The 108,159-nt window shown below is 37.6% G+C and overlaps 13 protein-coding genes, 1 long non-coding RNA gene and 1 pseudogene across 21 annotated transcripts; 7 read left to right on the top strand and 8 right to left on the bottom strand.

The window, feature by feature from the left end:
• Positions 1 to 4,345: 4,345 nt before the first annotated feature.
• LOC135611611 (stearoyl-[acyl-carrier-protein] 9-desaturase 2, chloroplastic-like) lies at positions 4,346 to 5,487 on the bottom strand (annotated as a pseudogene).
• Positions 5,488 to 10,084: 4,597 nt separating this feature from the next.
• Positions 10,085 to 17,088, bottom strand: LOC135613000 (stearoyl-[acyl-carrier-protein] 9-desaturase, chloroplastic-like). 2 transcript variants are annotated; one of them, XM_065109870.1, is made up of 3 exons: positions 16,886 to 17,088; positions 11,659 to 12,157; positions 10,085 to 10,925 (listed from the first exon to the last, which is right to left on the bottom strand). In XM_065109870.1, exons 1-3 carry the CDS (start codon positions 16,987 to 16,989, stop codon positions 10,365 to 10,367), a joined length of 1,164 nt encoding a protein of 387 aa, XP_064965942.1. In that variant the 5' UTR covers positions 16,990 to 17,088; the 3' UTR covers positions 10,085 to 10,364. The 2 variants fall into 2 exon arrangements, with proteins under 2 accessions (XP_064965942.1, XP_064965943.1); XM_065109871.1 differs by lacking the exon at positions 16,886 to 17,088 and adding an exon at positions 15,464 to 16,810.
• Positions 17,089 to 24,665: 7,577 nt separating this feature from the next.
• LOC103986038 (uncharacterized protein At3g27210) lies at positions 24,666 to 28,906 on the top strand. Of its 2 annotated transcripts, none has more exons than XM_009403909.3 (4): positions 24,666 to 24,805; positions 24,903 to 25,116; positions 28,025 to 28,105; positions 28,246 to 28,906. In XM_009403909.3, exons 2-4 carry the CDS (start codon positions 24,918 to 24,920, stop codon positions 28,689 to 28,691), a joined length of 726 nt encoding a protein of 241 aa, XP_009402184.2. In that variant the 5' UTR covers positions 24,666 to 24,805; positions 24,903 to 24,917; the 3' UTR covers positions 28,692 to 28,906. The 2 variants fall into 2 exon arrangements, with proteins under 2 accessions (XP_009402184.2, XP_009402185.2); XM_009403910.3 differs by having other exon boundaries at positions 28,022 to 28,105.
• Positions 28,907 to 30,262: 1,356 nt separating this feature from the next.
• On the top strand, positions 30,263 to 38,750 carry LOC103986037 (uridine/cytidine kinase UKL1, chloroplastic). 2 transcript variants are annotated; one of them, XM_009403907.3, is made up of 14 exons: positions 30,263 to 30,579; positions 30,715 to 30,806; positions 31,940 to 32,009; positions 32,149 to 32,267; positions 33,624 to 33,720; positions 34,601 to 34,680; positions 35,801 to 35,995; positions 36,126 to 36,209; positions 36,338 to 36,398; positions 36,921 to 36,981; positions 37,441 to 37,534; positions 37,679 to 37,751; positions 38,192 to 38,274; positions 38,356 to 38,750. In XM_009403907.3, the coding sequence occupies exons 1-14, from the start codon at positions 30,390 to 30,392 to the stop codon at positions 38,500 to 38,502; spliced, it is 1,446 nt and encodes a 481-aa protein (XP_009402182.2). In that variant the 5' UTR covers positions 30,263 to 30,389; the 3' UTR covers positions 38,503 to 38,750. The 2 variants fall into 2 exon arrangements, with proteins under 2 accessions (XP_009402182.2, XP_009402183.2); XM_009403908.3 differs by lacking the exon at positions 35,801 to 35,995.
• A 2,049-nt stretch (positions 38,751 to 40,799) lies between these two features.
• On the top strand, positions 40,800 to 41,762 carry LOC103986051 (uncharacterized protein At4g15970-like). Its single transcript, XM_009403923.2, has 2 exons — positions 40,800 to 41,189; positions 41,274 to 41,762. The coding sequence occupies exons 1-2, from the start codon at positions 40,800 to 40,802 to the stop codon at positions 41,760 to 41,762; spliced, it is 879 nt and encodes a 292-aa protein (XP_009402198.2).
• A 769-nt stretch (positions 41,763 to 42,531) lies between these two features.
• On the bottom strand, positions 42,532 to 47,567 carry LOC103986036 (U1 small nuclear ribonucleoprotein C). 2 transcript variants are annotated; one of them, XR_671769.3, is made up of 6 exons: positions 47,401 to 47,565; positions 47,259 to 47,301; positions 45,635 to 45,676; positions 45,297 to 45,564; positions 42,793 to 43,145; positions 42,532 to 42,686 (listed from the first exon to the last, which is right to left on the bottom strand). XR_671769.3 is itself a non-coding variant. In XM_009403905.2 (5 exons), exons 1-5 carry the CDS (start codon positions 47,406 to 47,408, stop codon positions 42,892 to 42,894), a joined length of 615 nt encoding a protein of 204 aa, XP_009402180.1. In that variant the 5' UTR covers positions 47,409 to 47,567; the 3' UTR covers positions 42,532 to 42,891. The 2 variants fall into 2 exon arrangements, 1 of the variants encoding a protein (XP_009402180.1); XM_009403905.2 differs by having other exon boundaries at positions 42,532 to 43,145; positions 47,401 to 47,567.
• Positions 47,568 to 51,000: 3,433 nt separating this feature from the next.
• On the bottom strand, positions 51,001 to 52,660 carry LOC135612997 (F-box protein At1g67340-like). The gene is made up of 3 exons (XM_065109864.1): positions 52,279 to 52,660; positions 51,985 to 52,147; positions 51,001 to 51,907 (listed from the first exon to the last, which is right to left on the bottom strand). Exons 1-3 carry the CDS (start codon positions 52,572 to 52,574, stop codon positions 51,170 to 51,172), a joined length of 1,197 nt encoding a protein of 398 aa, XP_064965936.1. The 5' UTR covers positions 52,575 to 52,660; the 3' UTR covers positions 51,001 to 51,169.
• Positions 52,661 to 56,130: 3,470 nt separating this feature from the next.
• On the bottom strand, positions 56,131 to 59,553 carry LOC135612998 (uncharacterized). The gene is made up of 3 exons (XR_010487158.1): positions 59,359 to 59,553; positions 56,650 to 56,761; positions 56,131 to 56,536 (listed from the first exon to the last, which is right to left on the bottom strand). It is a non-coding gene; the product is annotated as an uncharacterized LOC135612998 (long non-coding RNA).
• Positions 59,554 to 59,700: 147 nt separating this feature from the next.
• LOC135612996 (splicing factor-like protein 1) lies at positions 59,701 to 65,400 on the top strand. Its single transcript, XM_065109863.1, has 2 exons — positions 59,701 to 62,135; positions 65,058 to 65,400. Exon 1 carries the CDS (start codon positions 59,788 to 59,790, stop codon positions 62,104 to 62,106), a length of 2,319 nt encoding a protein of 772 aa, XP_064965935.1. The 5' UTR covers positions 59,701 to 59,787; the 3' UTR covers positions 62,107 to 62,135; positions 65,058 to 65,400.
• Positions 65,401 to 70,083: 4,683 nt separating this feature from the next.
• On the top strand, positions 70,084 to 74,822 carry LOC103986033 (squamosa promoter-binding-like protein 16). Of its 4 annotated transcripts, none has more exons than XM_065109869.1 (4): positions 70,084 to 72,082; positions 73,314 to 73,444; positions 73,975 to 74,394; positions 74,488 to 74,822. In XM_065109869.1, exons 1-4 carry the CDS (start codon positions 71,682 to 71,684, stop codon positions 74,628 to 74,630), a joined length of 1,095 nt encoding a protein of 364 aa, XP_064965941.1. In that variant the 5' UTR covers positions 70,084 to 71,681; the 3' UTR covers positions 74,631 to 74,822. The 4 variants fall into 4 exon arrangements, with proteins under 4 accessions (XP_064965941.1, XP_064965939.1, XP_064965938.1 ...); XM_065109867.1 differs by having other exon boundaries at positions 70,651 to 71,329; positions 71,557 to 72,082; positions 73,975 to 74,822; XM_065109866.1 differs by having other exon boundaries at positions 70,651 to 72,082; positions 73,975 to 74,822.
• Positions 74,823 to 76,820: 1,998 nt separating this feature from the next.
• LOC135612995 (uncharacterized) lies at positions 76,821 to 77,444 on the top strand. The gene has a single exon (XM_065109862.1). The coding sequence runs from the start codon at positions 77,027 to 77,029 to the stop codon at positions 77,237 to 77,239; it is 213 nt and encodes a 70-aa protein (XP_064965934.1). The 5' UTR covers positions 76,821 to 77,026; the 3' UTR covers positions 77,240 to 77,444.
• A 1,042-nt stretch (positions 77,445 to 78,486) lies between these two features.
• LOC135611609 (noroxomaritidine synthase 2-like) lies at positions 78,487 to 80,181 on the bottom strand. The gene has a single exon (XM_065107243.1). It carries the CDS (start codon positions 80,179 to 80,181, stop codon positions 78,487 to 78,489), a length of 1,695 nt encoding a protein of 564 aa, XP_064963315.1.
• Positions 80,182 to 83,931: 3,750 nt separating this feature from the next.
• LOC103974789 (peroxidase 51-like) lies at positions 83,932 to 85,612 on the bottom strand. The gene is made up of 3 exons (XM_009389675.3): positions 85,266 to 85,612; positions 84,751 to 84,942; positions 83,932 to 84,675 (listed from the first exon to the last, which is right to left on the bottom strand). The coding sequence occupies exons 1-3, from the start codon at positions 85,470 to 85,472 to the stop codon at positions 84,103 to 84,105; spliced, it is 972 nt and encodes a 323-aa protein (XP_009387950.2). The 5' UTR covers positions 85,473 to 85,612; the 3' UTR covers positions 83,932 to 84,102.
• A 13,194-nt stretch (positions 85,613 to 98,806) lies between these two features.
• Positions 98,807 to 100,605, bottom strand: LOC135612993 (peroxidase 51-like). Its single transcript, XM_065109861.1, has 3 exons — positions 100,149 to 100,605; positions 99,634 to 99,825; positions 98,807 to 99,558 (listed from the first exon to the last, which is right to left on the bottom strand). Exons 1-3 carry the CDS (start codon positions 100,353 to 100,355, stop codon positions 98,986 to 98,988), a joined length of 972 nt encoding a protein of 323 aa, XP_064965933.1. The 5' UTR covers positions 100,356 to 100,605; the 3' UTR covers positions 98,807 to 98,985.
• Positions 100,606 to 104,658: 4,053 nt separating this feature from the next.
• Positions 104,659 to 106,225, top strand: LOC135611885 (transcription factor TCP20-like). Its single transcript, XM_065107533.1, has one exon. The coding sequence runs from the start codon at positions 105,146 to 105,148 to the stop codon at positions 106,082 to 106,084; it is 939 nt and encodes a 312-aa protein (XP_064963605.1). The 5' UTR covers positions 104,659 to 105,145; the 3' UTR covers positions 106,085 to 106,225.
• The last annotated feature ends 1,934 nt before the right edge of the window (positions 106,226 to 108,159 follow it).

Below are 108,159 nucleotides of genomic sequence, written 5' to 3'. Positions count from 1 at the left end.
TCAAAACTTTTACATCCGAGTGAATAACTAAAACTTAGTATAATCTTCAATTAATAAAACTATATATGTTAACTATAAACATTCATAACAATGTAAGATAAAACTGAAAAAGATAATTAATCATTGACAATGAAGAAACCACACAATAAGTTACAAATATGTTTTATTAAATTTATCCCATTCATAATTATAGATAACAGAATATTCTAGAATAAAGGGTAACAAAAATAATATGTCAAACTTTAATAAAAATTATATCAAACTTCCTTGATATATAGTCTACTTTAAATTTATAACAAAATTATATGAATGAATTTTGGGCCTCCAACATGAAAATGATATGATGAAAACAATAAATGCTATAAGACTTATGCAATAAACTTAATTTATTTACTTTTTTTTATAAAATAAAATATAAATATAAATATTTTACAATGAACATAAGCATTATATAATATTTCAAGTCAGATTACCAAATTATTTTTTAAATATTAAATATAAATCTAATATGTGCATCTTCATGAATAACTAAGTCAATTGATATTATTTATTTATCATATATATCTAAGAAAGAAAATAATGCATTCTATAATTAAATTAACAACCCTTATCTACTTTTTAAAAAGGATCAAGAGGATAATGACAAAATCATTTTCAAAATATCAAACCTTATTGGGAGTTTATAAGATAAACTAATACAACACATACTTTAATTTAGAGAAAAAATGAAAATTTGACCTTTTACTCAATAATCTCATTTCATGTCATTTAATGAAATTCTTTTTGAGTAACATCTTTAATAAATTATTTTTTATAAAAAAATCATATTTGACTCAAAAAAATAATCCTAATCTCTGAAATTCATATTTTAGTTACATTATAATCTAATTCTCAAAACTAATTAAAAGACAAAGGATTATATCTCTTCTCAATTCTTCTACTATTACACTCAATGAGAAATGAGGAATGAGTAGTAGTCTCATTTATATAGAAACTGAAAATGACAGTAAATAGAAACTAAATGTTCCACTGATTGATCCACAAAACATCAAATGACAGTAAAAATGTACCTACAAGACATTGAAGACTATTATTAAAGAACTAATACTTGGGCAACTAAAGGAGAAAAAAATAGAAACTGAAAATGATAATAAATAGAAACTGAGTATTCCACTGATTGATCCACAAAACACCAAATGATAGTAAAAATGTACCTGCAAGACATTGAAGACTATTATTAAAGAACTAATACTTTGATGTTAGAGGATAGTAAAAGTTACAGATGCGGTTCAATTATGAGATTGGGTATCAATATTTGCATTTATCTGCTCTTATCTCCTAACATATTTGGCCGGGCACTAATCACTTATTTTCATATGTTTTGCAGGTATAAACAACTGGAACTTATTCTATTAATGTGGTTGTGATTTAACAATCACATTTTATCTAACATGATCATGCAAAAGAGATATCATATTTCTGGTTGATGAAAATAATAGAAGATAAAAATAATTATTGTAGAAGCTTTATTGAAGAAGAAGTGAAGAAGAAATAACTTTAGCTTGAATATATTAACATGTTCCCTCTCCTATTTATACAAATTAGGAGGAAGGATTTCCCTCAACAGAATAGAGAGATTTTCTCATATAGTTGGGGAAATCTTATCTTTTATCAAATTGGGGAAATCTTATCTTCTATCAAGTTGGAGAAATCTTATCTTCTATCATGCCCCCGTAAGATGGTGCTCCTGATAAGGATACCAATCTTGGATCGATGCAAAGAATGGTGCTCCTGATAAGGATATCAATCTTGGATCGATGCAAAGAATGGTTTAAAGCGAGAGGCTTCATGAGTAGGGCAAGAGCATATCGTTGTTGTTGCTACGATTGCTGTTGCTGTGATGGCACAGGCGTTCCCTTCGTTCTCCTTACGTCCGCCCTTCGTTCTCCTTAAGTCCGCCGACTGTTGGCGGATCAGCGAAGACTACCGCGGTGAGGAAGATGAGGATTGGCCGTGGAGCCTCTCAGGAATGTGACTACGGCGACATTGGTCGCTAGCCGAAGGCAAGGGCGAAGCTTCGCTTTTCTCAGCGGCATTGGTCGCTGAAGCTTCGCTTTTCTCAGCGGCGTTGGTCGCTGGCCAAAGGCAAGAGCGAAACTTCACTTTTCTCAGTGGCGTTGGTCGCTGGCCAAAGGCAAGAGCGAAGCTTCGCTTTTCTCACTGCTCTGATACCATGATGAAAATAATAGAAGATAAAAATAATTATTGTAGAAGTTTTATTGAAATAACTTTAGCTTGAATATATTAATATGTTCCCTCTCCTATTTATACATATTAGGAGGAAGGATTTCCCTCAACAGAATAAACAGAATAGAGAGATTTCCTTATATAGTTGGGAAAATCTTATCTTTTATCAAATTGAAAAAATCTTATCTTCTATCATGACTTTGCCTTTAAAGAGTCAAATTTCATCCCAGATTAGTCTGACCCAAAGCCTTTTTGTCCCTTACTAGTTGGACATCAACATTGTCATGACTTTGCCTGGATTTCACAGATAAATACAAAAGTAGCACAGGAAGAACAATTTGCTGTCTGCACCAAACAGCATTCATGATCATAATAAAATGAGTATTTTTTTTTGTGTTTCCATATTATGATGATATCAAGGAACTAATGCAAAACCTCAAGAGACATTACAGTATGTATATGTGAGTAGACTCCAAGAACCTTATTATAGGTACAAGTGGTCATGCCTAAATTGAACCTCATGTAATGAAATCACAATCCACTTTGGTGTTTGTTACATCTTGTATGTTCCTCAGAGCAAGTAAATGAAAAGACACAGAATCAAACTGAGTTGTACTGAGAAGAACTTACAATGGAAATTACATCTCATGTTATGATATCTCAACCTTAACAAGAGATGAAGCCAAATGAGAAATGATTGGGATAAGCTGGAATACAAGGCATTTCCCATCTCTTGAAGCATTTTAAGAAACATAATCAGTGGCCACTCAACCTGTTGTTTACAGTAAAGATGCATTCTGCTGCTACTCTGCAGGGTGAAGCAATAATGGCAATTTGCTTGCTAATCAAGGAAATAGCTCGAGGAGGATGAACTCAATGAAGAGAAAGATTATTTTAACCAGCTTGCAACATTACCTATGAAATGCATGTCTTAAGACTACCAGACAACAACACAAGAGTCTGATGATTGCAGAAAGCGAAATGGTTGCCGAAGCTTGGCTATGATGGGAAACCTGTCATAACCAATGTATCAAGTTCAGATCTCCTCCTATAAACTTCAGAAACATTTCTTGCAATGAACTCCAAGAAAATGGACAAACAAGTTTCTTATGATCCTCCAATCCAAGTAGAAAAATATAGCTACTTATGATTCCTCTATAAGATTCAGGTAATAGAATGTAGTAGAAAACTCATACTAATGTATCTAGATTTATTTTATAGGCTCTTAGGTTAAGACAGGTAATGTTGATTCCCAACAATAATAACTTCTAAGGACATTAATAAGAATCTGCACAATCCATGTCACCATCATATACAGGGTAAGAATATATCCTTTGACTTCTTGCAGTAAGTTCTTCCAAAACAAGTTGGTGGGAATGGAGGTCTGCCCCCCATCCAAAACCACACATAAGTTGATAAAATAGTCAAGTAGGAATCTTGTAGTAACCAGCTGGTAAAAGACAATAACAAAAGCTATAGCATTTAAATAAGACTAACTGTAAAGAGGATTAACAGATAGCACAGAAGCATCATATGTGACTTATAAGATTGCAATATGCTTTGCTGAAACTTGCAATCATGTTAGAAGCTTCAGACCACTAATAGCCAGATGTTTAAAAGATTCAAGCAGTGGCTTTAATTAGACTAGTCATCAATGCACCAAACTAGTGACAATCAAACAAAAGCAATCTTTTGGAAATTGATGTGCTTGCAATAATTTAAGATGCTTGTACAAAATTACATAACACATTGTGGTGCCGATGTAACAAAAGTAAACAATTGAAAAGTGAGATGCTTCTGACTATGGCACAAATTCTAGCAGAATTTCCTGAGGTCGGTTGGCATGAGCTGCCAGTCGCTGCATGCACCACATCAGTCAGTCATGAAGTCATGACATGTAGGATTGATTAAAATCTAGATAGCAAATGGAAGTTGCAATTGGTAAAAAATGTGTCTAGATGCATATAGAGAATCAAGATGACAGAAATTCTAAATCAACGAGCACACACGAAAAGAACAAAGGCTACGTTCCCATATGCATAGACTATTCAACTCTGATAAACAACACAACTTGTCCATGAAAAAGAAAAACACAACAGACATGAATCCAGCACCTGCTTATAAGATGATATTTACGATAGCGTGAGGAGTATCTACAGCCCCCATCATGACTCATACAATACTTGAACAGAAGAAAAACAAAGCTTGGAACTTCTTTTATGAATAGCAAACCAATGGCAAAGAAAGGATGACTGCTTGCATAAACAACATAACCATAATATATTGTTTGATGCTCAGAGCTGCACTTCCCTGTTGTAGATCCAACTGAAAGGCATTGCAGGTGCTTTCTTGGCTCTCCCTCGAGCTCTTTCATCGAGCTGTCTAATCTTTGGAGCTAATGTGCAGACAAAATCCTGGGCTTTATTTCCTTCCCCAGAGAGACCTGCTAGTTCACCGTCCTTCCACCTTGCAACAAGGAACTCCAGTATGTCTGCATAGTCCTTGGCTGTGTAAACACCCAGCCGTTGAGCAACTGCTGAGAAGTGCTAAAAAAGGTTATCATCACGGCCATCATACATCAGATGAGCGGGCATTGTGATCTTCTTTCTCATCATGTCAGCAAATGCCAGAACAGTGTAATCTGGGTCTACCTCAAACAATTTCTCCACTACCTTGGTGTAAGCAGTCTCATGGAGCTTTTCGTCAGATGCAATTGTTCCACATATCTGGGCCAGATTGAGCTCCCCATGATCTTTAGCAAGCCTGGCAGTATTCCCATGGGAAATGAAGGTACACCTCTCCTGAAATGAGGTATAAATAAAACCAAGATAGGGATTGTTCTCTGTCCTGGAATCCTGCAAATGTAACACTCCTTCAAAACCTGAAGAAATTACAACAGAACACTAGAATCAGACAAAAGCACATTGAGTAGGCTGCTGTTTATGACTCTGACACTAGAAACAGAACTCTGACACTGTCGTTGGTGTTTATGATTGTTTGGTATGTAGGAACATTTTCTTCAGTAATCATATCTCATACCAAGAAAACAAAAAAATCATCAGGGAGCTCCTTAGACCACTCTCTCAGGTCCATAACCTCCTCATAGAATCCCTCTGATGAAGAATCTGGAAGAAAATCCTGTGGTTGCCAACACTTCTCAACAGGCCTCGGATGGACCCATAAATTATCTTTTGCCCAGTCCTCTAGTGATTTGAAAATTTCAATTTTCTGAGGTGGCATGGAGTGAGTGACTTCAATATGTGTCTCATGTGGACCGAATAGCTTTTTTGGAGTTTTAACCCTAGAACAATACACACAAGTATAATGTTTAAAACACATTGATTGTTGACTGCAGATCACAGTGCCAAAAATATCATAGACTACATTCACAGCCAATAAATGAAAGTATCATTAACATTATCAAGATGTGTATCCATAATGCATTTGTAGATTTAAACTAGAATTAGTCAACAATTTGACTTGTGGATCACATAAAACTGGGAGTTGGATAAGCATACCCAAAAACTGAGGCTGTAACAAGAAAACAGAACAGTTGCAGCAATCCAAGAATTACTTAATCATGTATATTCTTTTTCCTTGCCATGAAACAAGACTCTTCTGTAGTGTATTTCTTTATTAATTTCTTCTTTTCTTTATTATTCATACATGTAGATTAGTTTAAGAACATCAATATAATTTTCTTGGACAGATATTTTTGGTGTTGCAATTAGATTTTAATCTTCAGTTATTTTATTTGAAAAAAATGGTGCTTTTGAGCATTGCCTTCTTCAAGTTTTCTGATTATTCAGTTGGTAAATTCTAATAGAAAGGGAAAGCTCATCAACTATTTTTCTTTGCATCAATGTTGAATCTATAAGATGCTCCTGATATGGCATTCAGGTTCTAATCAGCCTTTTTTCTAATGATAACTTCTGTTGTCAATACAGACAGCTAGTAGATATTCCATGTTGCTAAGCACGTATATTTGATAAATTAATTAGATTTTGCTTCTGTAAATCACCAGGAGACACATCAGTTAGTGTCAGAATTGTCCCATCTACATGATTTTGAGTTTTGATCTTTCTTTGCTGAGGTGAGTTTTGATCCTTCTTTGCTGACGGAAAAGTGGCAACTGATCGTTCTCTAGAATGGTAGGAACTTTAGATGAAATAGAAAAATGACAGTGCATTTACAAACACAAAGGTCTTCTTGATGTTGGAGCAAAAATTCCATGTGTGTCCTAGAAGTGGACCTAATTTTGTATTTACCAAAATAAAGTTGAAGATATCATATAGTTTCCTACAAACTATGAGACTTTCCCAAATGCCTTTCACAAAAAATCAACCAACCCAAACTAACTGCTGATCAACCAAATTAACAATTATGACTTACCTTACCCTATAATCATTCCCCCTCTCTAGCACTTTGAGTCTTTAAGATCTCTTCTACTAGTTCTCTTTTTCTCCTATGGTCCACCTCTGTTCCTCTTCTAGTATTTTTCTTTTGCACTCATTCGGTTCTAAAATTCAGGAAAAATAAGGCTCGAGTGGCCAAGTTGATGCAGGAAACAATTGTTGAAGACAATGAATGATAGACAGATAGAGAGCATTGAATAAGCCCTCATACACCACACAATGGAGAAAGATATCAATGAGGAATAAAGAGTGAAGAAAAATAGGGTATATTAGAAAGACATCAAGGTGGAATCTATAAGATGCTCCTGATTTGGCAATCAGGTTCTAATCTGCCTTTTTTTGCAATGATAACTTCTGTTGTCGATTCAAACAACTAGTAGATATTCCATGTAGCTAAGCACATATTTTTTATAAATTACATTTTGCTTCTGTAAATCACCAGGAGAGACATCAGTTAGTATCAGAACCTTCCCATCTACATGCTTTTGATCCTTCTTTGCTGACGGAAAGTGGCAACTGATCCTTCTCTAGAATGGTACCAACTTAAGATGAAATATAGAATGACAGAGCATTTACAAACACAAAGGACTTCTTGATGTTGGAAACAACCCTAATGCTGTCTACACATGGAGAATCAAGAATGTCAAAGGGATTCATAGACAAGAAACAAGGGAAAAGAAAGACCAAGTTGGCATGAGCTCTGCTCCACTGGTCTCTCTTTCTTCGCCTTTGTCGCGCCGAGTGAGAGAGAGAGAGACAGAGAGAGAGAGAAGGCGAGAGGTATTTAATAGAGCCCCAATTGGTGACGTGGGCAAAATGGCACATGAATTGACGATTTCACCCTTCTGTCCGCTCCTCTACCATTCAAATATTAAATCTGCATGTGGAAATTTTCATTGCTTTACAATTTCAATAGTTAAGTCCCTTTTTTTTTTTTCTTTATAAATTATGAAGATAGGACTGTAAAAAGAGAATAGCACACGAAAATAGAGTTTTTTTCTCACTAAAACATGTTAAATAAGAAAAATAATGGAGTCGTATAATCAAACCTTGAGTTACTCGTGGAGGATCGTATGGATTGATCGAACCGAGTGAAAGATTATTGGACAACTTAAGTTAATTGATGTATCAATTTTAACTGATTTAAATCATCGATCAAAATATTTAAGTCAAAAATGATAATAATATTATAATTTAATTCACTTACATATTAAAATATTTAAATTGAGATTGATAATAGTATACTCATCAGATTCAATTTTAATATCAATTATTTTCGATATAAAATTAGTTGGTGTGTTATAAAGGAAATCAAAAAAATTGTAACTGGTGAAGGATTGTAAGGGCTAATGAATTATAAGATTGGGCATTTGCATTTATCTGCTCTTATCTCCTAATATATTTGGCAGAGCTCTGATTATTTATTTAGAGATGTTATTGTAGGTATAACAATTAGAACTTATTCTCTTAACATAATTATCTACTATAACAATTAGAATATAATTATCTACTATAATTATGCAAAAGAGAGAGAGACTTCAAACTTCTGGTTATATTTAAGGAGTTAGATTTCATCCCAGATTATGCTTACCCAAAACATTTTTTTCCTTTACTAGTTAGACATCAACATTCTCATGGCAGCACCTAACAGCATTCATGATCATAATAAAATGAATATTTTATTTTGCTTTTCTATATTATGATGAGTTTTTCTTAAGTTTACAAAAAGAAAGTGATAAAAAGGGAGATTTGAACTCAGAATCTTACCATATACTATTAAAGTTTTTATAGACACCTTAATATTGTGGTGATATTTAGAAACTAATGCAAAACATCAATAGACATTACAATATGTATATGTGAGGAGTCTTCAACAACCTTATCATAGATACAAGTGATCATATGTAAATTGAACCTCATGTAATGAAATCACAATCCTCTTTGGTATTTGTTACATCTTGTATGTTCCTCAGATCAAGTAAATGAAAAGACACAGAATCAAACTGAGTTGTACTGAGAAGATATCACAATGGAAAATTACATCTCATGTTATGATATCTCAATCTTAGCAAGTGATGAAGCCAAATGAGAATTGATTGGGGTAAGCTGGAATACAAGGCATTTCCCACCTCTTGAAGCATTCTAAGAAACATAACCAGTGGCCATTCAACCTGTTGTTTACAGTAAAGATGCATTGTGCTGCTACTCTGCAGGGTGAAGCAATAATGGCAATTTGCTAATCAAGGAAATAGCACAAGGAGGATGAACTCAATGAAAGCAGGATTACTTTAAGCAGCTTGCAACATTTCCTATGAAATGCATGTCTTAGACTACTAGACAACACAAGAGTGATGATTTCAGAAAGCTAAATGGTTGCTGAAGTTTGGCTATGACGGCAAACCTGTCATAACCAATGTATCAGGTAAGTTCAGATGTCCTATAAAGTATATAAACTTCAGAAACATTTCTTGCAATGAACTCCAAGAATATGGACAAACAAGTTTTTTATGATCCTCCAATCCAAATAGAAAAATATAGCTACTTATGATTCCTCTATAAGATTCAGGTAATAGAATGCAGAAAACTCATAATAATGTATCTAGATTTATTTTATAGGACTTTTCGGTTATGACAGGTAATGTTGATTCCTAACAATAATAACTTCTAAGGACATTAATAAGAATCTGCAATGCATGTCAAAAGCATTTGATTGAGCCCAACATATACAGGGTAAGAATATATCCTTTAACTTCTTGCAGCAAGTTCTTCCAAAACAAGTTGGTGGGAATGGAGGTCTGCCCTCCATCCAAAACCTCACATAAGTTGATAAAATAGTCAAGTAGGAATTTTGTAGTAACTAGCTGGTAAAAGACAATAACAAAAGCTATAGCATTTAAATAAGACTAACAGTAAAGAGGATTAACAGAGCACAGAAGCATCATATGTGACTTATAAGATTGCAATATGCTTTGCTGAAACTTAGCAATCATGTTAGAAGCTTCAGACCACTAATAGCCAGATGTTTAAAAGATTCAAGCAGTGGCTTTAATTAGACTGGTCATCAATGCACCAAACTAGTGACAATCAAACAAAAGCAATCTTTTGGAAATTGATGTGCTTGCAATAATTTAAGATGCTTGTACAGAATTACATAACACATTGTGGTGCTGATATAACAAAAGCAAACAATTGAAAAGTGAGATGGTTCTGACTGGCACAAATTCTAGCAGAATTTACTGAGGTCGGCTGACATGAGCTGCCAGTCGCTGCATGCACCACATCATTCAGTCATGAAGTCATGACATGTAGGATTGATTAAAATTTAGATAGTGAATGGAAGTTGCAATTGGTAAAAAATGTGTCTAGATGCATATAGAGAATCCAAATGACAGAAATTCTAAATCAACGAGCACACACGAAAAGAACAAAGGCTATGTTCCCATATGCATAGACTATCCAACTATGATAAACAACAGAACTTGTCCATGAAAAAGAAAAACACAACAGACATGAATCAAGCACCTGCTTATATGATGATATTTACGATGGCGTGAGGAGTATCTACAGCCCCCATCATGACTCATACAATACTTGAACAGAAGAAAAACAAAGCATGGAACTTCTTTTATGAATAGCAAACCAATGGCAAAGAAAGGATGACTGCTTGCATAAACAACAAAACCATAATATATTGTTTGATGCTCAGAGCTGCACTTCCCTGTTGTAGATCCAACTGAAAGGCATAGCAGGTGCTTTCTTGGCTCTCCCTCGAGCTCTTTCATCGAGCTGTCTAATCTTTGGAGCTAATGTGCAGACAAAATCCTGGGCTTTATTTCCTTCCCCAGAGAGACCTGCTAGCTCACCGACCTTCCACCTTGCAACAAGGAACTCCAGTATGTCTGCATAGTCCTTGGCTGTGTAAACACCCAGCCGTTGAGCAACTGCTGAGAAGTGCTCAAAAAGGTTATCATCACGGCCATCATACATCAGATGAGCGGGCATTGTGATCTTCTTCCTCATCATGTCAGCAAATGCCAGAACAGTGTAATCTGGGTCTACCTCAAACAATTTCTCCACTACCTTGGTGTATGCAGTCTCATGGCGCTTCTCGTCAGATGCAATTGTTCCACATATCTGGGCCAGATTGAGATCCCCATGATCTTTAGCAAGCCTGGCAGTATTCCCATGGGAAATGAAGGTAGCCCTCTCCTGAAATGAGGTATAAATAAAACCAAGATAGGGATTGTTCTCTGTCCTGGGATCCTGCAAATGCAACACACTTTCAAATCCTGAAGAAATTACAACAGAACACTAGAATCAGACAAAAGCAGATTGAGTAGGTGATGGAGGCAAATGCCTTTACTGCTCAACTCCTCAACATAGACAATGTATTTTTTAAAATAGAAAGCAGTTTACAAGAAAGAAATAACAAGAAAAGGACCCAAAACTCAATCTAAGATAAGAGCTAAATTATATAAGTCGCAATGATTTAGGATGGATAAACGATACCGAACAAAATAGCACATATATCATTAAGGGTTTGACCAGCAAAAGGTCCCAATTTTCCACTAAACTGCTCCAAATATACCATTCCTGTTTTCTCTTTCCCTGTAATCACTATGGTGGAAGGCCTCATCTCCAGATATCATGGGGCTCAAAAGTGGACTGTCGGGCAGTTTCCAAAACTATAATAAAGATGGAGCCACATCTAGATATATATGGGACTCAAAAATTAGTTTTGATGTTTACTGTTGCAATTGCTCATTTTGAGTATGATTTTATGCCTGAGAATCAACTGCAAAGCCAGGATTTTAATTCACATGCACACTGTTAATGTGTGAAATATGCAGTAGGCAATAATCTCGAGTCATGTCCTAGGATAGGATCATGTGGCAGCTGAAGCCTTTGGAGGTGAGGAATGCACCCTTACCAACCATCTTGAAGATTCTACTAAATGATTCAAGGCTAAAGCAACATCAGTGAGAAGAAACCCTACCATTCCTGAGCCAATGAGATACTGAATTGTCTTCTCAATTTGTTTCATGTCAACTCTTCCAGACAGGTATAGATACTTGTTGAGAAGATCTCCATGTCTGTTCTCTTCAGCAGTCCATGCCCTTATCCAGAGAGCCCAAGGAGTAAGACTTGCTCCTGTTTCATCTCTGACACCATCGCTGGTGTTTAGCATTGTTTGGTATGTAGGAACAGCTTCTTCAGTAATCATATCTCCAACCAAGCAAACAAAATAATCATCAGGGAGCTCCTTAGAGCGCTCTCTCAATTCCATAACCTCCTCATTGAATGCCTCTGACGAAAAATCTGGAAGAAAATCCTGTGGTTGCCAACACTTCTCGACAGGCTTCAGATGCACCAATATATTATCTTCTACCCAGTCATCTAATGATTTCATAATTTCAATTTTCTGAGGTGGCATGGAATGAGTGACTTCAATATGTGTCTCACGTGGACCGAATAGCTTTTTTGGAGTTTTAACCCTAGAACAATATGCACAAGTATAATGTTTAAAACACATTGATTGTTGACTGCAGATCACAGTGCCAAAAATATCATAGACTACATTTATAGCCAATAAATGAAAGTATCATTAACATTATCAAGATGTGTATCCGTAATGCATTTGTAGTTTTAAACTAGAATTAGTCAACAATTTGACTCATGGATCACATAAAACTGGGAGTTGGCTGAGCATACACAAAAACTGAGGAAAAAATAGAACCTGTAACAGGAAAACTGAACAGTTGCAGCAATCCAAGGATTACCAACTGAATAATCATAATACTTGAAGAAGGCAATGCTAAAAGCACCATTTTTTTCAAATAAAATAACTGAAGATTAAAATCTAAAAGCAACACCAAAAATATCTCTCGAAGAAAATTATATTGATGTTATTAAACTAATTTACATTATAAGCAATGAAAAAAGGAAGAAATTGATAAAGAAATACACTACAGAAGAGTCTTGTTTCATGGCAAGGAAAAAGAATAGACATGATTAAGTTATGAAATCTAATAGAAAGGAAAAGCACATCAACTATATTTCTTTGCATCAAGGTGGAATCTATAAGATGCTCCTGATATGGCAATCAGGTTCTAATCCGCCTTTTTTGCAATGATAACTTCTGTTGTCAATTCAAACAGCTAGTAGATATTCCATGTAGCTAAGCACATATATTTTATAAATTACATTTTGCTTCTGTAAATCACCAGGACACACATCAGTTAGTGCCAGAACCTTTCCATCTACATGTTTTTGATCCTTCTTTGCTGACGGAAAGTGGCAACTGATCCTTCTCTAGAATGGTACTGACTTAAGATGAAATATAGAATGACAGAGCATTTACAAACCCAAAGGACTTCTTGATGTTGGAAACAACTCTAATGCTGTCTACACATGGAGAATCAAGAATGTCCAAGGGATTCATAGACAAGAAACAAGGGAAAAGAAAGACCAAGTTGGCTTGAAGCTTTAATCTGGATCCCATTACCCAACAGATCCCATCCCATGCGAATTCAGTTAATAAAAAAATTGAAGAATATTGAAAATGATCTTTTGAAGGTAGTTATCATCATAATCATCAAATACATGTAATTCTAAGCAAAAATTCCATGTGTGTCCTAGAAGTGGACCTAATTTTGTATTTACCAAAACAAAGTTGAAGATATCATATAGTTTCCTACAAGTTCTGAGACTTTCCCAAATGCCTTTCACAAAAAATCAACCATCCCAAACTAACTACTGAACAACCAAATTACCAATTATGCCTTACCACACTCTATAATCATTCCCCCCTCTCTAGCACCATTAGTCTTTAAGTTCTTTTCTACTAGTTCTCTTTTTCTCCTATAGTCCACCTCTTTTCCTCTTCCAGTATTTTTCTTTTGCGCTCATTTGGTTCTAAAATTCTAGAAAAATAAGGCTCAAGACTGCCGAAGTTGATGCATGAAAAGATTGTTGAAGACAATGAATGATAGACAGATAGAGAGCATTGAACAAGCCCTCATCCACCACACAATGCAGAAAGATATCAACGTGGAATAAAGTGTGAAGTAAAATAGGGTATATTAGAAAGACATGGACGAGTAGGAGGGTGTTAACAAAGGTATATTGAGGTTCTGAGATCTAAAATAATTTAACACCTGATATTTGCAACTTTGTAGTGCTAGATATGACATTTCGAGAGTTTGCTATGTGATTGCCCAAAATCAATGCTTGTCATCATAATCTAATAATGGTCTCATAAATGGAGTTGAGTCCAACCTAAAACAAAATACCAAGATCCCTTCAGATGAATATAACTTCAGGTATGGAGATCCATTACTTACACCCTAAGATCTTAGAATCACTAGAGACTGAGCAAATTGAATTAGATTTGCTCTGTTTTACCAGTATACTCCTACTTGAGTATTCAGCTATGAGAAAATTTTGCATTGGTATCCGTTCTTCGATTTTGGAGATCAAGCTGGAATTACCATGTGCTTCATCATCAAAAGATCTTGAGGATGGGATCTGTGAAGAGACAAAGAGAGGGAACGATGCAGCCATGGGTTAATTATTATTGGTCAGGTTTAGTTGGGGATAGTCAAGTGTAGATTAGATCTAGCTTTTACATATATGTGAGTTGTAAAAGGTATAGCAAACTTTATTTTACTTGGTGGCATATTTGTATCTCATTTTCTTCATAATTTTGCAAGAGTTTTTTAGAAACCAGTTAAAAGTTTCTTCAAATGCATATGAGTTAGAAGTCCAATTTGTACCTAACCCCATTAATGGTTATGTGGTTTCTAATTCATAAATGAAAAGGCATCCATAGGTTCTGGTTAGATGGGAGGAAGGCTTTGACTCTGTAATACATCACAGAATTCTTGGCCACTATAATCAATACCGTACAAGATACTTCAAGAAACAATATATTCTTAGTTCACATTCCTATTCTAAATTCTCACTGCTAACAACACCAATCGAGGACAAATCACCTCAACAATATGGTAAACTTTTCTTAAAAAGATTGCATACCATCATATAACAACAAAACAATAGAAGTAGAATATACACCATAAAAAATGCCATAGTGCAAAAATTGTGTACATGAGATATCCAAAACAAAAAAAAGCATGCACAACCAAAAATGACAACATCAACATTAAATAGCAGGATACAGCACTTAGAAACTGCTAAATCCAAAGATCTATCACTGTAGGAGCAGCTTTAGTGGATTGTCTATAAAATAGGTGTTCAAAAAAATTCATGGATAGACTTCTAAAAATAGGTGTTCACCATGACAGACAACCCTTCCAACTGAAACACATACCTGTAAATGTTCAATAAAAAAAAAGCTCCCTCATTTAAAAAAAAATCCAGTAGATTCATTCTTCCGGGAGAAATGTAACATTTCTCATGAATATGTAAAACAGAAATTATGCCACAAGATGCCAATGGATTCCAGAATGAGTATTATCTTAATTGATCAGTTTGAAACAAAAGTCACTAAAGGTTATAACCAATTAATTCATAATGCATGAAGAAATTTCTACAAGCCAATAACTTTCTTTCTCCTTAACCACAAGGCAAGGCAATCTTGTTTTTCTGTACTTTGTCAAATATTGTACCACAACTACGAAGGAAACCAATAAAAATTGATTAAACTGCTAAGTGAACTGAAGAAAGAATAAGCCTGGGACGGACAAGAATTCAAAGTGATGGTACCATAGGCTCTTAGATATGTCAGTCAAAGACATAAAATTTTCAAGATGATCAAGTTAGGCCTTGTATTTTACCCATACCCGATAGCTCTATTCACCATCATATAACAGGGTTCTAGAAATTCCAGTTCAACCGTTGCAAATAAATGCTTTAGCCCACATCCACTTTTGCTTTTTACATGAAGTGTCCAGACATAAATCTTCCATCAAGCATAAGTCAAATTCTGCAACAAGTTACCACTTAAATCTATTAGTTAGCTTAGCTTCTAAGCCATGTCAAAAGACAGTAAGTCTGGTGGAGCCATAACCCTGTAGTCCCTTCCCTTTAAACGGGCATATTTAGTTAAACATGTAGGAAGGGAGGTACCTCATTAAGTTTTTCATCCTCCCATGCTACAATAGCTAGTTTTCACTGTTTTAGCATGTGAACAAAAACAGACACCTGCACTCTGAGATCCACCACACTTAACAAGCAATTTTACCCTAAGATTCGGACTTGTCTAATGAAATTTTGCCCTTTCCACAAGTGCTTGCAAAACCATGTTTCTGATCTGCTTCACTCGAGTTCTGGCGCTCAGATCGAGGCAGAGATGACTAGCAAAGATTGCTAAGTAACCAGTAAGTTAAGATCAGTACAGCAAGGAGACTTAGTTGTGAACTAAGAAAAGGGTTATCTTGATTATAAGATCCATCAAAAGATCTTTTCAGGTAATTTATAATTATGTTGTCATGGACAACGGCCCAACATCATAACTAAGCAATTTGACAACAAAGCATATCCAAAAAATTATATCAAAGAAACCATACACTCCAAATCGATTCCCAACGACAAGCCACAAGAGGCCGGCAGCTAATACACAAAAACCGTTCCCGATGGAGAGGCCACACATGCATCACAATCAACAAGGCTAATTAAAATTGTATGTCACATTAACTCAACCTAAGCCAATCTAGAACTTCTTCCAAAATTATTATAGCAGAATAAAAAAGAAAGACATCACACGTCTTTCAAAAGAACAGATCAAGATACTCTTAACTTCACCGAAAAGAAAAAATATCAAGAAAAAAATCTTCGAAGACAGGACAAATTCATTAACTTGCAAAATCAAAGCCATCTACTCCAAGTCGCGACATGGTGGCAGTGCGGATAACTCGTTAAGAAAAACAAATCTACGAGTGATCGACGTAATATATATAAAGGGAACAACTGCGGGTAGATTATTGAGGAAGAAACCGAAAACAAAATGGCATTTTGACGACAGAAAGGCATAGGATTGCCAACTTTCCCACCAATTCCAACGCAAAAGGATCAAAAAGCAGCAACCCGGATCGAAAAACCTGGGTTCAAATCGGGACAGGGGTAAAGTAAAAAAAAATGGAGACTTGGCACAACCAACCACCCAACCCAAACCCATTTCTCACAAGATCGGGGAAGGAGCACCAACGAGCAACAAAGCACCAAATCCAGTGTGTTAAGAGAACACGAGGAATAAAGCGGCTAACATGGTGGAGGCCATGGACACCCTGGGAGACATAGCATTCCTCTTGCTCCTTGACCGAGCTAAGCAGAGGAACGACTCCGGCAGTAAGGCCACCCGAGAAGCCATCGGATCAACCCTCCTTGTCTCTTCTTCTTCCTCGAAGATAGCACGGAGAAGGGGGAGAGAGACAGAGCAATGCTCGTCCGGTCTGTCTTTCTTCGCCTTTGTTGTAAGGAGTGGGAGAGAGAAAGGGGCGGCGAGCGGCATTTAATAGAGCCACAATTGGTGACGCGGGCAAACTGGCACATGAATTGACTATTTTACCCTTATGTTCGCTCTCCTACCATTCAAATATGAAATCTTCATGTGAAAGCTTTAGCACACGAAAATGGGGTCTTCTTCTCACTAAAACATGTCAAATAAGAAGAAAATTGGAGCAGTGTCAGCTGCAATGGTTCAACAAAGGTAGCCATGAGATGGAAAAGAGATGTAGAGTTCTTAGCCAACAATATATTAGAATTTGAGTTTAGACTGTTAGGTGAATTACTTGTGGAGGACCATATCAATCAAAATATATTTTAAATCTTATAATTTTATAAAAATAAATATTTTAAAAAAAATAAATCAATCAATTTGAAACTTTAATCATGGAGAATAAGTACTATAAACTTAAATGTATGTCTAGATGATAATAATATGAAAGAATTAGTTTGTCAAATTTAATTATCATAACTCGGATATCCAAGAAATATGAATTTTTATTTTTATTCATCAAAATTGTACATATGAAGGAGGTGGAAGAAGATTGATAGTTTCTTTCTCCCTTTAATTCTGATTTAAAATCAGCATAAATATTTTTCTAGAATAAATAATAAGAACATATATTCCAAAATTAGGTGAATTTTATTTGATTCGATCATTTTTTTATTCTTGTTTTTGTAACGAAACTGAGTTAATAATCGGATTTTAAATTTTTTTTGTATCCGATCATTCGGTCTCGTCCGATCCGATCATAATAAGTATAATAAATTTTTTTTTCTCGATATCTTGAGTTTTTGATATCAATAGTGACCCGAGATCATGCACATGAAGTTATATGCTAGAGTTTTTATATTTATGATTAATAGTAAATCAATTTAAACTATCAATCTGTATGCTTCCTCCTACTCTTCCTCTATTCTTTGTTCCCTGAAGAAGAAGAAGAAGAAGAAGAAGGGTATGGTGAAGACTTGCTGTCTTCATCAAGAGCTTGCTTTAGGATGCTGTCAGGCAAAGTGCATAAATAGATTGGTAGGATGGTTGAGAGAAGCCAAAGGAAGAAACATGAGAGGAACTAAGTTGATTGTTTGGTTGAGTGTGTGAGAAATAAGAAAGGTTGATGGAGAACAGCCACACCTCCCAAAATAATGGTTGCAAAATTATTGAATATTTTTATGAGTAGTCTTCTTGATCGTAGTTTCGAAATCGTCGATTTTAATTCTTTCATATTTGAAATTACAATCGAAATGGTTCCGAGTGATTCCGATTCGGTTTTGATTGATAAAAAAATTAATTACTTTAGCGAGATTCAAACTGAAATTTTAAAATGCTAACTATTATCATGGAACATATTTATAATTTATTTTTTTTAATCAGTTCATAATCGAATCGGAACTATTGATTCTGATTTCGGTTTTTGCAGCATAATTTGGAGAAGACACTTTGTAGTATTTTGATATGATAGAAAATTATGGATGAAATAGTTGAGAGGACTCATATAAGGAGTAAGGAGTGACATAGAAACTAAACATCTCAAAGGAATGATAATTTTGAGAAGCACTTGGTAATATTTTGATACAATAAAAACTATAGATATCTTTCTTCAATGATTTATAGTACATATATTTTATATGGATATCTTTATCTAAGTAGACTCTTAATCTGGACTCAAAATATCTTCATAAAAATATATCAATAATGCAAAATTTGATGATTCTATTCGAATATCAAAATTGATTTTCAGGAACATAAGATTTTCTTTCAATCTCTCCATGGAAAGAAATACTCTCTCAAATAAACAGATGAAGTTACTTGATCACAGTCAAATAAAGAGAACCACTCATCCTCACTCTTCTTTCTTCCTTTCTCTCTCTTCAAGTAAGTACCTCATGCCAATTCCATCTATTTTTGTAGCTGGAGAAATAGCCAAAGCAGTGGTGACAGGAGGAGTGGGTTGGGTAGGAGGAGGTGGAATTCAAGTGGCTGTCATTTTGGGCAATTCAACAAAAGCAGCACTCAACCAAGCATTCTTCACTTGTCATGCCTCCCTCCCTCTGTTCATGTACTCAACTCCAACTATGACTGCCTCAGCTCACCATCTTTGCAAGATGGTACAGAAATCCTTCTACAATTCATACCAATTATAGACATGATCTAATATTGTACACATGCTGTATCTTTCTGTGCTGTCACTGTTACAGAAGTCCATTGAAGCTTCTGTTGATGGCCTCTTCAGTCACCATTTTGTTGGTGCTGCTGCTCTTCATTTGAGATGATCTAACCTCAATTTAGCAGTAATCTTATGCCTTGCTGTACACATGTAATGTTTTTCTGTGATATCTACTGTTACAGTACATTAAAAAGGAAACATCAAATATAAAACTATTATATGTGTATGTATATTAGCTCATTGTATCATTAGCCTATGTCGAGACGAAAGATTAATCCGACTTGGTTTATGGACCAAGAGAATTTCAAGATAAAACTGAGCTCCGATGTCCCTCCGTGTACTCAAGTATGTCTCTCGACAAGATTCCTTCGACGTTCAAGTTAAAAAATTTGAAAGTAATAAAGAGAGTTTAACTATATTGTCATAGATGAAATAGTCTAAACACAAGAACTAAGGAAAAAATATTCTTTAAATCGATAAATATTTTTCATTTCGAGAAAAAATATTCATCATATCGCATCTTGTCCTGTTCTTCAAGTCCTGACTGTGGATGGATATTTTCCCCATAAGTTTTTCTTTATTGTTTCTGATCAGCTTGAGCTTTTAACCATAGGTAAGATGATGGCATGTTCAGGCACCGTATTGGTGGTGCTGCTGCTTGCTGCAATGAAGTCTTCAGGTTTTGGAAGGTTGGGTGCTGCATGCAAGCACACCTTGGGGATCCCCATCGCTGATCTGTGTCTTAGATTAAAGCCAATAGCGACTGTTCCCTGCTCTCCGGGTGGCGTATTAATGGGCATCACTTCGGTGCTCCATTCGCACCAAACTGAGTTCAAGAAGAGAGGTGAATGAAGCCTTCAATCGCCACCGAAAGCTGGCGGCCACTCCCACCCACTGCCTGAAGACGATCCTTCATTCTTTATGATGGTGTCCTTTAATGCATGCTCACAGACTCGGTTGCAGTGAAGCCACCTGTACGTGAATTAATGTGGTCGAAGCTCGGTGATGCTTCCTTGTTTGGCACTTGCAAACCTTCTTTTTCTTCTGTGTTTTTTTTGGATTATTTGGTTATAATTGATCATTTGCTTTCTACCGATTTAAGTTTTTTTGTTCTTTAAATAATGATCGACGATTTAACATAAAATCAAATGTATACACTCGAGATATTGAATTAATTAAAAATAATTTAGTAGTTGAGATACTAAATCTTGAATGAATGAGTAGTATTAATTGGATTATGTTTTGTTTGAGTGGGGGAACTATCATCCCAATAATAACATCTTCTGTTCTTCGGATAATACCCATACTTGAATTAAATTTAGTTGTCGACATCAAATTGATCGAATGGAGAATTTATTTTAAGCATGGGTTATCATAAATAAGTTGATTGATCTGTGAGTATAAATGTGAGTATGGATGACATTTCTTGAGAAATAACAAGAAAATTCATCTACTTTCAACCCATGCCTTTGACTCATAAAGATTTAGGACCACCTAATAAATCATCAGTCACATCTTAGTATCTAAGGTTGGCAAATGTGACTATCATAATCTAGACTTCATGGAAGATTGTGACACAAGATGAATAAATATGGTGCAAAATTGAAAGATTGTGAGACCTAACTAGTGATTCAGTTCACATAAATACACTATCAACTCTCATCAATAACTTCTGTTCTTGTGAAGGATAAGCATATCCATGTCCTGTGACTACAGGGTTTTCAAGATTGGTGGATATAAGATTTGAGTTAACATGAGAGTACAATGAGGCAGTGGCCATTGATATATCAATGTTGTTTGAATGCTGTGGTTGTACCACAATAATGGTTTTGGTTTGAATCTTTCAATCTCACAATTTCTGTTTGTCTTTTGCTACATGGAATTGTGTTTGATACATTGTTATTGTCACATTCTAGATTTTTTTTAATATGATTACAATATCTTTTCATATGTCACATCAAGAGCAAATATACACATCACTTTATTGAGAAACATAAATTATAAATATATATTATAATTTATTTATTAAAAATAAAATAACTGATCATAGAGAAACATAAGTACTATCAATTTTGAAAGGAAGGATAAATGTTTGCTCTCCATCATATAGTATTATTGGGAGATTATTCTAAAAATTAAAAATAAAATAATTTTAATAATATAGTAAGCAGAAACTTTTATAAGTTAAACTCTAAATTATATATAAATAAATATACAATTATAATTGGGATGAGTTTATATTCTCCAATAACAAACGAAGATAAACTCATATTATACTCCCAACAACAGATGGAATAGTATCTCTCATCCATTGTTGTTAATAATGAAAATACTATACATTCATCATGTCAAATAGCTTACTGATTATTAAAGAAAACAAGTCAAGAAAATATAATCATCTCAGTCAGAATAAAATAATTATATTAAAACATCTTAAATTATCCTTCAAGCACCACTCATGTCAAGAAATATTAATTAGCTCTTACATGAATCTTAGCTTGATCGATCCAATTAACTTGAATAAACTTGATTTAACTAGAATGAATCTATCTCTAATTCTTGATTGTAATAAAAAATCATTCTCATTTAATTGATTTGGAATCAGCTTATTTAATTTGAAATTGATTGTATTTAATTTAGGTCAAACAAATTTGAACCAATGAAAGCAATTCAAAATCATCCTAAATCAATCTAAATTGGTCAATCTGATGTCATTTAATCAATATTTAGTGCCAGATCAAACAAACAAATGATAATTAAACAACACTGGGTCAGATTGGGCTAGCCTATCTGGCCCAATCAGATTGGTAAGAGCTCCCAATTTCTGAATACCAAGAACATGAATTGAAACTTACAAATCTTACAAATCTTGTAAAAGATAAATTAGATATAATTTTTCTTTTATACTAATAGATTTTAATTGAGTTGCCTAATCCCAAAAACTTGAATTGTTAGAAACTGACTCAGTATATTTTGTGCTTTAACATCCTCTCATGTGCAATCAGAATTGTGTAAATAAAACTCAAATATATGATATAAGTCCAAATGAAGAACAAGAATTGTATAAATTTCATTTAATTAAATACTAAGAGAGAGGGACAAATGCAGGATTCAATCTGATGGCCTGCTTTTATGCTATGATAAATGCCTTAATTGAATGACCAAAAATCTTAAAAGATTAAGAACTATAAAAATGAAAAAGAGCTCAACACATTTTCTTTTTGAACATATCCAACCAAGGCATCCTAATCTGCATATATATAGACAATCTTTGCCATCCATGTCTTCTCACATCTTTTCATTATCCTATCCAGGCCACAATCTTCCTTGTTCTATTTCTGTTCTTCTATCTAACCAATGCATCAACACAAGAAACATGCTAAAAATTTGTTCTGTTACTTGCACAGTTGATCTGGTCATAGATAATAATCATACAACAGAGTAGAAGAAATAACAGTAAAGATAATCAAGAAGGAAAAAGAGTATTCCCAAGAACATCTATAAGCCATAGAGAAATATGGAAATTGATTCTCAGTCATGTAATTAGTTTCTTAAAATCTGTGGCTTTCATTTGATGATCCTTATTAGAACATACAAAGACAATTATCTACAATGATCATACCAATCAAGCCTCACCACTTCAGATTCAGAATTTATAAGTTTGATCTAACAGAGATGCAGCATCATAAAATGATCTCTGTCAAACATTTTATGGCAATCAATGGCTGAGTCCTCTTTTCCCTGGTTTTAGATATATTCTTCAATTGCTTGCCTGAACCCATATGTTGAGGTGTGTATTGAACACCACACATTGGTTTGCAATTTGGTGTTATCATTAACATGACAATCCAATGAGTCTTTCTGATGTATACTCACCACCAACCTGTGTTTGTATTAGAGAAAGAGACAATGTTGAAGTGGATATGTTTGGATGAAAGAGTGGATTCTGACTTCAGCCAAGACAACTGGCAAGAAACTAGTAGGCTAAAGTCTGTTCATTCATCAGCATTGATCAAAGATATTTTGATACTTAGGCATAATGTAGAGTTTCCAAATCCAAACATAAAGGAAATCCATATAAAAATTTAGAGTAGTCTACCTTTGTATCATCTGAGCATAAGGGGACTACTAAACTTACAGTCATGCAGTAAAATTTGCCAGTTTTCTGCACAAAACAAAGCAGGATAGAGCTGATAGATAATGTGGACCAGATGTGGCTGACTACCCACAGGGCAAACAAAAATCTCAGATCAGATTTCTTTTATTTTCTAAAATTTCAATTACCTCTTTTTTTAATAAAGAAGATGCTTTAAATCTTGCTCCATGTATGAGATTACAGTTATATAAATATCAATATATATAATCTCAGCATTCATGCAACTTCTTGCATTTACTTGTGATTTTTGTCATCCTAATGTTTGCTTGCCCTCTTCATCTTGGAGATGCTTTGATTTGAATCCTTGTGTTATGGAAACAATTGTTGTTATGCTTCAGGAAGTTAAAAGATACTTGCATTTCTCATGGAGCAAATCCCAGTAACCACAAACATTCTTCCTCTTAATTGCCCTTTCAAGACAAAACACTTGATCTAGATTAGATCTTCACTCATGTTGATGCACTCACAAAAGGTGGACTATTCCTTGATGGAGGCATGACACAAATTATCTTGTGAGGACAGCCGACCCTGATGAAGATTCTAACACTACCTTCCAAAGCTGTAGGCCAGACAAGAAAACAAGGCACATCCTTCGCTACATGATAAAACCATCAGTTCTCAGCAGGTTCATCAAGTCCCTGATGAACCTCAACTATTCCATGTTTCCTCTTTCTCTATGCTTGATGTTGTTTGGAAACAACAGGCCCTTCTCTCTGCACACAGATCAAATTATTTCTAGATACATAGAGAATGAGAGAGAAGCATGTCTTACCAGTTCTACCATCTAACTTATGTCCATCCATGGAATTCACTATGGTGCTTTTGGTTTTTACATGATCATGACCAAATGGTTGATATAAAGAATAAGAAACACTTCATGCCTCTCAAATCTTATTTAGAATCTGAGAAGCTCCACAGCCGTCAGTAAAAACGAAGATTTTTTTGAATTACCAAAGCACATATCTATTTATAAGAAGCAAGAAAAAAAATACTCATACATTGGCATTTGACTTGGGAAAGAAACAAAAGCTACAGTACATATTCATGTGATAATAGAAGCAGGGAATAAAACAAGGAGACAATCTCAATAATTCACCATGGCGCCAGTACATGGGAGTAAGTCCAGTCTTATGGCGTCATTTCAAGCCCAATTATTTCCTTCCAAGTGACTTCGCTTCTTCTGTGAAATGGTAACATTAAGATGAGCAAGAAAGAGAGAGAACCTGTTCCACTTCTATTTCCCTTTATATGCACTCTCTGCTGAGTCTCAGAAACACGAAGCTCATTTGGGTTCTCTGTGATGTGAAGAGACTCTTTTTGTCTTAAAAGAATGATCTTTGATATCATACACTGAAGAGGTAGAACCAACTTCCCCTGCTGTGCCCTACCTCTTGCCTTTCTCTTCCTGTACTTAGTTTAGCTTTCCTTCCAACTTTTTTCTGCTGATAATGGCAGGGCTAAGAGCTTTTCATGCTCGGTGATGACAAAGATTTGATTTTGAAGATGGGTTCGTGCTCTTCGGTTGATAGGGACACAGATTCTACCATAAGATATCGTCTGGGCGTGAATCACAAGGGCAGGAGGCTCTTCATCCCATCGCCTGCCAAGGAAAAGCCTTTTGATGGGAAAAAAACATTTGATGAAGTTGGTTCTATGAGCCCGGAATCTGGTATGGTCTTTTGAAGGCATTAACGATCCTCTTCTTGGTTATTGGAATTTCTTGTTATGGATATAGTAAGTGGGCCTTGGAATAGGAATATATCTGTTGTTTTTTGGTGTCAAAACTCACATATACTGGGTAATGGTGCCTGATCAATAGATTGTTGTGGTGTTGACTAGTAATTATATTAGACAAATAGTCCAACTTAAATTCTATCATTAGTATCTTTCTTCCAGAGTTCATCAGAGTTAGTCCTTTTCCAAATCTGTGGAAATTGAAATTTAGCTCATCATATTTTGACAATAACATGTGCTGCTTGATTCTGCTTTACTTACAAAGGAGACATCAGTTAAAGTTATGGATCCAGAATATAGATTTAAGTGCTAATCTGAGGACAAGAACCGTAGGAAGGACTAAAGAGGTGCACAAATTTAGAGCTTGCAACTTTTGATCAAATTATGGCAGGAAATTCTAAGATGCTGACCTCCACTAAGAAGAACCTTTTCTTTCTGCTTTGTGGCCTTTTATTATGATTGTGTACATTGAAAGAATTTCTCAGATGTCAAGAATTTTCCTTTCCACCTCTCAACCCCTGTTATAGAGTTGATATTGAGTCTTATTGAAATTTGATCAAATTATGGTAGGAAATTCTAAGATGCTGACCTCCACTAAGAATAACCTTTTCTTTCTGCTCGGTGGCTTTTAATTAAGATTATGTAGTACATTGAAAGATTTGCTCAGATGTCAAGAATTCTCCTTTCCACCTCTCAACCCCTGTTATAGAGTTGATATTGAGTCTTATTGAAATTTGATCATGTTATGGCAGGAAATCTAAGATGCTGATCTCCTTCGACCGTTTCTTTCTGCTTTATGGTTTTTTGTTATGATTATGTACTTTGAAAAGTTGCTCAGATGTCAAGAATTTTCCTTTCCACCTCTCAACCCCTGTTATAGAGTTGATATTGAGTCTTATTGAAATTTGATCATATTATGGCAGGAAATCTAAGATGCTGATTTCCACTAAGAAGAACCTTTTCTTTCTGCTTTATGGTTTTTTGTTATGATTATATACTTTGAAAGAGTTGCTCAGATGTCAAGAATTTTCCTTTCCACCTCTCAACCCCTGTTATAGGGTTGATATTGAGTCTTATTGAAATTTATTTCAGTAATAAAAGTGAACATCATACTGTGGCAAAAATGTTGCAGTCGGTGGTTTAGTAAGGATTTCTGTGGAATTTTATTGCACATGCACTAAATTTGGTACAAAAAAAGAGTATCGTCTTGGAAATATAGGGGAAATATTACTTAATACAGTCCAACAAGTTTCGATAGAAACATGGTAGCGGCTTGACACGTCGAAACCTTAGCTCTGATTTAGTAGGTCAGGCACATGGTAAATGGCTTGAGTTTGATCAGTTCAAGCATTTGGACAGTTGAAATGGAGTCCCATATGAGTTCAAGCCTTGAGGTGAATACATTCAAAACTTGAACAAATTTCCTGAAGTGACTGATCTGGTTTATTGTTCAAAGGAAGTAGAGCACAGTTGTCAAATTTCATGTTGAATGATTTTGGTAAGCTATCCCTTGGATTGGTCTGCAACTCTCTTAGCTCATCCAACTCCCTAGGCTAGGTTAATTTAGCCAGCATAGGTGAATTCTGCACCCAATCTAAATGGATACATCGGGCGAAAATGGTATTGCAACATATGTAACAATTTAGGTTCAAATGTACTGAAGAAGGGCCTGAAATTGATAATTAGGCTGGTAATTGCACTATCTACCAAGTGCACCTTGAAAGTTGGTGAGGAATACCAAGGCCTTGTGAACCACCATTTTATTAATCCAGGAACTTTAAATTTAGAGACTCGTTGGTACTTATAGGCTCACCCACTTCAACTGCCTGCACTTGTTTCTCATTGAGAAGAAATGACTGAGCTTATAAAAATACAATAAAATATTAATCAGCAAAAATCCTTTTTCTCTGACAAGTTATTCAAATTTTGAAATGTTTGAAGCTTGATTGAAGAGACATAGGCAGAAAAGTGATTGTAGGATAGTCATAGAGACCATGAATTATATTACCTCTTCCATTCTACTACCATCAAGATAAGTCACTTATGATTCACTTAGAAGTTTGTGCTGCTCCCATGAAGTATGAATGTTAAGATTTTTTTTCTTTTAATGTTGCTTCTGATGTCTCTTTTAGCATAAATTAGGTTGAGAATGTTCCTGTGCTCTGCGACTTTGACAACTACTGTCCATTTTGAAGATCTCGTCGTTCCTTGTTCTTGCCTTCTCTTCTGTTTTCTTGTCATTCCTTTTTCTTGTCCTCTCCTCCGTTTTCTTGTTCTTGACCAAGCCCTTGATTTCTTTGTCTCAGATCTAATTAATTTGCATAGACATTGAGTAGGTCTTTAAGTTCTGTAATGGTTATCACATTGGTTATAGTCATTTCCTTTCTTTTTGTTTTCTTCTTCATGTGTTCTGGCCTTCCACTTCTTGCTGCTGGGAATTTAATCTGTTCTAACAAGTGGTGGAACCACATTGAGGCAAAAGGGGACAAGGACTCCACATAGCTTACACAAAAACTCCACATTAGATATGAAACTTCTTACAGATGTAACTAATTTTCGACATATGCCTTTGCTAATTTTAAATTATATTCAGAGTTTATCTTAACTTTGTATCTTTTCCAATAAACTCATAAGATTAAATCTATGATGCACCTCTCCTTAAGTCTCCTGCCTTCACCACCCCTTTTCTTAACTTTACCAAAGGCCTTAACCTCATTATATGTGTTAACTCTATTTTGTTGATAAAATATATGTATATATATGTGTGTGTTTTCGTAACATTAGGTCCTCAAATTATTATTATCATTTTATTTTGATTCAACGGATGAACTTTATGACAGCAGTTAACAAAGAGGATATCTACTTTGACTCATGTGCATGGCTAGATTCAGACTGCGAAGACGACTTCTTCAGTGTCAAAGGAGGTATGATCTCTGTATTCATTCATTACCTCGAGAGACTTTAGCTTCTTTTATTTCCTTTCTAGATAAATTATGTATGATTTTCTTTTTGTTTTCCTTGTCACTGCTCTTAGTTTTTTACATTTTCATTGTCTTCAATGTAGAATTTACTCCTTCTCAAGGTAGTACTCCAATTCATCAATCAAGTGCACCATTGACCCCTCGACCGGTAAATTCCATATACATCGACAGGAGTCCAGAAACCAGCTCTGAACCTTCTCCAACTGGGAGAAAGAAACTACGAGAACTCTTCCGGGAAACCTTGCTAGTAGAACGGGAAGGAAGTGAGCCAAATGCTGCTGAAGTAGAGGCTAACAAAAGAATCAACCTGCACACAACCAACACCGATCCGCCTCCAAGACAACTAAATGGAACACCATATCGCTTCAGGGCCATTTCTTTTTGCAGCAGCACGGTGACATCAAGTGGAGATCCTAAGAACAGGAAGGAAAGATTATGCAAGTCACAACACTGTTGCTTGCCAAGCTTGCAGAGTTTTGGATTGGATGATAGAAGGCAGAAGATGACCACCAAGCATTGCACTGCATGAAAAATTTTGTCGATAACCTGTAGCTGCAACTTGAGCAACCCAAACTTATATCTAGAAAGAGCCATTTAAACAGAAGCTCTACAAGAAACTATGGTGGTGGTTTCTGTGTGATATATGTGCTCTAAACATGCAAACATTGAGTAGTTGTGTAAGCTTTGTCAAAATATAATCCTCCATGAGAGGTAAATGAAATTTTCTTCTGAGGTTTGTATGTATGCATGTACCTTCTTTTACAGATCTCTGATCTCCACAAAAACCATGTCTGAAACATCTACAGTGACAGAGAAATCTTCTTTTTATGCTATTTTCTGATACCGGGAATTCTTAATTTTGTATCATGTGATGATGATGTGATCAATATTCGATGTGGCTGAAATAAGAGTTGATGTGGTTCTAGAGTATGTTCCACAAAATCTTTTTCGACAATCAAGTTAGTATATTATAATGTATAAGAAAGACTGGTTTTTGTAATGCTAGTTGTATTTAGTTGTATGAGACATCAAAGCTACTATCCCTACCAATCTAATCATAATCATAGATGTGATCCCAATTATGAACAGCATGTCATTCCTGATGGACTTATATGAGTACCTCTGTCATCAATATGATTATTACATGTATTTTTTTGCCCTTTCTCAATCTCTCGAAAAATATTATGTTGATTAACTTAATCAAAAGGTCTTGTTTTTGGAAACAACCAAATTCATGATTTAGTACCAATTATGAATCGAAAAAGAGGGATAAAATCGAATAATCTTTTGGAAGTTAGAACACAAGATCGACCTTAATTGAATGGAGCTCCTGTTTTTTCTTTTTTTTTTACTTCCTAAAAAGAAATTATGTGGTTGCACTAATCACCCTCAAATTTTCAAGTGATTTTTAGATTTAGTGATGCCCATTTTTGTATGGATTTAATTATGCTCATTAATCTAAACCTGGTTTAAGCACCTTTTGTTTAATATACAATATCAATTTTTTTTTTCTATGATATGATATTAATTTTTATTCTTAATATTTATTAGATATAATTTAAACTTAATCAAGCATATAATTTTTTATAAATTAACTAACTCCAAATAATTAAGACATATGGTTTCATTGTTGTCATAATATTTTTCACTCAAATTTGAATGATAGATATATAAATTTAATCAATGTCATTTCAACTAAAGGCATAAACAAATAATATTAATTTATGTTCTTAATACTTTATTATTCTAACAATTAATTATATATTTATTTGTTATTTAGATTTTCTAAAGTATCAAAAATTAAAATCCAATCAACTAACTAACGGAGACTAATTCGATGTAATTTATATCCATGATATTATTTTGATGATGGTGTATCATATTCACTTCATGATGAAATCTTACTTTTATTATTTTATTTTTTTTAAAGAAATAAATTTAAATATATATTTTTTAAATAAATAAATTTAAATAAGTATATATATATATATATATATATATATATATATATATATATATATATATATATATATATATTCTTGTTAATTTGGTCATCTCCAACTATAAATTGAGACATTGAGCAATTGGCCACTGTTTCCGCCAATCACGCTTCGGCTTCTACGCCAAACCTATAAATAGGGCTCTGCAGCTTTCTCTGATCCCATAAAATTAAATTACGCTCGAGGAATATATTCTCCAATAACACCATAAAAAGGAGAAGAGGGCGATGCCGGAGAAGCCGATGGACGAGGTGATGGAGGCGGCTGCCGGCGCTCACTTCAGCGGGCTCCGCCTCGACTCACTCCGCCTCTCCTCCCCCTCCACCCCTTCCTCCCCTTCCTCCGCCAGGGCTTCCCAGGTCCTTTCCCCCGAATCTGCTTCCTCCGCCGCCGCCCCGAGGCAGCCCTTCCTCATCGGTAAGTTAGAAGAACCCTAATCGGGCTTTCATCCTCGTTTGAGATCGTTAGAAGCCTTCATTGTTGATTGGGCTGTTGGGGTTCTTTTCTTTTATGATTCCGAGCCTTTCTTGTGGTCGGTGGGGTTTTGTTTAGGGGTTTGTGGGGGTACGGCTTCCGGGAAGACCACCGTCTGCGACATGATCATCCAGCAGCTTCACGATCACCGTGTCGTTCTCGTGAATCAGGTACGAAGTTGTTGTTTGGGATCCTTGTCTGGCATTTGATTGTTCCTTCTTTGTTTCCTTGTTAATTACGATGTTCAGACAGGAAAAAGGTGCGATTTTTCTTTATCGTTCTCCGTTCTTTTTTATTTTTTTTGTGTGTGCCTTCTCTAAGGTAATCCAAAGTTTTAATTTACTGGAAAAGCGGTTGAAACAACATACTAGCGAGTTGGCCTGTGATTTAGGTGTAGTTTGGAGATCTGTCTAGTTTAACATGTTATCTCTGTGTTTCCTTTATTTTATTGCAAGCTTATCTCAAAGGATTATTTTATGTGAGGAGTTGGGAGTGGAAGTGTTTGATTGATCACTTCTATGTTTATTGCATATTTTTATAACTTTTGGCACTCTATCCTACCTCTCTCTGTTGTCCCTGTTTAATGAAATGTTCTGAAAAGGATGAGCCTAGAGCTATTGACTTTTGCTGATCGATTGTTTTATGGACTTTGTACCTTCATTGAGTGATTGGAAGATTTACTGAGCATCTTGATATACATGTTGGCTTATTATTGAGAAAACTAGGAGTTAATCTCATCTTTCTGATGGTAATTGCTGCAACTTAATTTTAACTCATCTGCTTATGCATTGAAACCTTGAATTTTTACTTAAAAGCTGATGTACGATGAAGTCGTCCTATGTATTAGTTTGGTAGGCATTTGAGCTCTTCCTATCTTGATCTTGAGAGCCATGATACTGTCCCTACTATCACCATATGTAGCTCCTGTTTTCTAGTTCTCTAGCTTTAGATAGATATCTGGGATGTCCATATGAATAGATGCAGTTATACTATATGCAACCCCATGACTTATTTAAATGCCGATTTTTTTAAAAAAAGAAACTAAGTGATTATAATAATTGATGTTGTTTCTTTAATTCAACATGAAAGAATCCGTCTTTCTCTTTTCCACTGAATTTAAATGCATTTTGTTGGTTTGAAGATCTAATTTACCTCTTTTGCATGGTGGATCCTCATATTATCCATTGTGAAAGATATATTACTGCAGTTCTACCAGTGTAGCTATTTAAAATTTTAAATTCTAAACAATGCAATCCTTTTTGGTTAAATGTTTTGCATATTAATTTAAACTTGCTGAATGTAGGATTCATTTTACCGTGGCCTAACTGGTGAAGAATCTAAGCATGTCCAGGACTACAATTTTGATCATCCTGGTGATAATCATATTGTGCAGTGTTATCATTACTTGTAAATTGCATGCAGAATGAGCAATGACACTATTTGGCTACTTATTTTATTTTTGTAATTTGGTTGTGATAGTTTCTTACAGTATCTATTTGTTTCTTTGGATAGATGCCTTTGATACTGAACAACTTCTAGAGTGCATGGGAAAGCTCAAGAGTGGGCATTCTGTCAATGTTCCCATATATGATTTTAAGAATCATCGGCGTTGTTCTGAATCTTTCAGAAAGGTATTTAATGATTAATTCTGAAAGTTATATCTAGGTATTCTATTTTATGTTTATTTGGAAAAAAGGGTTTTGAACTTCTATGTTGGTTGAGATGTCGTGCTGGGAGTTTATTGATGTTGCGTGCTACCTTTTTTGGAGGATGAAGGTTAAAAGACCAAATTGTGGAAGTAGTTGTAGCCATGGAATATAAATCAGATTTGTGTTTGCTTGATGAGCATGCTGCAAAAGACACCTATGGCATTATTTTTTAAAAAACAAAATGAAATAATGGCTTCAGTTTACTTTTACTTTCTTTCCAACAAGATATTTGGTGCCGAGCACTTTAGCTTGACAAAAGATCAGAGAAAGGAACTATTAGATGGTCATGGTTTAGCCAGGATTGGTGGATGGCCATTCTAAATTGATTCTCTGCCAGATTGCTCATAATCTGATCCTATGAGCAGTAACCTTAATCCATTTTTTTTGCTTTCATCAAGAAATAAACATGATTTGATGCCTAAGATGGGCACCTCATTTTTGGATGGTATGCTTTCCAGGAAGAGCGATGGGCGTGCTGATCCTCATCTTTTGATGATAATGGCCGTTTGATGATTCATGAGCTTCCATGATGAAAAATAATTGATGGTTTCACATTGGAGTACTTGTAGATTATTCCACCTTTTTACCTATGGCTGTCATATTAAACTTGTTCCAGCTAGTTTTATTCGAGTCAGCGGTATCCAAAATGTGTGGTTAAATATTGCATAGAACATTTGGATTCAACCTAGCCAAACTGTGACTAGGACCATTCAACCTAAACAAATGGGGGCTAGGATTGCTCAAGGCCAACATCCCGATGATCCAATGTGTTTAGTTGATTTTTTTTTTTAAATATGTGCTATAAATATAATGTGGTACCAAGGATTAAAAAATTTCAGCCTGGTACCAAAACATATAGAGTATGAGTGTTTGTAATTTGTATGGATCAGTTTTGGTTGGACCACTAGCGAGCGAGCGAGCGAGAGAGAGAGAGAGAGAGAGAGAGAGTCACACTACCAATTACTGCATATTTCCAGTTAGTTAATGGTCTCATAAGGTAAGATTACCAGGTGGTGAGCTCAGTTTTGGACCAGATTGGGCAAAATTGTTGGTCTGCCATCTGACTGATAAAAATCGGTCCATACTAACAAAACGGCTAAGATTTTCCTTTTTCCTGAAACAGTATTGTATCTAGAAGTGTATTTTAAAATTATTGTCTGACTTTGACTTGAACCTTAGGATATCATCACATGCTACCTTTATATTTAAATATATAGTGTTCTTTAATTTCTTAATATGAAAAATCTGACATCTTTCCACTCAAACATTATCTTGTAGGTAAATGCATCAGATGTCATTATTTTGGAGGGCATCCTAGTTTTTCATGATCCTCAAGTCCGTAACTTGATGGACATGAAGATTTTTGTTGATACAGGTTTATATTTTGTCTTCATTTTCTTATACGTTTGCAAGATGACAGTTCACTTTAAGCATCATATTTGAAGGTTTGATTTTAGGCTCTATTATAATCTATACTGGATTGTCAATGAGAAATGACATGGAACTCACAACTTACAGTTTTGGCAATTGTTCTCTAAGATCTTTACATGAATTTTTTTTCTTGGTAATTTATGTTGGTAGGTTATATTAGCCTCTTTAGTTGATTTCATGAAGTTCATTTATGTTGTTGTCATGATCAGATCCTTATGAATTTCCAAGGGTCTTGGATAGTGGTTTGTGAAAACTTCTGGTACAGTTTAAGTTCTTTGCCCTCTGAAACTTTTCATTTGTTTAAACTTCTGAGCTGTACTTTTGGATACTCATCAAAGCTCAGTTAATTACTTTATTTTTATTAGATTTACTTGCAATTGAAGGTATATGAATTTGTACAAACTAGTTCATTGCCAGTGCTTGTGATGTTTTTATGGTAATGAGAACCTTCATGGTGAGGGATCAAAGCAGAAAGTAAAAGATAGGATATAAACATAAAGCAAGAAGATAAAAGACAAACCATAGAATCAACCACGAACTTACACCCTTAATCCAAAATATCAAAAGAATTATTCAAAAAATGGCTTTAGTGCTTTAATATTATCTAAACAAGGAATTAAAGGAATTAGTACTTTAAAACTATTCAAAGAATGGCTTTAGTGCTTTAAAAATTATCTAAACAAGGAATTAAAGGCATCATTCCCTAGTGAGTACAAAAGCATGTAAAAATAGACAAAACTTTGACATACATGTGCAGCATTTCAATCTTTATCTTATTCTGCTACATAATTAGTCCCTTGTTCTCTGTCATATGGTGCCTTTAGATGCTGATATAAGGCTTGCCCGAAGAATAAGGCGTGATACAGTTGAGAGAGGTAGAGATGTCAGCTCAGTGCTTGAGCAGGTATGCTACTCTATAATATGGTTTCTACTATTTCATGTAGATATGCATATTATATTTATTTGGCTTCTCTGTTGTTAATCTGGAAATTGGGTAGGATATGTGCATTCATTATCTTGTAAAACTGCATATGTAATGATGTGCAAATACTGTGTCTAAAAGGAACATGATTTCTACATATTCTCTTATATCAAGACCCAAAGGTAGTATATGAAAAAAAGCTCTAAAACACACATTTTAAAGTTTTGAGACATGTATATGCATATGGATGTGTGTGTATATATGTTAATCCTACCAGTATGAGTTGATCAGATTCTGTGGTGGATTTAGTCCTTCAAGATTTTTTAGTAACGGATGCAAACTATTCAGGTCGATACACACCTATGCAATGCCCCCATAGAAAATGTTTATAAAACTAAACGCCTCTTGTCTAACAACGGGTGCTTACCGTATGATTATTCTTTTTTGTGACCTGCCGACCACCAATCTGTTTAATCATATCCTAACTGGATTCTGTACACATTGATGCATCCTAAAAACCTTGTATAACATATGACTATGTGAGGAAAAAAATCTTACGATTTGCTTTGTGTTGCAACCATCGGATTTGGCATCTACTACTGTCATTGCAGTATCTACCATTCACTATCATATAAATTAGAAAGGCAAGGGTTAGAGTAGAGAAAGGATGGGTAATCCTTAGATCTTTTGAAGAAATAGGGATGCTCCATATGATTCACATATGTTGGTAGGCAATAGCATCTATGTTATGTTTGGAACCATGGAAAGTTTTTCATGCTTACTCATAGAAAATTCCCTTGATCAAGTCAATTTTAGAAAATGTTGGGATTTTATTAAAATTTCTATCAAGAACTTCTTTCACTAATGATGTTGGTGCACTGAAGTTAATAGGCTCATATTCTTTTTTCATCCATCAAAACACGGCAGTAATACCAACTCAAGCAATTGTTAGTATTGCTGATATATGCTGCCCATAGACATATTTCTTTAATTTCATCACCTGAAGGTTTTCTTTATTCATAAAAGGGACTCACGGTATCTAAAACATGTTCATTGTATCTAATGTTTTACCATGTCTATCTAAAACAACTTTGGTTTGTAGTATGGAAGGTTTGTGAAGCCTGCTTTTGATGATTTTGTTCTTCCATCGAAGAAATATGCTGATGTGATCATACCACGTGGAGGTGATAACCACGTTGCAATAGATCTTATTGTACAGCATATACGGACAAAACTTGGTCTGCATGACTTGTGCAAAATCTATAATAATGTGTATGTTATTCAGTCAACGTTCCAGGTGACTTTCTTTAGTTAAATTGCTATTGTATGTTATATTGAGCAAATGGGACTTCTCAATTCCTTTTTGTCCTGTTAAGCTTAAGATGATTGACCACATAACATAAAACTTTCAAATATCATCTGAACAGATACGAGGAATGCATACACTTATTCGTGATAGGGACATAACAACACCTGACTTTGTATTCTATTCAGATCGTCTTATACGGCTGGTAATCTCTACAATTTTCTTTTCCAATTTATGGATCCAAATTGATACAATTACTGCTATGAACTTAGGTTTGCTTTCATAATAGTTATTATTAAACTATCTTTGTAACACAAAATAGTAATATACCAGGTTGTGGAGCATGGTCTTGGTCATTTGCCATTTACTGAGAAGCAAGTGGTCACCCCTACAGGTATTTTTTATCTTTATATAATATGTGTATCTATATACATACATATATATATATGTATGTGTATATATATATATATGTATATATATGTGTGTGTATGTGTGTATATATATATATATATATGTATGTGTATATATATATATATGTATGTGTATATATATACATGTATATATATATATACATGTATATATATATATATATATATATATATATATACATGTACACACACACACACACACACACACACATATATATATATATATATATATATATATATATTTATTTATTTATTTATATTTATATATATATATATGTTACTCCTGCAAGTAAACGAATAATCTCACATGTTAAAGCCTTTATAAAATATATGTATGTATATGTGTGTGTGTATATCTATGCAGTTTTACAAATAGGAAACCCTATAAATAAGAAAACTATAAAAGATACAGCAGTCAATATATATTTGTACTCTATGTGAACAAAAAATGTGCTGTAAATTTATAATTGTGTTCTTATTTTGGTCAGGATCTGTATACATGGGAGTTGACTTTTGTAAGAAACTCTGTGGAGTGTCTATTGTCCGAAGGTGAGACTTGATTCAGGTATTGCGTTGATTTCTTAATAATATTGGTCCTGAAATATAAGGTCAAATCATGTGGAGTTTCAATAAATGACCTTTAGAAAAATACTATGTTGTTGTTTTTATATTTTTTTCAGTCTCCAAGATGCCAATCTTTATTAACTGGTTTCATAGTTGTTATTGGCTTCTGATCTTTTTACTGTTTGGCATTCACTTTATTCGTTCTCTAAGCACACTTCCATCCCATTTTGTGCCATCACTGGCGCTATGCCTGATTCTCACAACACTCGGATTCATGTCTCTTATGTGTTTCCTCAATTTCATTGGTAACTAATATTATACTTCCTCATTGACTGAAACTCAAAAGTAAAGATGACAGTGGGAGGTGTAATTTTAACAAAAACATGTCTAGAATGAACTCCTTTTCTGTATGTATAATGCTAAGACTTGTTTAATTTGCCATAGTGGCGAAAGCATGGAAAACGCCCTGCGGGCATGTTGTAAGGGAATAAAGATTGGTAAAATTCTCATCCATCGTGATGGAGACAATGGTAAACAGGTTGGTATTCACAAATTTGTTCTGTTACTCAATGCTCAAGTACAATGAACACCTTTTGTTAATGCTTGAAGTAAAATATATATTTCTTTTAACACTGGATAATTTCTCATTGCCTCTGTATCTTATATGGTGTGTCCCACTCAGCTCATATATGAGAAGCTGCCTAAGGATATCTCTGAACGGCATGTTCTACTTTTAGATCCTGTTCTTGGTACAGGTCAGTATTGTGCATTCTATTACTGTTCATTTTTGCACATCGGCAAATGTTAAACACAAACTTCTAGTATTTGATTTATGAATTGACAAATCCTTCTGTATTCTAATGCCCATTGCTTCTTTGATTAGGTTTTAGAACAAAGCTTGACTGTTTCACCTGGCTAACTTTGTTGGCAAAAGACTGATAACTTGTTACATCTAGTTCTCCATTAACTGTGAATAGCAGAAAATGGCATTTGCTTAGATCAAACTTCAAGTTATTTGGAAGCTTGAATTCTATCATCTTTGCTCATTCTTGAGGTTTTTCTTTTGTGAGAAATATGTGCAAATTTAGATTGTGTCTAACTGTTCTTTCTATAATATGTACTGTTTCATCTTTTGTTCACACTGCTCCTTTCTGTCAACATGCACATTGATGAGTCATACCCTTGATTTGCTTAGGTAACTCAGCTAACCAAGCAATAGAGCTCCTCATACAGAAAGGAGTTCCTGAGAGCTGGATAATTTTCCTCAACCTCATCTCGGTGAGCTTCCTGTTGTTTTTCGTAGTCATTGGACGGGTTGCAATTATTCTGATCAAATTCTATTTGCTCTTTTGGGTGCAGGCACCTGAGGGGATTCATTGTGTTTGTAAAAGGTTCCCTTCAGTGAAGATAGTCACCTCGGAGATCGATGTGGCACTGAACGAGGATTTTCGAGTTATTCCAGGGTTGGGCGAGTTTGGCGATCGATATTTCGGCACTGACAACTGACAGAACATCATCGGCTATCGATTTGTGTCTCATTATATGATTTAAGTGCAGACGAGAATATATTTAACAACCTACTACTCAACATAAAAAATTACAATTTATAAATTATTTTCTTCGCATTAATACCCTGAGCAAAGATACTCATACTGTAAGATTGTGGTATGCGTTGGGGAAATCAGCCTTCTACAATTTGATGAATGCATCACCTAATAGAGTGATCCATACCAATGTAATGCTTACTCTTGACAGTCTTGTGTGTTGTTTCTTGTGCTAAGCATCTTATAAAGCCAAGCAGAGTAATGGAGGCAGAATTCTGAAGGGACCATGCATTGTGACTGAAGCTTATGGATCTGTATCGGATCAAAAGAGGCATATAGATATAAAAATGATCCCTTCCTGGCATTTATAGCTGGATTCATGTTGGGTATTAGCTTCATGCACATCATTGGCTGTAAATCTAGGATCCATACTTGTGTTTTTTCTCCCAAAAGCAAAATTAACTATTACCCAATACCACAAATTACATTCTTCCCAACAAAAATTAGAGAGTAATGTATGAAGCTCTGATTGACAATATTTCTGTCGATGATCTACTGGATCTTTCAAAGTTGACCGCCCAATTGTGGTATGAACATTATCAAACCTTTCTTACAAGGAACAACTAACTATATTTACATTACAACAATTACTTTTATTGGGAAATCAATTTATCAATCCATTTGAAAATATGAACTTTTTTATTATATATTTCACATAAAACTAAAATGTTGTGACATCAAATAAATTTAATCTCTTCACAAATAGGTAGAATGGTGCACACATATATCGCTAGAAAACCGATGTTTAAGATACATAATTTTCTAAAATTTATGTCATTTGAGTAATAGATGAATTTTCATTTAACATTAATACACTTTAAACATTCATGTACTATGATAAAAACATTAGAGAAATTTCTGTATCTTCATATATTTCCTGAACTCAAACTTGCTAATCTTATCAACCAAAGTTTATTTCTATGAACACCAAAAGGAGGAGTATGTGTGAGAGATCGAGGATCAAATATGATGTCTTAAGATTTATGAGGGCAAATACACCATCACGAAACATTGCAAGGATGGATATGAATAAACGCCTTCACAAATAAGTCAAGTAACTCTTTACCATATTTATTGAGGATATGTTACCTTTTCGACTGCCTTTGATTCATGTTGTTACCATCTCGGATTCATGAATCCTATTGAATCTGTCTTCTCCCCTACACCTCTTTCTTCCTCCTTTCTCTCTCTACCCCCTTTCCGTCACACATGCGATTCTTCTGCCATCAAAGATGAGAAGATTGTCTGAGTTGAAGTTTGTCATTCTCTTTGTTCTTGTTATAGTCATAATTCTCACTTGTATAGTTTCACACCTATCCACAAATCAAGTGGTAACACTAGAGAGGAAATGGAGATTAGGGAAGAAGATGGCGCCAATGGAGAGTTCAGAGGTCCATTCTTTCTTTGCTATGGCCTTGGCCAAGGCTTTTTTTATCTTGTTTTAATTTCATTAGTTTGATGGCTTTATTTTGCTCTATTTTCCTAATAATTTTCTTTAATCTAGTCTCATATTATGTTGGCTTAAATGATTGTGTTAGATGTTCTCTTCTTTAGTTTATGGAATTTTTTTTTCTTCTTTTCTTTTGATGTGAAAGATCAATCTTTTGCTCCATCTAAAGTGTGATTGATTAGTAGATTAGCAAAAGAAGAGGACATAAGTTCACTAGAGGATGTCAAATTTTCCATTATCTTCCCAAATTATGTGTTGGTACTACAAACAAATCATGTCCAACACATTATATATATATATATATATATATATATATATATATATATATATATATATATATATATATATATATATATATATATATATATATATATATATATATATATATATATATACTATCTCCAACTAAGTATGTCTAGAAAAAGAAATTTAGAAAACAATTTCATGTTTTATTCTAATTTCTGAAGAGAAAAGAAAAATATGTTATACTAGTTTAATTTGATAGATCAATTTGTGGTGGTGATAGTGATGATGATGATCTTGGAAACTATGATTGTAATGATAATAATGATGGCAATGGCACTGATAAACCTTTTTCTCAACCATACATCAAAAAGAAACATTTTGAGCGTTCTACAAAACCTAAAATAAATATCATCTTGTCAATATAGTTCGATGTTATGTATGTTTATAACGCCTTCCTAATTGTCTCATCAATGATGTCATTATTCTTGAAGAAATGGCCAGTAATGGCAAGCTTGGAGACGATAAATATCTCATCATGTGTTCTTCTGCAGCAAAATACGAAACTACGAGTTCTGAAGAAGTCACTCCGAAGAATCGCAAGAGATGACAATATTCTCATAATTGCTACGCTCGATGCAGCCTCCCGATCCCTTTTCGATCTCTTCATCGAGAGCTTCCGAGTCGGCGAGCGAACAGACGTGCTGATAAGACATTTGCTGGTCTTAGCAACAGATCAAAAGGCTTTGGAGCACTGCAGGTCTTCCCACATGCACTGTCATCTTCTCGGCGCAGAAGGCAACAGCCGCTCGGCAGCTGACGATGGTCATGTGATGATGAGGCAGCTCGAGTTCCAGCAAACGCTCGTAGAACTCGGATACAGTTTCATATACACGGTGGGAGGGAAGATCGATTTGCATGGCGAAGGAGGCCTTGTTGTTTTGATACGACTGATGTGATCTACTCTCTCTTCATGGCAGGATTTGGATGTGATGTGGTTTCGGATTCCGTGGCATCACCTCGAGTCGGGTACCTACTTAGGTTTTGCTACTGATCTCTTCGAAGGAGATGCAAAAAGCCTGCAAAACGTGCCCAACGGAGGCCTCATGTACGTGAAGGCTTGCAGCAACAACGTTGAGTTGTACAAGTACTGGAAGCTGCTGTGCAAGCAGTATCCTACCGCAGACCGGCAATCCATTCTATCCAAGGGATTGACCGATGGTGTCGTTCCATTCAACTTGAGATTCCAGTTTCTCGACACCGCAAACTTCGGAGGGTTTTGCCAGCCCAGGGGAGAGCCGAGCAAGGTCTGCACGGTGCAGGCCAACTGTTGTGGGAGCGCAGAGGAGAAGGTGCGTGGCCTGAGGAGTCTGATACAGGATTGGAAGAAGTACAGGTCGATTTCCATGGAAGAGAAGGAAGGGGGAGGAGGGTTTTCTTGGAGCAACACAAGTAGATGCGAACAGTGAGAGGCATCCATGTCGATCGAGCACACCGTTCCTTCGTGTCTCTTTGGCTGGTTCGGAGGGTTGCGTTCCGAATAAACGAAGACACTGAGAATGACTGATGACTATTAAGATAATGGTAGTAATCTTTTCCGTCTATATGTTCTTTGTGTAGGTAGAAGAGGTATTATCTATATGGACATTTATGCTCTCATGGCTTTAGAATTTATATGCAAGTCATGATTATTTTATCTTTTATATTTTAGTTTCGCATGTTTTATTGTTTGCAGAGAGATAAATATATGAAATATGATTTCCCCTTTTTTTTTTTTTGGTTGCAAAGGTAAGCTATAAATATGGAATTCCATCCCAAGAATAATGACCTCATCCATCATGGATAAAATGACTTACTATAATGATGCATTAATGTTATAATGGAGGATTAGAAAACTGTCCTTCGGGTGAAGTTTCATTTAAATAGACAGAAATAAGATTGCACAAGAAGGGGAGACTCAAATGAGGGAAGAGGCATAATCTCGTGATGCTATGGTATCATCGTGGAAACATGGATACCTCCTCCTGCATGCTAAAGCAAACAACACATAAATCCATCCGTATGAGATGTAGAAGAGAAGTGTTTGTCAAGTACCCACGGAAATTAACGTTTAATTACAGGAAAAAGATTTCAGAAAAACAAGATTTCGTTGTTGACCAAACGAGCATAGAAGAAAAAGTTCTTCGACATGTATAAAGATCATACTAAAAAGTAGTAAGTTTAGTTTAAGGTTCCAAGTGTCAGAAATGCCGATGCAAACTATTACTGATCGGAGTGTGTCCAGATAGATATTTGATTACACAACTCCAGAAATAATACAGACAAGTGGACTCTCTCTACCTTTAACCATCTCACGATGACCCACGGAGCTCTAGAATAGCAATCCATTCAGTCTGCACATATCGTGTTTGTGAACTGATTCAACACGAATATAAGCGAGAAGCAATCGACAAAATAGTAATTCATTCATACATGTAAAAACACAGTGAAAACTTGTACCCAAATTTAGCAGATTAGTCTTAGTCGGGGCAGATCAAAATGCATCCTAGTAAGGCATTTTGCTGAAACAGGAGCGGTGGATACATGTGATGCCCTCTGTCAACCAGATCCAGAAGCCGCATTGAATGAATCAAAGCTTCCAGTTGTAGTTGACGATGGATTGGCTTGATACATCACAGGATTGATGGCAGGTGCAGCACCATTGGTGGTTGGCATTGACATGGCCCCGGAAATTGGAGGTGTCAATTGAGGAGGCCTAGGAAGATTACTAACTTGCATCGGTGCTGATGCAGCAGCACCAGGTGGTACCGCTGACGGTGGAGCAGTAGGCATAGTATGAAGAGGACCATAACCTGCCGATCAGGATGCAGGATGAATGTATAGGATTATTGATTGAGAAAAAAGAACATTACCATAAATGAAAATAAACCACATGTGACTGGCATGGCTTGTATTGGCCAAGCTCAATAAGATTTGCTACATAATAAAATGCAGTTGAATGAATGAAAAGCAACTCATAACAAGCCAATGACATGGGCTGACACAAATCCCGACAGACAACAGGCTAGTCTTGCCAGATAACAAGCTAGCAAAAAGAAGGTTCTCACTGCACATTTTCTTTAGCTTACCGCAAACTTTCGTAATTTCACTATCTTATCTAATTGCCACAAACAGGGTGTAGCAAATCAGTATGTAACATGAAGAAAACAAATTCTACTAATTTTTCAGAGAAATACAATAAGGCCCCAGAGGAAAAAAAAGAAGAATACTATTTTCAATGTGATGTAATAAGAGATTGTTTGACCTTAATTTATTTAAGTCTTATGATAACTGCTGTTGCGAATTGTAACTGTACCAATCTGAATTGAATTTGCAGTTTTAAATTGTCTAATATCTAATACTCTTGATTATGTCATTGATCGTTTTTTTTTTGTACTGATAAAAACTTCATATTAACTTCATCATAAGCTTGGTAACCTATTATTTCTCACTTTAGCAGTGTGTGTGAGACAAATTACATCATGGTAAGATAATGTGCCTACTCTTGGCCATGAAAAATTACTCTTCTCTAGAGCCTGATCTGATCAAGATTGATCCAATTTTGACAAATGGAAAATTTAACCTTTTAACATTTGATGAAAGGAAAATAGCAAAGGAAGAATTACCAAGACAACAGGGAATGAACAAGCAAGGTCAATTCTGCTTCGCTTTACAGATGCATGGGTTCGAACACTAATCAACTAAACCTAGAACAACAAAGACCATATCTCAAATAGAAAAGGTGAGGCAGCAATATCTAGGAAATGAGACATGCCTCTTACAAGGCAATTGTGGCCTTCAATGGGAGCACAAAACTGGTTATTTTTGGAGTGGAGGGAGATTGGAGACAAACTGTCAGATGAAGTAGTGGTTTCTTCTCTATATATTCATTCATATATAACCATTGGTGATCTGTGATCTAACACATGCCAAGTCATCAGGTTTTCTTAGTAATCATCAGCATTCATAGCTAGTTCTGTTGTTTGGAAATATATATCTGAAAAAATTAGTCAGTCAAAAAGTTGTTTTCACAATCCTTTAATAGAATTATGGCAATCTAGCAATTTTAGAATATACTTCAGAGTTTAATGCCATTGCCCACTACAGTACAATGATATGTTTCTTCTATTTAAAGACCAATTGTGGCTCCTAGATATCTATATGAAAGATTCAATACTTATTAATTCCATCTTACGTGCTCCAGAAATGTTTACATGATGAACTTTTGCCATAACAGATTTTTAAAATTTTGCTATACTATCCTAGGTGAGTTTTGACATCAATTTTATCTCTATTACCCTTGGTTGTAATACCCTGATGAGCTTTTGCATGCTCTAATGCCTAATAGAACCTAATGTTTGTTCACGTCAACATAATGTTGGAGCAGCTGGACAATTAGTAAGTTTCACTTGGTCTGTTTTTAAGTTGTAAAGAAAGGCAAAACCCAATTAACTTGTGAAATTGATTAAAACTTGGCTCAAGTGAAACCTAATCAAGACTCACAGAATCTGACACATGTTTTTGTCACAAGTTCTCAAGTGTATCAGGATCCTAACTTTAATTAATCCTCCAAAACAAAATAGCAATTTTTCCTCAATTGATCAGCTAGTCTAAAAACCCACTAGATACAAACAGGTATTTATAATTGAGCAGCTTGACTCAGAGATGGATGGTTTAACCAATAACTATTGACACATTGTTCTTTTCTAACATATTAAAACAAAAATATCCATTTATCTTTTTTTTCTCTATAAAAAAAATTTCCCTGTGTATTTATTTCATCTTCCACTAGCTTGCCAAATCATGAAATTGACACCTTTGTGATCCGAGGCGACAAGGACCTTAAATTTTACGAGAATCTTCTATACATTCTCTTAACCGTGATACTTCTAAAAAAGAACTAGAAATGCAAGGAAACAAATGACTGAAAATAGTTTTAGGCACCTAAGGTGTTTTTAATATACCTGGAGCTCCAACAACTGGAGGAGGCAAGAGAGGGGGCCTAACTCCCGGTAGCATTCCCTGAGATGGTGCTCCCATAGGCAAGATAGGTGGTCCTAAAACTGGAAGAGGGGGCCGATTTCCTGGCATGGACATAAGATGTTGGTTATAAGTTGCACCAACTTGATGTTGGAATGCTGCAGCCTGGCCTAGATGTTCCTTGATTCTCTGATCAATTAGACTTTGAGTTTGTTGCTCCTCAAATTGCTGATAATAAGCACGGACATTTGCCTGTTCTTGAAAGAGTATCAGCAAAGTAGAGGTAGAAATAACTTGAACACACAGAAGAAAGAATTAAAACCTTGTGTTTGTAGCCAGCATTATGTTGCTTTCTGACAGATGGCTGCAGCATCATAAATTTCAGTTAGAAATGTTAACTTCTCCGAAAATACTTATAATTCATCAGACTGCAGATAAAGTACCTAAAATATATGATAACCGAAATACGAAAAGTCATGGTTAATTTTGACACCTCCTAATGGCACAAATAAAAAAGAATTTAAAGCTTGATTATGCTTAAAACTTTTAACCACAATATAAGTCCACAGTTATAGCATAAAAAAAGAAAAATATAAATAGTTCCTAACTATTTAATATAAGTCCACAGTTATAGTCAAAGGGTGACTGAATTAATATGGTAGTACTGACAGACATAGTTCCTAACTATTTGCAATCAGTTCTATGCATCTTTTCCTGTGTCTAATTTAAGGAGCACACAAAGATAAAACAAAACTCTTGTTACTCTCCACTACAAGCAGTTTGTGGTTACTCGACCATAAGTATCTTCATCAGTCTCTCCTACTCAGTAATAGATATAAGATACCTAAAACTTTTTTGTCTTGTGCAACCACCATATCTGCACATTCAATTCTTTTCTTAGCATTGCTAAAATTGCATTTCATATATTCAGTTTTAGTTATACTTAGTCTAAAATCTTTAGTTTCTAGGACTTTTCTAAGACAGCTAGTGAGTTCATCCAACATTAATGTGAGAAGATAAAAGATCTCAAGCTAACCCATGGTGTGATCTTATGCTCACACAGTCCTCGTGCTAGTAACTACTCTTTCATACACTGCTTTTGTCACATCAATACAATTGTTGAAAAACAATTTCTTTGCTAACACCTACTAGAGTAAATTATCTATAAATTCTATCATAAGTTTTTTCTACATCAATAGAAACTACATGTAAGTGGTTCTTGTTCTCTTTATATTTTGCAGTAACTATCTAAATAAATATATAATTATTATGGTTGATTTGCTAGTCATAAGACCAAACAGGTTCTTCAAACACCTCATTTTTTCTCCTCCAATCATCCTTTCCCTAACAAATCAAGTATAAATCCTATTTAGGTAAGACTTATATGAACCATGAGACTTATATGAACTATGTGATGCCCAAAATATGGCCCAATAAAGCTCACAAGTCACATATGTTTGTTCATTTTATGGATCAACCCATTACTTGATTAAAAAAGTGACCCAATTGACAAATTTTAGACCCTAACCAACCACTAGGACTCAAATACAGATTAAATTGAAACCAAAAGCCTCCACTAAACGTCCATCAGTGCGGGCTAAATTAAAGCAGTAGGACTCAATGTGCCCTATAGAGCTACAAGGGTGTATTCAATTAGTGAACTTGCATTCTAATTTATGGCAGATTCATTCTAAACATAATTTGTACCTAATTTAACTCAAGAAGTCGCAACAAACCAAATCAACCTTTTGGCCACCTGAATAGGGCTAGTAGCCGACAGTCCAACACGGGATAAGAACATGTAATATTAGGTGACACTATTCCATGCTCTCAAACGAATCAAAAACCGCAACCGAAATCAAGCAGCAAAAAACTGATTAATAGATCGATTAGATTGTAACAACAAACAACATAATCTGCGGGGGCAAGAAACGAAGAAAACTTACAGAATCATGAGTCAGGTAAGTGTCGCAGTAATCGCAGTAGTACCTGAGAGCGAACGATCAGGGTTAGACAAAAACGGTCGAGGAGGACAAAAGAGAAAAAGTAGGACAAGCGGAAACGTAGAAGCAAGCGTCGTTTGATTACCGAGGCATGGCTACTGGTGGCGATCGGAAGCCTTTAGATCGAAGGCGAAGCCTTCGCGATCGATGGAGAGCAGAAGGCGAACCGTCAAGGAGACGGGGAGAAAGCAGCGGAGGGGGAAGCGTGAAGAAGACCGTGCCCTATTCCTCTTTCAATGTCTACCGATGCTTGGGGAAAAGGGACCCCCAATACGCCTTTAAACTGCTTAGGATCCGAATCCGAATCCGAATCCTATAGATATCGTTAGACCCGAAATCTCGAGTGGCCGATAGCCGAGCCGAACCCAATCGAACCCGGTTCAACTGTCAATTACGCATGCCAAATTAAGATTTCATGGTCCGATATCGGCCTGCAGAGTCATGAGTTAATGGGCCGAATTGGGTTGAGGATTGCTGTGTTTGTGTTGAGGAAGATTCATGCCTAAAAATAATGCCTCAGTACTGTGTTTGACTGTGCAATATCAACTGTAGCAGTATGCAGTATAGCTTTCAAACTTAATTTGGGTTTGACTTGAGGCATGTAATTGATGGTGATTGGTAAATCATGGGTAATATTTTTATATTTATACTTAGTCAACCTTAAAGATTGAGACTTTGAACTTCCTAATCTTTTACTGAAGTCCTCATCTTCATTGCTTGCACTAAATTCATGTACTCATTCTAAGAAAACTAACTCATTAATTTAATGAGTGTGAAGTACTAACACAAAAAAAGACTCTATAACTCACTATTATCTGATAAGATAATGTATTGAATAACTTGTTGAACTTTAATTAAGATACTTAAGTTGGCAATTGTAGGAGTAAATCTACTGTTGCTCCACATCTGAAAACAGGAATCATGGAAGTGGATGATCATCTGCAGATCTTTCAGCATGGTTTGGGACCAGAAACAGCAGGTGGTCATCATGGCTGGAGGTGGTTCAGGTGACACTTAAGGCTTGTTGGTGTGCAACATGGGGTGTTGGTTTCCTCCCTCATACCAAACTCACTAACTTGTCTCTTCATTGGTCCTTTCTCCCACTGCTAATTGGGCATCACCTCTGACTTGACATGGGGTCCCTCTTGGACTCAAGGTTAGGTGACAGAAACCATATCCCCACTCCTGAGCTCTCTGTTTTTAGCATGCAGTGCAAAGTAAGTGATGGAGAGCTGAGTGTGTAGGGTTGCAACCACCACTGCCCTCAAAAGAACCATAAACTCCATGGTGGGCAAAGGCAAAGCATTCTCTTATTACCAGTAGGTTAGGGGTGGCAGTTCAGGACTGACCTACTCACTGGTGCAAATCCATTAGAAGGTTGGTAGGGTTGGATGAGGCAATTGATGGGAATTGGTTGAGTTCACCTGACCAGGAAAATGAAATGGTGGTCAGGTGGAGGTGCCAATGCACTCCAACCTTTCAGTTCTTCTGTCTTCTTATCTCTCTGCCTATGAAAATGGTATCATCAGTACTGACTACCTGTTAGGTTTCCTAGAAGAGGCAGTAGGTAGATAAGCATATAACTGAACTGAAATGTGCTTTGCTGAGAGTTGAGTTAACCTGCAGCAAAATGCAGGTTTGGGGGATGATTAATATCATATATAATTTGTGATCTGATGAGCTTTTAACATTCTTGAGAAACAATTTAAGTCATAACTATGAACTAAGATCATAATAAATGTCTTCTTTGCTGGACTCTGCTTCAAGCAGACAAAAGATCCCTGTCAGGAAGTCAGACCTGATTCATATACCTAATTGGTAGACCACTGGGGGTTCAGAATTATTATGATCAGTATTTTGTGATGCATCAAAGAAATAAGATAATGCCAAATGCATGGTAGATAAGCATTTGGTTGAATAGCTCTGCTCAACTACATGCAGATCCAAGGAGATAATGCCAATTCATGAGCAAAAGAGAGATTGGAAGTTACTTATCATTGTAGTATAGTTAGTGTAGGATTGATTTAGTTTGCAAAGTCTGTATCAAAAATTTTCAGAGGATTAGTTCCATTTTTCACAGTAGAATCAAAATATCCACACCAAAATAATAATTTTATCATCTAGTAAAGAAATTAATTTGGTGGTGGTAATAGCAAATAATAATTTTATTTCTTGTTTCATTAAAATAAATAGAAGGAGACAAAAACAATATTAAAAAGAGTTTGAATGATTATTTTAGGTATTTCCAAAGAAATTTACAAGGCCAAGAACTGGATTTTGTTCTATTACACTGCCTAACTTTGAGAGAGTTTGAAGGCTATCAAATCAAGTTAGATCTGTTCCAATACTTGTTATAGGATGATAATATACAGATCCTTAAATTGGTAGTATCATATGTTCAGAGTTTTGTGAACATAACAATCAAAACAATATGATTATAGATCTTAACTTTAGCAGTAGTAACAAAAAATTAAGGATATGAATTTGCATTCATTAACACTGGAAATGGTTAAAAAGAATACCTAATAATTCTTCTTAACTCATTATATAGCCTTTTAAATACTTATTTTTTGAAAATATGGCACTCTGAATACTTAATTGCTTGTGCTGAAAGAAATTATTGTTTTGCTTGAGATATGTTAGAAGAGGTTCAATCATTTAAAGCTTCTAACTCAAACCCATGGGACTGCAGTGTGATGTAGGCCCTCCTCTCCATTTCCAACAAGCATCTTGAAGGTGTTTGACATGATGGTGGAGCTATTTACCACTACCTTCCCCACCCTCTCCCTCCATCCTCCACCCTTATTCCTCACCTAAACACAAACATTAGATGCTGGCACCTAAAATCCTAAAATAATCCATCTTGAATTAGGGAGCCAAAGTCAAACTGAACCACAAAGATCAGCTTCTTATCAGTGTAGTCATAACAAGTCAGTGGCAGTGAATTAAATTCCCCTTCATTTCTCTCTCTACTGTGGGGAAGAAACTGCATGTGAGAGTGAAGAGTCCAAGAGAAAGAGGCAGGGAAGCTTAAACTCAAGTGAAAAATGGGAGAGGACAAGCAGGTGGAAAGGTAGTGGTGTCAGTGCTCCACCACCTTCTTCCCCTGATCCAAATCACCTCCCCATCTACCATCCCATCTCCAAATCACACCCCATCTCCACTTGCTGTCTCTTGGTGGAGCTGAATCCATTCAGGATAAGATAAGAGGCATATGTGGGGAAGTTGCATTGGCCCTTTCAGCTAGCTGGACCTTATATTTTTCTTTCCCTCTATTTATGCTTTGCAGCTGAATCGATGTATGATTTGATGGTGTTGATCCATTCCTCCTTGCTGGTAAAGCAAAGGTTACTGCTAGATGGTAATTGCAACTCTTGTTGAGCTACCTTATGAGCCAGGGAACAAACATGGTGTGAATAATTGGATTAGAGGAACAGGATTAACTTTACATTGACATGGACCTGCAATTAATGAGTTGAAGATTTCAAGAGCATCATTCTCTGATGCATCAAACTCGATGATGACATGGAATATCGATGTCAGGGAGAAGGTAGAGGAAGCTGTTGGAATTAATGGAGGAATGGAGGACAACACACAGCAACACTTCATATCAAGATGGTGTCATGCTCTGTTTTCAGAGCATTATATATATATATATATATATATATATATATATATATATATATAAGATAAAATGATTTTTCGGTTTAATTTCGAATTAGAACAGCAAAAATATTTTAGATTACAATATGCTCAGCAAGACAAAAATAAAGGGGACAAAAAGGAAAAAAAAAAAAAAAAAGGAAAGAGAGAGCAGTAATAGTTCAAAGTTGGTAGAAACTCTGCCGTTGACATCAGTCGGTGCCTGCGGCGCCGTCGACGGCGGGAGCGACGTCGTCTCCGGCGGGGGCGCCATCGCCGTCGAGAGCTTGGAGATCCGTCGGGACGCACTCCGACTTGTGGGAAAGCTTCCAATCCAGAGCCTGGCACGCCCTGGAGCAGTAATTGACTACGCCGCACACCGAGCATCGGCGGAACTCGTGCCGGCGCGTCTCCGGACGGCCGCAGCCGCTGTAGGAGCAGAGCCTCAGACCCTCCGCAGCAGCCGCGGCCGGCCATCCCCGCTCCCTGAACCACTCCACCAGGAACCGGTTGGCCGGATGCGGGGCCGGCGCCGGCACGTTCCAACCGTAGTCGCTGAGGAGGGGGCAGCACCCTGGTGACGTCGCACCCGCCGCCGCTGCGGCCTGGCGAGGCTGCTTCTGCCACGCGGGCCAGGACGTCATGGCAGCCGCGAGCTCCCGGGCGTTGGCCTGGACCAAGAAGCGGCGGCCCTCGGCGACGTTCCGACGGACGCCATAGCCGTCCTGGAGGCAGTGGCCGAGCTCTCGTAGGGCGTCGACGTGGCCGAGGAACGCTGCACGGGCGCACAACGCAACGCCGGCTCGGAGATCCTTGTCATTCTTGGAGCCTCCGCTTCCGTTGAATTGGATTACCGACAACGAATACAGTGCTGCCGGGTTCGATCCGATCGCCGCCCTGGCCATCAACGACGCGCCGCTCCCTCTGTTCTCCAGAGCGTAGAATCGAATCTGCTTCCATAAAAATTCCAACTTTAGCTAAACTCCCAACATTTCTTCAATCTCAGTAGCCAACGAAGAAGTCATACCATTCCCAACATATAGCTCGCTTCCAGGTTCCCGCAATCGGCGCAGCGCTTAAGGAATCGATGCGACGAATCGGACCACGTGTTCGCACGAACGCCGAGGCATCCTGCGCTGACCTTGGACAATACCAGCGGATGGTGCCCCAAACCATGAAATCGCTTACATCTGTTGCAGATACCCAAAAAGAACAAAACTTTACTCACAACACCAAACAAAGATACGATTTTGGGAGGATCAAGCTCGAAAATCACATCACAAAACTCTCTAACAAAGCGAGGCCAGATTAGTGTTCGTACGTCAACATGGCGCTGATAAGATCCAACGGGCGACGAGCGGAGGAGCTGAGCTTGGAAAGCACGGACACGACGAGATCATCAGGAAGCCCATCGAAGTAATCCGCCCTATCCTCGACCTCCGCCGGCGCCCCCGCGGGGGCACCTCGCGGCCGTTTCCGGCCGCAGGACTCCGCTCCCCGTTCCGTTGCCCGGCCTCCTCTCCTCTTCCTCTTCCTCTCCTCCCTCGGCGCTCCTCCGCCGTCGATCCGCGGCCGGGCCCTCAGGCATTGGGAAGCACTTCTGGTTCTCCTACGCATCTCTGCCTGCGATTGGAGATGAGTCGGACACGGAGCTCTACGGAGGAGGCGAGGGGGAACGGACGACTATTTATCCATTATTGGCAACAGGAATCCCGACCGGACGACTTGTAGTAAATTTGATGACTATTTTACCCATCAGAAACCCACAAATTACGAAAATGGAAATCTCTTATTAGTGTTTTTAATTAGGATTAGATATTCCTTTAATTATAATCCCACAAGCATTAAAACAACAACAAAAAAATAATGATTTTGACATTAAAAATTTTATTAATTGATCCAAAATTCTTGTACTTCATAATCTAATGTCTTATTTTAGGGTGCATTCAAAGGAATCACTCAGGTTAGTGTTAGGATTTCCTTAGTAATATCTATTTCTTACCACTTAATTTAAGATTGTCAAATGCCCTAATTAAAATGGCAGTTACAGTCAACAAGAAATGAAACGGTTTTAACGAACTCAGGTGGGATGAAATATGTGGACAAACTATTTCTATCTTGCAAATAGAAAAGGTTGGTTGGTTTTCTATATGTGGAGAATGGTTTCACTTCCAAAGCACCCAATTCAATTAATCCCAAATATTAATGACAATGGAGTTGAAGTTAGGCTTTCCATTATTTGGAAGAGGTTGTTGAGGGCCTCATGTTATTACTCCTGAAAATATTTGCTAACAATAGGATTAATTTTCTTTTAAGAGTCAAATGAAATAATTGATGCAAAGGTTGTTTCTATAACTTAGAAAACACATGTTAACGTTATTTGCGGGATAAAAAAAAAGAAATAGTTGTGTAAACTCATTTAGCCGTAATCCAAAATGTCAAACTTTTACGACTATAATCAATCATCATTTTAATAGTTTTAGGAGGGAGATACTTTTGTGTCTCGATAGTTGCATCCCAACAACAACTTTGATGTTGTCATTGCTCTTCTCACAATGTCTAATATGTGTGAGAAAATTAGATTATTATTATTATTAAGTTATTCTCTTAATTTTATGTCATAATTGTTATTTCTTAACAAAAAAAAACATATTAGTGATAGATAAATACGGAATAAACTACCGTCGTCGTAAACTCGGGATCACACAAGTAAACCTGAATAAAATATTTAATTAACATATAAAGATAAATGACTTTGCAAGATTGGAGAAGCACATAGATGCATTAAATCTTCAACACATAAAGATGATGTTGCTGATGAGCAAAGAAACAATGGTTAGTGTGACTGACATATGGACCTGTCCTTCAACATGGCTGTGAGGCAAGTACTTAGTTACTACCCCAAGGATGAACACTTGGTGTGGGTCAGCAATTTTCTAGATTTAATTATGATATGGAATCAAAAAGATTATAAAGGATTTCATTTGATTATTTTAAGTATCTTTTAAGATTTTAGTAGTCAAAATAGAGTCAGATCAGTTAACTGTTATGTCAGGAATAGTTTAGAGTATTTTCAACATGAAAAACAAGATATGCATGATAAATAAAAAAGACATCAATTGGTATGATGATTTCCTTTTCCTTAGATTCTTTCTATCCTAGTCCCAAAATCAATATCAAAATAAATTATAAATCTAATTCTGAATCTTAGTATAAGACAAGAATCGTCCAAAATAAATCTAGATAGATTTCTTTATCATATGTAATCTTGACAAGATCTCTAAGCAAGAGGGCGAGAGCTTGAGATCCTAAGACAAAGAATGTTTTCTTTTATGATTTATGATGATCTAATAGATTTGACCAACCTGTTTAATCATTTCTCTCATATTCTTTCAAGTAACCATAGGTAGTCCCTAACAATATTGTTTATTCGATTTTTTTTCCTTGATTTCCTTCAAGAAAAAGAAAAGAAGACAGCTATGATCACATTAATATTTATTTAAGTGAATTGACATAGACAACCTAAACCCTAATATTGGAGAAGACATCCATCCCACTTTAATAATCAGTGGAAGGAAACTTGGCCTCGATCAAGCACTCTCTGTTACGTTTCTTTCTCTTCCAAAGCCAACACACCATTTCCTTGGAAGACTCCACAGCTTCAAGAAACCTTTCTGAAAGCAAGTCAACCTCAGCAGTCCCCTACATTGCCATAACTGGACCAAGATTAACGCTAAGGAGGGATCTCTACACACAAAAACCTAAACGAATGGCATGGCGTCTCCTCCACAACCCCCCAACCTGCATTGCTTGGTTTCCTCTCGCTTCTGGTGTTTCAGTTCAGCAAGCAACTTCTCGTGCTGCTGAACTTTGTAGCTCGCATCCAAATAAGTTTGTGTTGGAAGTCCAATCACAACCACAAAGTGCAGTCAAGTTGAATCCCAAGGCGGCAAGTCTCAACTACATAGGTAGAAATTGCGTGTTGTGTGGTATGTTCATCTGTATTGCGTACTTTGCTTGAATCTTCCCGGGCACAGACCTCTTGCAAGTTCTTCCAAGTATCAGAAGAACAGATATATGCATGAATGGGAGACATCTAAGTTGGAAATAATTAATGATTGATTAGAGAAAAAAAGATAAATGAAACTCCGAGGATCAATGTATGTGATCTTACTCCTCGACTCTATTTCTCCATCATTTTCTAAGTGTAATTAAATTTATTAGATCAAAGATCAAACTCTCGGGTAAGTGAATTCGATGCACCGAATACATCCGCAACAAAAAAATTAGACTCTTGATTTTTTATAAGCAAATTTTGTATCGTAAAATCAGACCAATATTTTAGGTGTTTCTTTTTGTTGGGAGAGATTTCTCGTTCTAAATCTTTGTAAATGAATTTTGCACATCATTATCGATTTAGGTACGAAAACATTATCGAATGAAATTTCAGACTCTCAAACTACTACGATAAGCGAATTCGGTACATCTATCAACATTTAAGATGCAAAAACAACTTCTACCTTAAATTTCATACGACGTAACAACTTGAAATTGACAATATAAAATTTTTTAGTATAGCAAAGTTTAAATGAGAAGTGGAAAACAATATGTTTAGGTAATGAAAAGAATGCCGTCCAAACAACCACCATCTACAAATTTGTATCTACTGGAATCTAATATATATATATATATATATATATATTGGCTGATGCATCCTATGCTTGGTCTTTATTCCTACACATTTTAACTTTTTGCACTATAAACCAAGAAAAACTAGCCATCAACTCTTTTTCTTTTAATTAGCTTTAATTTAATCAGTCAATTGCTTGATGAACTTGTTTTCCAATGACTGTAGTTTAGTAGCATGCATGGACCCATTAGTCAATGATTGATAAAAGATGAACCCAATACAATGTTGACAATCTATAGTTTCCATCTTACTTAACATCTACTTGGAGTGTAGGGGACAACCAATGGAACTTACCAACAAGAAATAAACAATCCTTGTCCTTTACTGTTTGTGCTTCCATGTGGTCCATGACATGAAAAGAATAGATTTGTCCCCTTAATAGATCAATACAATCATCCAAAGCAAACCAATTAAGACTTGGGGAAAGAAAGATTTATGAAAGGTCTAAAGTATTATCTTTATAATACTAAGATAAAATAGCCATAAAGGTCTCAATAATATAAGATAATATCAAATTATTCATTTAAGAGTAAATCTATATTGTACCCATAATATACCCACAATCAACTTCTCTTTCTTGACATAATTTGGATCACATTAACCATGTCAAATGATGATCTAAAACAGTTGGGAGAGTGATAGAAGATTAGAGAGATCACATAAGGGATATAAAATAGACATCACCTCAAACCAAACATGATCAACAAAACCTACTCCCAAATAGTTGGGATGGATACTAATTTGTTAGTTCATAATATGGGGATAATGCGAGACTAGGTACCTGTTCTTGGTTGAATGCTCCATTAAAAAGGTTAGCACAGACAAGGTGTCAAGGCTAAGACATTTGGAAGGCACCGGCATGGGGTCATGTCACCCTAAAATAAGGAACCTGATGACCATGATGAGACCAACAACTTTTTTTCTTTAGTGCTAGCAAAGTTGCTTAAGCTTAAGTACATCAGTATGCAATAGAAAAGTTGTTCTTATCTTTGAGTTGCTTACCAATGTGCCAAGTCGGGAAGTTTCCACCAAAATAGCCAGGTCCAATGTATTCATGGATTCAAGCACAAAGGGGCATTAGGCATAAACAATAGTGCTGCAACAAGAAATTAACCTGCAAAAATGACAAAAAGATTATGTTGATGATGCACGATGAAGTGAAAAAGTGTATCACTTGAGTATTACCATGTTTTATCACTTATCCAATCTCAGATTTGACTCATGATCTCTAAACATTTGTCAGATCATGTTAGTGGAGGAGTCACAATCCAATCCATTGATCAAGCACTACCGATATGTTCTTCTGTGGTCAATGCCCATCTGAAGCCTTTTCAACATATGTTACACGAGGCAAAACTAAAAGCTGATAACCATGTCAACTTGTAAGTTACTCACCAAACTTACTTTGAACAGCCTTTATATGTTATTCAAAATTTTCTCATCATCCTAGGCCATGTATGCATGGGACAAAACCTCATCCCACTACGACCACTTTCCACCCTATGCACCTCATCTGCTCATCTGGTCATTCCTCCAATTTATAGCCTCACATCCAGCATTTTATCCAACTGATGGAATTACCCAGAGGAATCACAGCAAGACCAAGATCCTGCACAGGACTGGAGTCTTGGTTCCCACGTTCTTCACTCTCTGAAATGTTTCATAATTGATGTACCATTGTGCCACCTTTATCATGTACCATTTATTGGCTTTGTTGTGGCCTCAAGATGCACTTCTTTGCCAGCTCAATGACCTTTGGATCTTATACCCTCATTGTTTTAGTGTTGTTGCTGCTTGTATGGTTAGTGTAAATATATATCACATGCTCAATAATTCATCAACTAAGATAAGCATCCTATGTTTCCTTCCCCCCTCGTATAGTCTTTACAATCAAATCCATAAATAATGCTAAATATATATAACACATGCTCAATAATTTATCAAAAGAGTAGCTTTCTATGCTGGCTTGCCCCTCAATTCAGAAGGGGATGATTGATGATCTTAAATGATGCAATAGCACGCACCTTGTGGAACTTATTTCCTTGCCATATTCATAGCTATACTGGGAATTATAGCAAAGTATGTATAAAAAAAATGATTAAGTTGGCAATAATATTGCAACTCTTGGTTCTTGGTGAAAGCTAATCCCCAAAATTTACCCTTTAACAAATCATATTAATGACATCTTTAATCATGAGGTTAATGGGGAGAAAAGAACAAAGTAAAAAACAAATGTTATAATGGTTCCAAGCATTTGGATCCTCTCTTTCTCTATCTCTGAATGTGTGTATCAATGTTTTTCTCTCTTGTTATTTCTTCATTATTTATTTGTATCTTCATCATCTCTTTGAAACTTACTTGAAATGAGATCAGCTCGGTCATCTGTATATATCTTCAGACTGTTTTCAGTTCTCTATTATCAACAACTTTGACAAAGACACTGCAACTAATGCACCTCCCCATCCCAAGTTGAGACGTCCAGTGATAACATGAAAGTATACATCAAAGAGGAATCATGCATGACTACACACAGAGACACATTGGTTAAAGCATTTACAGTCCATGGCAAAAAAACAAAAATCATTGCAGAAGCTGTTATAATCATATGCGACTTAGTAACACTTGCAGGAAAGAAACTTGTAATTTATAGAGGACTTCTCGAGCTACGTCAGAAAGCTTTCTCAGGTAGACTGAGTCCACAAAATTGTCGCTCAACGTATTCAAGATACAGCCCGTAAGGTTTAGTTCCCTTAAGGGCAAAAACTGTACTTGCTCCTTGGAAATTTGTGAGCTAAACCCAAACCCCTCTTTGCATTTGTTTTGGTTTCAGAAGTGAAGTCAACTTGGGCCAAGTTTACTTTGGGCCGAAGGCTTAGCAAACTTGAGAGAAACCAATTCAACAAAAGCATAGACCCAATTTCTCCTACAGTCTCCAATCACACCCACGTTCGCAGTGGGATGTAATTACATATATCTTTTACGTGATTTGTTTTCTAGCATGCATTGATCAAAAGTGTTTCTTTATATAGTTTAATCCTATTTTTATCAATATTTTACATTTATGATGTCACAAAGTTAGGACAAACCAGTTTCCTGAGGATTACATGACATTCTAATACGTCTAATGCCTCACAAGGGGTCCTGTATAAACATACACACATATATAGTCCAATTATATTGATTCACTTCAACTGATCTTAATCATGCATACTCTTTTGAAGTTTCTCCACCTGTGTGTTTCTAAAGAAAAAACACAATGAGGCTGGTTATAGAAAAACATTCAGTGGGCTGAGTTATCTTTGAACATAGCATGACAAATCACTAGGGCAGAAAAAAAAATCTTTCCTCTGCATACTCTTTGAACATACGATGTAAGATCCATCCAGATATGGAAACAACCACCTGCATTTCAATTGCCTTCATAAAGAGCTAAAGCATAGTGATGTCCACTAAAACTTCCTCCTAGGCATCCACAAAATATTTGTACCTCTTATCAAATAGCAACTAGTTCTTGTTGATTGCAATATTTTCAGTTGAGACATTACATCAAACAGTTCATACACACTATCTACGAGAACGCTTCAGCACCAAAAATTAAAAAAGGTGTTCTTTTTTCTAGCGTTGAAGTTGGGAAGGAAGCCTGTGAAGTCGAAGCCGTAATCTAAATGCATTTAGTGAAAAAAAAAACGAAATAAAAAAGGACGGTTATACCATGTCGAAGATCGGGTTCTTTAGCCGTCATGCCAAGGTATGAGTGCCCGAGGAAGACTAGAACGGGGTTTCAGATGTAGAGGACGCCGGATATATCATGGACTGGACAACGGATTAGGGTTTCCATGGAGGCAAGGAGGAGACGAGCGGGAAAGGGAAGATTCGAGAGACACGAGAGGAGAGGGCGGGGCGGAAGACGAGGGATCAGACGAGTTTGCTTAAATCTTGACCGTTTAATTTAGATCAATGTCTGAGATTAAACTTCATGATGGGCCAAGTGCGACCGGGCCAGCCCATGTAACAGGAAATACCCTATATATTTACCTTCAAAGTCCATCGCGGCGTTTCACTTCCCCTTCTCGTGTGTCGATTAGGCGGCGACTCCACATCTCGCCCCAAAGCCTCGTCTTCTCTTTCTCTTCATCTCTAATGGACGATGCCGCCGCCTTCTCCTCTTCCTCCGCTCCTTCCGCCGAATTCGGAGCCCACCAAACCCTAATCCCACCGCCTCCCACTCATCCACCGCCCCCTCCTCCCCCCTCGCACGAAACCCTAGATCACGGGTTCCCTCCCCCTCCACCTCCCGAAACCGTCGCTGATCCTTACCAATATCATGCCCTCGATCCGCAAACCCTAGCCAAGGATTTGCATCCGAATGGCCCGCTTTCGAAGCCCGACGAGCGGCCGGTGATCTCCGGAAACGCCGTCACCCACAGCGGCACCGACAAGGACTGCTCCGGCGGGGAGGAGGAGGCCAGCAGTCGCCGCCGACGCCGGCGCAGCCGGTGGGACCCCCCTCCGTCCGAGGGTGACCAGAACGGCGGCGGCGACGGGGCCGGTGACGGCAGTGGTACTGGGAGGAAGAGGAAGTCCCGATGGGCGGAGGAGGAGCCCAAGCCCACCGTCCAGCTCCCGGACTTCATGAAGGAGTTCACCGCGGACCTTGATCCTGAGGTCCAGGCCCTAAATTTTAGGCTTCTTGAGATCAGCCGTCGGTTACAATCGAATTTGCCTCTGGATGACCGCCCTGAGGGTGCTCGCTCGCCGTCCCCCGAGCCCATCTATGATAATATGGGAATCCGGATTAATACCCGCGAGTACCGTGCCCGTGAGCGGCTCAATAAAGAACGGCAAGAGATCATCTCTCAGCTCATCCAGCGGAATCCAGCGTTCCGACCTCCAGCAGACTACCGGCCTCCCAAGCTGCAGAAGAAGCTTTATATCCCCATGAAGGAGTATCCAGGCTACAACTTCATTGGCCTCATCATTGGTCCACGAGGGAACACGCAGAAAAGGATGGAGAAGGAGACTGGTGCCAAGATCGTTATCCGTGGTAAAGGGTCTATAAAGGAGGGCAAATTGCTGCAGAAGAGGGATTACAAGCCCGACCCTGCAGAGAACGAAGATTTACACGTGCTGGTGGAAGCTGAGACACAGGAATCACTCGAGGCTGCTTCTGCCATGATTGAGAAGCTTCTGCAGCCTGTCGATGAAGTGCTGAATGAACATAAGAGGCAGCAGCTGAGGGAACTCGCAGCCCTGAATGGAACTATCAGAGATGAGGAGTTCTGTAGGTTGTGCGGTGAGCCCGGGCACCGGCAGTATGCTTGTCCTGCACGTACCTCAACATTTAAGAGTGACGTTCTGTGTAAAATCTGTGGTGATGGAGGACATCCCACGATTGACTGCCCCATGAAAGGAGCTGGCAAGAAGATGGATGATGAATACCAGAACTTCTTAGCTGAACTTGGTGGTGCTGCTCCAGAGTCCTCCACTAAGCAGAACATTGCATTGCCGCTTCTTGGTTCAAGCACTTCTGGGAGCAATCCTAGTGGTGCACAAGGAAACCTGATTAAGAAGGAGATCGATGATACAAATCTTTATATTGGGTACTTACCTCCTACTTTTGATGATGATAGCTTGATTAGATTGTTCTCGCCCTTCGGTGATATTGTGATGGCAAAGGTTATCAAGGATCGAGTCTCTAGTCTAAGCAAAGGTTATGGTTTTGTGAAGTACTCTGATGTATCTATGGCCAATCAAGCAATAGCTAGTATGAATGGTTATCATCTAGAAGGAAGAGTTATAGCTGTTAGAGTGGCTGGGAAGCCAGCACAGCCAACGGTACCCCCAGGTCCTCCAGCTCCCCCTGCCTCAGCAGGTGGATATCCTTCTCAGCAGTATATTCCTGGTGGACCCATTGTAAACGCCCCACCTCCACCGGGAAGTTATGCCCCGGTCCCTTGGGGTCCACCAGTTCCCCCTCCATATGCTCCCTATGTCCCCCCACCACCTGGTTCTAGCATGTACACTCCAATTCAAGGTCAGCCACTGCCTCCTTATGCAATGCAGTATCCACCTCAGCAACAAGCTGCTCCTCCTGGTGTGCCAATGCAAAATACACCTTCTAGTGAAGCAATGCAAAACCTTCCTCCTGGAGTGCAGCCACAGAGTGCTAGTACAGTTACTCCACCTGTACCAAGCGACATCTATGGTACTGGTTCAGTACCAGGAGTTGTTCCAGCCATTGCTCCACCATCATTTTCTCCTGCTACTTATGGATATCCACCTTACTATGCTCCAGTTGTGCCACCTGTTCCACCTCCCAGTTTCGATCCTTCGCTGAGCATTGGAAATGTACCATGGGTCACGAACACGACACAGCCCCAGCCTGTATCTTCTGCAGAACAATCAACTACTCGTGGATCAGATGTGGAGTATGAGAAGTTAATGTCAGAGTTGAAATGATGCTGCCATGCTATTTTTTTTCTTTCAAGGTATTTTAACTGCTCTCTTGGGTTTCTCTTTTCAGGGCCATTATATATTATGATTTTTTTGCATCTAGCTAAATTTACTGGTAACAAAAATTTTTAGGTTTCAGTTGCTAGTTCGTATACTAAAGTATAATTCTGAAGGAATTAAAAGACTAAATATTTCTTGAAGATAAAATCAGACTCCACATATTATTTTTTTGTTGGATCCTTAAGAACTCTCTTAGTGGTTTCATAGGGTCTGTCATCCACATAATACTGCTTTGCTTCTTGCTTCTCAGGATAAAAGACATCTATACTAATGAAAAGTTGTTTTACTCGTAAAGCCTATGTCATTTAAATCTTTTGATTAACTTGTCAGGAAAATCAATCACATGACTGTTCTGGCCAATGTAATATCTATAGTACATGTCATCTTTGCTCTCCTTGCAGCTTGCATCTATAGTCGGGGAGCCCATTTCTAAAAGTACTAGTAATCTCTTAATTCCATTCATATGTTGATTCACTGCAAATGTTCGATGGAGATAGCTGAATTTGCGAATTTAATTTGGAAGCCTACCATTGAAGGACTTCTCTCTTTATGTTACCTCCAATAACATTCATGGATACACAGTCTTATATCAAGCAACTTGTGATAATGCTTGACCTATATTAAACTTAGGCTCTTAAGCTGAACTAGTAGCTTGATTTGTCCACTCTGAAATTTGAATACAACTTTCATAAAAAATGTAAATAATACTTGTTCACTTCTCTTAATGTCTACTCGTCGCAAGAAAGAGGATGGTAGATTTCCACAACTACATACACGTGAAAAATTGTCTGTGTGTACAAGTTTGTGAAGTATGCTAATGCTAGTAGGGAAGTCAGCTTTAAGATAATTTGCATTTTGTAATTGATTAATCGCTTGGCTTGTGCATTATTTGTCTAACTCTTCTTAGGTACTGTTCATGTCAAAGATTAGTATAAGAGGGCTTTAATTGGCCTGTTAGTTTGATGGTAAGAAAATAAGACATTCAGGATTTATGGACCACAAATGCAGAACAATATAATGAACTTAAAGAACTTTTCTTGTAAATGTATGCGAGATAACTCACAATGGTTTGTCATTGAACCATATTTGGTTGTATCATACCCATTTATGATGTGTAGCTGATATTGTCATCACTAGTTGTAGATGCTCAGGAAATTTGCTTAGTCTTGATCGCATAGTCCCAGATGTGCAGGTTTCTTTTAAGACATTGGATGGAGAGCATTTCGGAGGTGTTTCCTGAGAAAATAGAAATTCTAATTTGTGGGAAAAGAGATATTCAATAAGGTTAGGGGCAATGTCACAGCGAATTGTGCATTGTGGACATAATTCTGCTCTCACAAACAATATTGACTAATATTGATCTCCTGGATCTAGATATAGAGAAAATTTTGGATGGTACAAGTTTGTATGAGATTTTGGTTATTGATGAAATTTATGAAGTTGAGAAGTATTAAACTTGAATATTGAATTAATTGTGAACTAGTATTGTGGTGTACATACTTGCTGACAGTATTGTTCAAATTAGAGAACTTATACAAGATAAAAATCACTTTTTTCTCCTCTTCCATAACTGTGTTAATAATTACACACGTTTTGGAATTTGTGTTTTGTGTATATTTGAATACATTTCTGAATCAATCAACTAGATTTATACATTTTTTCGTGCAGATCAAGCATGTTGTAAGAACATTACAAATAAATTCTTATATTTATCTTTCTAATGAATTGCTAACAAATCAGTGAATGAAGAATTAATGTGTTAGTTATGCAATTGCTTTTGTGAATGTTATTTTCAACTAAGGTTTGAAATATCGTACCGTTCCGGCGTTTCGACATTCGCTCGGTATGGTACGATACTGTATACCGTCGCTTGAACGACGTTGCCTCTCTCTTCCCCCTCTTCCCCAGGCGGGGTGACGTCGCCTCGTGTGTGTGTGTGTGTGTGTGTGTATATATATATACCGTCCGGTAACGGGAGGTCCGTGTACCAATTAGCTGACGGATTGGTACATACCGCTCGTACCAGGCGGTATTATTCGAAACTGTATACCTTGCTTTCAACATTCTCCACTTTGTTATATTACCAAAATTGTATATTTGATTTGATTATGGTAGATAGTCATGTCTTGTTTTTTCCATCTTGAAGAATATATGCATGTCATGTAGAACATACTTGCTTTGGTTGTAATCATTCTCGAAATTTTCTCTTTGTCCTGTCATCATGATTATATTTTTAATTTGATAATTATAGATACTTATTCTTCCCATCTCGAAAATCAGTCAACCTACCTGCATTTAGATTCTGTAATTTTAATGTCTGCGCATCACTGGTTTTGAATTTGTCTGATGATGTGTAACCTTCTTTTGTGTTAAAGGTCTATTGGAATATTCATGAGCATATATATATGTCTGTCTACTTGATGGTTTTATTAATGTTTTGGATTGTAGTAGGTATGAATATTAAGTTCATGTGTACAAATATGGGGAATCATTAGTATGTTCGTTGATAAGTATAATAATGAACAGTTGTGGACCATATACGGGAAAAATAAGATTGGTTAAGTAGTTTCTGGTCTTTATTGCTCTTGTTACTTATATAATTTTGAAGGTAGTTGAGCACCTTGTTTGATATCCATTGTGTTGAACTAGTGTGGAGAAAGACAAATGTTTCTTTCACTACATTATACAAAGATTATATATATTTGTTCAATTTGATGATGATTTATTTTCCCCTAAATTAGCAGGAAAGACTCTTGGCAAAGGGCTTTGTGGAGAGAATTGTTGCCCTTATTTTTGTTGTTGTTGTTGTGTAATGCTGCATTTGTTATCGTGACCACTCCATTATGCATCTATCTGTTGGAATTTTTTCTCAACTGACATTCAATGTGTTTTGGCAGGCTTGTGGTTTCTTGGAGCTAAAGTCCTGATTTATTTCTATTGCTATGACTTCAACTAGTTGGACGTTTGGAACTCACATGTTAATCTTGCTGTAGTGTACTGATAATTGCAGAGACCACCGGGCTAGATGGGCTTAGCATATTGGATGGATCAAGAAAACTTTGTAATTGATTTCTCTTTTGCCTAACCGTGCTCTTATCCAGCAGGACAATGGTTCTATATGCATTATGGAGGGCACTCGTGCAATTATCCTAGTTTCTTCTATGTCTGTTTCTTATATGACAGCTTCAGAAATACCTTTTTTGATAAATTTGTGATGTTCAAATTTGCATCTGGGACTAATCATTTGTTTGTCTTCAGTAGTCTTTATAGTTTACCTGGTGAACTTAATTGCTATTGTTGGACTCTTTCTTTTTCCTACATCTCTGAGACCACTTCTATTGAAGCTGCCTGATGTGTTGCACATAGTCAAATCCAGTGCAGGTCCTCCTGTTATCTGTAAGGGCATCCTCCATTCAGCATGCAAATTTATGGGTATTACTAATTTATTCAATTGATTGTTTGTCAGATTATTTTTAATCAGTTACCTAATATGCTTTCAAGTTTTTATGTGACACAGCAGAAGATCAGTTACCTAAGTTGTTTATAATGGTGCATCAGGTTACTGGTTGGGAAGCATTGATGATATGAGTTAGTAATTGCTTGTCATGAGGCACCAACAATTTCACTGGTACTGTCTCAGTTTTTCTGTGTGGACTATATAGACTCCACAGCTGATATTACTGTTGGTTGGTGATGGTGATACCATGCCTTTATGCTAATGATTTGCTGACCATACTTCTCTTGATGACTCTTTATACACTCAAGTGCAGATACTTGGCTAAATCAAGGTTGCACGTCAACTTTTAGGTTATTTAATAAGAATATTTTACCTAAATATCTCTCTTGTGAAAACTGTTACATGTAATTTGGTTTCAAGACCCAAGTTTTGCAAAATAGTGTCCCTTAGGCTGCACTCATATGTAGGTTATATATTTTAGATTATAAAAGAAGTTTTCAGTTGTCAAACATTTATTAATAAAATTCTCATTAGTTGCTTGGTGTGTTTTGCACAATAACATGTACCGACATAATCTTTTTGTAGTTAAATGGCGTATGATGACATCACAGCATTAAAGGTTTGTTGATGAATTTAAATAGTGGTGCTTTATTTTTTTGGTAATAATATGGTGGGGATATTTTTGGGAGGACTCAAGACAGACTATGTATGTGGAGAGGCGTTGGGTACAAGAAAATAGTTTGCAGGCATGGATAGCATTGTAGAATTCAGTGAGCTTATGATTCTTTTTCCCTTGTTTGGAAAGTTGCACTAACTAGGAATTGGCCTACACTGAAGGGAAGATAAGGACATCAAGGACTATCTATATTCACAATGTTCTTCCTCTATCTGTCAACTCTTATTATGTATTGCAGTTTTAGGTGGAAAATCTTGTGTCCATGGTCAAGAAGGCCTGTACCAATATGTTTAGTGCATAAGACTTCAAAAAACAGGGATTCTGATTATTTGTGGCAGTTTCTGATTAAGTTGTATGGTCATAGTTGAGAGTTGCAGTCTAACATAACGGTAGCTGACAAAATTCTCTTACAAGTATAATTTAATTTATTAGGTTTTTTTTGGCTGGTCTTCTATTTTTTTATCGTTGACATATCAAGTTCTGGTTTACGGTATTACTTTTTGTTATATTACTTTATATTTTGGAGCTCTGGCTTTCTCAGAATTTACTGGGCCATGTGTTTGTTTCATGTTTAATATGTGTATCGGTTTAGACATAGACTAGCATCTCCTTTAGGCTTTTTTGGGCCATGGAATCTAGGAGGTGATACCAGTTTCAGTCATTCTTTGTAGGATGATAGTACTACCAATTAGCATTAAATAGCATCCACAGAACTTTGTTTCTGTTGACTTGGTAATTTTCTAGTTTGTCTTTCCAGATATCTGTGGTTGTCTTTGTAGACATAACAAGAACACTTATATGAGCACTAAATATGGGATGAAATTGACAACTTATATTTGCATGAAAAATAGATTGCGAACATCAGGGTGCATGTCAATTGTTGGCTTATATGGCATGTGGTGATACAAAGTCTTCTTGAATTGTATGAATGTCAGATAGAATTTGTTTTGTTAAAGGTATTGCAGGATACATAAAAGATCACAATATATACAAAAAGTTTATGTTGCTGAAATGATAATGTTGAGACGAGTATATGGAGTTAAAGATAGGTAAAATAATACTTTATTCATAAATAATTATGTACTATTTTGATGGAGAATAAAATGAGAGAAAATTGTTTAAGATGGGATGAACATGTGCTATGGAGACCTACAAATGCAGTAGTTTGAAGAGGTGAAATGCTTAGTAGTATGACGAGAGGTAGATGAAGATCATCTAAAAAGAATTTTATAGAAACTATAAATAAAGATCTAAATATTTGTAACTTAACAGAATATATAGCCAACCTTAAATGATTGAGAGTTATGGTTTTGTTATTATTGTTGTTGTTTAGGGGTCTAATTGTGCCATGTTGCAGTTGCTCTATTTTGTGCAATCTAGTATGAAAAGCATTATTGAAATCAAGCTTTTAGATTATCCAGTAAATATGTTGACTAATCTGTCTGGCCTATATGTTCAATTATGCAAGTAAATATAGTTGCTAGATCTAGTATCTTGAGGGGTTTATGGAGTTGTAGCATATGGAGTGGTTTGTTTGCTTTTTATCAATGAAACACCCTTGGTCCATTTTGAGTTTCTTTTAGGTTGGCTCTTCTTCTGGGTCTTGCATGACATATAGATTGACTTCATTCTTATGTGTGTGAAATATTTCTCGTTTTCCCTTTTCAAGATTCTACTTAGATTAATTTTGGTACCCAGGTGAGATTCAATCATCAGGACTAGCTTCATTGTGCAGCATGTTTAGTCTTGAGAAGCCATATCTTATTCTATCAAGTCTGAGTAAATATTGCAGGTTTATGACTTCTCTGCATCAGGATCATAGAGGCACTAGACTCTTTAAAGTGAATGTCTGTCCTTAAAACACATCTCAGTGCATAAAGCTTTGTACTAATTCTCTTTGGAAGACATTTCAACTAATAATGCAGTGAAGAATCTTGAATATTGATGAAATCTTGCAATCCTGATGGTAATGGTTTTGCTAGATCCAGGCGGCTGCCAAGATGGTTCTGCTAGTTATGCATTACTTATATAAGGATTTTGTGTTGTGTTTGGGCTTATAAAAATGGATATAATTTATTATGGGGATTACGCTCACTTTTCTGTTTTTTTTTCATGAATTATTAATATGCTTCTCAGTTTGCCATCAATGGGTTTAATAGAAAGTTTGTTTTTTGGTTTCTTGTATTTTGGGATTCCAGTCTCGCTGATAGAAATCATCTTCTTTCCAGTGGGGTCAGTTGGAAAATTGAGGTGTATCTCAGTAGTCCTATTTCTAAAACCCTCTTCAAGTTGTAGTCTGTTTATTTCTACATATCTAATACCCTATTTGGAATACCCTCTTCAATTTGTCTTCAAGTTGTACCCTGTTTCACATATGTCCTATTCTTTTTTACATTTTTAGTTTTCATTCACATTTTGTTTTACTTCAAACGTAAGTGATGCTTGCTGACCCTTTTTCCTGAACTGCATAATCCACTTTCTTCTTTACTTCAAACTTCTAACATGTTATTGCAGTGATTTAGTTAGAGATGATTATGGGCTTCCTTGCATGGGTTAATCAGACATTCTAGGTGTGAAGGTAGTGGTGTTTCAGAAGTGTATACTGTCCTCTTGTCTCAATTATAGTGATCCAAGTTAGTGATAAATCTTACCTTCCTTGCGTAGGTTTTCAATGGATGCTACACATTGGAGGAGGTTGGTAAGTGTGACATCTTTTTCAACTTTTTTTGTGAATCCACTAGTCCCTTTTAAAGAGCATGGATTGTGTAGCCAAGGAGATTTCTCCTTTTTCCTTTAGATATGCTTGGATCCTTCTGAGAGGGTTAATGTATGACCACTTTGGGCTATTTCTTCATGTTCTTTTTCTTCAAGACTTGTTTCTTTGGATGATACTCTATTCAGAAATAATTGGTGAGGTTTATACTATGGAATTTTGGTCAGCCGAATCATTAACTCTTTCTAAAATCGAGACCAAGCAAAATCGTAATGGGGGTATTTCAAAACAAAATTTGAAAAAATGAATTCTGTGCTTTGCACTTGAGGGCATTCATGGAGGATGATATTGCAAATAAACATTATTAGTAGTATGCTCGAAACAGTTTTCATCTTTATTTGTAAATAGTTATTGATAACATGTTCATTATGATTGGCCTCTGAAACATCAATACTCGTCATCTCTTTCTTGCCATTCCCCTACGTATAGTCAATTATATGAATTGCATTAAGTGTACAAATATTTCTTTTTTGTAGAAAACTTGACTGATGTTTCTGCTGAATCGTTGATGAGATGTGGGAGGCTCAAGTTCAAATCAACTAGATGTATTGTGATTAGGTGTGTCATGGATTGGCATTACGTAGTTACCATCATCATCTCCTCAGAGTCAATAACCTTTACTCTCTTCGCTTCTTCTAATATCTTCACTCTTATCCTTAGATCTTCTTACCAGCATTTTTATCATCATTAATTTGAAGGACAAAGGATCGCTGTTAGTACACCATAAAAGTATTACAGACTGCGTTATATGAAACGAAAATAGATGTTATTTATAGGTGGAATCTTGTTCATTGAATTCTTGATGGGAGTAGTAGTTCACCCAATTGTTGTCTTTGAGGTTCATGGTCTGCGTCTTTTTCTTTCAAATATTTATGGAAATACAAATACAAATGTTCCTACTTCAGTTTAGCTATTTACTTGTTAAACAACACGAAATGCATCACTTATTTCAGTGTCTATCACAAGCTTGGTGTGATCCAACGAACCACTGCGACAATGGCATCCACATTAATTGTGGTCCATTTGATTCCTGTGACATATTCTGACTTTGTTCTTTGGTGATAATTCCTCGTACCAGGTTCAGCTGAACCTGACGGTGGTCCATTTACCAGAAGCTGTTTCTAGGTCAAGTGGAACCCATGACTAAGATGCTCTTCATGCTCTATTTTCCTGTCTTCTCCATGGTTAGAGGGACCATATTAAATACCACAACCATTGCTGATAACAAGGCCTAAGTGTTATCCTTTTATCCTTGATGTGCGATGTAGAACTCAACGTGCTGTGTTTTGATCCTAGTGTCAACTGGGAGAGTTTGCCTCTATACTCCTTAAGATTGTGATATTTTTTGGAAGGAAAGAGGCGTGGGACATTCCCTCGATTCGTTCTCCGGAGAACCTCTTGTGAGCATCCTCTTTGTCACGTTTCTCCTTTTGATTTTTCGTTGCATCGAGTCTATGATATGACTAACATCGATCATCAATGCAATTATATATATATATATATAGTACTGTATCATATGTAGACTTTATCAAGTCATGGATTTGCCCATAGTTTGTAGGTTCATATAGTCATCTGACCCTGCAATCAATGTTGCAATGGAATTACCAAAAATTTGAGCCAGATGTAAAGGCCAATCTTATCTAAAGCCAGAAAAATCCTCGAGCATTCAAATGTTGAGGACCATTGCAGAAAGCAAGAAACACAACGGAATCTCTGTCGTATGCATGCTCATGTAGAGAACAGATTCATAACTATGGCTTACTCTGCTCTGTCTTCGGTCAAGACTCAGTGGTTGATGGTTGTAGCTAATCATGCTCATTTGGGATTCACTAAATCAACATCTATGTGTTGAATAAAAGACTTCCAAGTCCAATCCAAGTGTCAACCAGGAAGATTCTGTACTCTGGGTAGGGATTCTACGTGTTTAAGAGCTGCCATTGATGTCCGGAATGCCACCTTCAATTCACGTTGTAATTGGAGAGATCAGTAAATGGAGAACACCTCCTTCCGTTCTTCTCTCCACCCTCGAAAGGTTGAATCTTGTTTGTAGTCGGTATGTTGACGAGCTGCAAACCTACCTACAGTGAAACACACCCATCAACAACTGTCATTTGAGAGAGAGAGAGAGATGTTATAGTAAGCTTGGCTTCCCCTTTGAGCCTTCACATGTGAATCCATGTCAGGAACTGTATAGTTGGGTAGCTCCCAACCAAAGCAGTCTACTGCTGCTGCTGCTGCTGCTGCTCTCTGCAACCACTGACTGGTATTCAGTTTCTTCCCAGCCTTTTGGGTTGTGCTGCTGCTTTATCCAACCGTCCATCTTCTCCACTGTTCTCACTTTGTTCAGTCTACTCTTCTGTTCTTCCTATTTCCCCTGTTTTGACATGGATTCATCTTAGGGTTTGCTTCTTCTCCTTGTGTAGTTGCCATCTCTAGTGGTTCTGGTTCCTTTGATGGTGGTTTTTAGTGTTGTTGATCGGTCACGAACAGGGAGACAGCGGTATAAGATGGATGGAGAGAGGAAGGAGTGGCAGGAGTAGGGAAAAGACAGAACAGCGTAAGGTAACGAAACAGGGGAGGCGAGAAAGAGAGTTCTGAGAGGGGGGTTGCTCCTGATGGACTGGGACTCCAAGATCCCTCTATGGGATTTAGCAGACCTCGGCCGAGATGCCGATCCAAGCGTTGGCATCGGCTGCGGCGTGGGACGCCGGCCGAGCGAGGTGGACTGCTCGGTCGATCTGAAGCTTGGGGGATCTGGAGATTTTGTGCCGTCACATGGCTGGAAAGACCAACCTAAGGTGCCGACGATGGCGGCCTCGTCTGGTGCGTCGAAGAGGCTTCCCCGAAACCCTGGAAATGGCAGCCAGAAAGCGGCATGCTCGGTCGACGGGTGCAAGGCGGATTTGAGTGGTTGCAGGGAGTATCACAGGCGCCACAAGGTCTGCGAAGCCCATTCCAAGACGCCGGTGGTGATGGTCGGTGGGCGAGAGCAGCGTTTCTGCCAGCAGTGCAGCAGGTAATGCAACCACAACAACTTCTTGCTGCCGATTCCCCAATCATCGCATGGTCAGTAGCCATTTGTGATGTGTTCCTTTCTATTACTCCAAGTTTTGTGCACGCAACGTGCTCGTCGAATTGCTTTCTAGTTACTTTCTTTTATGAATGTTCATTGTGAGGATCTCTCATCTGATGCTGAACTATTTTATGATAACCTTTGTCTCTGCTTTTCTTGATCAGTTCATCAAAGTAATTCTTAGGCATCTTGTTGCTTGTTCATAGATAAGATTGATCTGAAGTGTTCATAGATAACATATTTTTCTTCAGGAACTTTTTCCTTTAATATGATATCACTATATCTTTTATGGAAAAAATCTATATTGATTTATTAGTTAGAGATATCTTTCGTCTCCTTAGTTCTTCCTTTTTAAGTCTTGAACAAATATTAGTTAGAGGTATGAAATTTGCACAAATTTTGAACGTCAGAAGAAATAAAAATGGCATCACTAGGTTTCTTTTATTTTATATCATTTAAACAGAAACAGGCCTATCAACCATACTGGCTGGGCTTTGATTTTATATCTTTTTTCAAAATTTATTGATTATGTAACTACACATCCAAATAAGACATTATAAATTTATGTATCAATTGTAGTGGAAAAAATGATGCCATGCCACTGTTCAAGTTGACAATGTCTGCAAGTAACATTTTACTTTATCCTCACAAATCATTTTCTGAATTCTGCCCTCAATCTAAATTCAGTCTAAGCAGATTGGTGTTATCAGTGACTTGTTCCATCTTGCAAATATCTGGACCATGCCTAACCATGTGCTTAAAACGCTTTTTATTGAAGCCATTTTCTTTAATTCTTACATTTGCACAAAATTGTTTCTCCTCCCTTTTTTTCTCATTTAGTGAAATAAAAGGAGAATATTCTACTCATTTGTGCCCACTCTAATTTTGCATCAATCCTTAAGTTGCTCTCTTCAAATGTCTAGTTATTTCTTCGAATATTTGCACTTGCTTTCATCTTGTTGATGTGTTTGCATTCCTTCTTTTTTATTTGTATGTAGTATGTGTTATAGTTTGAGGAGAGCAGTTGCATATCTACCAGTCATGTGTAGTTGAGTTCAATTAGCATTTTCAAAGCTTCCTCCCATTTAACCTTTGTTTGTCCATGAATGTTTTACGCCTCACCTCTATTCGTGAATAATTTAATGTCCTTATCGTTCATATGTTTCTGATGCAGATTCCATTTACTGGTGGAATTTGATGAAGTAAAACGAAGCTGTAGAAGACGTCTTGAAGGTCATAATAGACGTCGAAGGAAACCGCAGCCAGATTCCATAAACTCAGGGAGCTTGTTTGCAAATCATCAAGGTGCCAAGTCTATCACTATATGTGTCTGGTGCCCATTCATCACGCAAACATAGTGTCATTACAGTTTAAAATGATGTGTATGCTCATATACCAGCTGCTAAGCAATTCTGTCGATCTTTCTTACATGAGATTTTTCATTCATTAGAGAAATAGTTTTATCTAAAATTTATTTTATGGGTGAACTGTTACCATATATTAAGTTACTAAGTTTAAGCCTTTGTCTAATTCATTAGATACAGGTTGACCATTAACAAATGTTGTTATTTACTACTTGCTGCAATATTTTAAAGACACACAATGCTAAAATGATATATTTGTCATTGGTCTTAATATCTGAGAACAATCCTAATAAATAAAATGTTTGAACCACTTGTATCCAGTAATCCAGGTATGGATTTTGATGCTGCACCTGCATGAGTGCCACTTTTTCCAAAGTTCTATTATATGGATGCTTTCAATTTATTTCGAAAAATATTGTCAAGTTTCCATATTTATTTAGATCAAGGAGAGTTGAATCAATTTCTTATCAGCTTCTTGGACAGGGGCCACATTTTCTTCATATCCTCCAATATTTCCAACAGCTACACCAGAACCCAATTGGCCTGGAGCTGTCAAGACCGAAGACACTGCTCTCTATGCACATTGCCTGCCTTCTCATGGCACAAACAGAAACCATAATGTTCTCAGTACCCAAAGCTGGAGCCAAGAAGGAAGGCAGTTTCCTTTCTTGCAGGAGAACAAGACCACCTTCAGCAAAATAACACTAGGAATCCCAGTAGGCCAGCCACATCTCAGGACATTCATGCCGTCCGGTAACAGCTGCAGCGGCGGCAAGATATTCTCTGATGGATCATCTGAACCTATCGACTCCGATTGTGCTCTCTCTCTTCTGTCAGCACCAACTCCGAGCATCAACACAGGCTTAGGCCAAATGGTTCAGATTCCTGCAGGTCAGCCTCATGCTTCAAGTTTGCACCATTGTGGTCTACCACATTACTTGCAGGCTTCCGACGACACAGCACCATCTGTGTTTTCATGTTCAGGGATGGAAGACGATCATGCGGGCATTTTTCTCGTCTCCGATGCTAATGAATCTGAGATACATTTCCCAAATGTACTTCATGTTGGGGGTGAAGGTTCATCGGTGGGGACATCTCAAAGTCTTCCATTTTATTGGCAGTGTTAGGTCCAGCTCCAGTAAGGTATCTTTTAGCTAAACATTGTTGGGGCTCAGCTTCTGATCCCTCCATGATCTGAAGCTTTTTTTTCTCATTTTATTTCCATGACCTGGAAGAAGATGGACTACCTTAATTTACTTGTGGTAGAATAACTAACCAATGCTGGAATTGAATTATGATTAAGATTGTTGTGTTTGCTATGGTATCCTGTATTCTGAACTTGTGGTGGCTTCTGATTCCAACTATTCTTTGTATGTATTATTAGAAGCAGTAGATTTTGATGCTGAACTCTTTGATGTTAATTTTCTTGATGGCAGTGAAAGTGATACAACTCAAAAGGCAGCTCCTGCTGTTGTTCTTGGGATTTTAGCTCATGTATTTGGATTTGAAAGCCATATTGTTGACTTTTATACATAACAATAATAGAACAGGATATACCAACTCAATCTACTAACGAATATTATAGAGCTTGTTAGATGAATAATGTTTTATGAATGTAAGCATTGGACGGTAATATTTTATGGATCTCAAGATAGTTAAAAAATAATATCTATAAAAAATTTGTATGGCCAAAAAAATTAAGATGAACATAATAATAACTACAACAAAATTATAAAATCTCAATTATTTGAGTTCAAGTATCTTTTTTTGTTATTGAATTACATGGATCTTCTTTTATCATTGATCTGAAAAAAAATCATATGTTTAGTTAAATTTAATATACTTAAATATTTACGTATAGTTTCTATTATAGTCTTTTTAGAATTTTTTCTATCTTTTAGTTTCTATTATAGTCTTTTTATTTTATTTACTAGTACAGTTTAAGGTTTCCAAAGCACATGCTCATATCATTTTAAACGATTTTCTTTTAATTTTATCCTAAGTAATACTTAATTATTCATGAATAAATTTTTTTTTTATCTTTTCTTATAATTCCACGCATCCATCTTAATATTTTTATCTTGACAACTCAATTTTTTTATACATATTATTTTTTAGCTATCCAACACTTAGATCCATAAAACATTATTAGTTTCATAATTATCCTATAAAATTTTTCTTTTAATCTCAAGGATATCTTACGATCCCACAAGACACATTTGTCGTTATCTTAATCATCATATTTTTACTCTACGAATCTTTCCATCATATTTTTACTCTTTAAATGTGTGGATTTATTAAAAAAAAATTATTTTTAATCAAAAACAATTAAGTATGACTTTAATAAAAAAATAAAATAATATGAACATACTTTGAAGAGACTTATCGACGTGATAATTAAAAGAGATGAATAATTATTATTAATGATATAATTAGAGTTAAAGAAAGATATAAATTCTTTTAACAAAAAATATAAATAAAAATTTAAATACTCTTTTAACTTTTTATAAACTCTCCGACGGATAACTAATACAAGAAATGACAGCCATCTTGATTTGTTTATGAACTCTCCCGACAGATAAGCAATACTGAGGAATAGCGTATCATATTATGTTGGTATTACCGGGAAGTCCATAAAAGACATGTTTCTGACGCTTATGCCACTAAGTACTCCAAAGTAAGCACATCATGGAGGCCAATGGACCCCACTAGACAGACTCCCACTTGTGTCATTGCAATCTCCATAATTATGCAACAAAAGTATTGCCACTCATTAGAGATTAATTTTCTTCTAACAAACGAACCATAAAGTTATCAATAGCCAACACCCACAGATTAATGTTCTTCTGTAGAAAATAACCATGCAGTATCAATAGCCAACACCTACAGATTCTCCTTGTTAGAAGAGGACAAATCTTAGTATAACCGAGACAATATGATTAGAAAGTCTCGTTAAAATATTTAAAGATAAGACTGTATATATTGATCCTCTCCTCTCCGGCTTCCAACACATTGTTTGTCATCTGATACTTTTGCTTTGCACTTCTCAATGTTTTGTTAGGAAAAGACTACCAACCACAAATTCTTAGTTGAACTTTCAGTTCATGCCAACCTGTTGCTACATGATAAGATAATCCCAACATCTCCCTTGAGAGTGACTCCATCAATCTACTTATGAGCATAATTCATTCCTGTGCATGATAGAAGCAGAGCCAAGCTAGGAATCACTAACCCATGTTTTCTTGTGAAGAAACTGACCTGCCTTCCAAGTCTCCAGATCTCTTCCTCTCCTCTCAGGCCTAAAGCAGTAGGTAAAGTGCAGGGTTGGCATGATCTCAAAAGCATGCTCTTCCATTACATCTTCCTTCCCTTTTGCTTCTCCCCAGCCATTTCTTAGTCCTTAAGCATGCCATGAATTCCTTCCCCCTCTCCGCCACCATTTCCACAACACATGTTATAAGCTCCATCTGCAGCTGATCGATCCAATCATCCGAGTGTCGCAGGCAGACCAAGAGAAGGGAAGATGTCCACCGACTGGGGGCCGGTGATCGTCGCAGTGATCCTCTTCATCCTGCTGTCTCCGGGCCTCCTGTTCCAGCTGCCCGCAAGGTCTCGAGTGGTGGAGTTTGGGAACATGAGTACCAGCGGCATCTCGATTCTTGTTCACAGCATCCTCTTCTTTTGCTTGCTAACCATCTTGGTCATTGCCATCGGCATACACATCCACGCAGCTTGATCAAAAGATGGAGAGCTGATTTCCTTCTCCTCCATCCCTGGAGCTTTCCACCACCGGCTTGGCGGTGCTCTCTTTGGCATTTACCCGAACGATTGATACACAGAGAATGTTATTGTTTTCGTCTGACATGTGTGTTTCTTAAGGGAGACACCACCAAATGTTGCATCTGTAACTGATAATAAATCGCTCATACTTTGTCCTCTCACTCTGTAATTTGCAATCCTTGATACAGAGCAGTATGTGTGCATCAATGAAAGAGGTGTGGTGGCTATCAGAACAACTCCACCCAAAGGGAAGAGAGCTCTTAAAATTCTAGGGTTCTGAGCACCCATATTATATGGCTGTAGATCAGATCAAGATGACACAGACACAAGAAAAAGAATATTTTGCAGCAAATGTAAGCAAAGCATCGAAATCCCCTTGCAAATTCCAACTAGATTAGGTTTTGGAGCATAGTAAAGCGAAGCAACACCACTTCGATTCCCTTCTAATCTTGAGGGATAGACTACATAAAGCAGTAACTTGAGTTGTGAGAGGACCTGGAAACCCTAGAGCGAGCACAAGAAACAACGAGAGGACGGCCGGATGCGTCGATTCAGCCGGTGTAGATATGGAGGCGGAGGGCGACGATGATGACGGAGTAGAGGGCGAAGAAGACGAGTGTGTGGAGGACGACGGCCTTTCCGTTGGTTCGCATGCTGCCGAAGTCCACCGCCCGGTGCGTGCCGGGCGCCTCCAGGACGAGCCCCGGCGACAGCAGCACGAATAGCACCACCCCAACTACCACCGGCGCCCAATCCGCCATAGAGCAACAATCTCCCCTCTCTCTTGTTTCTTCTTCCGACGAACGGCCACCGGATGATCGCTGGCGATGACAACGCAGAATGAGTAAAGTGCGGCGGCAGAGTAGGAGTGAGGGAGACGCGAGAGAAACCGGTGGAATAAAGAATAGACAAGAAACGCGTACGACTCGCTAACATTTGATGCAGCAATACTAATGCATCGCACTGATTAGCAATACTTCGGTGGGGCCCAGTTGCGGATCCCACTGTGTTTCCAATAACGAGGTCGGTAAGGTACGTGTGGAAGACGTCTGCTGTGCGGCAGTGCACCAACATGGGGAACCGATTATGACTTCGGTCAACGCTCTAATTAGCCATGTGAGAGGACATATTGTTGACCGCAAATAGTCTCAATAAACGTAATATATTAGCAACCAACGAAATTAAGTGCCACAATTCTAATCTTCATACAGTAACAGCGCTCCTTTCCCTCTTACACACCTTCACCATCAGACCATTCTTCATGTGGAGTATGATGGAAAGCTTCGGTTCCACCACATGTCCTTCCACCACCTCAAAGCGAAAGTTACGGAGCATGGCGGCCGCCACAGTCTTCATATGAATGAAAGCCATATCCTTGCCCTGACAGATCCTGGAGCCACAGCTGAAGGCGAAGAACTTGTGGGCAGGTTCGTGCTTCAGGTCTCCACTCTCCGTGATCCATCGCTCGGGCTTGAACTCCATGCAGTCCTTCCCCCATAGTCCCTCCATTCTTCCCATGGAGTACGCATGGAAGACGAGCAGCGTTCCGGGACGCACCTTCTCGCCGCTGGGGAGCACGTCCGGCTTCGCCACTTCCCTGCTTTGAGCGTGGATGGGTGGGTAGAGCCTCAAACACTCGCACAGGGCCGCGTGCAAGTACACGAGCTTCCCAAGCCCGTCCCTGTCGAACGGCGTGTTAGGGTTCGGGGTTTCGTCCGGTGCCGCGGGCCAGTGTCGTTTCAGCTCCTCGAGGATCTCGTGCTCCGCGTGTGGGTGCATGGAGAGCAGCCAAAAGAACCACGTGAGCGTGGCCGCGGTGGTGTCTCTCCCCGCAAGCAGTAGGTTCAGTGCATTGTTCTTGATGAACTTGTCGAACTCGAGTGCGTTCTTCTCTCGCACGGTCGGCTGATGCATGTAAACAGTTAACAGGTCGGCTGCTGCTTCCTCATCGTCTTCGCCGTCTTCGCGGGACCTGATCTCTTTGCTGATGCTCTCTTTCCTCCTCGTGATCGTGCTTGTCGCGAAATCGTCCATCACCCTGTGCGCCATCGCCAGCTTCTTCTCTTCACCGACTCCTAGCCACCGCAGCGCCTTCCACCAGAACTTGGGAACGATGTGCCGCAGAAAGATCACCTCCTCGGCGTCTCCCAAGGCCTTGGCGAATGGCACATCCGGGAAGTCGTCGGCGAGGCATCCGGGATCCACGCCGAGGATCAAGGAGCAAGCAGTATCGAAGGTCAGCCGCAAGAACACGTCCTGCAAGTCCACCACCTTGTTCTGCTCCGCCACGCCCTGCAGAAGAGGAATGAGCCGCTTCTCCACCTTGTCACGGCTAGCCTTGAGCTCGTAAGAGCGGAACCTCCTGTTGCTCATCAAGCTGTGGATCATCTTCCTCTGGCTCCTCCATGCCTCGCCATCGCTGTTGAGCAAGCTGTCGCCGAAGATGTCGAAGATCTCGGCGAACTCCTCGCCCTTGGGATAGTTGGACGACCTCGTAACGAAGACATAGTTCACGTTATCCGGGTCGCATGTGATCGTCATGTCCATGCCCGACAACCACGGACCTTTGAACACGAAGGTCCAGTTGGCCGCGGCCAGGAACTCGGCCGCATAATCATGGACCCGGCTGATATGAGAGAATAAATCTGGAACCATGCCGACAACAGGCAAATTCAACGGAAGCTTATGCCTCCGCAAGCGGTAGGAGGAGAAGAAGAAGAAGAAGGAAAGTAAGAAAGCCACGGAGATGAGGATTTCAGGGTAAGCCATCGAGAGGCTTGTTGAGCCCACTATCCAACCCCAAGCCATTAGTTTGGAGATCTCGGTTCGTTGCAGTGAAAGGTTCCAAAGTGCAAAGCCAATATATAGACTTCCAAAACCACGGAGATGCGACGTCATGCATTCGCTGTAGCAATACAACGTACGAGGAACGCATACGCTACGACAACATTAAGTCTTCCTCGTGCAACTTCCATGATAGTTGTAGAATGGGAAGTTTTGAGGTGAGAATCCTGCAGTGCGGGGCGAAGATGATAAGCATGCAAACTGTGTCGCAGAAACAGGCAACGTAGAAATGGAGAATGTATATATTGACCCGGCACTGTGATAACAGTTAAGAAAGACACCTCGTTACGCATCGAATTGCAACTTCTAAGACCAGATTTTAAAGACTAGAGAGGATTTGTCTGCCAGCCTTGATTTTGACTTTTTGTTTGGTAAAAGACCAAGTTTGACTTGGATTGTAATATGTCTTCCTAGTTTCGCGTTTGGAAATGGCCTATGTGACTGTGAGATCGGTCGTCTTCTTTTCCTTTTTTATCCTTTCTCTCGTATTTAGGTACAGTGTATTTGATGACTAATGTAAGTTTTGATTGTACACAACGAAAATAATGAAAATATTAAGGAGAGAATCCATGGAAACGAAAAGAAAAGTCTCATATATTACTAATCAATATATATATATATATATATATATATATAAGATTTACATGATTCGATACTCCTTTTATATATCTTGCATGCGTGTGTTTCATATGTTGGTCGAAAAATCGGATTTTATGAATACAAAATGGATTTGTCTTTGATGTCAATCTAAGAGATGACCAAAGGGAGCAAGGTAGAGGATGAGGCCTTCTTTCCAGGATGTCGAGTCGAGTTTGTCTTGAGTTCACAAGTCAGCTAATTTCCATTATCAGCCAACTATATATCATTGATGTGTAGTGTACACTTGGGAGTTTGATAACTTTAGTTGGAATTTGAATAAGGGAAAAATAATTTAAAAAATTGTAAGCCTCCACGTGCAATTTTGACATGTGGTTATGTTTGTACCTTTAGATGTTTGCTATACATAATAAAAATAATAATAAAATATCATTTTATTATTTTTATTATTAATTATATTATTGTTCTCACGCCTCTTTATTATATTTATCAGAATCTAGTTATATTGATTTTACTCTCTATCACTTCGTGTATTTGATGCTATTTTATCATGGATTTAGATGGTTTTGCCTAAGTCGTGCGGTACTCTTGCGTGTCTGTCCACAAAGGTCTCTCCGAAGCCTCCTATGGTCCATTAGGATTTATAAAAAAGAAAATGGGTTAGAAAAAACACATCACTCGAGATCCACAAGTAAACATTTTCGAAAACACTTCATACACAATGCAAATTACAAACATACTTTACAAGCTCTTAATAAATGTCTAAGGATTTCCCTTCAAATTCTATCAGAATTATCCAACGATATTGACTAGTTGCCCATCATTATGAGAAGGATATTTATGTTCATTTGATATTGTTGGATGTTGTCTTTCACTGGTCATTAGAAATATATATATATATATATATATATATATTGATAAATATCTTAAAAATTATTATAATATAATTATAAGTGGTAAAAAAAATTGCCAATACAAATCTACTGAAATTAAAGGGTGGTTTTATGCTCATAGCAACCTACGGATTCAAACGATCGTGAAATGATGGAAGCTCGCCAAATCGGTGATGTCTCGATCTCTTCTCCGCCATTCTCGGTCCTTTCAATCCATATTTGTCGCGGGGTGCAAGAGGTGGAACCATCTAGGGTTTTGATGAGGGTAATAATTGCTATAAGACTCGCGTGAAATCAGTTGCCCCAAATGACGCCTCACGCCTCTGTTGACCTGATAAGGTACCCGGTCAAAGCGGACCGGAATGCCTACCAAGGCACATTAACACCCTACTCAGGCTCGATCCCCCACGCCATACCAACGGCAATGTCAGACGCCACCAGAAGTACAATCCTGCTCCTTGCGGGCAGGCACATCAAACAACGATAATCCTTGCTATAAAAACCCTTGCGCTCCGGGAAAAAGGAAGAGTGAACGGAGACAACAAAAAAATCCCCCTAAGGCTATCAACTAACTTGATCATCGGAGGGGTCGGGTCGAGCTCCCCGACTCGACCTTGGTGCAGGTGCGAGGGCGAAGGTCGTCCACCAAAGGCGCAGGTGGGAGTTCTCTCTCGACAGAAACGACGACCTTGTCCCAATCGGAATACTGTGATCGGCCACCTCAGTAGTCGGGAGGAGGGTCCCAAGAAGATGCCCCTCATCCAGACCCGAACCAAACCGCGTCGGTCCCGAGGCCACGGCTTAAAGTTGTTACACTAACAGGTTTCAGTGTTCCATTCTGGGAGAGCCGAAACACTCCAAGTGATCGCTCTGCCTCACTTCCGGAACACTTCATTGAAGTTTTTTTTCTCTTTGATTCCGGCCTTTTTCTCAACAAGGTTTCCATTTTCTAACTGTCTGCTGTCTTGAATTATGGAAGCTAGTCGAAGTATGAGGATTGTTCGGCTTGGAAGATTCCCAATTATTTGCCGTGTCAGTGGTTTGGAGTTCATCAATTTCCTTTCCGTCACAAAAAATGGGCACAGCAATTCTTACTTTGACAAATTTTTGGCTTCATCCCGTCGCATTCAGTGTTTTGGAGTTTATATTCTGTCGGTGGTTGTATGCCTTTTGTTCGGAGTGAAGGAGAGTTTGTGCTTCGGCTGTCGAAGAATGCATAGTGGTGAAATCTAACAGGGGAAGGAGCAGTTTATGGAATTCGATGCAATAAAGGTGAGCCCTTTTGGGCCAAAAGATCGCGGAAAGAATGTTCCGTCAGAACTTTGGCCATAATTCTATGCATGGTCTCGGAAAAAAGACAACTCCAATTTGATGGGCATGAGAGATGCTGGATTTCACCATGGACCAATCTGAGTTTGTATATGACCAAACTTCCTTTTCTAAATCAGCACTGCTGCTGCAAATGTTGTCCGTCAAACTCATGAGAAAGTAAGAAGAGTGCATGTAGAGGCACAAGTCGCTGCTAAAAACAGCAGAGACTTTTCGCAGGGGAATAATGCCTTGAAGAGGAACGTTAGGCATCTGTAGTTCGCAATGCCGCTTCTGGTGACAGTTTTGCCTGCAAAGAGAGGGAAGAGGCATCAGTGATGACCTTGGGAATGACAATGGAAGTGTCTTTGATGAACACATTGGTGCTTCTGAAGTAGCTATTTCTCAATGGGGTTTCTGGGGACATCTTGAAATCAAGAATGAGTACTACAGAAAACAAAAAATTTTGCAGTGATATATCATACATGGATAGACAAAGCTATGTTGATTGAGAGGCCAAGTCGGTAATCCATAACCAGTTGGAAGAGTTACTTTCTTCTACCATAGCTATAAATGAAGAGAGAAAATTCAAGAAAGAGACAGAAGCCAAGCAAAGATAAAGAAAATATAAAGCATGTGGTTTGTGGTGATTCTACTGAGCAGGATACATTAGATGAATCTAGGAATGAGGTGTAGCAGAGTACTCCCAAGAAGAATGGAAGAGTTCATAAATGAACATTCTGCTGATTTGGACGAGATTATCAACTAAGCAGTTTCAGTATATGTGCTTGATTTAGATTTCCATAGATTTGATAATGATTGTCCAGAAAAATCGTAGGGAAGCGATCAGGTATGATCTACTTACTATTTGCACCTCTGATTATTATATCTTAGCTTTAAGCAGTCTTTTTGTTGCTTGTGTTATCTTTTGTTCTGTGTACCTTCCAGTGTAAGCCTTGCTTTACATTTAAGCGCTCCACAAACACCACTGCAGAATCTAACAATCGACATAATGTGATCGACTATATTCGATTAGAAACGACGACATGAATGTAATCATCTAATTCTCTGTTGTTGCTGCCTATTGCAGATTCCAAGCAGCAGCTGTGACAAAAATGTATTGACAAGTTCAGATCCAATTTGGCCTCATCGGCTGGTGCTGTGCGGCGAATTGCCGTCAGTTGAAGGCCGTGCAGTCCCTCCTGATCTCTCCTTGCGATCCCGTCTTCACCCCGAGCCTCCCCAGCCTGATCATCGAGCTGGCGAAGGCCTTGAAGAAGCTGTTCTGGTCCGCCGCAAACTCCTTCACGACCGGCCTCGATCGCTGGTCGGTGAACAGCACCTGGTCGGAGGTGAAGAGGCCTTCCCCGTTCAGTAAGTTCTTGTAGTACACGTTGTCGAAGGTGATGGGAGTATTGAGGTCCATGTTGATGGCGATGGTCGGGTCGACGTTGCGCGGGCAGACCTGCATCAGCGCTTTGGCGTACGCTGGGTTCAGCGACGGGTCGACGGGTGATGTGGAGTTGAAGGAGTAGAGGCGGTCCGCGAAGCGGCTGCAGTGGGAGAAGCCGACGGTGTGAGCACCGGAGAGGGCGATCATGTCTCTCGTGCTGAGGTTGTTCTTGCGGAACATGGAGGAGAGGAGGTCGACGCTGAATTCGGGGCCAGGGAGGTTGCCGGTTACTCGATCAGCTCGCGACGTGACCCCGTCGCGCCTACCCAGCTCCACGGCGAAGGTCGGACCGCCGGACTGGTCCACAAGGTTCCATCAGAACTCATCCATGTCAAGATCGGCGCAAAGATATAGATCGGTCGGAATACTTACGAGGACGACGACGTCTCTGGCGGCAATGGCGAGGATATCAGCACAGGATACAACACCCGGGCATTGCGCTTCCACCGCCTGCTTGGCCTTGATGACGGTGTCGAACCCGTCGCCGGCGAGCGAGAGGTTGTCGGGCGCGTCCTTCTCGGCGTCGCCTCTGGGTGAGGCTATAATGACCGACGCGTCGCAACCCTGCAAGCCATATCAGCGTACATCTTCTTATCATCGGGAGCAGAAAGCCCATAAATGGAACATTGAAGCAACTTGCAGTACAACTCTTGGAGCTGACTCTGTCTTTTGAGAAGACAAATCCAGCTACTAGATTCAGGCAAGAAATATAACATAAGATCTATTCACTATCGGTTCTATGCCAATTTGATTGTATGAAATTTCAAGCGCCCCTCCTCCAAATGTTCTTCTTTTGGGTAATGTTGCAGATCTTAACTCTCGAGCACCTCAAATGAGAAACTCTACAGCATGCTTCAATGAGCTTGATGAAAGGGTTGGAAGCTTACCTCAACGAAACAATCATGGAAGAAGAGACGGAGGGTCGCCGGCACCGTGACGATCGTCTGACTCAGCTTCTTCTGAACAGCCTGCCTAACAATCGACTCCACACTGGGGCATGAAACCTGATAGAAGTTGGGATTCAGTTGAGCTTCTCCAGTCCTCAGCATCAACGCTAATCCCATCCAAGCAAGCAATAGCTTCCACAGCTCCATCCCTTATGCCTTCTCTTGATCCCCACCACCCTGCACCTGTATGCGGGCAACACAAGGAGGAAGATGGATTTTTGCAGGCTCTGCTATGCCAAAAGAACAAGAGCCACGAAGAGTGCAAGCTATATAGAGCCAATGGGGGTGATGGGGAAACGCAAAAGCCTTCCTTTACCATGTGCTTGTCCTCGCACATCTTTTATTCTTCAGTCATAATTAGAAATAAATAAATAAATATATTTAAAGATATTTAAGTTTATTTATCGATAAATATTTTAAAATATAATTATAAATGGTAAAAAAATTGTAAGCCTCCACGTGCAATTTTGACTTGTGGTTATATTTATACCTTTTAGATATTTACTATACATAATAATAATAATAATTTTTTATTATTATTTATAATTTGTATTATTAATTATATTATTGTTCTCACACCTCTTTATTATATATCATAATATAGTTATATTGACTTTACTCCCTATTAATATTTGTTAGTTGCCCATCGTCACTCACTACGAGAAGGACATTTATATTTATTTAATGTTTTTCGATGTTGTTCTTCACTCATAACCATAATTTTGACTTGTGGTTATATTTGTATTTTTCGATATTTGCTATATATAATAAAAATAATAAAAAAATATTTATTTTTATTATTTTTATAATTTTTATAATTAATTATATTATTGTTCTCATAACTCTTTATTATATTCATCGGAATCTAGTTATATTAACTTACATCCTATCACTTCGTACATTCGATGCTATCGATATTGGTTAGTTGCCCATTGTCACTCACGATTATGAGAAGGATATTTATGTTTATTTGATGTCATTCGATATTTTTCTTCACTCATAATTAGAAATATATATATATATATATATATATATATATTTATAAAGCTATTTAAGTCTATTTATCGATAAATATCTTAAAATATAATTATAAATGGTAAAAAATTGTAAGCGTGCAATTTTGACTTGTGGTTATATTTGTACCTTTTCGATATTTACTATACATAATAATAATAATAATAAAATATTTTTTTATTTATAATTTATATTATTAATTATATTATTGTTCTCAGACCTCTTTATTATAATCATAATATAGTTATATTGACTTTACTCCCTATTAATATTGGTTAGTTGCCCATCGTCATTGACATTTATATTTATTTATTGTCTTTCGATGTTGTTCTTCACTCATAACCACAATTTTGACTTGTGGTTATATTTGTACCTTTCGATGTTTGCTATATATAATAAAAATAATAAAAAATATTTTTTTATTATTTTTATAATTTTTATAATTAATTATATTATTGTTCTCACACCTCTTTATTATATTTATCGGAATCTAGTTATATTGACTTACTTCCTATCACTTCGTGCATTCGATGCTATCGATATTGGTTAGTTGCCCATTGTCACTCACGATTATGAGAATGACATTTATGTTTATTTGATGTCATTCGATATTTTTCGTCACTCATAATTAGAAATATATATATATATATATATATATATATATATATATAAGTCTATTTATCGATAAATATCTTAAAATATAATTATAAATGGTAAAAAATTGTAAGTCTCCACGTGCAATTTTGACTTGTGGTTATATTTGTACCTTTTAGATGTTTGCTATACATAATAAAAATAATAATAAAATATTATTTTTATTATTTATAATTTATATTATTAATTATATTATTGTTCTTACACCTCTTTATTATAATCATAATATAGTTATATTGACTTTACTCCCTATTAATATTGGTTAGTTGCCCATCGTCACTCAAAGGATATTTATATTTATTTAATGTCTTTCGATGTTGTTCTTCACTCATAACCACAATTTTGACTTGTGGTTATATTTGTACCTTTCGATGTTTGCTATATATAATAATAATAATATTAATAATATATTTTATTTTTATTATTTTATAATTTTTATAATTAATTATATTATTGTTCTTACACCTCTTTATTATATTAATCGGAATCTAGTTATATTGACTTACTTCCTATCACTTCGTGCATTCAATGCTATCGATATTGGTTAGTTGCCCATTGTCACTCACGATTATGAGAAGGACATTTATGTTTATTTGATGTCATTCGATATTGTTCTTCACTCATAATTAGAAATATATATATATATATATATATATATATATATATATATATATATATATATATATATATATATATATATATATATATAAAGATATTTAAGTCTATTTATCAATAAATATCTTAAAATATAATTATAAATGGTAAAAAATTATAAGCCTCCACGTGCAATTTTGACTTTTGGTTATATTTGTACCTTTTAGATGTTTACTATACATAATAAAAATAATAATAAAATATTATTTTTATTATTTATAATTTATATTATTAATTATATTATTGTTCTCACACCTCTTTATTATATATCATAATATAGTTATATTGACTTTACTTCCTATTAATATTGGTTAGTTGCCCATCGTCACTCATTTTGAGAAGGACATTTATATTTATTTAATATATTTCGACGATGTTCTTCACTCATAACCAAAATTTTGACTTGTGGTTATATTTGTACCTTTCGATGTTTGCTATATATAATAAAAATAATAATAAAATATTTATTTTTATTATTTTTATAATTTTTATAATTAATTATATTATTGTTCTCACACCTCTTTATTATATTCATCGGAATCTAGTTATATTGACTTACTTCCTATCACTTCGTGCATTCGATGCTATCGATATTGGTTAGTTGCCCATTGTCACTCACGATTATGAGAAGAACATTTATGTTTATTTGATGTCATTCGATATTGGTCTTCACTCATAATTAGAAATATATATATATATATATATATATATATATATATATATATATATATATATATATATATATATATATATATATATATATATATATATATATATATATAAAGATATTTAAGTCTATTTATCGATAAATATCTTAAAATATAATTATAAATGGTAAAAAATTGTAAGCCTCCACGTGCAATTTTGACTTGTGGTTATATTTCTACCTTTTAGATGTTTACTATACATAATAAAAATAATAATAAAATATTTTTTTATTTATAATTTTTATTATTAATTATATTATTGTTCTACTTTCTATTAATATTGGTTAGTTGCCCACCATCACTCATCATTTTGAGAAGGACATTTTGTTAGGATCAAGAGCACTAAGAGGGGGGGGGGGGTTGAATTAGTGCAGCGGAAAACCTTCTACGATTAAAATAAAAACTGCGTTCGTTCGATAAAAGTGATTTCGGTAAGAAAGCCGATTCGTAAATCACTTTAACTTTTGATTAAGCGAGATGCAGCAAAGATATAAATGCAGTTTGCAGTTATGATTCAAATCAGATAGTGGGCGCAAACTGAAATATGATATTCGTACGAAAAAACTGATTTACATCTAAATGCTGATTCGTAAATCACTTGATTAAGAGAGATACAGTTAAAGCAAGGATATAAAGGCAATTTACAGTTATGACAGAAATCAAAACGTAAATGCAAACTGAAAGATGATGATCGTACGATAAAACTGATTTACATCTAAACGCCGATTCGGAAAGTGTAAAGTTTGAAACCTGATCGTATATACGCAGAAAGCAGTAAGCTTTTGAGGAGGTTTGCAGTAAAGATAATATGCTCAAAATAAATGCAAACATAGATTTAGAGTGGTCCGGTCAATCTTGGCCTACTCCACTTTTGGCTTCCTCCACCGACGAGGTCACCGACATCAACTAGAGGCCTTCCTTCAATAGGCGAAGGCCAACCACCCTTTTATAGTTTCACTCCTTTTGACGGGCTTAGGAGATAACCCTTACAGAATTTTCTCTCCTCTTTTTAAAGCTCAGAACTTGGAAGAAAAGAGGGAGAAGAACTTTTGGCTTTTACAACCATTTTAAACTCTAAAAATCACAAAATAAGATCAGGATTTTGGTGTGTTTTGAGTGCCCTTTCAGTGCTGAAAGGGTGGGGTATTTATAGGCCCTAAAAGGGTGGGGTATTTATAGGCCCTAACCCACTTTGAATTTGGAGCTCAAAACTGTCAATTCCTGGAATTCCGGGATCTGGCGATTGCACCGCCTGACTGAGGCGGTTGCATCGCCTGGCAGAGCTCGAAGACTGAGCCTCTGGGCGGTGCCACCTCATGTCAGGAGCGGTTGCACCTCCTGCCAGAGCTCGAAGACCGAGCTCAGGCGGTGCCACCGCTTGATTGAGGCGGTTGCACCGCTCAGCCAGAGCTCGGAGACTGAGCCCAGGCGATGCCACATCTTGGCTGGGGCGGTTGCACCGCCCATTCTCGCTAGGAGACTGAGCCCAGGCGGTGCCACCTCCTGGCTTGGGTGGTTCAACCGCCTGGCAGAAATCAGGGTCCGAATGGGTTGATCCATTCAGCCCAATTTGGGTTTTTCAGGGGCCCAATTGCCCCAAGATTAAGTTAATGAGATCACCTCCCATTTCCAACTTAATCATTGTGCTAACTACGATATTTCCTAAGACATTTACTGCAGCTTGCTCCGGTGCTTCAATCACTTCTTCCGACGAGTTTCCGGCGAACCTCCGTCGATCATCCAATGAACCCTCGGTGATGCTCCTGCGGACTTCCGGCAAACTCCTGGACTTGCGACGATCCACTTGGCGAGTTCCGACGAGCTTCTTTGGCAAGCTTATGGACTTCTCGGATTTGTTCCCGCAGAACCTCCGATGACTGTCCGAACTTCCGTCGAACTCTCGAACTCCCAACATGATCATTGTCTTGACTCCGGCGCAACTCCTGCTGCATATCTTACTTTCATCGTAATTAATCCTGCACACTTATCTCAACATATAGATTAGATAACAAATGACAATTGACTTCATCATCAAAATTCGAGATTCAACAATCTCCCCCTTTTTGATGATGACAATCAATTGATAATGGAGTTAACCTTAACTCACCTTGTCTATATGCCATACTTGAGATAAGTCATTTTTGAATTCAAAACCTTTGAATTCAAGAGACATATTGATAAGTTAAAATCATTTAAACTTATCAATACTCCCATCATGATTCCCATCATGATGTATCTCTCTGAAGATGATATCAAGGTTTGACATTCATTTTCAAATTTTACATTACAAGTTTGAATGATAGTAGCAATTCATCATATTGTAAGATATCAACATATAAAACTGCGAAGTAAGATATTTTTTCTTCTTCATCTACTTGTATATTGTTGTAAAACAATCTAACAAGTCTTGGATAGATGAGTTCACTAATTTGTAAAATAGGGAGTAGATCTAAGTTTGCAAACCATTAGATTGTCTCTAAGTCTCTTAGTTTATTTAAATCTACATGTTTTCCCTTATTGACACTCCTAAGTTCGAAAGAGGAAAACTTTTCAGCATGATATTTTGAATCGAAAAGGGTAAGATCAAAATCTTCCACTAATCTCCTTTTCCCTTTGTCCCTTGAGGATCTTCTAGACCCCATAACTACTGCTATTTAAGAGGATAGTAATGAGCATGAGTAAATGAATCAAAAACAAAATTTAAGAGGTTCTTAGAGAATACCTTAGTGGGATCTTCAATAGAAGGAGAGATTGTTGATCTTTTGCTTCAAAATGAGGAGTATTTGGGATGCTACGAGGGATGAAATGGAGGTGGCGAAGCTTTGGAAGAGTAAAGAGGGGAAGGGAGTGAGTTGGGGTTGGTTCCATCGCCGACCCTAGCTCGGGTTAAAATGAGGCAGAATTGCGGGCGGTTGCACCGCCCCAGCCAGCGGTGCAACCGCTTGCAACACGTGACAGCCGGAGGTGCTACCTCCAGCTGGGGCGGTGCCATCGCCTGCAAGCGGTGAGCACTTGTTCTGACTGTAGTGTGATCTGATTTGAATGTTTTTTTGACTTGAGAAGAATTTTCATTTAGAGCAATCAACTTTACTTACGTAATTACGTAAAAATTTTCATTGTAAGATAAGAAATTTTGCATGATCAAGATAGATCTTGTGACGTGCATACTCTAAATGTCATGCACATATTTGTGACAGATTGTTCAAGTTGGTAAGCCTTGCAAGTTCATGACAAACTTAGTAAGTTCATGATATAGTTGGATTCGAAAGTAACGAACGGATGAAATCAATGGGTTCGAAAATCTAGAGGATATGTGAAGTGAGAATCATGGGTTTCCAATTCTGAGAGATCAAATAGGATTGTATCTATATCGCATTTGGAATTTTAATTTTCTAATCCTCTTCTATTATTTAGGCTAGAAAGCATCGCGAGTTCTTTTTGGATCTCGGGTCATGAATATTGAGAATCCAAAGAGCAGGATATTATTTCTTGCTCCCAGCTTATGATGTTTTATGTCTTTACAAGAAAGGATGATCTTTAGGTACCCATTTGCTTTTGGGTGCCTCAAAAATAGATCTACATTGTTTATCATGTTGCATAGAATTTATCATGGTTCCTTTAGGAACCCAAATTAGTTTGTTCGTACTAATTCTCTTGAATGGACAATAATGTGTTTTGTGTCCAAGTTTGCAACAAAAGTTGCATTTGCTTTGGTGTCGAACATGTAAGATGGGGCCTTTTATAAAGGTGGTTGGATTTTGGTGAGGACTTCTCACAAATCCGATTCCACTTCTTTTGGGAACGTGACCCTTGTTTGCAAGGATCATGTTCAAGGACTTGCTACCAAGCTCGAATTTCTTCAAGGTGTCCTTAAGTAGCAAGTTTTCCTTTTGGAGAGTTTTTATATCATGGCATTTTATGAATGAACCTAAACTATCATGATATTCAGCTTTTAACTTATCAAAATTATAGGTAAGACTATCATGCTCCTTTTTTTAGCAATTTATATTTTCTACTAATAATCTTGCATTCATCAAATAAGTCATGGAAGGCATTTAATAATTCATCAAATGATAAATCTGCATATATTAAATTCATTACCTCCTCTCCGATGGCCATTAAGGCGTAATGAGCAACTTGCTCGGTGTTGGACTCCTCTTCTTCGGACGCGCTCGAGCCATCCCACGTTGCTTTGAGCGCCTTCTTCTTTGATGTTCTCTTTTTGACTTGGGGACAATCACTTTTGTAGTGTCCCGGCTTTTTGCACTTGTAGCAAATAACTTGGTCCTTCTTGGGTTCAAGTTTATTTTTTGTCATTCTTAAACTTGTTTCTTTTAATGAATTTTTTAAATTTTCTTGTTAGAAGTGCCAAGTCATCGTCACAGTCCTCGTCACTTGAGTTTTCTCTCAAGTGGTCTTCTGAAGTTCTAAGTGTCATATCCTTCCTGTTCTTTGGAATGATGTCTTCTTGCTCTTCATGAGCTTTGCAAGTCATCTCGTAGGTCATTAATGACCCGATTAGTTCTTCAAGAGGGAAGTTGTTTAGATCTTTCGCCTCTTGAATAGCAGTGACTTTAGGATCCCAATTCTTAGGAAGGGATCTTAGAATCTTATTTACGAGCTCAAAATCCGAAAAAAATTTTCGAGTCCTTTTAGACCGTTGACGACATCCGTGAAACGGGTAAACATGCCGCCAATAGTCTCACTTGGTTTCATCCGGAAAAGTTCGAAAGAATGTAACAAAAGATTGATTTTTGACTCTTTCACTCTACTTGTGCCTTCGTGAGTCACTTCGAGTGTGTGCCAAATATCAAATGCGGTTTTACAAATAGAAACATGGTTGAACTCATTTTTATCAAGCGCACAAAATAAGGCATTCATAGCCTTTGCATTAAGAGCGAAAGCCTTCTTCTCCAATTCATTCCAATCGATCATTGGAAGAGAAGACTTCGAAAATCCATTTTCGACAAGATTCCAAAGTTCAAAATCCATAGAAATAAGAAAGATCCTCATTCGGGTCTTCCAATAGGTGTAGTCCGTCCCATTGAACATGGGTGGACGTGTAATAGAATGGCCCTCTTGGTTTTCGGCGTATGTCATCTCTCTTGGGTTTTAATCCGTTTGAGAGTTAACCCCGTTCTGATACCAATTGTTAGGATCAAGAGCACTAAGAGGGGGGGGGGGTGAATTAGTGCAACGGAAAACCTTCTACGATTAAAATAAAAACTGCGTTCGTTCGATAAAAGTGATTTCGGCAAGAAAGCCGATTTGTAAATCACTTTAACTTTTGATTAAGTGAGATGCAGCAAAGATATAAGTGCAGTTTACAGTTATGATTCAAATCAGATAGTGGGCGCAAACTGAAATATGATATTCGTACGAAAAAACTGATTTACGTCTAAATGCTGATTCGTAAATCACTTGATTAAGCGAGATGCAGTTAAAGCAAGGATATAAAGGCAGTTTGCAGTTATGATAGAAATCAAAACGTAAACGCAAACTGAAAGATGATGATCGTACGATAAAACTGATTTACGTCTAAACGCCGATTCGGAAAGTGCAAAGCTTGAAACCTGATCGTATATGCGCAGAAAGCAGTAAGCTTTTGAGGAGGTTTGCAGTAAAGATAATATGCTCAAAGTAAATGCAAACCGAGATTTAGAGTGGTTCGGTCAATCTTGACCTACTCCACTTTTGGCTTCCTCTACCGACGAGGTCACCGACGTCAACTAGAGGTCTTCCTTCAATAGGCGAAGGCCAACCACCCTTTTACAGTTTCACTCCTTTTGACGGGCTTAGGAGACAACCCTTACAGAATTTTCTCTCCTCTCTTTAAAGCTCAGAACTTGGAAGAAAAGAGGGAGAAGAACTTTTGGCCTTTACAACAATTTTGAGCTCTAAAAATCATAGAATAAGATCAGGATTTCGGTGTGTTTTGAGTGCCCTTTCAGTGCTGAAAGGGTGGGGTATTTATAAGCCCCAACCCAGTTTGAATTTGGAGCTCAAAACTATCAATTCCCGAAATTTCGGGATATGGCAGTTGCACCGCCTGATTGAGGCGGTTGCACCGCCTAGCAGAGCTCGAAGACTGAGCCTCTAGGTGGTGCCACCTCCTGCCAGAGCTCGAAGACCGAGCTCAGGCGGTGCCACCGCCTGACTGAGGCGGTTGCACCGCTCAGCCAGAGCTCGGAGACCAAGCCCAGGTGGTGCCACCTCTTGGCTGGGGCGGTTGCACCGCCCGGTCTCGCTCGGAGACTGAGCCCAAGCGGTGCTACTTCCTGGCTTGGGCGGTTCAACGGCCTGGCAGAAATCAGGGTCCGAATGGGTTGATCCATTCGTCCCAATTTGGGTTTTTTAGGGGCCCAATTGCCCCAAGATTAAGTTAATGGGATCACCTCCCATTTCCAACTTAATCATTGTACTAACTACGATATTTCCTAAGACATTTACTGCAACTTGCTCCGGTGCGTCAATTGCTTCTTCCGGCGAACTTCCGTCGATCATCCGATGAACCCTCGGTGATGCTCCTGCGGACTTCTGGCAAACTCTTGGACTTACGACGATCCACTTGGCGAGTTCCGACGAGCTTCTTTGGCAAGCTCATGGACTTCTCGGATTTATTCCTATAGAACCTCCGACGACTGTCCTAACTTCTGTCGAACTCTCGAACTCCCAACGTGATCATTGTCTTGACTCCGGCGCAACTCCTGCTGCATATCTTACTTTCATAGTAGTTAATCCTGCACACTTATCTCAACATATAGATTAGATAATAAATGACAATTGACTTCATCATCAAAATCCGAGATTCAACACATTTATATTTATTCGATGTCTTTCGATGTTGTTGTCACTCATAACCACAATTTTGATGTCTGGTTATATTTGTATCTTTCGTTATTTGCTATACAAAATAAAATTAATAATAAAATATTTTTTTTTATAATTTTTATTATTAATTATATTATTGTTCTCATATCTCTTTATTATATTAATCAGAATCTAGTTATATTGATTTTACTTCCCATCACTTCGTGCATTGGATGCTATCGATATTGGTGAGTGTTCCCATCGTCACTCACAATTATGAGAAAGGCATTTATGTTTATTTGATGTCGTCCGATGTTGTTTTTCACTTATAATTAGAAATAAATAATATATATATATATATATATATATATATATATATAAAGGTCTTTAAGTCTATTTATCAATAAATATCTTAAAATCTAATTATAAATGGTAAAAAATTGTAAGTCTCCACGTGTAATTTTGACTTGTGATTATATTTGTACCTTTTAGGTGTTTACTGTACATAATAAAAATAATAATAAACTATTATTTTTTATTATTTATAATTTTTATTATTAATTATATTATTGTTCTCACACCTCTTTATTATATATCAGAATATAGTTATATTGATTTTACCCCCTATTAATATTGGTTAGTTGCCCATTGTCACTCACCATTACGAGAAGGACATTTATATTTATTTGATTTCTTTCGATGTTATTATTCACTCATAACCATAATTTTGACTTGTGGTTATATTTATACTTTTCGATATTTGCTATAAATAATAATAATAATAATAAAATATTTTTTATTTTAAATATTTTATAATTTTTTATTATTAATTATAATATTATTCTGACACCTCTTTATTATATTAATCAGAATCTAGTTATATTGACTTTACTTCCTATCACTTCGTGCATTCGATGCTAACGATATTGGTTAGTTGCCCATCGTCACTCACGATTATGAGAAGGACATTTATGTTATTTGATGTCTTTCGATGTTGTTCTTCCCTCATAATTAGAAATAAATAAATTTATATATATATAAGTCTATTTATCGATAAAATTTTTAAAATATAATTATTGATCATTGGGTGTCGTCTAATATGATTCTTCACTCGTACCTAGAATATATATATATATATATATATATATATATATATATATATATATATATCTTAAAAATCTTAAAATATAATTATAAATGGTAAAAAAATTACCAATACAAATCTACTGAAATTAAAGGGTGGTTTTATGCTCATACCGGCCTACGGATTCAAACGGTCGTGAAATGATGGAAGCTCGCCAAATCGGTGATGTCTCGATCTCTTCTCCGCCATTCTCGGTCCTTTCAATCCATATTTGTCGCGGGGTGCAGGAGGTGGAACCATCTAGGGTTTCAGTGTTCCATTCTGGGCGAGCCGAAACTCTCCAAGTGATCGCTCTGCCTCACTTCAGGAACACTTCATTGAAGTTTTTTTTCTCTTTGATTCCGGATTTTTTTCTCAACAAGGTTTCCATTTTCTAACTGTCTGCTATCTTGAATTGTGGAAGCTAGTCGAAGTATGAGGATTGTTCGGCTTGAAAGATTCCCAATTATTTGCCGTGTCAGTGGTTTGGAGTTCATCAATTTCCTTTCCGTCACAAAAAAGGGGCACAGCAATTCTAACTTTGACAAATTTTTGGCTTCATCCCGTCGCATTCAGTGTTTTGGAGTTTATCTTCTGTCGGTGGTTGTATGCCTTTTGTTCGGAGTGAAGGAGAGTTTGTGCTTCGGCTGTCGAAGAATGCATAGTGGTGAAATCTAACAGGGGAAGGAGCAGTTTATGGAATTGGATGCAATAAAGGTGAGCCCTTTTGGGCCAAAAGATCGCGGAAAGAATGTTCCGTCAGAACTTTGGCCATAATTCTATGTATGGTCTCGGAAAAAAGACAACTCCAATTTGATGGGCATGAGAGATGCTGGATTTCACCATGGACCAATCTGAGTTTGTATATGACCAAACTTCCTTTTCTAAATCAGCACTGCTGCTGCAAATGTTGTCCGTCAAACTCACGAGAAAGTAAGAAGAGTGCATGAAGAGGCACAAGTCGCTGCTAAAAACAGCAGAGACTTTTCGCGGGGGAATAATGCCTTGAAGAGGAACGTTAGGCATCTGTAGTTCACAATGCCGTTTCTGGTGACAGTTTTGCCTGCAAAGAGAGGGAAGAGGCATCAGTGATGACCTTGGGAATGACAATGGAAGGGTCTTTGATGAACACATTGGTGCTTCTGAAGTAGCTATTTCTCAATGGGGTTTCTGGGGACATCTTGAAATCAAGAATGAGTACTACAGAAAACAAGTTTTGCAGTGATATATCACACATGGATAGACAAAGCTATGTTGATTGAGAGGCCAAGTCGGTAATCCATAACCAGTTGGAAGAGTTCATAAATGAACATTCTGCTGATTTGGACGAGATGATCAACGAAGCAGTTTCAGTATATGTGCTTGATTTAGATTTCCATAGATTTGATAATGATTGTCCAGAAAAATCGTAGGGAAGCGATCAGGTATGATCTACTTACTATTTGCTGGTTTAGAATGTTATTGTCTTCAGTGCTTTCAAAGCCTACACAAGTTGTTTCACTTCAAAGTCCAATATTGAGTCTCGATCTTCAAGTTGGATTGCTCTTGATTTTTGCAAAACTGTTTGATGATTTCAGGCTGGATCTGATGTTGGTTTCTTTAACCTATTGGATAGGCATTATACTAGTATTCATATACCGATCAGTAACATCCAGTATCATTGGATGAAAGAAGACCCGGTGAATGTTCTTAATGATTCCAGGGGCATAAATTATTTGCAGCCTTGAGAGGTTCATGTGGTATTTCTGAACTTTTCAGCCTTATGCATGCAATTTCACTTGTGCTGATGTATAGGCAATCGACAATGTCTCATATGCATATGCCTATGCCGATGGTTTAATTCTTGAAAGGTCACTCGCAAAGAACGCAATTAATTCTCGTTTAGATCGTGGTTTGCAATTATCAAATATTCTTTTTGAATCCATTATTTTGCCTGAAATTTTGAACTATTGCATCTCTTTTTAATCAACATGTGTATCAAGTATTACTGTAACACTATTATTTCGGTCATAGGACTCAAAGATTATGCTTCCACTATGTGCCGAATTGTGTGGCTTAGAACTCAAGGCTGCCTGATGGGTGCCAGTTGATACACAACCATTATTGCTGCAGTGAATGCCCTGGAAACCACTACTGATTGCTTTCTCAGAATGTTCTTGTCATTTAATGTCATCCTCAAATTAGTCAAGATATTTATGAATGTTTCCTCACAACATTCAGAACTAAAAGTACTTTTAAGTTATTTATGAGGTATCATGGCATTACTACCATTTGGTTTTGCTCAAGAATTATATGTATTTTTCAAGAATTATTCTCTTCAAGATTAGTTCAATGCCTGAATCAATTTTGTTTTTTGTATTTGGCTGGAATTGATTGTGTGCTTGTTCTACATTGCACCTCTGATTATTATATCTTAGCTTTAAGCAGTCTTTTTGTTGCTTGTGTTATCTTTTGTTGTGTACCTTCCAGTGTAAGCCTTGCTTTACATTTAAGCGCTCCACAAACACCACTGCAGAATCTAACAATCAACACAATGTGATCGACTATATTCGATTAGAAACGACGACATGAATGTAATCATGTTATTCTCTGTTGTTGCTGCCCATTGCAGATTCCAGGCAGCAGCTGTGACAAAAATGTATTGACAAGTTCAGATCCAATTTGGCCTCATCGGCTGATGCTGTGCGGCGAATTGCCGTCAGTTGAAGGCCGTGCAGTCCCTCCTGATCTCTCCTTGCGATCCCGTCTTCACCCCGAGCCTCCCCAGCCTGATCATCGACCTGGCGAAGGCCTTGAAGAAGCTGTTCTGGTCCGCCGCAAACTTCTTCACGACCGGCCTCGATCGCTGGTCGGTGAACAGCACCTGGTCGGAGGTGAAGAGGCCTTCCCCGTTCAGTAAGTTCTTGTAGTACACGTTGTCGAAGGTGATGGGAGTATTGAGGTCCATGTTGACGGCGATGGTCGGGTCGACGTTGCGCGGGCAGGCCCGCATCAGCGCGTTGGCGTACGCTGGGTTCAGCGACGGGTCGACGGCTGATGTGGAGTTGAAGGAGTAGAGGCGGTCCGCGAAGCGGTTGCAGTGGGAGAAGCCGACGGTGTGAGCACCGGAGAGGGCGATCATGTCTCTCGTGGTGAGGTTGTTCTTGCGGAACATGAAGGAGAGGAGGTCGACGCTGAATTCGGGGCCAGGGAGGTTGCCGGTTACTCGATCAGCTCGCGACGTGACCCCGTCGCGCCTACCCAGCTCCACGGCGAAGGTCGGACCGCCGGACTGGTCCACGAGGTTCCATCAGAACTCATCCATGTCAAGATCGGCGCAAAGATATAGATCGGTCGGAATACTTACGAGGACGACGACGTCTCTGGCGGCAATGGCGAGGATATCAGCACAGGATACAACACCCGGGCATTGCGCTTCCACCGCCTGCTTGGCCTTGATGACGGTGTCGAACCCGTCGCCGGCGAGCGAGAGGTTGTCGGGCGCGTCCTTCTCGGCGTCGCCTCTGGGTGAGGCTATAATGACCGACGCGTCGCAACCCTGCAAGCCATATCAGCATACATCTTCTTATCATCGGGAGCAGAAAGCCCATAAATGGAACATTGAAGCAACTTGCAGTACAACTCTTGGAGCTGACTCTGTCTTTTGAGAAGACAAATCCAGCTACTAGATTCAGGCAAGAAATATAACATAAGATCTATTCGCTATCGGTTCTATGTCAATTTGATTGTATGAAATTTCAAGCGGCCCTCCTCCTAATGTTCTTCTTTTCGGTAATGTTGCAGATCTTAACTCTCGAGCACCTCAAATGAGAAACTCTACAGCATGCTTCAATGAGCTTGATGAAAGGTTTGGAAGCTTACCTCAACGAAACAATCATGGAAGAAGAGACGGAGGGTCGCCGGCACCGTGACGATCGTCTGATTCAGCTTCTTCAGAACAGCCCGCCTAACAATCGACTCCACACTGGGGCATGAAACCTGATAGAAGTTGGGATTCAGTTGTGCTTCTCCAGTCCTCAGCATCAACGCTAATCCCATCCAAGCAAGCAATAGCTTCCACAGCTCCATCCCTTATGCCTTCTCTTGATCCCCACCACCCTGCACCTGTATGTGGGCAACACAAGGAGGAAGATGGATTTTTGCAGGCTCTGCTATGCCAAAAGAACAAGAGCCACGAAGAGTGCAAGCTATATAGAGCCAATTGGGGTGATGGGGAAACGCAAAAGCCTTCCTTTACCATGTGCTTGTCCACTTTGTCCAAGAAGGCACTTGCTGTGGAGCAACACCACCATATTATTTAGCTTTGGGAGTTGCTGCCAGTCCAATAAGATCTCTACACGGCAATGTTTTATTTGTGTTTCCAGAGCTCGAGGCCAAAGTCCAAGCCTGCATCTTTATCTTGTGTAAGCTGAGCTGTGTTTGCCTGTTTACAGATGTGCCGAGGACTTGGTTGGATGCTGATAGAGGTGTACATAAATATATCTATTTAATGTCTTTGTGGGGTCACAGGATTGACTTGTGAATGTGATCACAACTTTTAACATTCCATGAGGCTAGCTGTCTTGACCTAATTGCCATCCACCCTCACATGCAGCAAGAAGAACAAGAAGTAATCAAATGCAAGTTAGTGTTGTGAGTTAAACATTCTCTTCTTTTTCTTCTGGCTGAGTGGAATCTGTTGTTGCTCTAATGATTAGGGTTTTGGGGACTTGTTTAGCAGTATCATCCCAGCAACTCTCAACCTTTCACAGTGAAACCTATATCATCAGGTGTGTTTTGTATAGATGAAGCCATTGGATCTGATAACTCTAATACCATACTGAATCCAGGATTGGGAAAATAGAATACTAGGTCTGCTGTTTCTTGATTTAACTTTGATCTCCTAGTCAACTTGCTAACTTAAACTAATCTAGAGATTTAATGCCCACATGCCTCCTATCTGTCTTGTGCAAGAGCATTTGCCATGGATTGAGGAAAAAAGTCAAAATGCTTTATGAATCATCTGTATCTTCTTGACTGCATTTGTGCCATGATTTGTGTGATTGTGATTGACATCTAACCAATTCTCTGGGGGAGTTTTGACACAATTCAGATGGAGATGTGATCTTATAACTGTCTTCATTCTTAATGGCCTTCCAAGCTTTAGATTCTTTGTCCAACAGCTGGAATTGCCCAATCTAAGACTCCAGCCACTCACAGGTGTAGTCTGATAATAACTTGTATTAGATTACAACTTGTTCAACACAAGTTCAAATTTGCTACAATGAGATGATGATGTTTAGGCTTGCATCTTCAAGCCAATTCTACTTAATCAAAATTAACCTATAAATTACATTGATAAAAGATAGAATTTCAACTACAAATAAGATGAGGAAGAATCATTTAGGGTAGTATGCTCATAAATATTATGATTAAAATTTTACTAGAGACTCTAAAAAGTGTTCTGAATACTTTGATTTGATTAAAGATATTTCCTTAAATATAACTATTGTAAGACAACAGGAATATTTTCAGCTCAAATCAGTAATAAGGTGGTGATAATAAAAAAGTAGTTAAACACTAAGATAGGTTGCCTTTTTGCATTTCAGCACAAATATTCAGCTTGCATTGCAGACCACTTTTACCACCCAAACTTACTTCAGAAGCATACAGAATCAACAAAAAGTGTAGTTGACAAAGGTTCTTCTAAAATGCTCCACAACAAAGACAACCACCAAAAACTTATTCCTTGTGGTCAACATTGCATGATTGGAAAAGCTGAATTGTGTGGAAGAGAGTCAAGAAGCTACTACAAATACCAAGAACAATCAAATTCCCCTGTTATTTGATCAGGAATTGTTCAAACTAATGAACATAAATACCATAATTAATTGATAAAGGAGTGTCTATTGAAGTGACAATGGACAAGTTGGGAGGAAGCAATTACTTAAGGGAGAACCTTCCTGAACTCATATACCTCAAATCAACATGGTTCCTCTACTGATATAAAAAGAGATTGAATCTTGTTAACTGTAGTTGGATTTCTGATGGTTAACACACCATCAGAACCAATCTCCTTGACTGAGCACCCCCTCCCCCAACTCCACATCCTGTATGCAATAGCTCTTTGCTTGATCCCTTAAATTTTTCTTATCCAGTTTTAGTTTTGTTCACTCAGTTTGCATGATAACTTACATTCTGGAATCAAACACAATGGATTAGCTTTTTTTTTTTTCCAGATGTTTACTTTTCTTATGATTTACATCTGTAGATTTCCAGCAAAAAATATTAACCTGTAAATAAAAGTGGGATGGCTACATGTAGTTTTCATCTTACACACATTAGCATTTCAATCTTTCTTGCCTCTACTTAATCTGCATTTATATGGCTAAGACATGAACTCTATGATTTATGCTTTTTAGCTATCAATATTTGTAGATCCCAACACTCAACTAATCAGCTCATATTAAGGTGTGGCAATAGTCATGGAATTGTTTGGAAGGGTCCCAAAGGTGATCAGCTGAGCAAGTCAGCTCAATTTAGGTGCATATCTCTCATTATACTTATCCCTCTAAATTTGGGTGCAGCATATATTATAATACCTAAGAACTTGCATAAATATGCTAATTATTTTCATTTATTTGGCTGTTTAAAAAAGGATTTCAGAACTGTAGTTGAAACTATCACCAATTAAAATGATCATCAAAATATTTATGATGGTGAGAATATTAATGATATTTTAGATAATTTTAAATTTTAAATTTATTATAACTCAAACTAACTATTGTTAACCATGGCTAATATAGTAATTCAATTTAGTTTTTTCGATGGATCTAGTGAAAATATTATATATGAATAATCTTGATATTTGGAGGGTTATATGTGCTAAATTAGAATTTGTAGAGTAAAAAACTAAAAATATATGTTGAATGAACCCCAATGTACCAAGAACTGTGCATAATCAAGAAAAAAAAAATTTCCTTCTTTTTATATATTAGGCTTTGGATCTTTTGACATTGCATATAGATTTTCCTATTTTTATTATTTATATAAACTTTCTTATAATCTTGTGTTTATAGTATTGCTAGCTTCTACAAACCATTTTTAGTTGAATATTTCTTAGTTGCTACAGTGTAATACTGTAGCAGTACTACAGTAAACACTATGATACTATAGCACGTTTGGTTGGACGTTTGATATGTTATCGGATCGATACGTACCGCTCGTATCGGATAATATTATTTAAAATTATATACCATGTATAAAAGATACATTCAAATCATTATTAAACCCACGTAACCCATAATAATATATACGAGCACACCCATTTATTTCACTCAGCTAAGCTCGGTAAACATTTAACACAATAATATATTTTATAGTGATAATTGGTTTAACCAAATGGGTCAATTCATCATACCATATGTTTAATAAAATTAAAAATATGGATAATATTATTAATTATTTTTATAACATAGTTAAAAGAGAATGTAGGAACAGATCAAACATGCTAAGTGGACAAGAAAGTGAAAATAATATATATTTTTTTATCTTAGTTCTTATAATTAAAAAACTAATCTTTTAAAGTCGCAAACAATTTATCTAATCATCTGCACAGATCAAAAGTTTAGTTTCTGATTTTGAATTAACAACTCAATCCCATTCATATTTTATAACTGTACTTTCAAGAATTTACAGAAGGTTAGAAAAATTAACCATGTAATCTTTTGTAAGAGGAAGGAAGAAGGGATTTATCCTTCCCTCACAGCCATGCAGAGAAGATGAAGATAGTGGGGAAAATTCCAACTCAGTTTTCTTGAACTGTGTGCAGCCAACCCATCGCACTTACCAAAGGTCAGTGACGATGGGAAACATCAAACAGGTGAAGGGAAGCACTTGCAGCTTTCCTGGGGATGACAGGATCTGTCAGTGAGGAAAACAGTATCCTCCACCACCATCCATCCTGCGCAAGCTGGACATGAATGGCCAACAGGAGAACACAGAAGGAAAGGAATAATTGTCCATGAGCCGAGGATGAGTGAGGATTTGATGTCATTTTCTTGGAGCTGGTTGGGTTATCTCCCAGCAACACTGAGCTACAAAACTCCCATTTTCAATGCAATTCTCAAACTTGTAGGCTAGTTTTGCATACTGTGATTGGTGTCAACCCTCTCTGTGCTTTCTCTTTCTGTGCATATGTGACATCACCTGTGAGGTATAAGAGGGGGAGAGGGGAGAGGGGAGAGAGGACAGGATGTCTGGTTGTAAGCTGCCAAATGTGGATACACTGCCACCAAGACATTTGATTGCCTTACAAGAAGCAAAATCTTTCTGCTGGAAGCAATAATGGCAGAGGTTATAGAAGACAAGGAATACCAAAATGGTTAGTGAGATGGGAAGGATTTTGCATGGCTACCATGAAGACTCAGTGAGGCAGTAACCAATAGAACTCTTGGGGGGAGAACAGTGGACAGTTAAAACTTAAGGCAGAGAGTAAAAGCCTCAATTGCTGAAACCAGCAACTATTCATGGCTTGTTCTCTCCTCTCAGCCCTCAGCCTTTTCTTCTCTGCTGCTGTCTATGTCCAAATTCCCAGATAAAACCCATACAAAACCCTCCACGTCCTCTCTGTTGTCTCTCAGCCAAAGAGAGAAGCTGCTGAGTGTTCAGAATAAGAATTCGAGATGAGACTGTGAACCGGAAAAGTGGGAATCTTGGGTTTCATCTCTGTTCCGACGGTCTGTTCCTGATTGCCAATGGTCTTTAACTCCAGTGTATGGTGTTTCCTGCGCCAGAATTTGTGAGCCTTGTCCTCCGCACCCCCTCTCCTCGCCTTCATCTCCACAGCCAGGTCCCCAAAATCCAAGCTTTGTCTTGCCATGGATCGCAGAGACTCATCCAAGCAGCCACAAGAGGCCCCCAGGTTCCACCAGGCCCTGGGCCTCCGACAGGCAGAGAAAGGAGAAGCCACCACGGCCTCTGCAGCAGCAGAAAGCAGAGATCTTTTGCCTTCCACGGTCTCGGTGAGGGAGAGGTGGTCGCAGGTGGTGGCAGCAGAGGAGGATGAGCAAAGGAGGCAGCTTGCGCCGAAGAGGAGTTCCAACAAGGACAGGCACACGAAGGTGGAGGGCAGGGGGAGAAGGATCAGGATGCCTGCCCTCTGCGCCGCCAGGATCTTTCAGCTCACCAGGGAATTAGGCCACAAGTCCGACGGGGAGACTATCCAGTGGCTCCTCCAACAGGCAGAGTCGTCCATCATCGCCGCCACAGGCACGGGCACAGTCCCGTCCTCGGCCCTCGCCTCCGCCGCCGTGGCTGGTTCCACGTCCCGCCCGGGCGCCTCCATCCCCGCCGGCCTCCACCGCAGGCTTGATGAGCTGGGACAGGCCCGGCCTAATTGGCCCATGCTGGCGGCCGCTAACTTCGGCCCGCCCCTCCCGGGCTTGTTGCTGCCGCCTGGTGTGCTCGATTCCGGATTCATGGCTTCCAGTTCGAGCTTCGGGACTGGCAATGGACCGATGGGCAGCTTCCTGCAGAGAGTTGGCATGCACGGGATGGACTTGCCTGGTGCCGACGTCGGTGCGATGAGCTTCGTGTCGATGCTGGCGCCGCACGGGCAGCAGTCGCCGGGACTGGAGCTGGGGCTCTCGCAGGATGGCCATGGTGGGGAGTTCCATCCGCAGGCCACGTACCAGTTGTTTCCGCAGATTGGGCGTGCAAGGGGTGGAGCAGGTTCCAGTGAAGGTGGGCAATTGCAGCACTATCAGCAGCAGCAACAGCAGCAAGCTTTTCCAACACAGGATGATTCACAAGACTGAGAACAATGACTGGAATTCTTGTAGAAAACTTTAGGAGATCAAAAGGATGGAACTTGCAATCTTAACCCAAAGAGATCAAAGTTTGTTTAAATTACCTCGATCTTTGAAGAGTTTTCCTTCTTGAATAACTTTGAATTAAAATGGGTTTTTCTGGGGGAAAAGAATGCATGCAGTGTTCTACTCAAATATGAAACTGCAGTAGTTAACCTTTGGACCTCAATATTCTTTTTGGTTGTGCAGAAGAAGTGTACTGTTGTTGGTGAATGTTGTGTGTATATTCTATCTATTCTCTACTAACATAAACTGCAAATATAAGGTGGGAGTAGTGATAGAGAGGAACTACATGGAGAGTGAGAGAGAGGATATATCATACAGAACTATGTTATGTGACAGGTTTCTCTTGCTTATAACTTTCTTCAGTAAGAAGAGTGATAAGAGAGGAACTACATGGAGAATGAAGTTTCACTTTTGTAACCTCTAACCTACATGGATGGATGGATGGATGGATGGATGATAATAGGTAAATATTCTCCCAGAATAGTAGCTGGGAGGTATGGTAATACTATCAGCAGCAGTCAGAAGGCAAGACTAGTTTCACAACCAACATCAGTCCAAAATACCAGTCTGAGGGAATATTTCAGAGAAATATTTCATAAACTATTTTTCTTGATTAACATGGTATAAAATATTACTTTAGGCATGGTAATTGATGCTAGATAATATTCACAAAAATTACTCCACACTTATTGATTATTCACTTGACCGTCGAAAAGATCATGTTGGAAACTCTATCCTATGTCGATCTTTGTGTCGATCAACCGTAAAGTATGTGTTTGAGTCATCCTTAATCCTTGAGTAGATATCTAAATCTTTCCCTAGGTCACGTAGACTTACACATATGGGCTCGAATTGAGTTGGGCTTATATATGTATCACCAATATTTTTTATACCGCTTAGGAGGGACCATATCAAAAGAAGGTCATACCATCAACCCACTTAACAAGCACTCTAGTGAGGGTACTCCACTTTCAACCTATAGGATGGCCAACGTGTTTTGAAGTGTTCTTTACAGTAACAAATATGACCAAAATGGCCTAAAATATTCTATGACACCAGGATAACCAATATAACCCAAAATACTCTTTACGAAGTCAGCATGGCCAACATGGCCCGAAGCACTATCTATGATGACAACACAGTCAACATGACCTGAAGTGCTCAATACGATGCAACACAAATGACATGGCCCAAACTGTAGCCAAAATGACATATGTTACTCATTATGATGATAGCATGATTGTATGGCCTGAAGTACTCTCTATAATGATAGCAAGATCATAAATAACTCAAATCACTCCCTATGACGATAATACAGCTTACGCAACCTAAAACACTCTCTATGATAATAATGTGGTTGACACAACCCAAAACATAACCCAAAGTACTCTCTATAATGACAACATGATCAACAAAGTTTGAAGAGTGGTTAAAATGGCTTGAAACACCCCCTTCGACGATAGCACGGTCAATATAGCCTGAATATGGTCAAAATGGCTTGAAGCACTCCCTTCGATGATAGTACGACTAAAATGGCCTAAAGCATCCCAATATTTGATGCATCCTCTATGGACATAAGCTTTTGCAATGCATGATGCATTATTTCTGGATAAAAGCATATGAAATGTGTGATGTGTCATTCATAAATGAAAGCATCCTAACTTTCGATGTATCCTTTATGGATGTGAGTATCTCTAACGCATGATACATCCTTTGTAGACAAAAACATTCGAGGCATCTGACACATCCTCTATGGATACAAACATCTTACATGCATGATACATCCTTCATAAATGAGAGCCTCTAAAACATCTAATATGTCCTTCGCATAAATGATAGAGAAAATATTCTCCCCAACATGGCTCAATACATGGTAGTAAAGTGAGAAAGGTAAGACTTAGTCTATAACCAAGACACGTTGACATTAGTCTAAAATAACAGTTTAGAGAATATCCCACTTGTACCAAGAAATGACAGAGTGAGAAATATTTTGAAAAATATTCTCCTTAGTTAATCCT

This window comes from Musa acuminata, chromosome BXJ2-5, assembly GCF_036884655.1.
Source record: "Musa acuminata AAA Group cultivar baxijiao chromosome BXJ2-5, Cavendish_Baxijiao_AAA, whole genome shotgun sequence".
Taxonomy (NCBI): domain Eukaryota; kingdom Viridiplantae; phylum Streptophyta; class Magnoliopsida; order Zingiberales; family Musaceae; genus Musa; species Musa acuminata.
This window is presented reverse-complemented; position numbering and strand designations above follow the sequence as displayed.

Coding starts and splice junctions, on each gene's coding strand:
- LOC135611609 (XM_065107243.1), bottom strand. CDS start 80,181: ATGACGTCGCATCTCCGTGGTTTTGGAAGTCTATATATTGGCTTTGCA.
- LOC103974789 (XM_009389675.3), bottom strand. CDS start 85,472: ATGGAGCTGTGGAAGCTATTGCTTGCTTGGATGGGATTAGCGTTGATG. Junction 84,943..85,265: donor TCCATGATTGTTTCGTTGAG/GTAAGCTTCCAA, acceptor TATGGCTTGCAG/GGTTGCGACGCGTCGGTCAT. Junction 84,676..84,750: donor CCAGAGACGTCGTCGTCCTC/GTAAGTATTCCG, acceptor CTTGTGGACCAG/TCCGGCGGTCCGACCTTCGC.
- LOC103986037 (XM_009403907.3), top strand. CDS start 30,390: ATGCCGGAGAAGCCGATGGACGAGGTGATGGAGGCGGCTGCCGGCGCT. Junction 30,807..31,939: donor GTGTCGTTCTCGTGAATCAG/GTACGAAGTTGT, acceptor TGCTGAATGTAG/GATTCATTTTACCGTGGCCT. Junction 32,010..32,148: donor CTACAATTTTGATCATCCTG/GTGATAATCATA, acceptor TTCTTTGGATAG/ATGCCTTTGATACTGAACAA.
- LOC135611885 (XM_065107533.1), top strand. CDS start 105,146: ATGGATCGCAGAGACTCATCCAAGCAGCCACAAGAGGCCCCCAGGTTC.
- LOC135613000 (XM_065109870.1), bottom strand. CDS start 16,989: ATGGCTTCTCGGGTGGCCTTACTGCCGGAGTCGTTCCTCTGCTTAGCT. Junction 12,158..16,885: donor GTGTCCATGGCCTCCACCAT/GTTAGCCGCTTT, acceptor ATATTGTTCTAG/GGTTAAAACTCCAAAAAAGC. Junction 10,926..11,658: donor ATCTCATTGGCTCAGGAATG/GTAGGGTTTCTT, acceptor TTGCATTTGCAG/GATCCCAGGACAGAGAACAA.
- LOC135612993 (XM_065109861.1), bottom strand. CDS start 100,355: ATGGAGCTGTGGAAGCTATTGCTTGCTTGGATGGGATTAGCGTTGATG. Junction 99,826..100,148: donor TCCATGATTGTTTCGTTGAG/GTAAGCTTCCAA, acceptor TATGGCTTGCAG/GGTTGCGACGCGTCGGTCAT. Junction 99,559..99,633: donor CCAGAGACGTCGTCGTCCTC/GTAAGTATTCCG, acceptor CTCGTGGACCAG/TCCGGCGGTCCGACCTTCGC.
- LOC103986036 (XM_009403905.2), bottom strand. Junction 45,565..45,634: donor ATGCTGGCTACAAACACAAG/GTTTTAATTCTT, acceptor TTTCAAGAACAG/GCAAATGTCCGTGCTTATTA. Junction 43,146..45,296: donor TCCAGTTGTTGGAGCTCCAG/GTATATTAAAAA, acceptor CCTGATCGGCAG/GTTATGGTCCTCTTCATACT.
- LOC135612996 (XM_065109863.1), top strand. CDS start 59,788: ATGGACGATGCCGCCGCCTTCTCCTCTTCCTCCGCTCCTTCCGCCGAA.
- LOC135612997 (XM_065109864.1), bottom strand. CDS start 52,574: ATGCGTAGGAGAACCAGAAGTGCTTCCCAATGCCTGAGGGCCCGGCCG. Junction 52,148..52,278: donor CTTATCAGCGCCATGTTGAC/GTACGAACACTA, acceptor TATCTGCAACAG/ATGTAAGCGATTTCATGGTT. Junction 51,908..51,984: donor CGAGCTATATGTTGGGAATG/GTATGACTTCTT, acceptor TTATGGAAGCAG/ATTCGATTCTACGCTCTGGA.
- LOC103986051 (XM_009403923.2), top strand. CDS start 40,800: ATGGCAAGCTTGGAGACGATAAATATCTCATCATGTGTTCTTCTGCAG. Junction 41,190..41,273: donor GATACAGTTTCATATACACG/GTGGGAGGGAAG, acceptor TCTTCATGGCAG/GATTTGGATGTGATGTGGTT.
- LOC135612995 (XM_065109862.1), top strand. CDS start 77,027: ATGTCCACCGACTGGGGGCCGGTGATCGTCGCAGTGATCCTCTTCATC.
- LOC103986038 (XM_009403910.3), top strand. CDS start 24,918: ATGCTCGGTGATGACAAAGATTTGATTTTGAAGATGGGTTCGTGCTCT. Junction 25,117..28,021: donor TTCTATGAGCCCGGAATCTG/GTATGGTCTTTT, acceptor ACTTTATGACAG/CAGTTAACAAAGAGGATATC. Junction 28,106..28,245: donor CTTCTTCAGTGTCAAAGGAG/GTATGATCTCTG, acceptor TCTTCAATGTAG/AATTTACTCCTTCTCAAGGT.
- LOC103986033 (XM_065109867.1), top strand. CDS start 71,682: ATGGACTGGGACTCCAAGATCCCTCTATGGGATTTAGCAGACCTCGGC. Junction 72,083..73,313: donor TTCTGCCAGCAGTGCAGCAG/GTAATGCAACCA, acceptor TTTCTGATGCAG/ATTCCATTTACTGGTGGAAT. Junction 73,445..73,974: donor CTTGTTTGCAAATCATCAAG/GTGCCAAGTCTA, acceptor ATTTCTTATCAG/CTTCTTGGACAGGGGCCACA.